Source organism: Erpetoichthys calabaricus, chromosome 10 (assembly GCF_900747795.2).
Source record: "Erpetoichthys calabaricus chromosome 10, fErpCal1.3, whole genome shotgun sequence".
NCBI classification, from domain to species: domain Eukaryota; kingdom Metazoa; phylum Chordata; class Cladistia; order Polypteriformes; family Polypteridae; genus Erpetoichthys; species Erpetoichthys calabaricus.
Genome location: NC_041403.2, coordinates 137,712,904 through 137,857,082, shown reverse-complemented (window position 1 = coordinate 137,857,082; position 144,179 = coordinate 137,712,904). Strand labels below are relative to the sequence as shown.

Below are 144,179 nucleotides of genomic sequence, written 5' to 3'. Positions count from 1 at the left end.
GTTTTTTTGTCTTGAAAAAAATATAATGGAAAAATAAACCAAAATGTACAGATTTTGCACCCAAGATTTTTGCACACTATGGTATGCAACTTCTGCAGAGATCACCTACACATTTTTTACCATTCAACACCCTTCATCAACAAATAGTCTTTTGTGCTCCCTATAACTCCAGATTCATAATGTCAACAACTTATTTTGCTATTTCTTAGACATGGTTGAACACAGCCATCACATCACATCTCCAAACTCCTGCATCTCATCCTCAATATTACTGGTACCAAAGATTCCACCATTGCTATCAGTTCTGGCTCTAACAAGCACATGCAAGTTAATAAAGCACTCTCTTTTTTAAATTTTCTATTTCTTTCTCTCCTGAAACTCTGATCTGTCTTCCTAACAAAAGTTGGGCATTTGTCCAACTTACCTCCTGACATCACATTCAATTAAACCCTGGTTAAAGGTAGGTTTTAGACACAAATATTGGGGTCACTTTTGGCAAAACCCCAAAACCACTTCTGAGGTTGTGCATGACTTTTGTTTCAAACTAGAACTCCCTCTGCTGTCTCCAGTTCTGTTTAGTGCCACAGAGTTCTTCTCCTTTCGTTTGTCAACTTTATGTGGCCACCTCATGGACAGGAGTTGGTAACTGGCCTATTACCAGTCCCTGCTTTCTAGGATGGTGCCATGGTCTCATCCTCTGTTGTATGGGACCTGTAATGTTACAGCTGGAGTTACTGTCTTTTATATTTGAAGTTTTTCGTAGTATGTTTTTTCTGTATTTTATGTAATGTTTGTAATTATTTAGTATTCATGTATTGTATGATGTATTTAAGATTATTAAATACATTTTTTATGTTTACTGGGACAGGTCCATCCTGATGTAACTGTGCACATACCCTCTGCCTTCATAGTCAGGTGGAGGTGATGGTCCCAGTTGGACATCTTTGAGAATTGTGGAGCATCAAGTGAGCTCTACTCTGATTTACTGGTTTGAGGATTCTATTGCTTTGTTTTTGAACAGTGTTTTTATGTTTGTAGACTGTCTTGTTTGTTTTGGTTTGACTTTCCATGGTTTGGAGTAGATATAAAACATCAGAGTCCTCATGTCGTCTCCCTAACATACATGTGTGAGGACAAATAAATTCTTAATTTATAATGATCCTTTTTTGGGCTTCTAATTCACACCAGAGGTTAATACTCTTCTATGAAGTATCACCTCCCTTGAGTATTTTGAATATATAAAGTGTGAAAATTTTAAAGCATGTGCACCCTTTTGGGCATGGGCAAGTCTGAAAGCCTGGCTCTTGATTTTTGGCTGTCTGTGTTAAGGCGCATTTTGGGAGGCAGATTCAGTGAGTTCCTGGTCTGACCTTTTATTATCTTCTGCCGCAGTCTCACAACAGGACCAAGTCCTGTCCCTTTTCACTTAGAAGATTTCTTCACCTCAAGCCGATCTTTTTGTGGCAATTTTCTATTTTTTGGACAAGGGTAAGATCCCATGAGGAATCACTTAATGTCTCCACCACTTTTGTGTAAGGACACCTGCCTTTTTTTGCACCTTGGATACCAAGCACACACACCAGGCATTCTTCCTTTTAATGATGTTGGAGGTCTTGACCTGAACTGAAAACAAGTGTCTTCAGTGCCTGCCAATGCCTGCTTTCCATCACCTTCTGTAGCCCCATTGAGTCCTGTCTCTGCTATGTGCCACCAGTTTCTGCCCAAAATCTCCACTGTAACAGTAGCTGGTTAATTTATTTTTTTGTTTTCGACCTACTGTTGCCATCTAAATTGTGTATTATGTGACAGCATCATATATACAGACAATGCATATACACTACATCCTGTATTATTCCAGTTCCTAAACAGGCAGGCACATTTTCACCTAATGACTATATATTACTGTTACTGGTGTTCCCAGAAGGAGGTGTTTCATCTCACAGGGCACCCTGGATATCACCAAGATGAGTCGCAGCGCACGGCTCAATAGCAACTCTGGTCTGTACCGGGAACTGAGAAGGACGACTGTGAGAGCTCTGAGGACAGATAAAGATGCGTTTGTTAGAGGAATCTATGAGTAAGTGACACACCATCTGTGGTCTAGCAGCCTACGTCCTGCTTACAGAGGAATCAAAGCATTACGCGCATCTGAATCTGTTTCTTGGAGAGTTCCAGTCAGAGCAGCTGATGGAACGGTCCTTACGAATGACACTGCAGTTGTCACCTGCTGGGCTGGCTACTTTGAACAATTGTTCAAAGCTGATCCTCTGGCTAGGACAGTGAACATCTCTGGGTTCACGGTTCTTGAGGCTGATCCTCCAATTAGCTGCGAACCACACAATCTCACTGAGATTGCACAGGTGGTGAACCAGCTGAGGGGAGGAAAGGCTGCAAGGATCTGTGGTGAACTTCTCCAGGCTGGTGGTAAGGCTGTCCTCCTGGCATTGCAAGCAATCTTTGCTTCCATTTGGGGGACTGGCATCATCCCAACTGACTGGAAAATGGTACTTGTCGTCCCTATCTGGAAAGGGAATGGTGATCGCTTGGATTGCAGCAACTACAGGGGGATAACACTGCTCTCAGTGCCGGGTAAGGTCCTTGCTAGAGTTGTCCTCAATAGGATCTGTGATCACTTGCTCACCTACCAGCGACCAGAACAGTCTGGTTTTACGCCTAAGAAGTCTACCATCAACCGCATCCTGGCACTGAGGGTTCTCATGGAGTGCAAACGCAAATATCAGCAGAGTTTCTTTGCAGCTTTGTCGATTTTCATAAAGCATTCGACTCAGTTGATTGAGCTGCCCTGTGGGACATCCTGAGGGTTCGCGGGATCCCCTCGACGTTGCTGGATATCATGAGTGGCCTTTACACTGGTGCTGTGCAGAGTGGAGGCAGAACCTCAGTTTTTTTCCCAGCTGATTCTGGGAATCATCAGGGGTGTGTCCTTGCTCCTACTCTGTTTAATGCTTGTATGGACTGGGTGTTGTATGGGCAGGGTCGTGGAGTCCAGTGGCTGTGGGGCATCTGTTGGTGAAGAAAGATTCACAGATCTTGACTTTGCTGACGATGCTGTGATCTTCGCAGAGTCAATGGAGGCTCTGATCAGGGCGCTCCTTTAGTACTGTGCCTCTCTGGAAAATCCTTGGGTACCGTTGGCTTGACTTTGTGTCGAATGAGCTGTTGCTCATGGAGTCCCAAATGAGGCACATTACCTGCATTGTGAGGGAGCATCAGTTACAGCACTGTGGCCATGTGGCTTGTTTCCCCAAGGGTGATCCAGCTCACAGGATTCTTATTGTTGGTGACCCAAGTAGCTGGACCAGGCCAAGGGGTCACCCACAAAACACCTGGCTGTGGCAGATAGAGGGTCATTTCCAGAGGGCAGAACTGGACCGCGTGTCTGCCTGGAGGGTTGCCAATCCCGAGTTGTTTTGTTGTGTGGTGGGTGCGGCAATGCACTGTACCAGTGCATGCTCCCCAACTTGACTTGACTTGACTATATATACCACTCATCATATCATGAAGATCTTTGAGAGGCTGGTCATGGAATACAGTATATGAATCCTCTTGTGGTAGACCATCTGGAAAAACTACAGTTTGCCTATTGGGCAAACATTTCCACCATGTCAAAGCTGACAGCAGTGTAAGGATTATGTTTTTTGATTTCTTCACTGCCTTTAATACCAACAAGTCATCCATGTTAAGGTGCAAGCTCAGAGATTTGTTCTGTAGGTTCTCTTTGTTTTTCTTTTCTTTACTCTGTACACCTCAGACTATAAATATAACACCTGCTCATGTCACCTGCAGAAATTCTCAGATGACTCTGCACTTATGGGGCGTATAGATAAGGGGGATGCAACAGAGTATTGAAATCAGGTGGAGAACTTTGAAAGAATTGTCTGCATCTTAACATGAGCAATAACAAGGAACTGGTTATTGACTTTCACTGCACCAAATAGTCTCTATTTAGGGTAGAGCAGGCTCTTATTCCTTAGGAGACTGTGTGAGAAGTGATATCCTTCATATCTTCTACAACTCTGTGATGGGTCAGTGTGATTTTCTACAGTGGCTTGCAAGGGTTGTTCAGTTCCCAACACTCAACAAAGACAGATGCAGACACAAGATCAGTAACACACATGGCTTTTATTTTTCTGTGGGAAACTCTTCCCAATATGTTTCCCAACACCAAGCACAATTCTAAGGTATGGTACAATAATTCATTATTTCTCTTTTTCTCTCCTCCACCTCCTCTCTTCCTAGCAAACTGTGTCCTCCACCTCCCGACTCTGACTCCCGGAGCAGTGGCAGCGGGTTTCTTTTATCCTGCACTCAGGAGTACTTTTGTTGCCCCATTAGTGTGGTCCGGAAGCACTTCCAAGTGAGGCGGAAGCCTAACAAAGTTGGGCTCCACAGTCCCTGCAGCACCCCCTGGCAGCACCTATGGAACCCAACAGGGCTCTGCTGAACTCCAACTCCCATGATGCACATTCTATCTATCTATCTATCTATCTATCTATCTATCTATCTATCTATCTATCTATCTATCTATCTATCTATCTATCTATCCTGGAATTCAGGTTCCTATTGGACCAGACTGAAAAATGAAGTTGTTTACAATATAGCAGGTAGAAGGCATGAGATGTGATAGAAGACACCCTATTTGATGTTTCACACACAGCAGCTTTAAAGGTTAATTGACAATGAGCTAAAAGCCAACAAACATCCATCCAGTGGTGATCCTGGAGTTTCAGAAAAACAAAGGCCGGCGTGCTTGTGCAGACAGGGCATAACTTTGTGCCTGGTCGTAGATGGCCTATGATAGCCGACAACACAGATTAGTTCTTCCCCATTAGAGTAAAAGATGACATTACAGTTTTATTGAGAAATGGAACACAAACATTAGAGGACTGGATAAGAAACCACCTCAATTGATGAAAACTATGATAAGGATGCATTCAGGATATGGTGACGCTCCTTTAGCCTATGGATCCATTTCTTCTGGGAAGCAGCAATTAAAATTAGTTGTGTTTGTGAGATGGTGTGGCACACATGTGTATGCAGACAGAATCCACTGAGTAAAACAGGATATTAAGTGTATCCAAGACAGTAAATTCTACTTAATTAAGTGACATTCGCAGTCACCATAACTCAATATAATACAGCAGTAGCCGCCAGCAGTGACATGTCAAAACATCCATGTGCCAGAACATTTACACTTTGTTGAGTATGAGACCTGATGAATTTGGTCTGTTCTCAGGGCATATGCTGAGCCTACCTTTAATAACATACTGTAGGTGTGTGTAATAAAGAGGCCACTTATTACTCAACTGTAGAAGGGCGCTATAGGAAAATAAACTGAATTCACTTAACAAGAAAGCAGAGAAGGCAAAAACAAGATCAACCATTGCATTTCTTTATGCATGTGCCACATTATCCAATTTTTGCAGCCAATTTTTGACAGTGCTGAATATTTTTTATTCAATGGTTCCCATTACTCAAGCGTAGAGATTCATTTTGTTCCTCCTTTAAATTACAAAGAAGGACCTGTGGCTCACTAGTTACCGCTTCAGATGCTTATCTCACTCTAGAAAAACCCGCCACTGAATCACTTGGTGTCCAATTAATGCAGGCCAAGGATAATTTTTATCCCTGAATTTTGCTTTTCTGTTTACCAGTAAGTCCTTCGACCCTTTAGCTCCAAATCCTTTTAAGCGCAGCTTTGCAGGTGTTTTATTCCCACAGCTACATGGCCACCTTTAACATTTTTTGTGTGGAAGCCATTTGTTAAAGTCATTAACTGCTGACCAGCTGGGACCCAATTATGTGATGGGTAATTGAATTGCGGTCTCCCTATTTGTTCTATAGTAACGAGCACTTGAATTATGAACTTTGAACGTATTTAGAAACTGGGACCAATTTAGATACCTAAAACTATGACCTTAACAAAGCTGTTCAGTATGTCACGAAGTGCCAGTGACATGACAGGCCACTGACAGAGAACTACTCTCATAATGCCATCTACACACTACAGGTGATTTGCAGATGATACTAAATTCTGAGAACAGTGAATTGCTAGGTTGACTAATCTGCAGAAGATTACTTTAGGCAGACATGCTGTGCCCTATTCCACCCCCAAATAATTATTAGAAGAATGAAAGTGGGAGAAGAAACTCAAGTACTGAGTGAGTGGCCTGATCTCATTTTCCAAAGTAATTAAAGTTGGAGGGGTGCTGGCCTTCCAGATTAATAATTGTTGGCTTCCTTAACCAACTAGGTGACAAGAAAGATGGCTTAGGAAAGTTTTATGAATGACCAGGCTCTAGCCAACATAACATTTAATTGCTCGATTATTAGTCTTCAAGTAAAAAGTGTCCCATAATAAAAAATATGCCAAATAAAATTCAGGACCAGGACTTGGCCCTAATCTTCATACTCTGGGACAGGCATGTGTTTTTGCACACAGGATGAAATTGTAGCTCTTTAAGTGTTAACAGTCTCAAGCATCCTCAAACATATTGGTGAAGCTAGCAGGAAATGCCAATGTATCAGTGCAAATCTCATCGCTCAAGTCTCATGTCACTGCAGACTCTCTTGTAAACTCTACTCATTCAGTAAACAGGGGATATTAAGTCTTTTGATTAATGGGAATGTCTACATTTGAATGGACAGGAATTTTCAGAGAGGGTGAGGATGAAGATAAGAACAGAGCCTTTGCTGAACAGTTTTTCTTAATCAGAAGCAATCTGAATAAAAGACGAATTGCTCTGCTGAAAGAAATACCCGCATCTTCAGATAGCTGTCAGAAATACCAAGCAGCAATCCAGTTTTGAATCCATCACATGCTTTTGCTTCTTTTTTCCCATATGACAAAGAATCAGGTCTTGAATGAGGAAGTGCTAATAATGATGCTAACCTCAATAGCAAGAATTGGGAAAGTACCAACAAATATCTGTACTAACCAGTGAAAATGTGCCTTTCATAATAGAAACGATTAAAATAATAGTTCCAGTTTATTCATAGAGTTCACTGCCATCAGAGATTCCAAGCATTACTTTCTTGGTTTATTAGCTGACATCCTATTGACAAAACTTCTCTTGTCACATGTGTTGTCAGTAAGACCTCCAAAATACTGTATACTGTTAGTGTGAATTTCATTAAATACACAAGACACAGTGTAAGGATTTCTCTCAACATTAAAGTGTAGCATCACAGCATACAGACTACAACATCTGCCATCAACTTTCAAAAATCTCAATTGATTGGTGTCTGGCCGTTATTTGTGTTTCGTGTTGTGAGATTCTGTTAGAAGTTGAACAGGCTGTCAGGCGATGAAATCTCATTAAGAAATCGGGCGAATAGGGAGGATGATCGAGGACAGGTATGTTTTTGGCAGTCAAAAACTGCTTTACAGAAAAAGAGAAAATTCATGAGAAATTTGATGTTGATTCACTGTTTGCTTTTTTCACCCGACATTATTGCGGCAACTCGTGTAGTGATGGTTGTACAAATACTGACTGGGCTATTCACAGGATATACCTAGCTGGTCGGTGGTTTGAGAGGGCGTGTAGGAGAGGATATAGTTCTATGATTCACATTCGGCCGACCTCCAGACGGTTTTCCAGGAAAGTCCCAAGCTCAGCCCGGTTATTTTTGTGTCTCACCTCGTATTTAGCAGCAAAATACATATTGCTTTAATGGTGGATAGAACAATTTTGCAAGAGTGTGTCATTCTATCCAAGACAAACAATGTCTTGTCATGAAGCCATCTGTCACATGCAGGTTGGCAGAACCTGAATATTTTTTTAAACTGTCTTACTCCACTCTGGGCTTGCGGGTATCCAGAAGCTTTCCTGGCAGCATCATAATAAGGCAGGAATGATATACTGGATGCTGCTCCACTAACCCAAACACCAGGCAAATTTAGAGTCACCAGCTAACCTGATCTGTACGTCTCTGGGATGTAATTGATAGTAATAATAATTCTTTACATTTAAATGGCGCTTTTCTCACTACGCAAAGTGCTTCAGTGGGGTCTGTATCAAAAGAGTGACACTTCATAGGAGTGTCATAACAAAGGAGTGACATAAATACTGTATTAAAGGAGTGACATTTTATTGGAGTGACAAATTATGATTAAAATTTTATTAAAAAAAAACAAAAATGATAAAAATTATTAAAATTATTAAGATTTTATTAAAAAAAACTAGAACCACTGAATTGTTAATATATTTTAAACTTGTTTATAATTCTTGCTCTCCATCACTGAAATTATCTTCCACCTCATAGTCGTTTACATTTCTTGAACTGAAATGCAAATTGTGCGCAATTCCACAAAAGTATTCGCCGAGAGGGACGGTTCCATGTCTCCTGACAACAGTTGCAAGCCTCTCTTCCTTCTGGATTTGTTCTTTCTGGTTGTCACTCCTTTGAAATTTATATCTGAGGTTTCACTCCTTTGTTATGTCACTCCTATGACATGTCACTCCTTTGAATAGGATTGCTTCAGTGAGTAGGGAGCCACTTCAGCCACCACTAATATGTAGCATCCACCTGGATGATGCGACAGCAGCCATTTTTCTGCCAGTACACTCATCACACATTAGCTGTTAGGCGAGAGAGAGACAATTAGAAACGGGGGATAATTGGGGGCCAGAATGACCAGGCTATGGTGGAAAATTTAGACAGGACATCGGGATACACCCTACTCTTTATGAAGGATGCCCAGAGATTTTTTATGAACACAGAGAGTTAGGACGTCAGTTTTATATGTCATCAGAAGGACGGTGCCATTTTTGCAGCACAGTGTCCCCACCACTGCACTGGGATCCACAGACAGACCACAGGGTAGGCACTCCACTACTGCCCTCACCAGCACCTCTTCCAGCAGCAACCCAAGCTCTCCTTTATGGTCTCCCATCCAAGTGCTGGCCAGGCCTGAACATGCTTAGCTTCAGGTGAATGACTTGTCCTGAAGTACATGTAGTAAGGCTGATAGGAGAAAGTGCAAAGTCCATAAAGACAGTGACCCACGAGGCTGGATCTAAATGGTATCAGAGGTTTAACAATAATTCCTAAAGAGAACAAATATTTCACATTTAACATTTTAGAGCATTATTTTTAAGTTTATTTACATCACTTTCGAAAACTGAATTTGCATTTAACACTTAATTTCAAGAATTCGCCAAATATGACTCAGCCACTTTTTAATTTTTCTTTACATTAAATAAACATAATTAAGAAAAACATAATAAATGTGAGCTTTACCAAATTAAAACTTTAAATGTCAGGTAAATACTAAGACTTTGCAAGCAATATGCAGAAATAAGCACGATAAAACAAAAAATACAAACTGAGCACAAATGTCCAAATTATATCTATATACAGTACATGAAATGTTAAGCCATGTTTTTAACATTTAAATACTTTACTCACAACTCAGTCATTGTTATGTAATAATCATAATAATCAGATGCAGCTTTAAATTTGAACATTCATTATTTACTTCAAACCCAGACCAAAAACGGGCAGGAAAATATACATATTTTACAATATAATTACAAGTAAAATCCTTTTAGCAATTCTAGTACTAACAATATGTCCTTCTCAAACCATATTATGTACAATTCAGTCTTACGCCGCATTCTCAAACCTTCTTAATTCAGTTTGGGCTCTTTTAAAAAGCAAAAATCAGCTTTGAAGCCGGCTTGTTCAAACACACAGAGGGCCAGTTTGGAAATTCCTCATCTGCCCATCACATTTGTCCTTTGGATGTGGGAGGAAAATTTACATGGACATAAGAAGAACATGGAAGTGGACAATTGCTTGGGGTAAAATTCAAACCCAGGATCCTGGATCAGTGAGGCAGCAGCATTACACTTTTTTTTTTTTTTTACCATTGTGTCACCTAACATTATCGTCAGCTATGATATGTCTATCTTTGGATAGATTTTTGATGCCAAAATCAAATAATTTGTTGAAGGAATGCTGAAACTGAAGCTAGTGGATAGGACTGAATGTTCATGTACAGCAGGAATTTTCTTTCAGACTAGCAAAAAGGAATAAACAGATGCAAGATAAAGAACGTTGAAGGCTGCAAATATAATGTACTGATTCTTCTTTGATGTATTAGTTTTCGTTTCATTCAGTCTTAGTGTCCTCTTTGGTGTTATACTGTATCACAATAATGAGGTGAACCTGCTTAGTGTAATTCAGTTTGGAGGCTGCATGAGGTACAAAGCACGTCCCAGCCCTCTAGGGATGCCAGTGCTTATCAAGTCCTGTTTTTCTTTACGGTAGCATCTCTTCTACCTCATGGATCCAGTAAGCTAGGTTTGAATTTCATAGCTGGGTGTCACGCATTCTCCTCCATGTCTGTGTGAATTTTTCTTGGGCACGTGGTTTTTCCCTCCCACATCTACAAAGACAAAAGATTTACTGATTAAATTCCAGCATGCCAAAGAGCCTCTGAGATTTGCCACCATTCAAGGAGAGGATGTGAAAGTGGTGTAAAGCTGGGGGTTCACATGAACAGCAAACTGGTCTGGTCTGGTAATACAGTGACACTGCAGAAGAATGGTCAGAGCAGACTGTACCTGCTAAGAAGAGTCGGGTCTTTTGATGTGTGCAGCAAGCTGCTGGAAATGTTCTACCAGTCAATGGTAGCCAGTATGGAATTCTATACTGCAGTGTCCTGGGGAAGAAACATGAGCTCAAAAGATGCACAATTCCTAAATAAACTAATCAGGAAAACCTGTTTCATCACAAGGAGAACCCTGGACACATTGGAAGCTGTTCTGGAAAAGAGGATGGTGGCAGAACTGGATGCCATCATGAAAAATCCCCTCCAGGAGGCGCTGTCTTGGAGCACTTTTAGTCACAGCCTCATTCCACCACAGTGTGCTTAGAAGTGCCACTGGGGGTCATTTCTGCCTGCTGCTGTCAGGCAATGAAATGCTTCCTCCCAACATACTCATTTTGAAATTTTGAAATGTCTGAACAATACTTATTTATTTATTTATTTGTTTGTTTATTTATTAGATAGACTGTTTGATAGATCGATTGATTGGCTGTATTATCTGTCATGTGAGTCTGTATCCTTGTTTTTTATGTTTCTGCTCCTGTATGTGTTTGAAATTCCCCTTGGGATTAATAGTTTATCTAATCTAATCTGATGTCCAGTTTAGATCATTTGTTGATTCCAAATTGGTTCTCTATAGGAATGTGTGTGTGAGTGCGCTCTGTGATGTACTGGCATCCTATGCACTATTTCCTTTCTTTCACCCAGTGCTTTCAGGATAAGCTCCAGCTTCCCATGATCCTAAATTGAATTAAGCAGGTTTTAGATGACACGAGATGAGACATACAAACTCTTCAAACTCTTCCAATTTTTAAGTTACTTTGAATAAAAATATACACCAGGATTTAGCATGAGAAGGTGAAGTGTGTGGAGTATATGTGGTGCAGGTTGGAGTCCATGTGTCCAGCAGGCAGAAATATACAACAAGCTGGCCGGTGCAGTGATGACAAAGTGTATAACAAAGTCAGAGCAGAATAATAATGCAATGCGCAGTCACATTGTTTTCTTTCTTTAATTCAGTAAATCATTTAGAACAATGTATGCTAACACAATATATGGAGGTGCAAACGTCTGCATAAACCACATAGCCACACAGAAGTGAACATATCAAAAAATGAAACACTAGCAGAAATTGGCGTGCAGCATATTTATATCAGTCTTTTGACCAAAGCTCATCACTCTTGGTAATAAAACATCACACGTCACAAATTATAATCAGTGACATACGTGAACATCATAGGCACATAGTGGATGTAAATATCCAACTCAATCCTTGTGTTCACTTCACTGAGGCTTAAACAGTGACTACAAACACATCCATGATGCTCTTAAGGCATCAGCACCACTGATGAAAATGTAAGCTTTATTGTAAATCCATCAGTTTCAAAATAAACCTTAGATAAGAAATAAGGCTCCATGAAATTTAATCTTCAAAACGCTACAAGATTTTCCCTCAGAATCTTAAATTCCTTTCTGAAGGCATTGGGAATGGTGACCTGCATGCCTTGGCATGTAGTGTGTCTATTGATTTTCTACATCTCTTTTTCTCGTTTTTCGTTCAGAGATCCCAAAGTTTCAGTCTTCTGGTTTGTTGATGACAGGAATAAAGCCCTGCAAAGTGAAACTCTAAGAATCTTTTAAAGAGGTAGAGGATGAGTCTGAAAATAATACAAAATGTTAGGCTATCCATCTGACTTCTTCAATCATCTTCATTTGTGAAAGTCACTGGAGAGCCTGGGCTGTTGGTTAAAGGAAAAGATGGCAGGGTCAGCATTCAGCATCTTGTTACCCTGACAAAGTGACTTAAACTGTTGGTACCACACATGTAAAAACATTTAATCAGTTGCTGTATACACTTGAGATGTATAAGTCACTTTGGATGCAAGCATGAGCTAAATAAATCTATGTGACATAACCTAATGCGTAATGCAATGACTTTAAGGCATCGATTAGGTTTCTACAAAAATATCACATCCTCTGGAGGTCCTGAGCAGGTCAGTGGTGATTACAGAATGAAAGCAAGAGGATCTGATCAGAGTGAGATCACTCAGTGTATTTGTGGCTGGAGTAGGACATGGGGTATATATGTGATATAGATAGATAGATAGATAGATAGATAGATAGATAGATAGATAGATAGATAGATAGATAGATAGATAGATAGATAGATAGATAGATAGATAGATAGATAGATAGATAGATAGATAGATAGATAGATAGATAGATAGATAGATAGATAGATAGATAGATAGATAGATAGATAGATAGATACTTTATTAATCCCCAAGGAGAAATTCACAAATATCTCTCTATACTGTATAAATAAAATCCAATACCTGTTTGTCTGAATGTCTTTCCACTTTTCACTAGAGAACTACTTAACGGATTTAGATCTTAATCTCTAGATCTTTTTCTATAATTTGCTTGAACATTCCAGTTGATTTTGGGAATTCTCCCATGGTACTAAGTATCATAGTTCACTTGCAGTAGAGATTTACAAATGCAAAGTGAAGAGAGGGGCTGCGGGCCAAGGGGGGTCATAAAATGAATCAATTGGTGCTCAAATTATTTGACACACTGTCTTGGACATACACTTCAATAAATACCATTTTAGAACACAACAATTATCAACAATTCATTATCCTACAGAATTTAAAAATTCCATTAGCCCCACAACTTAGCACTGAAAGTAGAAGCACCGATTATCCCTTTGAGAAACCCGAGCCCACCCAAACTTTGCAATGGCACCCAGCTCCAGGTCTGTCAACTTCAGAACAACATCATAGAGGCAGTAATCATAACAGGATGTTGCATTGGTGAGAGGGGTTTAATCCCTTGCATTCCTCTAATTGCGATGGGCGAGCCCTTTCAATTCAAGAGATTACAGTTCCCGGTGAAGCTTTGCTTTATAATATTAATTAACAAGGCCCAGGGACAGACACTCAAGTTGACAGGGGTTGATCTTAGCTCACCCGGCTTCTCGCATGGTCAGCTTTACGTTGCTTTCTCCCGGGTTAATTCCCTAAGAAACCTATATGTCCTCGCCCTGATAACAAAACCAAAAATATTGTACTGTTATGCACAAAACTCAATAAAGAACTCAAAAGTAGTATGTTGCATGTATTTGGTTTGCAAACACTTTAAACAAATAAGGTACTTTTTAACAGAAGTATTCCCTTTACATAGTAGCAGTTAAAATATTTCTTGTTAATCTCAACTTAAACATTAATGTAATCAATTTTGGTCTTGTCCATTACAGCAGATGGACGTCTGAAGCGGAGCTCCGTTAGCAGCGGCTTTATTTTTTCTCTTATTTCTTATTATCCAGAGGTATCCTTTTTTTAACCCCCCCGAGGAGTTTCTTCTACAGTATATAAACTTGAGCAATGAGAAAGGGGGTCAGAATGAAATGGAAAAGAAATCTAAAGCTACATCCAAGTCTAGACAGGCATCAAGTTCAAGTGCAAGGTATGGCCTTTCAGAGACTGACCTGGAACAAACAGGCGAAAGCACAGACTCCCCAGGACCCTGCTTTGCTGCATCGTCTCCTGTCGAGAGTGAAAATGGGAGCGAATGTGCAAGTGATGAAGGTCATGATAGCTCGCTGATTACAGAAGATCACTTGAAACTGGAAATGGCCTTGCAGTCCGCGCTTTCATCTACTCCTCGCGAGCTGGAAGCATCGGCTGTAACGGGGATTGCCACTTCACCCGCAGAGCACGAAAGCCGAAACAATCTGTCCGAACTGAAGGTAATGATCGCAACAATGGCCATGGTCATAAAAGAGCTCAAGAAAGACATTCAGAAAAATATAAAGAAAGAAAGCGAGAAGACAAACGAGAAGCTGCGGCTGGAGATGCAGGAGCTGCGGCAGGATAATAAAGACTTGGAGAAACGTATATAATCGCTTTGATGCAGCCTTTAAAGGTATGCTGGGAAAAATTGAGGAACACATTCAGGAAAATACGTCCAAACTGACAGCACTTGCCGATCAGCTGGAAGATGTTAAGCAGACATTCACGACTTGAATTGACACAGCCGAACATTTGGCATCTACCGCTGATGGAAAAGCTACAGCTACTTTTTCCGAATGCAAAAAACTCAGAGACAGACTTGCTGCTCTGAAAGATGGATGCAGAAGGAATAATATTAGAATCGAAGGTCTACCTGAGAATTGTGAAAGTCCAAACCCAGTGAAATTCATAGCTGAACTATTCTCAAAAATAATTGGAGAGGACTTTAATCAGATACCGAGATAGCAGCAGCTTATCGCATACGTGGATCAAATACCTCTAAACCGAGGACTCTAATTGTTCGCTTTGAGAGATTACAATTTAAGCTTAACGTAATGTCACTTTTCAGACAGAAACAAGAAAATATATTAGAAAATAACCTATTTCATATTTTCCCTGATTTCTCACCCTCAACAGCTGCTAAACATTCCGCTTTTTACAACATTAAACAGTGGTTACGGAAAGCCGATATCAGATACAGCCTCTTATATCATGCCAAACTGAAAGTGGATATTCAAGACAAATATTACATCTTCACCACTACAGATGAAGCAGAAAAGGAGTTAAGAAAGCTGATCCCGACACTTTTTTGAAATACAATCGCGAGTTGCATCCTGTGATGGCAAGGCAAGAAGATATTACCTGCTGTCTGATCCACTTGCAATGATACTAGTACCATAATTATACATCCTTTTCTCTTCTCGGCCACTTTCTGTTTATGTTTTAATTACAATTATACACATATATGTGTGGAAGAAATGAAGAAATTAAAGTAGTTTTTTTTCTTTTTTATTGTTCTAAAGGAGACTGTTTAACATCATACCCTTGGTTTATTGTTATTGTTATTATTGCATTAGGGTTTACTATGCTTATCCAGGGCCACTTTTTAACACCATTCCATGGGTTTACTATATTAATATTTCAAGACTACTGAAGAATATATTTTATGGTTATAGTATTTAGACTTTATCAGCAATAGATATCTCTATTTTTTTAATCCTCAAACGCCGCTGCTGGGGGGCTTGTTTTGTTTTAGACGTGCTCTGTCTCTAGGTATGTCAGAGGACTGGGACTTTGTGAAGTGGGGTCCAGCCTCACGTGGGGAGGCAAAATGGGGGGGTGGGGGGATAAGGGGGGAGAAAGAGAGAAAGCTATATCTAATTTATCCTTACAATCCTTATAATTATAATTACCAAATTAACAATACGCTGCATGGCAATAACTCGTGGGAAAACTGGAAATTAAGGTTCAAGCTGTCTTACTTCCAGTTAAGACTACAAAATGACATCACAAATTCAGAAGCAATGTCTCCATGATGGGACAGTTAACTTTGTGAGCTGGAATGTTAAAGGCCTGAATCACAAATTAAAGAGAAAGAAAGTATTCTCTCACCTAACAGGTCTAAACGCTAAAATAGTATTTTTACAGGAGACCCACTTAATAAGCAAGAATCAGTTCCAACTGCAAAAAGACTGGACTGGCCAAATGTTCCATTCCAGCTTTACAAAGAAAACTAGAGGTGTGGGGAATTCTCATACATAGAACAGTCTCATTTGTGGTATCAGATGTAGTATCTGATCCTGAAGGGAGGTATGTGATTGTCATGGGCAACTTATTTAACTGTAAAGTGATTTTGATAAATGTTTATGCACCCAATGTCAAGGATAGGGAATTCATGCAAAATGTATTTGCATCCATTTCCAATGTGAACACTCATAAAATTATAATGGCTGGGGACTTTAATTGTGTTTTAAATCCACTCTTAGATAGGTCTCCTGCCATAAGAGTGATGACATCTAACACTACAAAGACAATTACACAGTTTTTAACTGACCACAACTTATCAGACCCCTGGAGGTTTCTAAACCCAAACTCAAGAACACATTCCTTCTACTCACCAATGCATCATTGCTACTCAATAATTGATTATTTCTTTATAGATAATAATTTCTTGCCTATGATTAATTTAAATCTTGCAAGTACAACGCTATTGTTATTTCCGACCATGCCCCTCTGATCTTGGAGCTAAAATCATTATGCCCCACATACTCATCTCTCAGATGGTGTCTTAACCCACTTCTATTAGCAGACGAGAATTGTACAGAATTTATATTAAAACAAATCAGTTCCTTTCTAGAGACAAATATCTCCTCAGAGATCTACAGGAATACTTTGGGAAACTCTGATGGCCTTCTTAAGAGGACAGAGTATCCCATATCTTTCCCACAGAAATAAATTAGAAACCAAGAAGGTGTCAGAGCTAACCAGTGAAATTACTAGAATAGATCAAGAACATGTGAGGTGTCCAAGTGAGGCTCTTTATAGTAAAAGGCAGGCTATGCATTCAGAGCTCAACCTCTTAACAAATAAAGAAACTGAACAACTCATTTTTAAATCAAGACATCGTTACTATGAACACGGAGAGAAAGCTAATAAGCTCTTAGCTCAACAAATCCACAAGCAAGAAGTTCGCAATGCAATCCCAGCAATCACCAACACGAACGGAGATAAAATCATTGACCATAAAAATATAATGCACACATTTAGAGACTACTATAAATCCTTATATTCTACTGAGTTTAAAGAAGACAACACACAATCTAATGCATTTCTGGATACATTACAGATACCACAAATATACACTCTTAGTGCAGAGGAATTGCATAAACCTTTGGCGCTATCAGAATTACTAGATGCTATAAAGTCACTTCAGAGTGGGAAAGCAGCAGGCCCTGATGGCTACCCTGTCTAATTTTATAAGAAATTCTCCACTCCACTAGCTCCCATTTTATTAGCAACATTTACAGAAGCTAGAAACAATCAAATTCTACCTCAAACTTTTCACCAAGCATTAATCAACGTCTTTCCTAAACAAAATAAGGACTTATTACAATGTGCATCATACAGACCAATTTCACTTCTGTATAATGATGTTAAGATACTCTCCAAAGTCCGAGCTAGGAGAAAGTGCTGCCTTCGGTAATATCACAAGATCAAACTGGATTTATTAAAGGCCGGCACTTAGCTTCCAATCTTCAACGCCTGTTTAATGTAATATATTCACCTGCAAAGACAAACACCCCAGAGATATTATTATCGTTGGATGCAGAAAAAGCATTTGATATGATTGAATGGAACTACCTTTTCACTACATTAGAGAAATTTGGGTTTGGCCCAAACATTTGTGCATGGATCAAACTACTGTATACCAATCCAGAAGCTTCAGTTTGTATTAACATTAATTCAGACTACAGTGGACCCTTGACTTACGAACTCAATTCGTTCGCGAAGGCTGGTTGTAACTCAAGTTGGTTGTAAGTCAAGACTATTTTTCCCATAAGAAATAATGGAAATACCCATAATGTGTTCCGAACCTCCCACTGCAACACTTACTTAACCTTTTCATAATAAAAAAAGGGTTGTATAATGTGCATAATTTACCAAAACACCAATAATTTTTCTAATGTACTAACCAAAAAGTAATAAAAAGTGCCTAGCCTACCAGAAACAACAATTTCATACTGTACTCACCATTTAATGTGGCATCTTTGGGCTGCAGGAAGGGAGGAGGATGATAATGAAACTGAAGGCTTTTTAAAGGCTTTCTTTAACTTGCGCTCAGGCATTTGCAATCATTTCAATAGCTTCTTTTGCGTTAATTTTAATCTCCTCCTGCCTACAAGTTATTCTGACGAGAATTTTTCTCAGCATTTCCTTGCGATGATACAAGGAACTGTTTCTGAACTCTTCTGAGACCCCCCCCCCCCCCACTCCCCACTCAATGGGAACGACATGCTAAAGTGCGTCCTGAAGCGCGATTGCCGCGACTGTGGAAGCTTGCTTGTCCATTGCCGGGCAGGGATATCACATGCATATCACCCATCGATATCTTTTCTGTTTGCTTTGGCTGAGAGACTCAGCACAGCTTTAAGCCGGCTTTTGCCCCAGAAACAGATAAACAGTCTTCCATACGGAGTTTGGACTTTGGCATGTCTTCTAGTTGGGGGAGGTCCCAAGAGAGTTTACAAACCTGACATTTTATTGAATGAGTGCCGCATTAATAGGAATGTTTCTGTTTGTTTACAATCGCGCAAGCGGATACACGTGACCGCATTCAGGTCGTAACGCAAGATGTTGGTCGTAAATCAAAATAAAAATTTTGGTCGTAAATCAAGTTGTTCGCATGTCAAGCCGGTCGTATATCAAGGGTCGACTGTACTTTAAACTAGAATGTAGAACCAGACAAAGATGACCCTTGTCACCACTACTTTTTGCAATTGCCACTGAGCCACTGGCAGTTCACTGTTGAAATGCTTTTTAGATAAAGGGGATTATCAGAGAAGAACTTGAACAGAAAATTTCTCTATATGCAGATGATATGGTACTGTATATATCAGACCCACAAAATACTGTGCCTGCAGTTTTAACAGCACTTACAGAATTTCAAAAGATTTCTGGTCTCAGAATTAATTTCAATAAAAGTGTGCTCTTTCCAGTGAATTCTCAAGCATACAATATTAGATTGGACACCTTCCCTTTTATCATTGCAGATCAATTTAAATACATAGGGGTAAATATCACAAGTAAACATAAAGCTCTTTATCAACAAAATAGAAAAGATAGAGAATCTTTTATCTGTGGCGCCTCTGCATAAGAACCACCTTTTTCAACCCTCGCAAACATATGCAGTTTTTAATATCTGGAAAACATTTGGGATTAAATTACTTAGAGATCTTTATACAGACAACATCTCTGCATCCTATGAACAATTACATTCCAAATTTAACTTTCCAGCAACACATTTCTTTCACTATTTTCAAATTAGAAACTTTGTTAAACAGAACCTGCCCGAATTTCCTCATCTCCCACCTTCCTCTATGGTGGAAAAAATATTGCTTAATTTCAAGGACTCAGACAGCATTTCTGCAACCTATAAAATCATTTAACAGTCCCTCCCTTTCAAAGAATCAAGAGGACAGTGGGAAAATGACCTCTCACTCAACATATCAGAAAAGGAGTGAAAGGTAGCAATGCAGAGAATTCACTCGAGCTCCATATGTGTAAAGCATACAATTATCCAACTCAAAATTATATATCCAGCACATCTGTCTCATTTAAAATTGTCCAAAATCTTCCAGGGCAAGATCCAACCTGCGAACGCTGCAATCAAGTTCCAGCCTCACTGGGTTACATGTTTTGGGCCTGCACCAAATTAACATCATTCTGGACAAAAAAATTTTAAGTGCCTTTCAGACATCCTTGGTGTCACAATCCCTTCTAACCCATTAACAGCTGTGTTTGGTGTACTCCCAGATGACCTTAAAGTGGAGAAGGACAAACAAACTGTGATTGCCTTCACTACACTATTGGCATGCAGACTTATCTTGCTAAACTGGAAGAATCCTAACTCTCCTCTTTTAAGTCAGTGGGTGATGTTTTATATTATTTTAAATTGGAAAAAATCAAATTCTCATTTACAGGATCTGTGTAGAACTTTTTCAAAACCTGTCAGGATCTAATCAATAATATTTTAGAATAAGCTCTTAAAGCACTGAGGAAGCAGATTCTCTTCCCATTTCTTTTTCTTCTCCATTTATCGTTATCTGCTTATTAAATTCATCAGTTTACTTATTTTTACTAGCTTTAAGCTTTACTCCGTTGGCCATGCTCTCTTTCTCAGGGGTGGGGGTTGATTTGTTTTCAATCCTATCTTTTCTAAAAATTTATCTATTTGTATGGAATAATTACAATAAAATCAATAAAAAAAATTCATGTAATCTAATCAAATATAAAACCAAAGCTATTTGTCACTGCCAGGGCATTAACATTTTATCTCGTTTGTTATAGAAAAACAAGTTACCCTCAGAGTCCAGAGCCACGATCACAACATTATAACAGGCACCTTCCGAGCAACAGCAAGTTAACATTTCTAAATGTGTTTTCTTTTTTATCTGATCAGATACCAGCAGAAACATTTTCTTTTATCAGGGAGCAGCATAAACAGTCGATGTTCAGCAGCAACTCTTTGAGAGCTAATATTTTTTACATAAACCTCAGTTTTCTGAAAAGTGCACAAAGCAATGGCTTAACACATAAATCAACATAAAACGTCTGTTGCTGCCTGTTGTTCATACTGTCGGCACCTGTTTGCAATTTGCGGCAGCAGCGACTGTGCAGGGGGTGGCTCGACGACCAGCAGTAATGCACGGTAGGCTGGTTACCGCACTGTATTTGTAAGACAGGCACGCGGGGGTGGCAGTTTCAGTAAGACGCAGTAAGGTTTGTACCTCCTATCATCGTAAGTGTTTGTCATCCCAGGCAAACGTTGCCATAGGTGCATCAGCTACATGAATGTGTTCCGCACCGGGATCAGCTGGGGACCGATCAGCTGATGCCGGTACTTCACTTTCATTTTTCCAAATCACTTGCATCAAAATTGGAATCTGACAAATCAGATTCCCATCCAACCTGATGAAGCTTAAGAGGTGCTGCAAAGAGGAATGGGCGAAACTGGTCAAGGATAGGTGTGCCAAGCTTGTGGCATCATATTCAAAAAGACATGAGGCTGTAATTGCTGCCAAAGGTGCAACGACAAAGTATTGAGCAAAAGCTGTGAATACTTATGTACATGTGCTTTCTCAATTTTTTTATTGTTAATAAATTTGCAAAAATCTCAAGTAAACTTTTTTTACGTTGTCATTATGGGGTGTTGTGTGTAGAATTCTGAGGAAAAAAATGAATTTAATCCATTTTGGAATAAGGCTGTAACATAACAAAATGTGGAAAAAGTGATGCGCTGTGAATACTTTCATGATGCACTGTATATATATATATATATATATATATATGATTCATTCCATTTGATTACCTTCATTTTTTAGAATGCTAGAATACCCAGTGGCCTACTTTAAAACATCAAAGTCATTAATAAAATGGTTGGCAAGGTATCTATACAAATTCATAATTTTTCCACAAAGGAAGAGCAGAGATGCACTTGCCAATCTCAATTCATTTTGTTCCTGCTCAGGGTACCCATACCAAGGACAGATTCTTATCTTTATAGAGCTGATTCTTTTAATGCACTACAGTTATTGTTCCAACATTTATCAGAACAGTACCTAAAAGGCAGGCTGGTCATTGTATCTAGTTTCTTAACCCTTGTTTTCCACTTTAGATTACCAGTGGGTCAGGCACTGCACTGACATGGAAGGGAAAAATGCAAGGACCATTTCTGGCCAGGATGCCAATACACTGACACCTAGCTAAACTACCTGATTAATCATCCTACACATCCTGGAGGATGAGGGAGGTCACTGTAGAAACTAATGTGTACATGAGGAGGAAATGCAACCTCCACGTTAATAGAGGCTAGGCTGAGGATTCAGACTAGTCAACTGGGGCTGTGAGGCTATACTGCTAACCACGCCATCACCAAAATGCAGAGCTGTTACTATAGCAGTAAAATTAATTTTGGACAAAGGAGAGGAACAAGGGTGGAACCTCAAAGCAATAATGGGATTTCAGCAGGTGTAAAGCAGTGTGGAGATGACAGCGTCTGAGTCTACTGTAATTGGTACCCTGTCCACAGATGACCCCTATATTGTAACTAATGCTCTGGGAAAGCATGTGAAGACACTAACCAGAAAAAAGCAAATTAAAAAATATCATGGATGGGTCAAATGAGCAGGAGTGCTGTCTTACAACCAGAGCCTGGCTTCAATCCCTCGTATAGTCACCGTCTGGAGATTCCTTCTTGCACAGTGGTGGATGGGGATTGTTCAATCTTGCTAAATCCGCAAAACATTATGGTTCAGTTAAAAGTGTCCATAAATCCCCCACAAATGAGTTTGTGTTGAATGAATGGGTAATGTTAAAATTAAACAAATGCACGTTGTCTTTACTTGAACATTTTTCTTTGGCACGGTATATTATATTATATTATATTATATTATATTATATTATATTATATTATATTATAACGTAAAAGATTGATGCTTGGTCCAGTGCTGTTTTCTACCTTGCACTTACTATTTTCCAGAACGGGCTCTACTTTCTTATACTTCAAAATGGATTAATTGTATCTGAGAATGTTTTGCTTTTTATAATAAATAATATAATGTCAGGGGCAGCAGAGTGGTGCAGCGATGGCACTCCAAAGTTCATGTCAGGGGTTTGCAAGTTCTTCTCATGTCTATCCCTGCAACCCTAGTCTTGATTAAGTGGGTTAGAAAATGTCATGATGTGATGTAATATAATATTAAATACAGTGGGGGCATGGTGGCTCAGTAGTTAGTGCTTCTGCCTCACATACACAACATTCTGAGTTGAATCTTCTTTCCATCTGCTGCACAGTCCTGCAATACTATACTTCATTAAGTGAGATTAAGACTGATATAATATAACATAGCATTAAGAGCAAGGCAGGACACAGCCGGTAAATATGATACATGTAACTGCCTTTAAGGACAGTCCTTGCATAAGTGAGCTAAAGAATATTTTTTGTTCCCAGAATGCACCACCAGCACCTGGAGAGACATTGGTGTCACTACAGAGTAAGATATTTGTACATCAAACACTAATATAACCCACTGTTTTTAATCCATTCATTTTCCAAACCCATATAATTCATTTCAGGGCTGTGGTCATGCAAAGAAGGAACCAGGCCCAGGTGGTATGTTAGTCAATTTCTGGATACTTTTTCCCACTCTCACTCAATCAGGGTGTATTTAGAGTCATCAGTTAATATATATGAGTGTCCAGTGCAACATAATAATAATAATAATAATAATAATAATAATAATAATAATAATACATTTTTATGGTAGACACAATTCTCTTGTCAAATATACAACAGTTTAGATTCTCTTTGATCACAACCAAACATTTTCTGTGAGCTGCCTGTCCATTCAGCGGTCTCTCTGGGCTTCAGAGGAGCAGCAGCTGTGTAGGTCACCTATAGAGCTTTAACTCTGGTGCCCCCTGTAATTCAGAGAATGATAGTTTTAATGCCTGAAATAATTTTCCTGCTTTGTTCCAGAGGTTAGTCACTAAATCTCTTCAGAGCCAATTTGTGTGTCAAGAAATTCCGCTACTTTATTTTTTTCTTCTTCTTTGCTTCTAAATCAAAAATGAGAGCAACTGGGCAGAGCACATCTGCTGCATTAGAGCCGCCATTATTCGACAAAATGTTAAGAGGAGCTTTGGTGTTTTGTCATGACTTTATGGAGTAAGACTCTTCTGAAAGCTCACATTGTGTGATTAGTGGGGTTCGTAGGCCCTGTCTCACATACCTGCTTTTAAGTTGTGTAAGGGGAAACAGTGTTAGTGTTTATAGTTGAAGGAGGTGTGGCAATCAACATACCCTAAAATTAGACTGACCATATGCATGGAGCTATAAATATTTAGGTTTTTTCAAAAAAGATTCTTTTGTTTTGTATACAATCAAAAATGTGCTTCTGTTACAGATAATTAGATTGTATTTGTGGTCTTATTGTATGTATTAATCTCATTGTAAATGAGAAGGTTGATGTAGTGGCTCAAAATTTAGTGCTGTTGTCCTGAATTTGATTTCCTGTATCAGTCACTGTCTTTGCTGAGTTTACACAATCACCCATGTCTGCATGGGATCCTCTCCAGGTACTCTGATTGTCTTTCCACATGCTAAAGATATGTGTGTTAATTTCATTGGTGTCACTAACTTGGTTGCATGTGAAAGTGGGACGTGGATGGACTGGAGAGTTTTTCAGGTTTACTTCCAGACCCCCATAACCCTAAACCAAATAATAAGGGAGAAGGCAACTGTATATGGCAGGAAAAGTTCACTCACATGCACAGATCGTCAATTTTTCACCTCTTCTGCCTACTGTTTTACATTTCATATTTAATCATGGAGCGCTGCTGCTTCGCAGTTAGGAGACCTGGGTTCACTTCCCGGGTCCTCCCTGCATGGAGTTTGCATGTTCTCCCTGTGTTTGCATGGGTGCTCTGGTTTCCTCCCACAGTCCAAAGACATGCAGGTTAGGTGCATTGGCGATTCTAAATTGTCCCTAGTGTATGCTTGGTGTGTGAGTGTGTGTGTGCCCTGCGGTGGGCTGGTGCCCTGCCCAGGGTTTGTTTCCTGCCTTGTGCCCAGTGTTGGCTGGGTTTGGCTCCAACAGACCCCTGAGACCCTGTAGTTGGGATATAACGGGTTGGATAATGGCTGGATGGATGGATGGATGGATGGATGGATGGATGGATGGATGGATGGATGGATGGATGGATGGATGGATGGATGGATTTAATCATGGTTTGGATTTAAAATTAAAGGCACTTCCTTCAAGAGGCAGTTTGCTGCCCCTGAGTTAGGCTGTTATTTTCTACATCTTAAGGTAAACAACAGGACATGCTGACTTTACAGAGAAATAGCATGAATTATCACTTATAGGATAATCTCTACATCCTATGTATATTTACATCTTTTCTAACAGAAAGCAAAGCTGGGTTAATGTCCCCATGAGAACTGAAATGGATGTGGTCCATGTGAAAGACAGCAAGGCCAGATCTGATGTAGCCCTGTGCAACAGCAACAATCTAGAAAATATTATAGTTAAACAGAGAAGATATATCAACACAACAAATAGTATAAAATGATCTGTTTTTGTATAAGAGGTCTTCTGTCAAAAGCACTTCATATTTTAGCACTCAGGATTAACATTTCTGTAGTTACAGTAAAATCAAAGATTCATGGAATAAATGATCCAGTAAGGAGGTAGCCTTGATGCCATTTTGCTGGAGTTAAACAGACATGGACAAGCTCTGCTGGGCTAAATGACTAGTTCTTGTTGTAATTATTCTAACTTGAAAAATGGTAACACTAAATATATAAATCCACTCATTAAAACATTAGAAAACTTCTCATGACAGCAGACCATTCAGCTCATCAAGCTTGTCCATTCCATGTTGAAGAATGTAAAGTAACAGCTGAGATCCAATGTGCTAATTCCCTTCATTATTTAAATAACTTAAATCATGTCCCCTCTTAATCTCTGCTTGCTTAAGATAAAAAGGTTCAACTCCTTCAATCTCTCTTCATAACTATTTGCCCAAGAAACAGCCTATTCACTCTTCTCTGGACTGTCTTTAGTACAGCTGCTATGTCATTTTTGAAATTTAAAAAAAAATCCATTACCTGGTTGAAATATTAAGACATTTTCGAAACATAAAAGATACTGAAAAAATCTTTTATGCACTTATTTCTAGTTGGATTAACTACTGTAATTCATTATTCAATGGCTGAATGTTCATATTGTTCTTCATGCAGCTTTCAATTAATTCAAAGTGCAGCTGCAAGAATCATTACAAGAACTGTAAAGTAAGACCACATAACTCCAGTTCATAAGTCATTACACAGGCTTCTATTTAAGCTTAGAGCTGACTTCAAAATCCTTCTTCTTGCATATAAATCCTTAAATGGTCAAAAGGCCCTGCTCACTTATCTGAACTTATCATTACTAACAAATAAGACTGTGTATTAAGGTCTCAAGATGTCTGCTTTCTTTCAAGTATGCACGAATAATAGATGTCTTCAGAGCTCTGCACAGGTTAGCAATACCATCCTGGAACGAGAGGGGGCACACTACAGCAGCCTTCTTTTCAATCTACGGTTCAGAGGGACATTGACTAGAAGACGAATGACAGAATTTCTGAATCTCTGCCACCAAGCCCCACCCCTTCTGGAAATCAACATTCAAAATCCATCTGGCACTAGAAGGCAGTTAGCTGATTTGACACACCACACCTGAGCAGAACCCTTAAGAGTACTTCTTTATTTTTCATACTTTAGCACCATCACATGCCTATTAATTTTCATCTTTCGTTTTCCAGATCTCACAAATTAAGCTGGGACCTGCTGGTTCCCAACCTCTTTTTGTGGTTTATGGAGGTCTCATTTATTACATCACTAAAGTTTCCAAGGATTACTAAAATAACAGCAAGAAAGAGGTCAATCTTTTACTTGTTAGGACCACAAAGCTGTGGAATGATCTAACTACTTATATCATAGATGTCCCTTCAGTCTCAGCTTTTAAATCCAGGCTGAAGACTCACAAATTTAATTTAGCATATCTTGACTAGAGCTGCTTATTAGCTGTGCGCATTGCATCTCTGCTTGTTAGTCATTTGTAGAAAAATATAAACATCACAATAATTATGGACTGTTACTAAGCATACTTTATTTTTGTTTGTCTTCTCAGTGCTCTGCTGTGGCACTTGGTGCCACTGCTCTAATGCCAAGTTGTTTTCCTGTCCATGCAAAAAACACCTGAGATACCAGGAGCCCTGGAATTAATTGACTTAAAGATTATGTCATCAGATTAAATGGCACAGAATTGACTCTATTGGAGAATATACAGGAGTGGGTATGTAGCCAAGTGGACGAGGTCCCCAGGTCTGACCGTGCCTGACTTTGTCGACTTTCTCTCTTACAATTGATTGTGGACCCTCCAGAGGTTTATTTTCTCTGGAGATGATGCTGACTGGAGTTTTTATTTTCCTCTCCTCCAATGTTAACTGGCCCATACTTCAACAATTAATTATGGAACAGGTAGCGCTGGACTTCATTTATTTTAACACGATTCAAACTGCTTTGTATCTTTATGAACTCATTATATAGTTAGTAAAGTCTGTATTTGCAATTTACTACAGGACTTATCACAGCACTCTGCACCTGCACTAATGAGAAAAGTATACGAACTTAAACTGAATTGAATTAAGTAGGAGTCAATCCCAGCTAAGCAAAAACCAACACTGGAGGAGATGCCAGTCCTTGAAACAAACTCACCCACCTCTGGGTAATCTGAAGTTACCTAATTAACCTAATATGAATGTCTTTGAGAAGTGAGAAAAATCAACAATCTGTAGACAACAAGACATTGCAATGTGGGGAGGATGGAAAATGAATCTGTGTCCCTAAAGCTAGCAGTGTTAATCACTGTGCCACCATTCCTAATACAGTGTATATGATGCAATAAAAAGGATATTGAAACTTTATTTCTTGCATCATTCTAAATCTTTCAGTCTTGAAAAATTTCTCATGACAGAGACATAAACAGAAAGATGGAATATTTAAACATTCTATGTAAAGTAGGTCACAGTCATTGACAATTTAAATCACTTCCCATTTTTAGGTTAAGGCTTGACAGACAGGTAGACAGCCAACAGTCAAAAATAAGTTTTTTCAGCCTGACTGAAATTTTTTTGTGATGTAAAATAACTAAAATGAACCCCAGTCTTGGAAAGCATCACTGTTTCTAAAGGTCAGTAAGAAGTACGTAAAACAATCCATGAATGCCGACATTGGCCTTGAATAATTAATAAAATAAATGAAGCCACTGGCAGTCAATTATATAGAAATGTTTTAACAAATCTAGATTCAAACGATAACCATATCTGTTGTTAACATTTCAATACATTTCTGCACAGTCGTAAGCAGCAAGGCAGACCTGTAAATATGTTTAGTTCTGGGAGATCAGGCGTAAATGGAATCAAATTATGAACAGTGTCACATATATTTGATAGCATTGTGGAAAAACAGTCTGAAAAATGAAAAAGTGAGTGAGGGAATATATGAATGAATTTATAAAGAATCACACTCTGAACATTCCAGATTCCTTCCCAGTGTAAATATCAAGAACGTATTAATCATTCATTTCCAATCTTTACGTAGGGTCAGAAATACAGTGATCATTTTTATATTTGATTTGCTCGCATTTTAACATTATTTTGGTGCTGTACACCATTTTGTACACTTTTTCTCCCAGGCAGCATCATTTTGTAAATTTATTCACATGGACACTGCCATCGTGTTACGCTATGTGAAATATGCCTTATGGCCTTAAAATGCACAGGAAGCAGCACCCAAGCTTTAATTACCTAAAGGGAAGAGATTCCACATAACATTCAATTTACGAAAAAGATTTTGGTTTTCACTAATGTTTTGTTTTGACAGCAAATCTGGTTTTACTCTTAGGCAAATTCTGAGGAAGAATCCTATGATATGTGTATAACGACCTTGGTAAATTTCTTCAAATACTTTTTGGAAAAACTCTAAAAGAAAGATATTCTATGATCTCTTCCACTCAATATTAACAAACTGTTGGACAGGACACTGCTTCTGTCCTGTTTGAATTTTACATTAAAATTATGCATGCTGCACTAACTGGTGACAGAACTACTGGACTATGAAGCAATATAGATTATCAGATGCTGATTTGTGCTATCTGCCTTAAGTTATTAAAATAAGCTTCATCTCCCCTGACCCAGTAATGGAAAAAGTGTATTTAAAAAAACAACGAATTGGCAAAGTCAATCATTTATGTTTTAATAGTTTAAAGCATAAATTGTCAGAAATACACCCAGTTCTTAAGTCAGCTAATAGAAAGAGAATGTCTAATGCTACATCTAGTCCAGGCTAATGAAACTGAAACTTCAAGCTGGTCCTAGCAGTGCAACCGGTCACAGCTAATGAGAGTAAATCTGAGTGGTAAAATTAAATTAAGCAAAAAGCATTTAAAATGAAATTGTTACAATTAACAAAAAATGTTCACAGCCAAAAATATGAACAGCATGTTGCACTAAAACACACTAGCAGGCCCAATCACTAACCTTAGAAAAAAAGAAACTCAATGGGAAAGCTTCAATGGACCCAGAAAGGTTTACCTCACTCACCTATCACAATATGAAAAGATCTGATGTAATGCTAACTAGCTCCTAAAGAGCAAATAGAGGCACACAGAAAGAATAAGAGACAAAAAAGAGAAAACGCACAGAAAAAAATACTGTGTGCTGAAAAGTCGTGAGCAAAAATAATGAGCAAGATGCATTGGTGCTGATAGAGTATTTTTGAAATGGCTGTACAATAAAAATGCCAAGGCTCTAGTGATTGTAATAAAGATTAGAAAGCATGATGATTCTTTTCTGTTTCTAAGGAAAACATGGACACTGTAAATGGTGTAAAAGAGTTCAAGCATCTCAGCAACATTAATCAACAAGAAGCACAATTTGTTAACATAAATGGCACAAATCATTAATAAAAAAATGTGTGACTATAAGGTGGGCAACTGGTAACATAAAAAGATAAAGCAATACAAAGAAATATCAGATATGCTTTCAATTGGCTGTTGGTAACCCTTTTGGCAGACAGAATAAAAGTTCTTTTCGTCTCGAGATACAGTCTGAAAATCAGTTCTGGCACATTCCCCATCAATTTTCCTTTCATGCTTTTTTATATCACAGCATCACATGGAGCTGGGGGTCTGTCCTGGCAGCAATGGGTATAAGCCACAAGCCAGTCTTGAACAGGACATAAGTCTATCATTTTGAGCATTGAAACTCACTAATGGTTCAGTTTAGAGCCATCAATTACCTTAACTTTGCTTTTTGAGATATGTCAAGAAATCAGAGTACTTGCAAAAACTTGCCCATATCACAAAGACATTGACTGGGTTGGGAATCCAATCCTGGTTCATTGTGCTCTCTGGGAACAATGCAAAAGTTTGTACCACCATGCTGGCCTCGTATTCTTTTCAGTACTTGAATATTGACAACAGAACTACATCTACCTTGGAAAGCAAAGCTAAAAATATAATCGTTTCCAGATTGAAATTACTGCTATTGAATCAAGTTCATGAAGATGGGGTTAAAACTGGGTATGGCATCACAAGTGGGCGCGATGCCAGCTACTGTTTTCCAGGCCAGGTACAATTATGATGAACACTGATTATCAGGGAGAAGCAACCTTCACCTTCAGTATGAATGCAAATTGTCAGTGTGCTAGCAACTTTTTCATGCATTTGACAATAACTTGCACCACAAATGTCCGTGATCACAAATCCATCTTTGCACACACCAATAAACTCAACAAGAGAAATGCAGCTTATTTTCCAGGTGTAGCATAAAAACAAAAACCAAAAAGAATTCAAAAACTGATGGGAAACCAGAAGCTTTCAATGTCTGTCTTCCCTTTATGTCACTTGCTCATTTTCTCATGCCACACTAAACCTTGTATTGGTGTCACTGCACTTGCCAGTAAAATTAACTTTCTTACTGGGCACTGGGTAGCCATTTATATCTTCCTGCTCAGTGACATCATGGTCAGGGCTTTCATGAGATGAATCCTTCATCACACTGTAGTAGACAGGCAGTGTATATTTGGTCTCTTTTTCTTGTCGTTGCTTCTTGCACTTGCACAACTTCTTGAATGCTGCTCGGAACTTCTGGGACATCAAGTTGTAGATGATTGGGTTGATGGCGCTGTTCAAATAAATGCACATTCTACAGAAGAGAAGGAACCAGGTGTTTAGGTACGGAGGGTCCATCAAGGAGTTGACCACCACCAGAGTGCGATAGGGCATCCAGAGCAGGGCAAACAGGATCACCACCACTGCTAACATTTTGGTCACCTGCAACAAAATGAAGAAAAAAAGAATTTAATTCTTATGAAGCAAAACAGCCAGAAACAGCATGTGTGTGTATGGGTGTATGTGGCATTAGTAAGACAAGTCATGGGGTGCTCTATTACAATAACATTATTAATTTTAATGGTTTTAAGCAAGGCCCACTGGCTTAACTATCAACAAGCAGCACCCGTGTCGATATGTGCTCTCATTTATTGCCTTATATATCTTGCAGTCATCTGTTCTAGTGTTGTGTGCAGAAAATATTTGTATCCAATATTACATATACCCTGCTGTTCTTTCTGAGACTCTGTGAAGCACCTTGAGCATGGGAAAGGCACTATATAAATAAAATATATTATTGTTATTATTAACTACTGCTAGCTAGCATGCCTCAAACACACAAAAGGCATATTTTATTAAACAGAAACTTTTGCTTTTTCAAAGGGGACGTATTCAGTAAGTTTTAAGGCTTTTGTTGTCATAGCTGGACCCCAGCCCAATTCACTTCCATTTCAAAATTGAAGAAGTATCTACATAGTTTTTTAAATGTACAAAAAACACTCCACTTTAGAGCAATATTTCATGTGGCAAATTACTATATTCAATGATTATGAAGAAGTAACTTGGACTTAAGAAATATCAAACTTATCCTTTAATCCTATCAATACAGCATCAGGTACAAGGCAATAAATCACCCTGGACATGCGTCCAGAAATCACTGGGTATTTTTATATTTAAACTCATAATTACTCATACAATTGTTGTCAAGTACGGGTCTGTACGGGAAAAACTAGAATAGCCAGAACAAATACAATCTGTACAGACACAGGCCGAGACTCGTATTAAGGACAATAAATTTGTGAGGCAGATGAGCTAACCACTGTGCCACCTTTACTTTCTTTCTTTCTTTCTTTCTTTCTTTCTTTCTTTCTTTCTTTCTTTCTTTCTTTCTTTCTTTCTTTCTTTCTTTCTTTCTTTCTTTCTTTCTTTCTTTCTTTCACAATCCATATCAACTGGAAAACAGACCCAAAAGAAAGCAGATGAAATGCAACTGAACAAAAGGAGATGTTTACATAGTTGTAAACTAAAAGCAGGCATGCACATGTTGTTGTAAGGAGTAGTAATGTGTTTTTTTTCCACCATTTTACAGCATTGTGAGACATTAATGAGATTATTCACTTATAATCTTTATATATAATCTTGATTTGGATCTTGATCTTTGTTTGTCCGCGAATTCACTGCCTTGTGTGGTGTTCCTGCTGTGTTCAGTAGAGGGCAGTAGTGATGGAGGAGGAGAGGAAGTGAGGGGGAGGATCGTTGGATGAGGTTGGAGTGTGGTGATTAAAGAGGATTGAACTAAAGGAGACTACATGCTGTTTGTACTGGCTGAATACACAACACCTTGGTTGTTACTTTTGTTTACAAACACTGTCGATAGCACTCTTTGTGTTTAGATCTGGCGTCGACACCGTGCTTTGTGTTTAGATCTGGCATCGACACCTGCTTCATTGTCGAGACTGTGGTTTTTTGTGTTTCTATCGACTGTCGTTGGCAGCACTTCGTCCAAATCAAATGTTCACCCACTTCTTGGAATCGGCAGTCAGAGCATATAAGTCGGGCACACTTCTGTGATTTTCCATCAGTCTGCGTTTGGAGTTCAAGAAAGAAGCATTGGTTCTTCCTTACTCTTTGGATTGCCACAAAGCAACCTGCGAGATTGGAGAAAGGTTGAGAAGAGATCGTGACAGGAAACGACAGCGTCATGAAAACAAGACGGACTGTGAACAGAGAGAAGCAGAAATGCTCCTCCACCACCACATAATTACTATTTGGACAGTCATTCCGAGTAGGCCGTTCCTATCGAATCAATGTCCAAGGGTTTTGTTTTCTAATTTTGTTTCCCTTATAAAAAATCATAATGCTGTGCGACGAAGGGCCCAATTCACGACTGGCAGCCGCGTTTAAACAGGGAGCCCTTCACAGACAACTTTAATGCGCGCAACGTAGTTGGGCGCACATGGCTAGTTACCTTATATTATTTAATTATATTAGTTTTAAGAGCCAGCACAGTGCTTAGTGCTGCTAGAGACTGGATGTGAGTCTCGGCCCGATCATTATCTCTGTAAATTTCCCATGTCTGTATAGGTAAAACATTGTATTATTTACTGTACATCATGATTGAAAGGAATGGAGTTCTGGTTTCAAACAACAGTTGAGTTTTAGACAGAGCTTTTAAATGAGATTCATCCTAGCAGTCTGAATATGCTACAGGTCACCAAATTATCATCCACAAATGGCACACTGCTAATGTTACTTCTCCAAGTGCCAAGTGATAAACAATCTACAGATGGAATGTTAAAAGCCTAGCATGACACCGTCCTGGACAAAAATTTAATTCTGGGGGCCTGAAGGACTTATTTTAATTCAAAGCCATTAGACCAAGGCTACTCCGCTAACATATCCCTTCATAGGACAGAAAAAATAAGTGTTCAAGAAGGTAGCAATGGCTGTGTGAAATAATAGAGGTAATATATAATAATAATTTAATAACATGGTAATACCTTAAGGTATAATTAGATAAGTGAGGGAGCGTGTTAGACTTTTGACAACATGGGAAGCTCCATCAATTCATGAAGATATAAAAAATGATTTTACATGTGTTCATTAAATGCAATGAATAAAAATAGGTTACTTTAATGAATTGCTTACCCAGAAAGTAATTTGCCACACTCAATTAAGAATGAGACAAATTGTGCTGGAGGTCTCAATATCAATAATAACTTGGGAAACATTTTATCTAATGTCTTCCACATATTTTATAGCTTTCTGTTTTGAGCTTTAAACAATAATTTGATAAAGAATACTATATACAAAACATAGGGTAAATGCAAAGAAATCGCACTCAAATCACTACCATTATTTTCTTTGTCTATGATTTGCCTGCTGTTGCTAAATAAAGAGAATATGCGATTGAGTTGCTCATTAGTTTTACGATTGCTTTAGAAAATAAACATTTCCTTTTACTACAAAAATAAAAGACTGCCCATATTTAATATGGAGTGTGTTTGCTTCAAACAACAGTGACTATATTTCAGACTGAAGTTAATAAATATAGATTATGTATTTTGACACAAACAAAATCATCAACTGCACAGAACCTTTCCTTATATTGTTGATGCATTTCAATGAACAGTATAAACACTTTAGGAAGTGGTGTATGTGTTTCAGTATACAGTGCAGATGTTGCACTGTACAGTTCACTACAGATTGTTTTGTGTTTTAGTACATTATGCATGCATTTCAATATAAAGCTATACACCGTACACGTTTCAGTACAGGAATGAGCTACATCATATGCCCCGTGACCTGGCATTACTGAAAGGGCATTCAACTGAATAAAATATGGAGGGGAATCTGATGATTCGACATCTCTATTGCCTGCTGGCACAATTAGACAACTGGATGATGTTGTGATACCACATGCTTAAAGTTAAAGTTTTTTAAAAATCAATTTCTATTAGTTGGTCAATTTGTACAACCAGTCCAAGTGATTTGGAAACACCTGAGGGACTCTGCCAAAGCACAGCAGCACAAACTTATACAGGTGTGTGACGTGGATCTCGCACATTCCCATCTCGAAAATGAGAATCATTCTTCAACCAAAAAGGAAGCTACAAAGTGTTATGCCAAATGAAAGTCTCCAAAAAGGACAACATAAACACAGTCCACATGGCTATTTTAGTTCAGGCCGACGTCCCTGAACTTTGCCTGCTGGTAAAATGTAATGTGAACCACCTGCAAGAATGGTGTTAACCAGGCCAGCAGACACGTGAGAATTCAAGAAACTACAATGAAAGTTAAAGTGTTAGGCTCAAAGAAACCTCTGTTGGAAATCCAAAGAGCAAGACTATAAAGAAAGTCAAAGTAAGGACTGCCAGTTGATCACTAGATGATGTGATATCACCAAAACTGAGATGCTAAAAGCGTGAACAAAATTAAGAAATGTGTGTACTGACTCATGACAATACAGTATGGATTTTTAATGTAAAGGATCAGGAGATGATACATAGTTTTAATCACTAATTTAAATTTGAGGCACCAAATAACAGGAGCAAAGATAAAATGCCAGGAAGTCTTTCACCGGAGCATTCAAATGCAAACACAGGGGCTTTATCTGCAAAATCAGATAAGAAATTGCTGCCATATCTGATCTTTTAACCTATTACATCGATGATGTCAGATGTTGCAACTTCTACCATCACCAGCAACCAGGAGCTGTGTCTTGACAACAGCACTCACAAGTTCCCTGCTTTTTCTTACATGTTTTGTAAACAAAATAACTTTTCCAAAACCCTAAATAGATAGAATCTTTAATAAAATAATTTCAGAGGAACCCACAAAAAGTTAATAAGAACTGCTGGCCACAACAATGGAAGGCAATGAGGTGTGAACCAGAAGATACAAGACTGAAGTTGTTTGGTAGATGCTTCCCTGAATACCATCTGGGGTTATAAAGCTGGATATCACTCTGAGGTGTAGAGTGAAGAGAAAAAGAGGCAGGACTTGTCCTTGTCATGCTCCAGTGTTACTCAAATCAGAAACAGAGTCCTTGAGCCTCACAAACTGCAGTCTGCCTGACAGATAGTCCATTATGTAGGAAACCATTGGCTCATCCACCTGCATATCTCTGAGTTTACCCCTTAACAGGCATGGCTGGATGGTATTGAAGATGCTGGAGAAACCAAAAAAACGTAATCCTCGCAGTGCTGCCAGCTTTTTCAGGTGAGATTAAGCCCTGTGAAGCAGACAGATAATTGCATCCTCCACTCTAATCTTTGTCTATTAGGCAAACTGCAGTGGATTCATAATTTTACCACAAGAGGACTCAAATAATCCAGGACTAGCCTCTCAAAGGTCTTCATGATGTGAGGTGTAAGTGCCACCAGTCTGTAGTCATTAGGTGAAGAGGTTTTCTGTGTTCACAGAATTATGGAGAGAAAATGACAAGGAGATGAAAAATGTAGTCAAAAAATGTGAACTTAGAGCAGGCAGGGATCAGAAAACCAGAAAAGACGGAAACACCAAACCAGAAAAGCATGGCAAAGGCCCTTATGCCAGCTTGAATTAAGTAGCCCTACATGTAATATTTGTGTTTATTTGTATATTCAAAAAATTAGATACTAGAAGCTGTTTGATGACATTTTATTTCAATGGGACATGACGACACAAGCAGTCACGTCACCTTTGTTCAAGTGGCTATCCAAGGGCATAGTGACACAAAAGGAAATGATGAAAGACATAAACAATCATAATCAGAAAAACAAATGTAAACATTAAAAAGAATAGCAAAACTGCATCACAGGAAGAACAATGCAGATGGTTACATTCTAAGATTAAATAAAAGATTTTGTATCCGACATATTGAAACAGCAGTAAACCAAATATATTTTATTTTCAAAATAAACCTTGTGCACTTTTTGTAATGTTACCAGGTGCTTTTCTGTGCCACTGAAGCAAATCATTTTGTCTCGTGTGTGTAACCACAAGTCTTCAGCCGACTATAGTGAGTCCCATGGAGGCAGCTCTTCAGATCAGAGGTAGACCAGATGGTAGTCATAAAAGCTTTGTCTTGACTATACAATTTGAGTGGCATTTCTTAGTACGCTTCTGAGCAGCATTTTCCGTGTGTGCATTGTGCGCTAAGGCATTGTGAGGAAGCGGAAGCGGGATGGTTGACAGCTTTCTTTGTTATTTTATTCCTGACTGACCATCACAAACAACAGAGCAAATTATGAAGATATTGACTGGTTGTGTGGCACTTTTGATACATAGACTCAACTAGGTCTACACACTCAGTATCATAATAAACTCTGTCCCTGCTCCCTAAAATTCTTTGTTATTATAGAATCCCCATGCTTCCTTTGTTTTGATTGTTGTTTGAACTGTGGGTGATTGTGATGTATCCAACTTTCATCCCAAGCTATAAAACACTTCTTACACTTCTGCAAGTCTGAAATCATTAACTCGAGTTTCTTCATGAATACCAAGTGAAGTGAGGCTTCATTTCCGAAATGAACATTCTGGTCGTCCAAAGTGCAAAGACTTAAGTTCATGTTTAAGTGCTTGTGAAGAATGGATTAATCTGACACTTAACAAATCCCTCAGTCTCTTCTAGTCCCACACCATCACTCTTTCAATTCTCCATCACAATTCACTCCATGGTGGTAACATTTTATATTGTTCTTGACTGGGATTAACTGTGAGAGAGAGATCTTGCTGTCATCTCTTAACTATGGGACATCAGATACAAGCTACTAGGTTAGACTGAACCTCTGAAGACATATTATTCTCTGGAGTTTGATATTCAATGTTAACATAAAAGCCTGATTTTACGATTTTCAGCATCCATGTTGACTTTGTTCTCAAACAAGAAACATACAGGGTGAGTCAAAATTATGCTAACACTAATGATACTGCTATGTATCAGAGGTGGGTAGTAACGAGTTACATTTACTCCGTTACATTTACTTGAGTAACTTTTTTAAAAAATTGTACTTCTGAGAGTTGCCTCGCAGTTAGGAGACCCGGTTCGCTTCCCGTGTCCTCCCTGTGTGGAGTTTGCATGTTCTCCCCGTGTCTGTGTGGGTTTCCTCCGGGCGCTCCGGTTTCCTCCCACAGTCCAAAGACATGCAGGTTAGGTGGACCGGCGATTCTAAATTGGCCCTAGTGTGTGCTTGGTGTGTGGGTGTGTGTGTGTGTGTCCTGCGGCGGGTTGGCACCCTGCCCGGGATTGGTTCCTGCCTTGTGCCCTGTGTTAGCTGGGATTGGCTCCAGCATACCCCCGTGACCCTGTGTTCGGATTCAGCAGGTTGGAAAATGGATGGATGGATGGACTTCTGAGAGTAGCTTTACTGCACCATACTTTTTACTTTTACTTGAGTACATTTGTGAAGAAGAAACGTTACTCTTACTCCGCTACATTGGGCAACACTTGAATCGTTACTTTTTTCCCTTATATACGCTATATTTTTGCCAGAGAGAAGCCGCCAGTGGATCTACTGCATGACTGTTTCACCAATCAGACGTAGCAACAATAATCACAAGACTCCATTTCACCAATCAGATGTAGCAACAATAATCACATGGCTCTGTTTCACAAATCAGATGTAGCCATGCAGTCACATGACCACACACAAACTGTGGCGGCATAGCGGCACAAACTCCTTACAGACAGCAGACAGGGAAAGAAAGAATACATGAAAAATGAGAGCCAACTCCTGCTGAAGCTTAACCATCACTTCACTGAGTGAAGAACAAGTATGTTTTAACCAAACATGCACAGACACAGACAGTCAAGGTAAAGTGAGACTTCTTGTACGTGCACAGCTGCCTTGTTCTAATGTTATTTTCTATCAGCTGTGTATTTGGAGGGCAAGTGAATATGCAGTATTATACCGTCAGTGTACAGTATATCTTGTCACTGTAAGTAGTTTGCACTGTTCAAACATACATGTTACCTACAGTAGGTATTGGCTTCAAAAGCTTTGTTGTGAAAAACTGAGATTTGGAACTTTGTGTTATTTGTGCATCTTTATTTTGTAAAGATGTTATTTATTTTTACTCATTTTTTATTTTATTATTTGGAAATAGCAGAATTTGCACATTATTTTATATTTTTGTCTGTCTTATTACAACATTTCTAAAAAATAAAACATTTATTATGATCAAATAGTTACTCAGTACTTGAGTAGTCTTTTCACCAAATACTTTTTTACTCTTACTTGAGTAATTTTTTGGATGACTACTTTTTACTTCTACTTGAGTAATATTATTTTGAAGTAATGCTATTCTCACTTGAGTACAATTTTTGGCTGCTCTACCCACCTCTTCTATGTATATACTTATATACAATTTTAGTGGACAATTTATGTGCTACATATGGTACATGTGTTGAACATGATAGCGAAGAGGTTGAGACATTCCTGTAAATCATCTTGCACATATGAAGTATGTTTTCTAAATAAATGTTTTCCGCCATTCAAATGTTAACACAATTTTGACTCACCCTGTATAGTAGAAGCCAGAACCATTAGAAACTTATTTGCGTAATTTAGTGAATTAACATTTGGTCACGTATGAAATCTGCACTGTATACAAACCCTTTCAGGATGAAACTCAATCTCCCATTGTAACATAAATGCAAAAGAAACAAAGCATTGAAAACCACCAAACTAGTAAAGCAGAGAAGTCCTTAACACCTGTAATAAAAGGCACATAAAATATGTTAAGCAAATATACTTAGTTAGCAATCGAACCATTAGAAAATATTTTAATGAGAACTAAAATTAAAGGAGTGAAACACACCTTTTGGTGCAGTCCAACAAATAGCACAATTATTGAACAATAATTAAATCACCACCATAAGTCAAACACCTAATGAGTCTACAGTATCTGCACTTTCCCATTGTTACAGGCGATGGGAAACACCTCACCAAACAAGAACTATGTGCTGTCCCCCAATAATGTATCTGCAGCCACTTTGTTCCACCTTCCCTCTATCCAACATGTCTGTCAAGGATACTCTTTAGTGCCACCAAGACCAAGAAAAGGCCCTAACTTGTATGTGGAGCTGCTATTCATCCTTTTGCTGTTGAAGTCTCCACTCTCCTTCTTTGTTTCTCTGGTGGTCACAACTTCTGTACAGGATGGGCTTCTACAACTTAGGTATGTAGACCTGACCCCCACCCCCCCACCCGAAGATCTCCCAGGTACCTGTCAAGAGCCGTCTGCAGACTGATATGATATTACAGTAGCTAACAGAGAAAGGAACTGAAGAACTGAGTATTAAAATTTTATCAACTTAGATATCAAAAATATGTCAAAGCCAGACTTGTTCATTCCAGGTGAATTATTTATTAGTGAAAACTGTTTTTGCAGGCTACTTAAAAGTCATCCTTCACATGAGCAATCCATCAAACAAAAGAATATTATGTGATATCTAATTATTAATCATTTTATTTTTTTTTACCTAGTTCTTCCTTATAGTAATCTGTTTATTCTCTGCAGGGAACCACACAGGGGCACAAAGCACAAGTAGGAACTGGCCTATGACAGGATGCCAGCATACTCATATTAGACCAGTTTATCATAGACGTCTTTGGACTGTACAGTTTAGAGGAAACCCACAATAACATGGGAAGAATTGGCAAGAGCTACACAGACATTGCCCGGGATTGTGGAGCCATGAGCAGTGAGGTACCATGCCATGTCACAATTTCATAGTAAACAATGCCCTTGACATCAATGCCAGGTCTTCTACCTGGGTGTCTGTATTAATAATTTGTGCATAAAAGATGTAAATCCAACTCTTTAGTAACACAACATTTTGGAATGTTCTTTGTGAAATATGTACTTCTTAAGAGATAAATTTGTTTTGGTAATCTGATTGTAGTAAATGCAAAATCTGCTCTTAATTTGTTTGCCTTGATACTTGGCTTAAAGAATGAGAGTATCCTTTTGTTGAAGATTCTACTAATATGTTTTTCTTTTATCAACAAATAGCACATTTTAAGATTAGCGCCCAAATGTCTACAAAAGCCCTGGATTGTATTAAATCATGTGGAATTTTAATATTAGGATAGTAAAACCCAATCAGATCTATTTATGTTTTCAATTTGTAGGCTTGCAGACCATACTTGTTACTCTAATCGCAATTGAACAACCTTGAATCTGACTGTGCTATGAATTATCTTGATGGATGAACCTTAATACTCACATAGATACATAAACAGCAACCTTTAGTAATAATGTTCTGTTCCTTAATGAACAATTTCACACAATTTTTATAATCATTATTATTAAATGATCCAAGTATTACTCGTGATTTTGACATTCAACACATAATTTACCTGTCCACTGGTCCAGTTTAGACTTAACGCATCTTTCGGGTCAGGAAAGAAAGCAGAGATTCTAGAGAGAACCCACATGGACACGAGAAGAATAAGCAAAATCCAAACTGTGAGTGAGAGCAGAAATGAATCCAAAAACGCTGCACTTGTGAGGCAACAGTACTGAAGACTGTGCCACTCTACTGCTCAAAATGGAAAAATTCAGCTGATAATTGCATTTCAACTCTTTTTTTAATTTATTTTTCATCTACTCTTACACATTTGCCAATATGTTTATAAGCAAGAATCAAAACAATGCGGCACCAAAATAATACCAGTGCCTTCTTAAAACTTCAAACAATTGCTACACAATGAGACTGATACAGATCAGTACTTCTGTTTAAACAGATACAGATAAAGAGATACCACACACTTTTAAATGGCCTTAACGGAAAAAAGAATATGGATCCATTGTCAAAGAAAGCTCTTGATTTGTGCAGTTCTAAATATTACTCCCAAAGAACAGATGGGATATAAAAACACAGAAAACTGAAGCAAAAGCAATTAATATATTCCAAAGTAATTTTTGTTTGCTTCTGCTTCAATTTGAATTATATCATTGACATTTTCAGCTGATTGCACTGATAAAGAAACTGCTTGAACTCACCTCTGCTCTCTGCAGTGCATGCATTCCATGACATTTTCTGCTCTTGTTTTAATTTGGGTATTTAACGTCAGACCTGCCTCCAATGTAGGTGTTGTACAAGTCCAAGGAGGTTCTGCTCAAGCTTTATAACTGACACTGGTGAGGCCTAAATTGGAGTACTGTGTGCAGTTTTGGCCTCCAGTCTAGATAAAGACTTAGATATGCTAGATAAAGTCCAAAGAAGAGTGACTGTGCTGATTTAAGGGCTGCAAGGGATGAATTATGAGGAAAGATTAAAAGAGCTGAGCTATTACAGTTTACGTAAAGAGGTGACATGATTGAAGTGTTTAAAATTATGACAGGAATTAGTGCAAGTGGATCGAGACAGTTACTTTAAAATGAGAACACAGACACACAGATGGAAACTTATTAAAGGTAAATTTTGCACAAAATGTAGGACGTTTTTCAGCACAAAATGAACCACAGACAGATAGAATAAGTGACCAAGTGGTGTGGGAGACAGTATAACACTAGACATGTTATTTTGGAAGAATTAAGTTGATAGGACTGGGGGGCTTTGTTGGACTCACTTAAACACAGCCTGCACTACTCCCCTACAGCAGATGCAAAAAGTGTCCTTTGTGAACATAAAGATCATTCTGTACTCAATGCAAGTGTCTCTTAACTTGTGTAGAAGAAACAGTCCAATGATGTATTTATCAAGCATCTTAGAACTACTTCTACGAAATGCACTAAAAGCCCAAGTAGGAAAGGAATTGGTCCTACCCACGAGTAGGACACGAGTAGTAGTTATGAAGGGTCTTATACCAACTCCCAGTGAGGAGTAGAGCTTGATATTTGATAATAAATTACATAATGTTTCTACAGCATCCTGAGCTATAAATTGACATTCATGCAGGCATTTTGTAGTTTCTTTAAAAATCATGATGACTCTTTGTAGTTTTCAGATCCTAATGTCAAGGCTTCATAGTAATTATAATTCAAAGGGATGTGATTACATTCAGATGAAAGGTTTATGCCACTCTCTTGAAGTAGTCTAGAGTCATGTATTGAACCTGGCCGCATGCAACAAATCAAGAATGAAACTGAGACACACACACTGAATGAGAGCTAAGCGTGATATCTTTATTTAACAGTAAATGATTCATTGCCAAAGTTCTGGAAGTTTTTTTTTCTTTTTTATCTTGATTTTAGGATTCTAGTTTGTTTTCTTTTTTATTTGACAGCACCAATATTTTCTGTGTTCTACTCTACTTTCTGTTATATACTATACATATGCTTTGCTAATTTTCCTTTATATTAGTAAAATGGCTCCCAAAAGCATTGGTAAATAGCCAATTTTTCTGACTGTTTTAGATAAGCATAAAGCATGAAATGTTTAATCAAAACTAAACTGTACTGGCTGCACTAAGTTGCAACAATTTTAAATGGAAGGGGAATTGGGAGAATTTGCAAAATCAAAATAACAAGCCAAAGGTTGTAACCATGAAAATGGGAAATAAATGATTAAACCCCAGAATGTGAACCATGAATCAAAGTCAGGAAACATTGAGGAATCTTGTATCTTGTAAAGGAACTGTAACAAGAGCCAAATTGTGTGGAATTTAATTGTAGTTGAATAGCAGAAGACATTTTCATGACTAGAAAATATTAATAAGAATGAACACTAAAGCCATTTTTTAGAACAATCTGATATGTTAGAAGATCAAAAAATACAAGATGCTCATCATGAGAGCATTGACTTCAAGCTGCCAGTTGTATTGATGACAGATGTGTCTGTTCTCAGCTCATCCATCACAGCAACTAAACAAGACAAGAACAGGCTACAGTAAATAGTCAGGTCTGCCGAATCATTGATCATTGCCACCAGTCTCCCCACCTTACAGTACCTGTAATATTCTAGAGTCATAGAGTGGACAGGGATATCATCACTGACTACTCACATCCTAGCCACAACCTTTTTGAACTTCTCCCATCTGCCAGGCATTATAGACTAAACTACAACAAAACAAGCAGATATAAGAACACGCCATCAATATGTCATTATGTTCACAAATGGTTAATTCGGCTGTCCTGTCTCAGTATAGCAAACCAAAATCCCATAATATTCTTTCATAATTAATGTGTATATATTTTTGTATTTCTTGCACTTGTATGCATTTGTTTACATTGCTTGTCTTGTATTTATTTCAGGTGTGGAGTAAATAAGAAAAAGGTGAATTTGCCTCAGATTGGTGCCACTCATTTACTGTCACAGTCTACCCAAAAATGATATTGACTTTCAGTCTGGTCTTCCCATACTCCATGTCTGACATTGTAACCACGCTGTTTATCTTCCAAGGCAGTGTAACCTAGTGGCTCAGGCAGTGGACTGTAAACCTCAAGGCTGCTATTTTTATCCCGGCCTTCAACACACATCTACACCCATTAATCTTGGGTCAATAAAGACTTACAAATTAGGCAAACATGCATGTCTTTAGTGTGTTGCAAGAAACTGGAGAAAAGCCCAAGAGGACACTGTGAGAGCATCGACTCCATTTAACCATGTACCACTGCCCTGGGAGAACAACTAAACCCCGGGATAAGCACGATTAGAAAACTGCTAATGTAAAGCAGTTCAATATATAAAATCTATCGGGCAACGTGACCAACGCTCGTCCTTTTATTGATTTCCCCACCACCAGTCCCAGCTTAGCATTAACAACAAGTCATATTACAACACAAAGAAGAAGCAAAAGAATAACACATATATTATCTTACATGAAAAAAACAAACAAACAAATACATGACAATCAAACCCCCCCCCCCCCCCCCTTTCTGGTTTAAACGTGCAATGTTCATAAATCATAGAAACCAGTTCGACCAAACGGAATTACTGTCCTTATTGTGCAGGGCAAAGAGAAACCATACGGGAATACGCCGGCCGTCGAGCCGATAACAAAAAAGTTCAATCCTACCAGTCCAAATATTCCAGCGAAATCAAAGGAAGAAAAAAAAAGGTCCGTCTTCAGAGACGCGTCTCCCTTGTGTCGCTGAGTCTTCAAAAAAAAGAACTTGTTCCAGCAGATATTTTTTCTTGGCGCTACCTCGTCTCTTCTCTTTGCTACACCACAAGATGTCTCCCTTTCTCCCCTTCTTTTCCGGTTTTTAACCGCCCTGACCAAGTTATGACCTCCCCCTTAAAGGTGTATTTACAGTATTCTTCTTTCCTGAAATGCACCCAAAGAGGCAGCAAACTGCCCCTGGAATAAAGCACATGTGGCATCCGCTACAACCAGAACGCAAACCCATTGTGAACTTGAACCTGGACACAGACAGACACGGACTCAGAATGTCCCACAAACACACGCGTTTTATTACCATTCTGCACAACACAATGAACACAACCACTAAAGCTCCACTCCTCACTCACAAGCTCCGTCTTCTACCACCGACTACAGCTCGCTGAGTGGAGTGAGGTGGCCTCTTTTATACTGCAACCGGAAGTGCTCCAGGTGCTTCCAGATTAACATCCGGCAGCACTTCCGGGTGTGGGGGAAGTGCTGCATGTGAGTTCAGCTCCTCTTCTGGAAGCACTTGTGGGTGTAGCAGAAGTGCTGCATGCCAAGGCTCCGGAGCTGTCCAGGCACCCCCTGGTGGTGGCCACAGACTCCCACCGGGTTAAGCTTCTAAGCTCCAGTTCCATGACCCCAATGTAAACCAGGGGGGCTGCCCTTTCATGTCCCGGGGGAAGTACTGGTGGTGATATGTCCACTCCCCCAGTCTCCTCCTCAAAAAGGCGTCCCATCACACCACATCTTGAGAGATGTGAGGTAGCACAGCTACACAATTCATCACTGTGCCAAAAAGTAAAACACAAACATACTGTATAGGGAGGGACCCACACCATCTTAATGTACAAATGAGAAGAAGGCTGTGCTAAGAGAAATACAGGTGCCCTGCTGACCTAGAACAAAACTAATCCAGATTTTAAGAGAAGATCATTGTAATTTTGCAGTGATTGTTCATCTGCTTCTGCTTCCAGGATATCTGTAAGATTTTCAAGAATATCATGTTGTCCAACTCTTATACTTGAGTGACTATGTAGAGAGGTAAGGCCCTTCAGCTGTAAAGGAGACTGTACAGATACTGAGGTCTTCTTTTTGCCTTGTATGCAGGGACTCACAGGTTTAAATACATTAATGGCTGTCTTACTGGAATACTAGTTATGTCCCACTAAGTGTCTAGCATCAGTGAGATGGTGCATGTATTAAACTACAGCTTCAAAAATTCACAGTGGATTTGATTAAAATCCCTTTGCTGAAACCACATTCATCACATTATCAAGAAACAAGAAAAGCAAATCTGTTTGATTATGTTGTCTTGGGAGCTAAAGTGACAGACCATTTCCCAAATGCTTAAATTGCACAAGAGAAGAACATTTATTTGCAGAATGTGTTTGAGTTAAAATGAATTCATTAACTTTTCTTTATTGCCTTTCATGGTGTCTTTCACATGAAGGTGATTAAAATCTATCCATTCATCTACTAAATCTGCTTTTTACATAAACAACTGTATGAAGCCAGAGCCTGTGTCGTCATTAGTGAGCATACAGCACTGCAGGAACTGTAAAAATGGAGCTTACAGATGAATACGGGGCATCCTCGTTTAGCATGGTGTGACTGGAGAGGAGACCCATTCAAAGTCCTATGCACACAGAATAGGAGACGAAACATATAAAAGGGAGTGACATTAATACAAAATGAAACAAGGGAGGGATGAACACAGGGAGAACATACTAACTGTACTTCACCAAAACCCCCTGCTGATAATCCTGGCTAAACGGGTTTTGATGTCATGTTTCTCCAGTCCGGTGACTCCTTCACTTGTCCACCATCTTCCTCTGCTCTCCTCACCTCCCGTCTATTTTGACCCTAGAAACCTACTCCTGTTTCACATTGGGCTTTCACCCCTGAACATCTCCCTTCTTTAGACACATTTAAGGGGGTGGTCTCAAATTAAGGGTATTTTTTCCCTCAGTTTTTTAAGGCCATGACCAATGTAAATATGCTAATAAACAACAAATTAGTGTCGCTGGAACAGTAGGTGCTTGCATTCCTATCGCCTGTAAAAACAGTGGCATGGCACAGTGGTATCACCCAGAGCAGTAACCAAGGCCAGATTAAGACCACCTCAGATTCCTGGGTGACTTGATGAATGGAGCTCCTAAACAGAGAGCTTCTCAAATTTTAAATGGACACCCAGGCATTTAATGCAACATGGTAATTCTCACTGTTAATGGCTTGTAGAGACTTGACCGTTGCATTGAGTTGGGCAGGAGTGATTCCCCCTTTGGTGATTTAAGACCCTCAGATGTTTGATCATTTCAGTGGGGGAGCCTATGATGATTTCAACCTGAAACTCTACACAAAAATTTGAGAGACAGTCATTTGAGTGTCATTCTCTCTGATGGTATCACCTGGTGTGGTCTGAACCCCTCTTGTGACACTACTGGCATGGCAGCCTGAGAAAATCTCTTTCACATGTCACACATACCACTATGACAAAATATGTAAAAAACAAAAATATTATACCTGTCTGTTCGATGAAGCAAGCAAATAGTTGAAGACACCAAAATTCAAGTCCCCAAATACATTGGGATATTATGGCATGCATACATTTTGTAGTTAGTTACAAGATAAAAAGGTATTTATTTTGCCACAATTTCAATAAGTAGTGTAGGTGGCACTCAGGATGGACAGGCATCCTAGCAAGTGTGTAAGCAGCAGGGTTCGGAAAAATATCACTCATGAATGAAAAAAGTAAACTTCTGATTTCTATCCACAAATGCTTCAAAAATAATGTTCAGACTGTCCTTCTCTGATGGCATCAGACACAGCAGTTGAAATTTATGAGGCAATAACAATAATAAACATAAACACTACACCGATAATAATTTCTAGGAAGATAAAAAGCTAATTTATAATTTTGTTTCTTTATCAATCCAAATTCGTTCTTGCTCTGTGCAGAAAACATCCCCACCTATCACTTGTTCACTACACTGGTTCTGGTTTTCGCAGTGTAATTATATTAAACTAATCATTAGAACATGGCTTATCAGTGCGTCTATACTATATTCTTGTCTAGTTGATGCTTATAAATAATTATTTGTGAAAAATTATTGGTGTTTCTCTATGTATGAATAAATCTATGCAAAATGTATCTTAATTTTTCTCTATACGTCATTTTAATTTTCTATTTAAATAGGTTAACATATTCAGATAGGTTGGAGGGAGGCAAATTAAAGCACCGCCCCACCCCAAGCGGCACAAACTCGAGCTATGCCACTGATCTGGTGGCAGTAAAAGGGGAAGAACATACAAACAGGCAGTCAGGGGAACACCTGAAAGTCATGGGGAACACCATGGATTAAAATCAGCCTTCCGCTCACATTTATACAGGGTGCAGCTGAATGACAGTTTGGGTTATCTTCACAATCCCTGGCATCTTGAACCCAGAACTATTGATAGTCATATACTAGAATGAGCCCAAGCAAATGAGGACAATCACACAGTCATCAAGAAGTAGGCACAAATGTTTTGTGCTTTTATTAAAACCAAAGTCAGGGGTTCACATCCCCAAAGTGACAAAAAGTGCAGAGCTTCTTCCTATAAAGTCAATAAATAAATAATTCTTAAAATTAGATGATCAGTGGAGGTTTAAATCCAATAAACAATAATCCTTTGAAACAAAGTTAAAAGTCCCAAAAACAGACATCTTCTAAATACAAGCGACCCACAATGCTTCCCTCTAAAAACTGACGTCTCCTCTGCTCACCCCAGATAGGATCCTGCAGCCAAAGGAGACAACCTGACGACTGCCAACCTTTAAAATCACAGGCTTGGTTCCTTGCTGTCACCTTGGACTCCCACCACCACTCCTCAGCCTTACACGAGAGGCCTCTTTGAGCACTCAGGTCACTCCTGCTACTTCAGATATACTGGCCATATACTTATCCACAAGGTTAACTTTCCTGTCTGCCTATTCACTAGTGCGCTGGCTCCTCTCTTTCTCTCACTCTCTGCTTTTGCCAGTTTCACCTTATTGTAATCGTCGTGATCATCTCTCCCAACTTCTTTTATTCTTTTTCTTTCTCTCTCATTTCCTGTAGAGGCTCCCTTTTATGCGCCGATTGGGTGCAGGTATTATAATCATAAAATCCCAGTACACAAATGAGGAAATTGACTTGCACCTGCACGTATCCTTAGACACACTGTCTTTATTTATTTATTTAAAAATGCACAACATCACAAACCTCTCATCACTGGCTGGCTGTACAAGTAAAAAAAACATTCAAACACAAGTGGATTCAGATAGATAGGAAACCTGATCTGAAAGCTGATATTTAGAATGGAATGGACAGCCACACACTGTATGCCAACAGGGTGAACTGCACAGACATCACTGTGGAAATGGAATGGATAGCTGAACAAACCAAGAGGAGCACAGCCACACGAGGCTTGTAAGGACAGACAAAGATATAAAACTGTCAGGATGAACAACCTGACAAAACAAAATAGACACTGAGGGGTAAGACATTGATAACAAATTAATAACAAGAATGCTACTCTCTGGAGAGTGTCTAAGTAGTAATAAAATAAGATGCCAAAAAGGAGCTAAGCCAATGCTGTTAATGGATGACATCCCAAAAACACAAATGCCCTCACCATCACAGATATTGTTTAGTAAGAAAAAAAAATCAAAAAAGAAAACAAAGCATCTTAACCTTTTTTAGAGCCATTACTCGGTCCAATGTACCAGTCTCTAAGGTAAACCACAAAGTAAAAGAAAAACGACTGACTTTACTTCTAGCCAAACAAAGCAGCAGACAAAAGTCTACAGAGGCCTGAAAATGCAACACAGGCCTTGAAATAGAAATTAGGACTGGCTATGAAATTGAAAAACAGGCTTGTGACCTGCACGCTCAAAAAGGCTAAGTCCATAAATCTCAGAAAGTGAGAGAGGGGAACACTGAAGGAAAAATCAACTATAATCTTTATAATGAAGTTTATTGACCATACAAAGAGAAAATGACAAAAATAAAAGGTTGCCACAGATTGTTGAGTCAAAAAGAAACAAATTCAAAGCCAGAATCCCAGAAACAATAACACAGAAAATCATAAACAAGATCTTCCAAAATCCAAAAGATATGCAAATCCAAGAAAAGGAGCCAAACAACAATAATATCAGAGAATGTGTCCCCTTTATTATAATAATGTGTCATTTATATGTTGCATTTTTCATGTGTTCTCTCATTATGATTCTGTTTCTGTAGTTTTATTTTTTAATTTTTGTGATGCCTGTTTTGAGGCAGATTATGCCACTGAAGTGTTAGTTGTGATGTACAATTCATATATTATCCCTCAGTAGAAAAAAAATTATTGGCAATTTTTCCAACAAAGTGATGTGCATGATATTATTTATCTTGATTTTCAGAAAGCATTTGATAAGGTCCAACATGAGAGGTTGGCCATCAAAGTTAAAGAAGCAGGAGTTCAGGATGTGTAGATGGATGCAGAACTGGCAAAAACACAGGTAACAGAGTGTTCTGGTGTGAAGAAATCTATTAGAACTGGTTCCTCACAGAAGAGGTCAGGGCTAGGGCTGCTACTATTTTTAATATACATAAAGTATCTGAGTAGGAATATAAATAACCAGTAACGATGCAATACACTATAACGTGTAGTGAATACACTTGACTTGAGCATTCCTAGTTTTCATCCTCTTTCTTTCTCTGTACGTTTAGCATTTGTTTGCTCAGAGGTTGATGCGCTTGCTGCTTCCTGAGCAGCTTTTCTTTTCTCCACCCCAGCTGCCCGCTTCTTCTCTTCTCTCGTCGGCATCTTTTCATGTTAAAACTGATTATGTCGGTGTTTGTGTTGCAATTACTTAGTACGTTTTCCTTAATTTTTCACTTAAGCTGTCACTTAAGTCTTCAATCTGCCTCAAGAATCCATATTACTAACCGAGAATGCTAAACCGGATGATGGACGCAGGCACATCCGGCAATGGGCCGGAGCTGCAAAAAGACGTACTGCGCAGGCGCAAAAAGAGTCCGCGAGAGTCGGCTGAGGAGCCGAGAAAGGCGGACAAAAGAGGGCGAGAGAGGCGGATGAGGGGCCGCGAGAGGCGGACAAGACCACAGAAAAAAGGAGTGAGCACAGGAAAAATGGAGAAATGAGGCGCAAAGAGCAACGAAAAAAGGAAAAGGCACATAAAAAAGTATTCAAACGCAAGCAAAGCACGAAACACATTGCACACGAAACTAGACCCAAAAAAAAAAAAAAAAAAAAAAGAGGCTCGCGCACAACAGCAAGGCACCCCCCCAGACCCTACAAGCAACGGACGGGACACACACAAAGAGGGGGATTCAAACAAGACACAGGAACACAAAAAGAAAGAAGACGCTCGCGCAACAACAATCCTCACCCCCCCCCCCCACACACACACACACACACACATCCATAAGAAGTGACACCCAAAGCCACATATTCTAAAGTGAACGTCATCACCTTCACACTAGACAGCATAGGTGTCAGCATAGGTGGATCTCCTTACAATAAAGCACTATTAACCGTTCAACTGCAGAAAAGGAAACATATTAACAGTGACTGCGATCCTCCTTATTACTTATCCATATTTCGCTTGCTGAGAAAGAAACAAGTCATGAATACACGGTCACGGGTACAAAACGAAAAGGAAAGGATAACAGGAACAAACACACGAACACGAAAGAAACAACAAAATAGACGGCTATGCAGCATAGGTGGATCTCATTACAATAAGGCACTATTAACCATTCAACCGCAGAAAAGGCTCCATATTAACAGTGAGTGCAATACTCCTTATTACTTATCCATATTTCTAAAAGAAAAAATGTCTCGACTCCAAAAACGCAAAGCTCAACTAAAGCTTCTAACTAACGATGTACCTAAAAGTAAAAACTTTATGAACTGCAGTAGATCCTACAATAGTTCATTTGCTTTTGCATATACCGGAGTAAATATCAGGCCACCAAAAGGCAATGGCCCATACTGCTTTCGCATATGTGCACAAATACTGCATCGCATTGGAACAGTGCACCCTGAAACAAATCAACAACGCAAATATGCACAAATCTACATCCTAGATCCACATTACGCAATCTATCAATCAAAGTGCTGCATCGCAACAGGCACGGATTCAAAACGAAACACCTCCCGTCTCAGACATACGTTAATGGCAGCGAAGGCTACAACGGGCTTCTCACACAGCACAGGCAAATCGATTACAGCTCCAAAACAACACGTCCCAAATACTACACATGCAACAACGTGCCTCTCAAACGACACAAGGAAAACATACACCAGGAAAATTCATTCGGATTAATGAATGTCATTTGCAATCATTGTCATTCAGTTCACTTCCCTGAAGAAACAACTGGCAATACAAGTTATACATTTACACGTTGTTGTCAAAAGGGTCAAATTAGACTGCCTTCTTTACATTCATATACTGAATATCTACAGAAGCTTATAACTGACGATGTACCTGAAAGTTAAATCTTTATCAACTGCATTAGATCCTACAAATCGGTATCCACTATGAACATTAACGGTGGCACTGCACGTGACATCCGTCTTGAAAAAATGTTAATTATTGATGAATGTTCAATGACATGAAGTCACTTACTCAACACCATTCATAAACTTCTACAAACGTTTATGAATAATAATATTCGATTTGGAGGAAAGGTACTTTTATGAGGAGGAGATTTTAGACAGTGCTTAGCTATTCTTCCACATGCCATGCACTCAGCTATTGTTCAGTGCACCTTAAAATACGCAGACAATTGGCATTACTTTCAAAAGATACAGTTAGTAAAAAAGATACGATGTCCAGAACCAGATCATAACAATTGCTTATTACAACTGAGAGATGGTACACTCACCAATACAGATGGACTTCAGCCACATATTATTACAATTCCTCAAGCCTTTATCTGCGACGACTTAGTTACAGAGACATTTGGAACAGCAATCTCATTAGACCAAATGCCCCTTTTAACACAACGCACTATATTATGTCCAAAAAATATTAATGTGGAAAACATAAATACCCAAGTCATTCCATTACATCCTGGAGAGACACAACTCTTTCTAAGCTCTGACAAACTTGACTCTGATCACAACAATAACCATCTTAAATGACCTTACAAGTTCTGAGCTGGAATTACCTTTTACACTTAAACGGCGTGTACAAAGAAATTTTCAAATAAACCTTTACACTGTGCCACACACTTTATTGTTTGATTTCTATTTGCATCATCTACACCGTCACACTATTCTATATCTCATTCATACATCACGCTCTTTGTCATTCCCAACACCAGGGGTTGGCGAGCGAAGCGAGCAGGGGGCGGAGCCCCCTAGTGATTTAAGAAATGAAGAGGTATAGGGGAAGTGACGATGAAGGTGGTAGGGATGAGAACGACGCCCGTACGCATGTGCCGCACGGCCGCCCTGCTGGCTGCTGCTGAGAGATGATTCTACAACAATATAAAATTAAAAGAGGAATAACCTTAGAGGTCAATCATCACCCCGAAAGCGGATAGTAGATGCCACATAGTATATGTTTACCAAATTTCAGGTCAATAGTTCAAATAGTTTATGAACTACAGGTGATTTAAAATCTGGACAGAGAAACAGACAACCACCGTAGCATATTATATAAGAAGACAAGCTGATTAAGTTTGCAGATGATATCAAGATAGATGGATTGGCAGATAATCATTACAGAGGAACTAGGACAGAATACAGGCCTGGGCAGATTTGTGGAATATGAAATTTAATGTAAGTAAATGTAATATAAAGTTTGAATACAGAATGGGGAGTCTGAAAACTGAATGTACACTATATGAGAAGGATTTAGGAGTCATGGTGGACTTGTTTTTATCAACTACCAGACAGTGATCAGAAGCCATTAAGAAGGCTAACAGAATGTCAGGTTATATAGTGCCCTGGTGTGTAGAGTACAAGTCCAAGGAGGTTCTGCTCAAGCTTTATAACACACTGGTGAGGCCTCATCTGGAGTACTGCGTGCAGTTTTGGTCTCCAGGCTACAAAAAGGACATAGCAGTGTTACAAAAAAGTCCATAGAAGATCAACTAAGCTGATTACATGACTGCAGAGGATGATTTATGAGGATAGACTAAAGAAGTTGAACCTTTGCATGTTAAGCAAAAGAAGAATAAGAGGAGACATAATTGATGTGTTTAAAATTATGAAGGGAATTTAAACAGAGGATTGAGACTGTTACTTTAAAATGAGTTCAGCATGAACACGGGACACAGTTGGAAACTTGTTAAGGGTAAATTTTGCACAAATACTGGTTTTCTTCACACAAACACTTGGAATACATTACCAAGTACTGTGGTAGACAGAAAATGTAATATAAATTTAAATATAATTTAAATTAAATATTTAGGAACCTTAAAATCTTGACTTGGAAGAATTAAGTGGATAGGATGGGTGAGCTTTGTTAGGCAGAATGGTCTGTTCTCATAAAAAAAATTTCTAATGTTCAAACTGTCTATTGGTCTTTATCATATTTAGACCCTGACCATTAAGTTTGTTTCTTTGTTTTTGACTTTGCTTTGCTTATATAATTCCTGATTTACTGTACATCTAGATCTTTTGTTTTCATTATTGACCTTTTCTGATTAGTTGGTTTTGACCCCCTGCTTCATCTGATTTGACCTCGTTTTTTAACCCAATCTTCTCCAGGTTTTTTTTTCATTCACTTACAACTCAGACTTGTCCCATGTCTTTACACCCTTAAGCTCAACATATATGGACCTCAGCGCATAGTAAAAAAGAACATTTCAAGCAACAGACAAACAGTTAATGAAAAACAGTTAAAAACAATTTGAAAAACATTAACAAAAACACTTTCATTAGCAAATACATCAAAATAGTACATAAAAAACAGCAAAATAAACAAATAAGGGATAAGCAGAAAAAGCCAGGGATGAAACTCTTGCAAAACCATAACAACCATAACCATAACCTTAACACTGGGTGCAAGATAGGAACCAACTGAGGCCATTGATAGTTGGCAGTTCAACAAAATAGACAATTACTATTGTATTAAGGGCAAACCAAAAGGAAAATCATTAAACAGGTGCAGACCAAAACCATTAAGTAAGCAAACCCAACGCACAAAAACACACTTGAGGTGATAAAGAGCAGTTGATGTTATGTTCCTGTTTCCTTTTCCATATTACAATTAGTAGTTCTCTGAGTAATGTTTTGTTTTTCTCCTGCATCTTATATAAATAGTAGTGTGTGCCGCCATCTTGAATCTGATCATTGTGATGATATCGCACACACTGTAGAGCAAATACATGTGCCCAGCAACTAGCTCATTGTTTAAAGGAACATTGCTGTGACCACATAAATAATAAAATTAAAAATAATAAAAATGGGTGATATTAAATACATAATAAATAGAAAAAATCACACTCCTCAGCTTCCCAGATAAAGCATATGCAAGTGTACTGGAGGGAAGAATCTCTCCAATAGTTTAACCAGAGATGCCCAAGAAGCAATGTGGATTCCATCCTGGCAGTGAAATAGTAGATCAGCTCTTCCACTAGCACTGGTGCTGGACGGTGCATGAGAGTATGACAAACCAACCTACATGGTTTTTAGATTTGGAAAAAGTATATGATCATGCCCCCTGGCATGCTTTGTGGGAGGTGCTGCCAGGGATATGGGGTAACAGGGCTGCTCTTGCTTGCTATTCATTCCCTATATGAACACAACGAGAGCTGTGACTGATTCCTTGCTATTAAGGCAAATTCATTCTCTGTGGATGACAGACTACCAAAACCGTGTCTTGTCACTGCCACTGTTTGTGGTTTTTGTGGACAGGACATCAAAGCACTACCGAGGATGTGAGGGCTTTATTTAGATGATGTTGTCCTCTTTGTCTCATTTGGCTGTGATTTTTGGAACACACTCGAGAGATTCACTGCTGAGTGTGAAGCAGCTGGAATGAGGATCAGCACCTCCAAGTCTGATGTCATGGTTTTCTCAGAAAAGAGTGAATTGCTCTCACCAGGCAAGGAGGAAACAGTTCCTTTGGGGGGGGGGGAGTTCAAGTATCTTGTGATTTTGCTCACAATTGATTGAAAAAGGCAATCTGAGATTGAAAGTGGACTGGAGTGACAGAACCTGTTCTTCATGGTGGTGACGCGGGAGCTGAGTCTAAAGACACAGTTCTTTGTTTCCCAGTTGATCTTCATCTCTGTACTCACCTATGGTAATAAGCTATGGGTAACGACTGAAGGAATACGATCATGAGTACAGCTGTCAGAAATGAGGTTTCTTTGCAGAGTGGCTGTAATGATACTCCATGACGGGGTGAGGAGCTCATTAAAGTCATTTCTCCTCTGGATCAAGAGGAGCCAGTTGAGGTGGTTTGAGCATGTTGTATGGATTACCCCTGGTGGTTCACCCTGTACCTGTCTAGGCACATCCCACTAGGTAGAGACCCTGGTACAGACTGAGGACATTCTGGCAGGATTATATCTCTTGGCTGTCATAGAAATGCCTGAGAATTTCCCAGGAAGTGCTGGGCTTTGCAGTTGGGGACAGGAAAGTCTGGGACTGACTTGCTTGGCCTGCTGCCACTGTGATCCTTGCCAGGAAAAGCAGTTAAGAAAATTTGAGCAATGAAAGCAAAATCATAACTCTGTAAAATAACAATTTCATTCCTTTGGCATGTTCAAGGAAAACTCACAGAGGCAGCTCCAGCCCTGGGTTTCAAACTGAGGACTAACCACTGTGCTGCAGTGCTTCCCCCAATATCATCTCTGTTCAGTTTGTAATGGTGTAAAGTGATGAAAGCTCTTAAAATGAATTTGTAGTTGAATCAGTTCTAGTATATGAGCTCAACTAGCAAAACATTTTGACATCCTGCTGAGATTTTAGAGCCCAAATTGCTGTCTACACTTTTAACTTGTCTTCTTTAGGCTGATGCAAGGAGAATGTGAAAAAGAAACCAAAATATTCCACTGGGCTTGACAGTATTTGGGCATAATTGAGATTATACTGACAATAAAAGACCATAGAGTGGATCCCCTCAAAGTGGAAAATGCTTTGCTTCTTAAAGATAACTGTTGTACATAATGGCAGCAAAGAGGCAAAAGTAAACGACTGCTGCAGCCATTTTACCTATTTACTTAAAACTCAAATGTCTCTTTAATTACTGATACCCATTTTCAGCTGTTTTAGCAGCAGCAGGTGTTATTCATAAAAAGAAATCATCATTTTCTAAGCAGATGAATCCACACCTGAAACATGATATAAAGGGCACACAATGAATAATCGATGCACTTGAGCTGGCAAGATGATTTATTGAAGATGTTTAAGCACTACAACTCTGTTCATTGATAGGAAACGGCTGATGAATTTCTAAAACAAGAAAGGAAAAAGGGTAATGTAAATTGAAATGGAAATACTTCCTCCATGGTTTGCAGTGCTACCTCACACCTCTTACAGTAAGACCTGGATTCAATTCCCAGACTGCTCTATGGAGTCTCTATGTTCTTCTCGCGTCTTTTTTCACCATGCTCTCCTTCAACATCCTAAAGATGTGAAGGTCACATTGACAGACAGCTCTAATAGAGCATAACACATGACTATATGTGTACGATTGTGCCATGGAAAGAACTGGTGTTCACTCCACAATTGCTTTCCCCCTTGTGGAGTAATCTGCTACAATATTCTATAGCACTCCACAACCCTGTAAAAAAGAAGCTGGGTCAAAAATGGCATTTGATGTTTTCCTGGTTTACCATGCATGTTTGCAAGTCTAACAAAAATACTAGCCTATTGTAAGTATGCTTCCATTTTTGGACAGTCTACCTAGGAGACATTTCATTTTCTGCTAAGTCTAAAACTTTCCATTCAATCATTTATTCCTTGTTTTTATTTTCCAAACCTAAACCTTTTTAATACAGGATCACACCTAGCTAGAACAAATGACTCAAATATTATGTATAAGGCAGGAACCAGCTCTGGATAGCGTTCCAATCCATCCTAAGGCAAACAGCCATATTAATTCTTACCAGGACAATTTTGTCTTGTAAATTAACCAATTCTGTGCTTCTTTGGATGTGTGATAAAAACTAATGCGATTACAAGCAGAACATGAAAGATTAACACAGAGGTGCCTGGACAATGGTGGACTCTGTTGTGAATGTACCACTTACAGCTTGCACCATAAACGACCCTTTTATAAAACAAGGAATACTAAAATACTGTATAATATGGTCAAATTTATGAGAAAAACAAAATAAAAACAGTGGTCCACATGGTGTGAATTCATGAAGAGAACAAAAAATTGTAGACACAAAAGAAATGAGATAACAAAAGACAACCTGCAGCTCAATAAACCAAAATAAGACTAAATAGGGAGGAAAATGTGTTAGGACACTTCTGGAAAACAAGAATAAAATGATGGATCTTTAGCTTTGGTCTTCATTTTCCTGTGGTTTCCAAGAGTAGCAAAGTATGCAGGCATTGATGAGGAGCAGGAGGGTTTACTTATGAAGACCTAATATGGGGGTTATTCGGCGGTACTGCAGCTCTAGGCAATGTGTAAATGTGTGATATTTCCATTTTTTTTAATATTCTTATGTCAGGAATTGAGCCAGCTGGTTTGTATTAAACGTAACTGTTACCTTTTATCTCTTGTTTTTCAGTCAGGGTTCTCCCTCAGCTGGGGTTCAAATGCTGTTTATGTTTTTTTGTTCAGATTTTATGTTAATAGTTTTGATTATTTATTATGTTTATGTCAATGTGTATTCTGTTGTCTTCCTTGTCTTTTGTAGTTGGTCTCCAAAAAGGCAGGGCCACCAGGCCATCACCACGGGGAACTGCTCATGGCCCTATATAGGCTGAAGAAAACTCGCAGTCCTTTGCGGTTCATTGAATGCACTTGTGGTGGTGGTGGCTTTTTGATAATTTTGTGAATTAGTAGATTTTTTAACAAGAGAATGGATGAATGGAAGTTCTGTTTTTGACTTGGTTCATTAGATTTTTTTATCAGGACTTGTTTTCTTTGATTTGGCTTTGCCTTTCAGGCATCTCCCTACTGTGCCTTTTGAGCTTTTCAGAGTTTTACTGTTCAATAGATCTTTTTGAAAATAAATGTTTTATTCATAAACATTTCTCATTATCCTGTTTTGTGTGACTAGCTGATGTTTAAGGTTTCCCCCACTAATGAGCACTTTGAGTTACTGTTTGGGACTTTAAGCCCTATGACTCTCTAGTTCATAACATTGTCCCCAAACAGTTATGCTAACATCTCCATCCCAAATGCTACTGCACTGTCTTTCCCTTTCTCGTTTTCTCCTTTTGTAAGCTAAAATGCTTTGCAGTATTCTATTAGAAAAGTGTTTCTTCTTTTGTCAACTTGCACTAATTGTGGTGTAGTATGCATGGTATATCTCTGCTCCTAGCTTCTTCTATAATTAAACTAGAGCATATAGCACGTCACCTAGCATTGAACGAACAGTCATATTCCTCAAATACAGTAGTAATGCTCGATGACCAATTAAATGTTTATTTTTTTCCATACTTAACTTTTAATAAGAGCTTTTTAAAAAGTCCTTTTACTGAATAGATGAATCAACTGACATTTACTTTTCATTTTTACATCATGATATTTAATCTTGATTTTTTTTCCATTAATTTTCACAGCAGGAGTCTTTGTCTAGATATCTACTTCCCACATATGAAACCCACTCAGCACTGCAAACATGGTGGAGTGAAATTCTCTAGAGCTGTTTATTAAGTAAAGCAATCACCTATCCTATACATAGCTGATCAAGGCAGAAGTAGATGAGTTTGACCTTGTCGTGAGCAGAAACTACATTGTAAATAAATAAAAGCAGAGCTGAGAGTTTACAGTCTATATGCACCAATGATATCGGACCTATTCACCTATTTTTCAGTCAGTCAGTCAGTCATTTTCCAACCTGCTATATTCTAACCCAGGGTCAAGGGGTCTGCTGAAGCCAATCCCAGCCAACACAGGGCACAAGGCAGGAACAAATCCCTGGCAGGGTGCCAGCCCACCACAACCTATTTTACATGTTTACTTTTTTATGAAGAAGGACTGACAGCATGCTACATGTCATATGGCAGCAGTCTAGAACTTGTCTGTCAGGCACAAGACATTCAGTTTGGCTTCACGTCCTGAGAATTTAAAATGGGACAAATATTGATTTCTAATCATAAGCCAAAAAAGGATTGTGTGTGCAGGAAAAAAAGATTTTGTGCAGGGTAACAGGATAACTCGTTTTGAGACCTATTGTTGTTTTTTCTTTTTAACTTTCAAAACTTTTTCTTACTACTTTTGCAAAATTAGTTTTAGTGTAATGTCAATTTGATAATAATAAGAAAAAGAAACATTATTGATAAACTGCAGTTTGTTGATTTATCACTCTACCTATATAGCTTTGAAATCCTGTACTAAAATCAATGAAAAAGGTTCAGGAGATTGAACGTGGTCAAGGAAACATGCAAGAGTCAAACTAGAAAAGACAGCTGACCAGTTGTCAAGTTTAAAACACTAAGCAAATATCAAACTCTTTTAACCAGAAAATATTATATCTCAAAACCAGAAATAGACAAATAATAATAACACAATGCACATCAAAATCTTAATATCAGATACTCTGGAATTGAAAGTTTTGGTCTTTATGACACCACCTCTAATACTCCCTGGTGATTCTGGGAAAGATCGCTGTGGAAACGGTCAATGCTCTAGAATAAACAATATGGCATTGCAAAAAGACATTATCAAAATTAAACCTTTTAAATATTGCATACTTCAAGAAATGAATGTGAAATTTATAATCATTGGCATCCAAATCCTCACGTTTCATGTACAACACATACTTGGACATCATAGAGAAAGCAGAAAAACTGAAAGAAAATAACACATCATGACAAATCATTTTACCTCAAAACACATAAGGGCCACCAAAAACTCACTCATTTCAGACCTGGGCTTGCTGGATTGGCCTTAACCCAAACTCAACCATGGGACTCAGCCTAATAAAAAGTGAATGTTCACAACAGTTCACATAAATCGAAAAAAGGAAAACGGTGAAACATCTAATCCAACACAAAACAAAATAAGTTCTTAATAATGTAATATTTAATCAAGAAATAAACAACAAAAATGAAAAATAAAAAAACTGAAACAACCAAAACAAAATCAGAATCATAAAAAAATCAGGGTCAACAGCCAGAAAAACCAAAGAAGAACAAAAACAAAGCAAAAATTTTATCAAACCTCAATTACTAAGTAAAGCTACAGCTTAAGTACCCCGGGCCAGAACACCTTCCGCATGAGTAGGAGGCCCCACCTCCTTAGGTTTCACATACAAGAAGCAAGACTAATCACACACTACACTGCACAGAAACACAAAAGCAATGGAAGCCATAAAATTGCAAAAATATAAAGACAAAACACAACCAAAATCAGAATTAATATAATAATATACAAATGTATTTATAGAAACACTATGTACAGAAAACTAAAGCAGGAAAAGTCTTGAGCTGGGCCAGCGGTTCTCAATTTGTGGGCGCGAAGCAACAAAAAAGGGGCGCGAATGTTGCCATATGTGGCGTAATTTCACTATTCGTAGGGAAATTTTAATCTTGTAGCGGTGTATCGGCAGCAAAAAATATAGGAATACATTTTATTAGGGTTTCCAAAAAAACGTTAGGGGGGCGCGATTAAAACTGTTATGAAAACTCAGGTCGCAAATACTTAAAGGTTGAGAACCGCTCAGCTAGGCCAAGATAACACAGATATGATCCATTTTTTCATACATTATATCCATCCATCCATTATCCAACCCGCTATATCCTAACTATATGAGTATTTAAATACATTTTATAAAAATAAAAAGGTTTGTCTTTCACAAAATACTCTGTGACATGGTGATGTTTCATACAACAGAAAAGACATTAAGAATTTTCCTGAAATACAGAGCAATCTGAGGGAAGAAGTCCCAAAACAAAATAAAGGTCAAAAAATCTAGTAAATCACAAAAAGCACAAAGGCACAGAAAAATCACTATAACATCCATCACTCCTAAATGCATTTGAAATAAATGGCCAGGAACTGTAAAAATTCTCCAGATTCATAGGGCAGAGGGCAGCTCCTGACTTGTGCTCACATTTGAGTTTTGCAAAATGGACTGCCAGATATTCACTTTTAGCTTATCTAGTAATACATCTTGTAAGTAAGAGTTACAGTATAAGAAAGTTTGGGTGAGACCATGAATGAAATGAAAACATACATCATTTTCTTTTCATACCTTCTGTGGTCTGTCCCTTCTAACTTCTTCCAGCTCCTCCAAGGGAATAGCCAAATTCTCCCAGAGCAGGTACATCATCTGGGTGTATTCAGAGGGCATCCCTAACTACCTGCCTACACCACTCTCAATCTGAAAAATCGGCAAGTATGATGCTGACCACCTCACCCTAACACAGAGAGTGAGCCCAGCAGCTCTGCACAGGTGCCTCATTTTGGTCATTCATACTAACAAACAGGGAATAAAAAATATTTTTATTTTTATTACCTAAATGCAATCCTAAGTATGTGTTTATTACCAAACATATCCATGTCTATATATGCATATATATACAGTACATATCTCCTGGTATAGCTCCTCACTGCCTGTGCAACCTGAATCAGCTGCAAGTACAGCCTCATGCTACCAGTAGTGACAAGGACACTAGCAAAACGCAAAATTAGAGAAGAATCAGTCAGGAAGCACAAGAAGAAAACAATTGCCTGTGGCCACCACCAGCAAAACCATTCCCTTTATGGGGGATGTCTTACTGTTGCCTCTCCAGTGTACCTGTTGTTATTTTAATTTGCACCAAAGCACATGAAGCTGATTCACAATCGCTTATGCTTCCTAACTTTACAGACTGATATTCCTGAAGCTTAACTGACTAGGTGTTAGACTGTGATGATTAAGTGTTCCATTCATTTTTGAGCAGTATATACAGTTATATGAAAAAGTTTGGGAACCTCTCTCAACCTGCATAATAATTTACTCTACTTTCAACAAAAAATATAACAGTGGCATGTCTTTCATTTCCTAGGAACATCTGAGTACTGGGGTGTTTTCCAAACAAAGATTTTTAGTGAAGCGGTACTTAGTTGTATGAAATTAAATCAAATGTGAAAAACTGGCTGTGCAAAAATTTGGGTACCCTTGTAATTTTGCCGATTTGAATGCATGTAAATGCTCAATACTGATTACTTGCAACACCAAATTGGTTGGATTAGCTTGTTAAGCCTTGAGCTTCATAGATAGGTGTGTCCAATCATGGAAAAATGTATTTAACACTAGAATTACCAGAGGCTACGAAAAAACTCATAGATCCAACCCACCTTCTATTCAAGAATATAACTGCAGAAAAAGAACCCGCGTTAGGGTGCGACATTGGCACGCCTTTTCTACTCTTTGTGGGGGAATGTGATAGCAGGCTGCTTGCTGGTTATTGACACATTTACAGGACAAAAGACGCTGATGGAGAGGTGCAAAGCAATTTAAGGTGGGACGGATCTACGAGTTTTTTTATAGGCTCTGTTAATTCTAGTCTTAAGGTGCTCAATTGCAAGTTGTGCTTCCCTTTGACTCTCCTCTGAAGAGCAGCATGGAATCCTCAAAGCAACTCTCAAAAGATCTAAAAACAAAGATTGTTCAGTATCATGGTTTAGGGGAAGGCTACAAAAAGCTATCTCAGAGGTTTAAACTGTCAATAAGGAAAGTAATCAGGAAATACAAGGCCAAAGGCACAGCTGCTGTTAAACCCAGGTCTGGCAGGCCAAGAAAAATACAGGAGCGGTATATGCACAGGATTGTGAGAATGGTTACAGACAACCATCATGCTGTTGGGCTGTGTGGCTAGTTCAGGGACTGGGGCCCTTGTTAAAGTTGAGGGTCGAATGAATTCAACCCAATATCAACAAATTTTTCAGGATAATGTTCAAGCATTAGTCACAAAGTTGAAGTTACGCAGGGGTTGGATATTCCAACAAGACAATGACCCAAAACACAGTTCAAAATCTACAAAGGCATTCATGCAGAGGGAGAAGTACAATGTTCTGGAATGGCTATCACAGTCCCCTGACTTGAATATCATTGAAAATCTATGGGATGATTTGAAGCAGGCTGTCCATGCTCGGCAGCCATCAAACTGAACTGGAGAGATTTTGTATGGAAGAATGGTCAACAATACCACCATCCAGACTCCAGACACTCATTAAGGAGGCTCAACTAAGTATTGATGTAATATCTCTGTTAGGGTGCCCAATTTTGTTATGATGCATATTTTCTGTTAATCCAATAAACTTAATGTCACTGCTGAAATACTACTGTTTCCATAAGGCATGTCATATATTAAAAGGAATTTGCTACTTTGAAAGCTCAGCAAATGATAAACAAAAATCCAAAGAATTAAAAGGGGTTCCCAAACTTTTCATATAACTGTATATTAATGCTGGGCAGCGATTAAAATTTTGTAATTACAATTAATTGACAATCCCAACAATCACATTGTAATGTGCAATAATGAACTCAAAAGTAGTGTATTGCATGTATTTGGTTTGCAAACACTTTAAACAAATAATGTACTTTTTAACAGCAGCATTCCCTTTACATAGTAGCAATTAAAATATTTCTTGTAAATCTCAACTTAAACATTAATGTAATCAAACCAAATATAAAACCAAAGCTATTCGTCACTTCCAGGGCATTAACATTTTATTAACTTTGTTATAGAAAATCAAGTTATCCTCAGAGTCCAGAGCCACGATCACAACATTATAACAGGCACCTTCCGAGCAACAGCAAGTTAACATTTCTAAATCTGCTTTCTTTTTTATCTGAACAGATACCAGCAGGAACATTTTCTTTTATCATGGAGCAGCATAAACATTCTATGGAAGTAAATCTTTCAGGGCTATTATTTTTTTCAAAATACTCAGTTTTCTGAAAAGTGCACAAAGCAAATAAAAATAAAAAGTCTGTTGCTGCCTGTTGTGCCTGCTGTTGGCGCCTGTTTGCAGTTTCCGGCAGCTCAATGGACAGCAGGAATGCATGGTGGGCTGACTGCCTGGCTGTCTTTGTGAGACAGGTGCGCGGGGGTGGCAGTTACAGTGAGACGCCATATGGTTGGTACCTCCTGTCATCGTAAGTGTCTGTCCTCTCAGGCAAATGTTGCCATAGGTGCATCAGCTACACGAACGACTTCAGCACCACGATCAGCTGTGGACCAATCAGCTGATGCCAGTACCTCACTTTGTTTTCGATCTACATCTCCAGATCACTTACATCAAAATTGTAGTCCGAAAAAAGTTTTGCTTTGAGCATTCACTTTGCTAACTCTCCACATGCCATTTCAGAAGCTGTTTGCTCTTCTCTACTCATGCACGCGCAGAGAATCAAGGTCAAAATCAATAAAGCTAACTTTCCTTCTAGAAAAATCATATCAAAAAGTGCTGTAACAAGAAGATCACTGATCTCTATTGATCGCTAGTAAAACTGAGGTTTTCAAAATAACGATAATAATAACAAAATAAAATAATTGTCGGCCTTAATTAATTAATGCGTTAACATGATAAAAATGCGCTAACTTGCCCAGCCCTAATATATCTCCTAAAAAAAATCCTGGGACGAGACAAGACTTTTTAGCCTGGGATGAGACGTGATGTTTTCAGAGAGATACTTGCACATCCTGCGACACAAGACTATGTCAAGAGATTCAACCACACCCAGGACTGAAAATAAAAGACAAAGAGTAGATGACAAAGTAGAATGTCATAAAGAATTCAAAAACACAAAAAAATACACATGCAGAGCAAGTTAGAGATAATGAAAATACTCAAAAAATGATAGTAAAGATTGCATTAGCACAAATAAACGGAAATGATTACTCGGTGAAATAACGGAACAGTGAAAAGAGATCGAATATATTGTTTGGATTTAAACTTTAAGTCAGTCACTTGTAAATCGTCTAATTCATTTTGCCATCAGGGAAAAGTAGTGTTTCTTCCTAATAAAGTGGCATATCTGTGAGAATTAAAAGATTTGTTTTTTGGTGAAAGTAAAATCCACATGCGCAAGTGGCAGAGACGTGAAGTGGCTGGCGCGTAGTGCAGGCCAAGGGGGCTGGCGAGTGATGCGAGCAGGGAGTGAAGCCCTCTAGTGTATATATATATATTGTAGATCACCACGGCAGACACTTCCGCCCCAAACTGTCACAGACAGACAGACGCAAGAGGCACATGTGCAAGCTTACTCTTTTATTTTTCTTTTCTTCCTTGTGGGAAACGTCTTTCCTGTTCCCAAGTTTAACACAATTCCCAGCACAAGCACAATAGACAATTCTTTTTTCCTCTTTTCCTTATTCCTCCTCCACTCCTCCAGTCAAGGTTTGTCAGCTGGTTCCTTTTATAAGGCACCCAGAAGTGCTCCAGGTGCTTGTTTTTCCACTTCCAGCAGCATTTCTGGGTGTGGCAGAAGAGCTGTACTCTAGGGCTCAGCAGTAGCTGCAGCACCCCCTGGCAGTGCCCATGGATTCCAACACCGCTGCAACCCAGGGGGACTGCCACCTAGTGCTCCCAGGGAGGTAATGCTCTGGATGCACTCCCTCCCCTGGTCCTTCCAGTGTGAAGGTGTCCCGGCCGAGCACGGCCCCTAAAGAGTTGTGCTTTTTATTATATAGAAGACTTTGACTGAAATTCTGTCTGTTGGAATTATGGATATGAATAAAATCTATTTAAATGTTTGGTTGATCTGAAAATTAAAACCGTTTAGGAAATAAAAAAAAAAACCAAGGTTGGCTTCTAAGATTCTCCAAACCACAATGAAGATTGCAGAGAAATAAGATTTCCAAATAGCTTCCTTGTCAGAAGGAATATCAATGAACCTGGGTATCACCTTCCTGCCTTTGTTGTTGTAATTGGTACTACTCCGGGATGAGAGAGCCGTAGGAAATTTTACTTCTCAAAGGTTGATTTTTGATGGCTCATGAGGCTTAAAAGAGATTCTCATTTATGTTTCATTTAAGATTCAACTTTGTCACAGAAAAAACAACCTTAGGAGAAACAGATTTAGACAAAAAGGAAACACAAGATACAATTGAGGTAAAAGGAGTCAAAATAATAATATATCTTATTTATATAGTGCCTTTCCCATGTGAATTTGGTTTTAATAGAATGGAATGTTGTGTGAGACCTCCTTGAAATTCACATTTTTATTTATTATTGGACTGATGCCTTTATCCAGGTAACTTTCAACATTTGAGATATGATTATTTGCATTTGTTTTGATTTGCTAACTGGAGCACGAGCGAATGAAGTGACTTTGCTTGTGGTCAAGCAGTGGTGTCAGTAGTGGGACTTGAATTCACAACCTCAGGATTTGAAGCCCAAAGTTTTAACCACTAGGCCACACTGCCTGTTTTTTTCCCAGAATATGTACGACCAAATTGGTGAACTCCAATATAATTTAGTGAAACTAATAGCATTATTCAGAAACATGGACTAAAGCTTTGTAATCATAGTAAAGTGTTTTATTAACACTGTTTATACATTTCACTGTATAATACTGAGCACACAATGCAAATACTATCAAAATAAAAAATGTCAAGATACTACTTGGAAAATCTGTGTGACTTTGCTGAGATCTCTGTTGAAACTGAAGAGGAGGGAATTGTGAGAATATTGGGGTATTTCCTCAGGAAAATCATAAGACAAAAGACTGTAACTCCATTTTACTTCTTTCTGATCTCATTGTTGTCGAAGTGTAACCAAAAAGATATTTATGGCGATCTCTTTTTTTGATTTTTCATCCCTATGGGGGTCATTCATGCTAGCTGTTTCTCTTTTACCAGAAAAGCACCTAACTGGCCAGAGAGCTCAGAGCTGGCCCCACTCTTTCTTGTTGAGTATAGTCCTCAGAGGATGGTGTTTGACTTTCAACCTGGACGCCGACCTGGAGCAAGGACCATTGACTGATCTGTCCACCCTTTCTTACTTGAGCAATTATGCCTTCTTTTTTTGTTTGTGCCATCATGCACATTTCATTCTTTGTCTTGTTTATTACGTGACGACACATGGTGTCCCAACATCTTAAGCAACTTGTGTTATTTCTTCTCACTGGTCTCAGTGGTTAAGAGTTTTGTGCATCATTTATAATTCAAACGTGGAAGCAACACTGAAGTAATAGCGCGGCATCCAGCAAACAAAATAGGAAGGTTGAGACAGAGAAACTGCAGTGTCTCATATGGGCACACTAAAAACAGAAGGGTCAGAACATTCCTGTATACTGGACACAGTTTTGTCAGTACAATAAGCCATCTTTATCATCACATACAGTATAACTGTTGTCAATGTCAGTGAGCTCTTGCTGCTGCAATAATTATACCCATTGATGGCTTGGCTTGCCTTGCAGCTGTGCTGCTTTATCTACATACGGGTACTGTAGTAGTGTGCAGAGCTGGATGTTGATCTCACTTTTACTCCTTTTAATTATAAGAGATTTTTTTTAAAACAATTTGTCTAAAACCAAAGCATTTGTGATCTTAGGGGTTTACAGGGTCACATTTCTCAGACTGTAAGTATTCAGGAGCTCATAAGTGCTTTCTCTGTTAAATATTTAAATTTTCTTTTACAGAGTAATGTGAATCTGCACTTAATGTGACTGCATCTAAAACTTCTTCTTTTGGCTGCTCCCATGAGGGGTTGTCACAGCGGATCATCTTCTTCCATATCTTTTTTTACTCTGCATTTTGTTCTGTTACACCCACATCCATAAACCTTCTCTTAGGCCTTCCTCTTCCCTTGCAGCTCTATCCTTAGCATCCTTCTCCCAATATACCCAGCATCTCTCCTCTGCACATGTCCAAACCAACGTAATCTTGCCTCTCAGACTTTATCTCCCAACCGTCCAACTTATGCTGACCCTCTAATGTACTCCTTTCTAATCCTGTTCATCACCATCACATCCAGTGCAAATCTTAGCATCTTTAACTCTGCCACCTCCAGATCTGTCTCCTGCTTTCTGGTCAGTGCCATCGTCTCCAGCCCATATGACATAGCTGGTCTCACTACCATCCTGTAGACCTTCCCTTTTACTCTTGCTGGTACCCATCTGTCACAAATCACTCCTGACACTCTGTTTCACCCATTCCACCCTGCCCCTCTGCATTCTACTTACTGAAAAAGGCATTGGTGTTGTACAACCCCAAATCAGAAAAAGTTGGGACAGTGTGGAAAATGTGAATAAAAAAAGAAAAAAGCAAGTTATAAATTCTCCTCAAATTTTATTTCATTGCAGACAGTATGAACACAAAATAATTCATGTTTTTTTGTCAACATCATTTGATTTGTAAATAAATATCCATTCTTGCCATTCAGGCTTGCAACACATTTCAAAAAAAGTTGGGACAGTACAGCATTTACCACTTTGTACAGTTCCCCTGTCTTTTAACAACACTTAAAAGACGTTTAGGCATTGAAGAAATCAAGTGACTAAGTGTTGCAGGTGTTAGTTTGTCCCATTCTTCCTGCAAACAACGTTTTAGGTGCGCAACAGTACGGGGTCTTCGTTGACGCATTTTTCGTTTCAAATCGCCAAACATTCTCTATAGGAGACAAATCAGGGCTGCAGGCAGGCCAGTCAAGCATCCGCACCCTCTTCTTACGCAGCCATGCCTTTGTTATGCGCACAGTATGTGGTTTGGCATCGTCTTGCTGAAATAAGCATGGGCGTCCCTGGAAAAGACGTCGTCTTGAAGGCAGCATTTGTTCCTCCAAAACTGAGATATACTGCTCAGCATTGATGGTGCCATCGCAGAAGTGCAAGTTACCTTTGCCGAAGGCACTGACACAACCCCATACCATGACAGACCCTGGCTTTTGGACTTGTATCTGGTAACAGTCTGGATGGTACTTTTCCTCTTTGGTCCGCAGCACACGGCGTCCATTTCTTTCAAAAAAGATGTGAAAAACCGATTCGTCTGACCACAATACACGTTTCCACTGCACAATGGACCATCCCAGATGCCTCCGAGCCCAGAGAAGTCGACGGCGCTTCTGGACACTATTTATGTAGGGCTTCCTTTTGGCACAGTACAGTTTTAGCTGGCATTTCCTAATGTAACTACGTACTGTAGTGCTTGAGAGTGACTTCCTGAAGTAGTCCTGAGCCCACGCAGTTATATCATTTATTGATGAATGACGGTTTTTAATGCAGTGCCGTCTGAGGGCTCGGAGATCACGGCCATTCAGTTTAGGCTTGCGCCCTTGGCCTTTGCGCACGGTAATTTCTCCAGATTCCCTGATTCTTTTCACTATGTTATGCACTGTAGAGGGAGAAATGCCCAAATCTCTTCCTATCTGTCTTTGAGAAACGTTTTTATTCATCATTTCAAAGATTTTTGCCCGCACTTGGTGGCAAACTGGCGATCCTCTGCCCATCTTTGCTCCTAAAGGAGTAGGCCTTTCCTCGATGCTGCTTTTGTACCGAATCATGATTGCAATCACCTGTTAACATCACCAGTTTCAAATCACATCATTATTTAGTTATTATACCTCATTACTACCCCTTAATTGCCCCCATCCCAACTTTTTTTGGAATGTGTTGCAAGCCTGAATGGCAAGAATGGATATTTATTTACAAATCAAATGATGTTGACAAAACAAAACATGAATTATTTTGTGTTCATACTGTCTGCAATGAAATAAAATTTGAGGAGAATTTATAACTTGCTTTTTTCTTTTTTTATTCACATTTTCCACACTGTCCCAACTTTTTCTGATTTGGGGTTGTATTTTGGATAGTGATTTATGAAAGCATATTAATCAATCAGCTTTGTTTCACCGGTTTGTCTTGCACTTTAGCAAGTGCTTCCCATTACTTTCAGCTTCCCATCTTTTCTGAAGAGTATTTTATTTTATGCATATACAGTATGTGCTTTCATCGCCATATTGAAGAAGCAAATCTTGCATTTTAGAGACTGGGCATTGTGTTTTCCTGTCGAATAGTCTTGCAGTGATGAGTATATGTATATAAGTGTAGCTCTCTCTTACATATGCTACTTACTTCTCAGTGTTTGCACTAATAGAAAATGAGCACAGGAATGTGTAGACTAAAAACTGGCGTTACCTAATTAGTTAAATAAATCTAAAAAATGTAGTTAAATAAAGTTTACTCCAAACCATTGTTTAAATTTCTTTTTACTTTATATCCCTTTTAACAAACAAAACCCAGAAGAAACCACAAGCGGCTCACAAGAGAGTTACAAGCCACTTCCTTCATGTTTGCTTTGCTTCTTGCTTTCAGCATTGAGTGAGTGAGGGAGTGAGCAAATCATTGAGAGTGTGTGTGAGAGACAGAGAGTGAGAATGGAACAAAGAGACAGGCCTCCTAGCAATGAAAGAGGAACATGTGCAGCAGATATGAAACCCCACCTCCTAAAATGTAAGGATTAACTACAGCTGCATGAGCATAAAACATGGAATAAATACCAGCACCTTACTGTGCTCAAGAATAAAACAAGCTGAAAATTACAATGTGAAAATTTTGATCTACTGCAATTTTACATTAAGTTCAGAATTCTGAATAAATGTTTATATGTTTCTGATTCCTTATACTAAATGTATTTCATTGGGCTGACAGATGACCCAATTGGTGGACAGCTCCTACCTGAGGCCTATCCATAGCCATATGCATTTTTGTTAGGGTGCCGAGAATTGTAAATTAGACTTAGCATGTAAGGTGAGACCACAGCATTTGGGTTCGCTTAATTGATGTTTTAAGCCGTCTGCCAACAAACACGTGCGTCAACATGTTCTCTTTTGTGAGCCAAATAGATGTATGTGAATAGGAATTCCTTCCACGGCAAGGCTGTCAAATCTGACTAAAGATATGCACTCTCAAATTAGGGACTGGGTAACAGAAGAACGGTAAGTGAATGCTTCACTATTTAAGTTAAAAACATGTTATACTACTAACAACTATGATGATTAGTACTGGTGTCAAGAAGAAGCAATTTAAAAGCCCATTTACATATGATGTGTGTTTCAATAGGTTAGTCTTTAGCTACAGAATACGCTGACATCAGGAAAAGACAGCTGGGATACTGAGAAGCATGTTAATAGAAAAGAGTGGTGGCACCAGGCCTACTTCAGAGTTATGAGGAAAAAAGATGAATAGTTTGTCTTTTCAGTAAACAGATTTAAATATCCAGAATAAGGAAAAAGAAAAAGTAAAGCTGAGGCCAGATGTTACTTAAAAATATGTTTTTTACCAATATAACCTGCATAAATGTCACACAAATGTTAGCACTTAAAAATAATTTACATCAAAACATTGTGCCCAAAACCATATTAGAATAACATATCATAAATATTAGCATAAGTGAGGCTTAGACCAGATGTTACCTTAAAATAAGTTAATTGTCAATTAAACCTATTAAAGAATATTTCACACAAGTTGAGAGCCATTTAATCTTGTTTTACCAACACCGAGTTAATAGGAATTAATGAATTTATTTAGGCTGCTTGATGGCACCTTCTCTTTCTCTTTTCATTTCAAAAACCACTTAAAGAAATTGACAGTACCAGCTGCCACACAGGAGCCTAGTCTGGAAGAGGTGGCAGTTCATAAAAGTATACACACAGGCACACAAGCCCAATACAGAGCTCCCAGTTAGCCTTGCATGTGCATTTTTAGATGACCAAGAAAAGCAGGAATACCCAGAGCAGAGCTACACCTAACATGGAGATAATGACCAGGTTCAGACTGGACTGGTACTCAGCCCTAACAACTATGTCAATGTTCTACCCACATTTATTCCAGGTAATATTTGATAGATATATCTATATGGAAGTGTGGTTGCTTTGTTGGGCATACCCTAAAATTTTAAGCATAAAATGGAAGCAACCATAACCTGGAGTTTCAAAAATATCTAGACAAGTGTTATCTAAAATCATTTAAACAGCTAAAACGATCAATTGGGAAAAATGGACACATGAGTAACACTCCATAATTAATCTTCCAATGTGCCTGGCTAAGGGAATGAAAAGTTTACTTTCTGTGCTGAATCACAGGAAATGTTTAATGTGAGAAGATGTAGATGGTATTCTGGATAAAATCCAATCAATTTGGTTGACGTTTGCCCCAAATTTTTCCCTATCGTTAAACATGTTTTACACTAAGATCAAGTTTTTATCTATGGAAATACAGGGGAGAGAAAAAGAAACCGAACAGAAGACTTTACACTAAGAGAAAATAGAAAGATAAAATTGCTGTTATCAGTTCAACAGCTCAGTACCTGAAGGTTAATGTTTAATTTATATATGTTGCTGCCTGGAATTAGGATTACAAATATTCAGCTATTAAAATAAATTAAAAGAGAAATGAACAAATTTAATGACTGCACAAAGTGCACTTGTTTTAATGATCTTTTGCTGCTGTTTATTTGTAATATGTGGCCTTTTTATAATTCTATGTCCTTTAAGAATAGGTTTAAGTTTGGTGTTTCAGGAGGAATGTTTTACTTTACTGATTAGAACAACTGTGCTTTGATGCTTTCCTAACCAATCCTGGAGTCTTCAGGAGACGGTGTTAAGTTCTGACTCTGGATGTGAAATTTCTGGAGCAGGTGAAGGTGTGCAAAGCTGCCACTGCAAAATGCCACAACTGCTGTATCTTTCGACTTTTAATATGATTGGTTAACAGATCTGAGATTTTCTATTCTATTTGTTTTATTGCTTCCATCATGTGCAGATATATCTGCATAAATTAGCCAGTAATGCTTAATCTTTGTTTCATTACATATGAAGGTTTGCAGAATGCAGTTTTAACCCTGCTACTATTTTTGGTGTAGAGCTGAATTTAAAATCATGCAAAGAATTGCATTAATTTTCTTTGTTATGTTGATAAAACCAAGCTCTATTTATCTGAAAAACCTAACCATTATGTAACATAACATAACATAACATAACATAACATAACATAACATAACATAACATAACATAACATAGCATAACTTTATTAAAACTTGCTCAACCCAATTCACAGTTGTGAGATCCCTGGACAGGATGTCAATTTATTATATGGACCACTCGCCTGCATTGAGCCAATTTAAGTTGCCACTTTTCCAACAGTTCTTTGGGAGAAACAAATGAGCACACAGGGAAGACCTCACATAGACATGGAAAAACGTGCAGACTAAATGCAGGCAGCAAGTGGTCATGGGATTTGAATGTAGGACACTGGATACAAGAAGCAGTGGTGCTAACCAAAGTGCTGCCCACCTTAATAATACTCTTTGTTTTGTTATCCCTCATTTAAGCTACATAAAGGTATAAAAGTGGATGAATTAAAGCTGTCAGTCCTTAAATTAACAAAACATCTTTTAGTGGGACAAATTTCAAAAAAACAAACCTATCAAACACAAATTCATAGATACCAAGCTTTAAATCTCACTCAGAATTGGGTTGCACTCCTTTAACTCTGTTATTAAGTTCCTCATACGCTTACTCAATACTCAGTACTACTTCCAAAACGTTTTTCTTTTTATTTTTTCTTGTTCTTTTTCTTAGCCAGGGCCACATTGCATACACATATTTCATGTCCCACAGGTGCCACTCTAAAAGTAATCCTGGACATAACATCACATGAACTCCTTACTAAAGAATTGTACTCTTCAGTGTGGCAATATTGCCTAACTAAGATGCTTTCTTAGCATGCAAGACACAAAAAGGCTAATTCACTAACTTGTATTGATCAGAATTGATTATCACAGCAGTGTACCTTTCGACAATTTAACTATTTGACTTTCAAGCTTATGTTAATGTAACACAATGAGCAGGAACCAAATGAAATTGAGATGCTGGATAGTTGTGGGGCAAGTGAAACACATGTTATTTAAAAATACACCAATGCACAATTTAACTAAAACAAGCACAAATATGATAGTTTCACCCCAATGTCTTACAGTGAGTTTCAGGTACAAATAGATTTACATGCAGCTTCAAAATCCAAACCTGCTAACCACTCACAACTTATGCACAAATTATACATTTCTGAAGGCTTACACGCCACACTGCATTCTGCCATAAAAGAACATGCCTATTGTATTTTAAAATTTCTGGGACAAATAAAATAGCCATCAGTGGGTGACCATTAATTACAAGAATTGTATACATTTGAATGGTCACCAAATGTATGCGATACCATCCATCCATCCATCCATCCATCCATCCATCCATCCATCCATCCATCCATCCATCCATCCATTTTCTGCCACTTATCCGCATCAGGATCACAAGTGCAGCAGTATAAGCAATAATGTGCAGGCATCCCTTTTCCCAACCACTTTCTTCATTATGTCCTGGGTCTGCATCGAGGAAATGCCTCTTGAGGAAGGCGACCAGGAGGCATTGCAACTGTCTCCTGACAATGTGATGAAGCAACAGCTCTATTTTGAGATTTCCCTGAATGTTTGCGCACTTCATCCTATCTCTAAGGCTGAGCCCAGACACCCTGTGAAGGAAAAACTAATTTGTGCCACTTGTATCCCTGGTAAGGGGATATACCGGTGAATAAGTCTATGGTGTCCTGGTTAATGGACTACCTGTCGGCCTGACTGCAGTTTATGAGACTCAACGACCGTGTCTCTGATTTGAATGTGAGTTACACTGGAGAATCTCAAGGAACAGTCCTGTATCCTTTTCTCTTCACTCTGTACACCTCAGACTATAAATATAACACCAGGTCATGAATCTTGCAGAAATTCTGAAGTTATAGGGTGTATTAATAAGGGGGATGAGACAGAGTACAGGAGCCAGGTGAAGAACTTTGTTTCTTGGTGCTGAAAGAATTGTCTGTATCTTAACATCAGCAAAACCAAAGAACTGGTTACTAACTTCCCCTTGGGTACAAATAAAGCTTCTAAAAAAAGTAAAGCATCTATCTATCTATCTATCTATCTATCTATCTATCTATCTATCTATCTATCTATCTATCTATCTATCTATCTATCTATCTATCTATCTATCTATCTATCTATCTATCTATCTATCTATCTATCTAGCTAGCTAGCTAGCTAGCTATCTATCTATCTAGTTCTGTCAGTCACTACTCACAAATTGTGACCATAGGTGAGGGCAGGAACGTTGATTGACTGGTAAATTGACAGCTTCACGTTTTGGCTGAGCTCCCTCTTACTACAACTGACCAGTACTGCAAACTGCGGACACTGCTCCGATCTGCCTGTTGCTCCCCCTCTCTCTTCTTCCCTCACTTGTAAACAAGACCCTGAGATATGTTAACTCCTGTTCACTTGAGGCATCACATCATCCTCAACCCAGAGAGGTCACTCCACCCTTTTCAAGCTGAGAACCATGACCTCGGACTTGGAGGTGCTGTTTCTCATCACAGCTATTTCACACTTGGCTACAAATTACCCCCTTGCAAGTCTAATGTCACAGCCCGATGAAACCAGAAGGATCACAAAATCTGCAGAAAGCTGAGATGTAATCCTGAGGTCACCTAACTGGACCCCCCTCATTCCTTGGCTGTGCTCAGTATGCTTTCCTGATAGTGGAAATGCTATTTAAAGTGTTGATTATAAAACCAATACATTAATAAAAGGAAGATCAGAGCTATGGCAGTTTTTTCCCAATATTTTTAATTAAAAATGGAAACTGTCTAATGTTTGCTATGATGAATGCTTAATGGTTTTAATACATTATAAAACAACAGCAAATCAGGGATCTCATGGTCCAGAGTGAAACAGGACAGGATCAGAAACAAAACAATGCTATTAGGGTACCAGAGATATGTTTAAAATTTGTTGTTAGTGCACCCATTAACCAAAAATCACAATAGTGCAGTAGAAAAATCTATCTGTGTTATAAATGACAGTACAGACTAATAATTTAGAAATATGAAAATGCTGATTGTGGAATTAATATGCAAAACACAGAAGTATTGCAGCATAACATGTCTGGAGTAACATGATGCAGAAATTAATGTAAGGCAATATAACCAATCTTTTATAACTGAATGTCCGTGTTTGCCTTCGAATAAGAATATTTTCATATACATTCAAATTATAATTGATCTCATCCGTTATGGGAGATGGACATCTGAAGCAGATCTCCGTTAGCAGCGGTGTTAATTTTTCTCTTATTTTTATCATCCCGAGGTATCCTGTATTTACCCAACTTGAGGAGGTTCTATTACAGTATATGAAAGCATATATAAACATGAGCGGTAAGAAAGGGGCTCAGAAAGAAATGGAAAAGAAAACCAAAGCTATACCCAAGCCTAGACAGGCATCAAGTCCAAGTCCAACCTCAAGGTACAGCCTTGCAGAGACTGATTTGGAACAGACAGGTGAAAGCACAGATCTCCTGGGACCACTGGGCCATTCATTGTCTCCAGTTGAGGGCGAAAGTGTGAGTGAATGTGCAAGTGAGTCAGGCCACGATAACTCGTCGGTTCCAGAAGATCCACTGAAACTGGAAATGGCCTTGACTTCCGCGTTTTAACCCATTCCTCACGAGCAGGGAGCATGAAACAAGGCTTGTTACTTCACTTGCAGAGCACAAAGGCCAAAATGACCTGTCCAAACTGAACGTAATGATCAATGCAATGGCCACCACTCAAGACATAAAGGAGCTCAAGAAAGATATCAAGAAAGATATAAAGAAAGAAATAAATGATATATTCAAAACAAACAAGAAGCTGTGGCAGGATATTAAAGACCTGGAGGTACTGTACGTGTAAATAATCGCTTTGAGGCAGCCTTTGAAGGAATGCTAGAAAAAATTGGAGAACAAATTCAGGAAAATGTGTCAAAGTTTGAGAAAAAACTGAGATCAGTTGAAAAACGTTAAGCAAACATTCACGACTCGAATTGAATTAGCCGAACATCTGGCATCTACCACTCATGGGAAAGCAACGGCTGCAAATTCTGAAAGCAAAAAAACTTGGAAATTATAATTGAATAGTGGTGTTCATTCTGACTACCCTGCTCTTTGGCTGTTCGGTAGCAGCATTAACCACTCTACGGCCAGATGTTTGTTGTCAAATAATTGAAGAAATAAATTTACATTATTCTTTCTGCTCAACGACTCAGATTTATAAAACTTGAGGACACACAAGAAGAGGCCCATGATGTGTGTACACAACTTGTCACACAAAAGCCAGGATTTATAAAAGAAAACTGGATAGGAGAACTATCGTACATTTATGGCAACTCTGACCCATCTGTACACAACATTTCAGAGAAACCGGGAATTAGTGACACCTTTGATAAAGTAGGGAAATGCAAGCAAAACAGCCAAATAACAACTCATGAGTGAAAAATTAAAAGCGATGAATATGATGTATAAACTACTTTACTTTCCTTATAAGAGAGCCAATGTTGTGTATTTACACTGAAGAAATGTTATGTGTTTTTATCCATTTATATTGGCTACTTATTCTCATTTATCAGAGAACATGGTCAACAGGTCAGGAATATCTAAGCAAAGTTTTTAATGCCTGCTGTGCAGGAAGCCATTAAATGACTGATGTGGCACTTCATTAAATTTCATGTATGGTCTGGGTGTACAGGCCAATATAAAAAGGCAATTTGCAACTTTTGGTTTCCTATTGTAATTTGCACAATTAACCTCACTCATATTACAATAAGGGCACCTTATGAGAAAGAAGTTGTTTTTGTTAACCATAAGCAGTGCCATTTCATCAATGCACAAGTTAACCTATGCTTCATTTATTTTGGGGCAAAGTAGAGTTGGCAAATGATTTATTGATGATGCTGTATGTGATGGCTGGTTTGTTGGTTAGGTAACTAGCTGAACCCTCATACGGCCTGTGGTACTCATTGCAAGAGCAATCATGTCATTACATCTGTGAAGTGACAGTGGTTAACCACTTGGTGTCTTACATCTTTTCCCAACCCCCAGAGCATAAAAACAGAAGCTCTCATGGAATGCTCAGTTGAGAAGCACACCATTGGACTCCGCTCCTCAAATGTAGGTGGCACTGTCCAGATGTGTCAGGTGGAAGGCTGCTACCAGTCAATGAAAGTCTGCAGCATTGTGATTCCATATGTATGAATGTAATTAGCATACTCCATATGTTGTTGTTTCAGAGTAGAAAGTGGGTGGCATTCGAGATGCATTCACATGCACACTTTTACAAGATGATTTGATTTATAAAGGGTAAATTGTATACAAATGTGCATACACCAGGTTTTATAAATCAGATTTTTTTTTTGAATACCGCATATACTTGTGGATAAGTTCTCCCGCAGATAAGCCGGGACTTGATTTTACCGTATAATTTCTGGTATTTTATAATGATGGTCATATAAGTCGAATGGGGGAAACTCTGAGAGAGTAACCACGGAGCACACTGCCTTTTTTTCTATGTGGGTGCGGCAATGCGCAGTATCAGCACGTGCTCCTAACCTCTCTCTCTCTATTGTGCCTATGTGACCACAACATTTGCACTGATTTGTGTTTTTTTATCTCACACCCTCATACAACTCTATCGTAAGAGCATCCCTTATCAACGATGAACCGTTCGATCAGAAGAAAATTTGAAGCTGGTTTTAAATTAAATGTCATCGAAGACGCGAAAGAAATTGGTAACTGTGCTGCTGCGACAAAATTCGATGCGCTGAGAAACTGGTGCGAGATTGGATGAGGCTAGAAGATGGTAAAAAAAAAAAATGTGTCACATTTTTGAACGGGCGTATAAGTCGGGGTCTGATTTTATGATCGATTTTTTTGGGTTTCAAGACCCGACTTATACTTGGATATATACAGTACTCAATTCCCTGATTTTTGACATATACATATTTTCGTGCTGAAACCCATGCAATGTTTTATAAGTGAGACGCCAGGAGTCAATTCTTTTAAACAAAGGCATTATACTGCTGGCTTCTTTTTGACAAAGTGAAGGGAGAACATATAAGGTTTTGATGGCTTTTTTCAAATTAGCATCATTTTCAGAAAATCAAAATGCCATTCTGCACCATTCTGATCAGCATAATGTCTTGTGCTCAATGCATTGCTGATATTGATCTGTTTTCTTTTTTTCACGCTACTGTGGCTACTGTATCTGTCCTTTTCTTGATGCTGAACATAAACTTGCTTTTTCACAAATGAGGAAGTGGATAACCTCCCAGTGGTAAACAGGACTACTAAGGATGTACTGAGGGATCTGGAAATTGTAGAGGGAGAAGTAATGCTCAGATTAAAATCAAACAAATTATCAGGACCAGATAATATTTACCCTCAAGTTCTTAGGGAGGCTACCGAGTACATATATAAACCCTTGATGCACATTTTTAGGAAGTCACCTGTGCACTGGGTTGGAAAAAGTCAAATATTATCCCGTCAAATAAAAAGGGTGACTAGGCAGATCCACGTAATTATAGGCCAGTAAGCTTAACATACATCACAGGAAAATTGATGGAAGGAATTATTAAGGATAAGATTGAGCAACAAAACAGGAGTTTTTCTGAACGGTCAGTATGGGTTCAGAAGAGGGAGGTCGTGTTTAGCTAATGTGGTGGAATTCTATGAGGAAGGAACAAAAGGGTGTGATCAATGCGCAGCATATGATATTATTTATCTTGACTTTCGGAAAACATCTGATAAGGTGCCACATGAGTAGGTTGGGCATCAAATTAAAAGAAGTAGGTGTTCAGGGTGACATTTTTAGGTGGGTGCAGAATTGGCTCAGGAACTTTATCAGAACTGGCTGACGTTAAGAGTGGTGTTCCACAGGGGTCAGTGCTAAGGCCGCTGCTATTTTTAATATATATACAGTAAATGATTTAGATAGGAATATAAATAACAAGCTTGTTAAGTTTGCAGATGATTCCAAGATAGGTGGATTGGCAGATAATTTGAAATCTGTTATATCATTACAGAAGGATTTGGACAGCACACAGGCTTGGACAGATTTGTGGCAGATGAAATTTAATGTCAGTAAATGTAAAGTATTACACATAGGAAGTAAAATGTGAGGTTTGAATACACAATGGGAGGTCTGAAAATCGAGAGTACACCTTATGAGAGAGATTTAGGAGTCATAGTGGACTCTAAGCTATCGACTTCCAGACAGTGTTCAGAAGCCATTAAGAAGGCTAACAGAATTTCAGGTCACATAGCACGATGTGTGGAGTACAAGTCTAAGGAGATTCTGCTCAAGCTTTATAACACACTAGTGAGACCTCATCTGGAGTACTGTGTGCAGTTTTGGTCTCCGGGCTACAAAAAGGACATAACAGTGCTAGAAAAGGTTTCAGAGAAGAGCAACTAGGCTGATTCCAGGGTTTAAGAGGATGAATTATGAGGAAAGATTAAAAGAGCTGAGCTTTTTCAGTTTAAGCAAAAGAAGATTAAGAGGTGACATGATTGAAGTGTTTAAAATTATGAAGAGAATTAGTCCAGTGGATCGAAACTGTTATTTTAAAATGAGTTCATCAAGATCATGGGGACACAGTTGGAAACTTGTTCAGGGTAAATTTTGCACAAACATTAGGAAGTTTTTAATTACACAGAGAACCACAGACACCTAGAATAAGCTACCAGGTAGTGTGGTAGACAGTAAGACTTTAGGGACTTTCAAAACTCGACTTGATGTTTTTTAGAAGAATTAAGTGGATAGGACTGGCGAGCTTTGTTGGGCTGAATGGCCTGTCCTTGTCTAGAGTGTTCTAATGTTCTAATGATAAGCGGCTCAAGCCTTCAAGCCCCATTGCTAAACTGTTAAGCTCAAGTTGCACATGCTCACAATCCCAACGATAAACCAAGAACAATGTAGGGCCGATAGAGCTAGAACCTCAGATGGAAAAGGGCTTTTGCAAACACAAGTTCACATAACACAAAAATTACATTATTTTCCTAACAAATTAAATTGAGTGTATGTTGGAAAAACTAACAAAATGATTAAAATGAAAAAGCTGAGGATTATAATGTGCAATTTAATTATTCAGTGTCACGCATTTTCTCAAAAGTGACTCTTTCCATGCTTGTCTAAGATATGCGGTACCACCCAAGAATGAGTGGGGGAGTTGTCCCTAACTAAAATTTACACAGTTCAGTACTCACAAGAAGAGTTACCAGCCAAGAGCCAGTCCAAATTGAATGACTTTATTTTGAGATAAAGCACAATGCAAAAGAAAGCCAATCAGTTAAATTACACAGCAGCAGATGAGTCATCTACTAGGCTCTGGAAAAAAGCCGCAGCTCCTGACCTACCAGTGGATGGTAATTTATGCAAATTGTGGACAAAGGTGCCTCCCAAAACAAGATGGAACATCTACAATCCTGTAAAACACCTAAAGGACTCTTCAATATAATGTTTTTGTCTATTTTTTTCCCTTACAGCACCAAGAATCTGCCCCTTGAGGGCAACAGAGCCAAATAAACACTGCCTCTTCCAGTCCAGATGATATAAAAAGAGATGGCAGCACAACTGGACCTGACTGTCCAGAACTCTTCCAAAGCCTGATCCTACCAGAAAACGAAGCTAGAGGGTGGTATTAGCTGTTTTCCATTTGAGAAGTTTAAATTAAACAGGGTTTTGCCAAGTTGCCAACCCAACTATTTTGGAACTACCTCTGCATTCTCTCTCACCTCTACATAAGTTAAGTCACTGCTTAGCACCTACTTTGTAAAACCTCTAGTGGGCTCCATTGACCTGTAAAACAAAAAAAGCCACTAAACTCTTCATGTGCCATTTTGCTTATAATTGTTACTTCCTCAGATATGGAAGCAGCCTTGAATTCCCAGACCCCTAAGTGTCTCTGGAACCCCCTCTTAGGTATGTGACTTCATTATATGTCAGATTAATCCCCCTTTGTGCTGTTACCATCTTTGACCTGTGAAGACTAATTGCAAGTGGCACCAAGCCTCATCAGCCAGCCTCAGATAAGAAGTCATGGCCCCTGGAGAACATTGATTTTGAGATAAACATGATTAGATAATAGCAGAGGGTTCAACGCGAACAACGCCAATTTCATTCAGATAGCGCTTTGCTCATTTACATAACACAAGAGATGTCCTAAAGAGCCAAGCTAAAGTAAAAATTGCTTGTCAAACCATTTGTTATCCTAAATAGAAATACATGGCAAAGCAGTGACATTGTAATTTTTTTTCATGTGGGGATTTTTTTTTCCCGACTTGAGTCTAATTAGGCTTTCTTTTCGTTGTCAGTGTCGCAGAACATCTGCTCCTGCTATTTATCTCATTTCATTTGCTCAACAGGGAGACACAAGGGTTTTAGTTCTGGCATTGGGTCCAAATGCTTTTGCACAGCAATAAAATACTTTGACATATTTCTTCATGTAATAGCACTTTTAATTGTATTACTTATTTTATCTATTGATCTATGAGAGTTTCTCTGTAGAATAAACCATTCAGCATCTTGTATTAGGTATTGGAGCACAAGTGGGTTTATTCACACCAACTTGTTACAAAATGAAACTACTTGAAATTGTAATTGTGTGTCTGTGTAATTGCGACCTGCTTGGCACACTAATGAAAGACATTCATTAGAACTCTCTTAAATGTCCATTCATTTTTGAAATTCTCTGATTATAGAGTTGTGGAGTTTATCCCAGGAGTATTTGGTATAAGCTTGAATCAGCTTTGGCTACCAGTTAACGGATGAAACTCTCATTCATACCAAGCCAGAATAAACCCACCCATTAACCTAACATAAGCACAGCCTGGATGTAAGTGCCTGGTGAAATCCCACACAGACATGGTGGAAAAATAATGACCAGGGCGTGAAGTGAACAAAGGACTTTGGAGCTGTAAAAGCAGGGTAGTGCTGGCCGCCAATCAGTAAATTGTATTATAAATAAAACATGAGAACGGTAATACAACATTGGGTCCCTTGACAAACATTGTTTGAGCTGCACTGAATATAAATATACACTAAATGAGCCAAAGGTTGTTAAGTTACATATGGAGGGATGGCATTGTAACCTATCATAGTAATAAATGCTGCTTCTCACGAATTCAGTGTCCTGAGTTTAAATCAGCTACTTAGTTGTTCTCTGTATGGTGCTTTACATGTTCTCTTCATGCGCATTCCATCTGTATTCCCAAAGTTTTGCAAGTTAGGTTGATGTGGGTTTCAAATGGACCGAATGTAAGTGAGCAGAAATGGTACCCTATCTAGTCTTGGTACCAACTATTGGACTGTTTGGGGTGTCTAACGGGTTCCAGCTATTGTAATAAAGGGGGTGTGACACAGGAAAAAACAATCATCTCTTTCCACCTTTAGAACAGAGGAATACCAACTGGAAGACCAATGATGTCATCCCCAGGAGAATGACCCTGACTTTGCCTCTTCCACTAGTCTACCTATATAGCCACAAAAAAAGACAGGAAGTCGATGTTCAGAGTGTTTGCTGCCACCAAAGGGGCCGGATCTCAACAAATATTGAAACTCTCAAGTACACTGCCTATTTCTGCAACCACCAAATTTTAATCTCTCTTCTCTATTTATGTGTACACCACCTTGTGCCAGATCATGTCAGAATAGGCTCTGTGACCATGAGATGGATTAATGGTTTTAAAAATGTTAATAATAAATAACATGCAATATTATAATACAGGGAGACATGGTGGCACAATGGTGCTGCAGCTGGGGTTCAAATCCAGGGTCCTCCCTTTGTGAAGTTTACAGGCTCTCGCTGTGAGTGGGTTTCCTATGGGTGCTCCAGTTTCTTCCTACAGTCCAAACACATGTGGGTTAGGTGGACTGGTGATGTTAAATTGACACGTGTGTGTGTGTGTTCACTTTTCAAAGGACTGGAACACTGTCCAGATATTGTTTTTGCCTTAAACCCTATGCTTTCTCGGATAGGCCAATGTTCAGTACCATCATGCAGAATTATAAAAATAATGATTAATTAACACAGTATAGATTACAATAACAAGAGAGTATATATACAGTAGATTTGGAGAAAATACAAGAATATGCAGTACATATCCATAGAATAAATTTCCACCAAAATTTATCCATATTGATTGTATTTATGTTAGCATTTACTAGGTTAGTCATTGTCCAGCCAGTAGAACATAATGGAAATTGATACAGGTGGATTTCTGTCCACTCTTCGCCACAGTTGCATAGGGTTAATATTGCTGAAAGGCCTCATCTTCTAAGATTAGACTGACACCTTGTGACCCCAGCGCTCAATCTATTGAGAAAACATCACACTATTCAGCTTGTATCGTGGCCAGAAGGGAGACTTTCAGATGGAAGTACTCAGTTAAAGAGGGATATAGTTCTCTTCCTCCAAACTATAACCCTGGAGTTTTCGGTGGTTCTATTAAGGCACATTAGTGACTTAAAAAAGCTCTTTCTGGTCCTCAGACTTTTTTTTACAGGTAAGTAGCAGAACAGACTGTGCTTATCTAATGCTGAAGCTTTCAAACGTTCATAATTGGCTGCTACTTCTCTCTGAATATCACTTGGTACAATTCCTGCTAGGATATTTTTTTTTCTTTTGGTGTTGGTCTTAAGCAACTAATGACAATTCAGCAGGTCAGAATGAAGCAGCATTAAGAGATGGATAATATGATACAATGAAAATTCCATATTCTAGCTAATGATTACTGCAATGTTTGATCCAATTGTTTAACACCTACTACAGTTATAGACATCTAGAGCGGAGTTTCTTAAACTATGGATCGCGACCCAAAACAGGTCTTGGGTTGCATAAGGTTGCAGGTTGCAGTTTGTGAAGTGTGTTGACATTGCTCCATTTTGACAATCAGAAGCTATTCTCCAAGGAGGACCCAATCCCCCCCCACCCCCCCCCCCACACACACACACTTTGTTGATCATCAGCAAATCTGCAAGTTAGACCCACACAATCTGATGATTGTCATGGACTGGGTCTTAAAGGCACAAACAATGGCAAGATTAGGTCATGTAACAAATGTTTAGACATATGTGATCTCATATGAGCTTATCAATGTGGTTAATCTAATCACCTGAAAGCAGGGATCAATCAATAGGCCACATTGTCTTTCCCATCTGTCACAAGTGTCTCCAAGAAAATTTATGGACTTGCCAAGAAAAACATGTGAGCTTGTGGTTTGCACAGAACCTCTTGGTTGGTATGAACCTAAAGTAGTAGGACTGAAGGTCATCAAATGTAACTTTAATTCCTCTCTCAAATAGCAGCTTCAAGTAAGCGCCTTGAGCATGGGAAAGGCACTATATAAATAAAATGTATTATTATTATTATTATTATTATTATTATTATGTGCAGTGAGTTAAACAGTTTGGGGGGAGGCAGAAACCCAGGAAAGTCTAGAATCAGTATTGGCAAAATAACAGGGTCACAAACACAATAGAGATACCCCTTAAGGCCTTAGTTACTGCAATCTGCCCTTAAATAATGTCTGCTCTTTCATTATTAGGTTATTGGCACAGCTACTTCAAATCTCTAAAGTCCTGGGTAAAACTCTCGACACACTTGCTGTTTGTGCGGCACATTCTCCCCATGTCTGTGTGACGTCATCCCAGCGTACTCCATCTCTGTGTAAATTGTAATGGATAAGGCATGGCTGTTTTTGGGACCATACAACTCTTTATTACTATCTGTCATGTATCAGGTTGGTCACAGGAAACTTGACACATAAATACACAAACATTCTGAAAATCTGATTAATCTCATTCAGGTTCACACCAAGGGTGGAGTCTGTTCTAGCCGCAACAGAAGCAAATTTGGAAACAACCCTGGACAGAGCGTCAGTCTATCAGAAGACATACTCATGCGCACAGTGACACAGGCATCATTTAGAATAACCAAAGATACACGTCTTTGAGACATGAAATAAAAACTGAAAAGAAAACGTTCATGCAAGAACATGCAAACTCTACACAGGCAGCAACCGGGCATTGCATTAAATCCCAAGAATCTAGATTCACAAATTATCAGGATACCAAACACTCAGGTACAGTTAGGTCCATAAATATTTGGACAGAGACAACTTTTTTCTAATTTTGGTTCTGTACATTACCACAATGAATTTTAAATGAAACAACTCAGATGCAGTTGAAGTGCCGACTTTCAGCTTTAATTCAGTGGGGTGAACAAAACGATTGCATAAAAATGTGAGGCAACTAAAGCATTTTTTTAACACAATCCCTTCATTTCAGGGGCTCAAAGGTAATTGGACAATTGACTCAAAGGCTATTTCATGGGCAGGTGTGGGCAAGTCCGTCATTATGTCATTATCAATTAAGCAGGCAAAAGGCCTGGAGTTGATTTGAGGTGTGGTGCTTGCATGTGGAAGATTTTGCTGTGAACAGACAACATGTGATCAAAGGAGCTCTCCATGCAGATGAAAGAAGTCATCCTTAAGCTGCGAAAACAGAAAAAACCCATCCGAGAAATTGCTACAATATTACGAGTGGCAAAATCTACAGTTTGGCACATCCTGAGAAAAAAGGCAAGTACTGGTGAACTCAGCAACGCAAGAAGACCTGGACGTCCACGGAAGACAACAGTGGTGGATGATCACAGAATCATTTCCATGGTGAAGAGAAACCCCTTCACAGCAGCCAACCAAGTGAACAACACTCTCCAGGGGGTAGGCGTATCGATATCCAAGTCTACCATAAAGAGAAGACTGCATGAAAGTAAATACAGAGGGTGCACTGCAAGGTGCACGCCACTCATAAGCCTCAAGAATAGAAAGGCTAGATTGGACTTTGCTAAAGAACGTTCTAAAAAAGCCAGCACAGTTCTGGAAAAACATTCTTTGGACAGATGAAACCAAGATCAACCTCTACCAGAATGATGGCAAGAAAAAAGTATGGAGAAGGCGGGGAACAGCTGATTATCCAAAGCATACTACATCATCTGTAAAACACGGTGGAGGCAGTGTGATAGCTTGGGCATGCATGGCTGCCAGTGGCACTGGGACACTAGTGTTTATTGATGATGTGACACAGGACAGAAGCAGCCGAATGAATTCTGAGGTGTTCAGAGGCATACTGTCTGCTCAAATCCAGCTAAATGCAGTCAAATTGATTGGGCAGCGTTTCATGATACAAATGGACAATGACCCAAAACATACAGCCAAAGCAACCCAGGAGTTTATTAAAGCAAAGAAGTGGAACATTCTTGAATGGCCAAGTCAGTCACCTGATCTTAACCCAATTGAGCATGCATTTCACTTGTTGAAGACTAAACTTCAGACAGAAAGGCCCACAAACAAACAGCAACTGAAAGCCGCTGCAGTAAAGGCCTGGCAGAGCATTAAAAAGGAGGAAACCCAGCATCTGGTGATGTCCATGAGTTCAAGACTTCAGGCTGTCATTGCCAGCAAAGGGTTTTCAACCAAGTATTAGAAATGAACATTTTGTTTCCAGTTATTTAATTTGTCCAATTACTTTTGAGCCCCTGAAATGAAGGGATTGTGTTAAAAAAATGCTTTAGTTGCCTCACATTTTTATGTACAGTAATCGTTTTGCTCACCCCACTGAATTAAAGCTGAAAGTCTGCACTTCAACTGCATCTGAGTTGTTTCGTTTAAAATTCATTGTGGTAATGTACAGAACCAAAATTAGAAAAAAGTTGTCTCTGTCCAAATATTTATGGACCTAACTGTATATGCGGTCTTTAAGACAACAGACATTTGTCAGCTTGCTTGTTTTGAAAATGTAGCCCAGTTTCTGTTTTGCATATTTACACTTTAAAATTTAAAGTAATTCTGATATTTTAAAACATGATAATTGAAAAAGTCAAAAAGAAACTCCTTAATTACAGCCCACTGAGTCTCTCTGTCAGGGTACTGCTGCCTACGGGGCTTTTATGACTCTCAGAGCAAAGTGAAGCAAAAATATGTGGGCACCATGGCAGCTTCGGAAACTCGAGTAAACAGAAGAAATCATTTTCAGGGAAGATTTTTTTTTGTGTGGTTGCTTCATAATGCCTCTCAGAAAGTGAATTGCTTTACTGAATAACTAAAACATGAAAAAAATCAGCTTGTTTGTCTTACATCTTCTACATTAAGCTTGTTGTCGGCTTTCCACTACTGCTAATTTCTAATGGAGCCATGCAAAATATTTTAGACTGATTAATTTAAATAGAGGACAAGGTGGGAATCAAATCAGGACAGGCAGGGCTAAGCCCACTCATGCACAGACTCATGCGTGAGTCTAAGTTGTCCCCTTGTGGTTGTATGTAATAATTTGACCTATCCAATAGTGTCTCCTACCTGGCACTTGATACTCCTGGAATAGGCTGAAAGCTTTGCTTCTCTGAAGTGGATAAAGTGTGTTTGAAAATGCTACATTATGTTATTTAAATAATATGAGACATACTGCTAACAAGTGGAGAGTGGCCTTAGAGTAAGATCAATACATAAGAGATTTGCAATTACTGCACATGACCTTTACAAATTAAAGTAATTTTTCTTGATTTCCCATTTCTTAACATTGGACCATCTAATTACCCAGTTCTTCTAGGTGAAGGCAGTGCAGAATATTATCAGCACCCAGTTACCTTGTCCTCAAGTTATCTAAAATGCCGGCCAGTTAAATTACATAGCAGGCTGTGGAACTGACCTACCAGTGAACAGTGATTTATATGAACTGTGGAAAAGGACATTTCTGAAATCAAGAAGGAACTTCTACACTCTCATAAAAAACACACGATTATTCAGTTTAAAACCCATGTAAGGAGCCCTATATTTTTTGTACTTAGTATTCCTTTTATTTATTTGTCTGTCAACCGTTCAGAGAAGAAGTGTTAAAAGTTTGAATTTTATTGGACTACGTACACTGTCAAGTATGTGCACATGAAGGACATCATCAGGGCTCACAGAAGGTAAATGATACCACCCCAAGCAGAATTAGGCACTCGCACTATTCACCTCTCCCTTACCTGCCCACAGTTCCAAAGCTTGCCAGATGGAGGATATGTGGCCCATTTCCGCTTCTGTCAAGAAACCCTACCCCTTCTGGGCTGCTGTTATTTAAACCACCGGAAATCTGGGTTCATTCTTGCATCATTACTTGAGAAGAAAGAAACCTTCAACTACATGAACTTTCTGCTTTGGCTCGATGCCAGTTTTGCACCCATGAGTGCTAATTATTTTTTTTTTTTACAAATAAATGGGGCTAACATTACCTACTTTATTACCTTTACAACACATTATAACAATTTGACTCGACTTGCTTAAGATTACAACAAGGCTTCATACAGAGTCAACCTAAAATTACAACTCTATGAGTTTCCTAAACAAAAAGCCTGGAAGGGCTCTCTGAGAGTCTGCATATTTCTACACACACTGTACTTGTGATTGAGTGCACTTCATTAATTCAGCAAGCTCTCAGTATCATGATTGCATGTACCTTATCATTACGGGATAAGCTTATCTACTTCTTTCACGATGTTCATCCACATGTTGGTCTGATAATCTTAGTAGTCATCATTGACCTGCATCCCACTTATTTTATGTGTACTAAACTATGTATTTTCGTTCATTTGTTCTGTAATTTTCTTCTTCTTGCTTTGTTACGATGCTTACTGTTAAAGACACTTCATGTAAGCATACTGATCAATTCCTCTTTACTTTCTACAGGAAACCATTTTAATGACTTCTTAGCCAAGTGTACCTGGTGGATTATTTAACTTTGGTCCTGCTTTGTATTCGTTGAACATCTATATATATAATTCACTACGTCCATGGCAAGCAAGATGCACGCAAGACATGGCAAGCAAGACGCATGCAAGACAGAGCCACGCCCACCAACAATTCACTAAGCAGCCGACCATGGCACGTAAGACAGAGACCAGACCATGGCAAGCAAGACACACGCACGATAGAGCCACGCCCGCCAACTGTAACCCTCCTCCTGTGTCCACCCTCACTCTCGAGGCATGAGCAGGCAGTGTGCATGGTGTACGCATGGAAAGCAGGCGGGACAAGTTTCACACCAAACATTTGAATTGTTTTTAATGCATATTTGCATTTTATTGTTTAGAAGCTAATCACATTTTATCGTTTTATTATTATTTTCCAAAAGTAAAACATCGCATGCCTAATAAGGACAACTTGTGGTTGTGGGTGTTGGCAGCTGTACAAGGGCAGCAAAAATGCACTTTGACTCAGGCGGCATTACTCCACGCGCCGGCACTTCTTGCAAAGTACTGGTTGACAACCATAAGCACATATTTTGGACAAAGTGGATCCAGATTAAGGGATGGATGTTGATGGGCAAATCTGTTGTATTTTCTTTCCTTTACAGTCCACATGCACCTGTGAGTCACGTTGACTTGACTGTTCAATTTCCTGTTAGACTGGCCATCGCAATGACAATTAATAAGGCACAGGGCCAAACTTTCAAAAAGATATGCCTGTATCTGCCAAAACCAGTTTTCAGTCACGGACAATTGTATGTTGCTCTCTCCAGAGTTCCATCTTTTCATTCACTTACAGTCGTATCCTCAAACCCACCCCCTGTGGACAACTGTGTCTTTCAGGAAGTGTTCACCCATCAATAAATAATTATGCGGCATCTATCTGCCTGCTACAGTCCACATGCACCTCTGAGCCACGTTGACTATTCATTTTTCTTTTCGGTTCTGGCTGCTTTTCTATATATAATCCACCAAGTTGCCCGACCATGGGATATGCACGCACGCACGACAGAGCCCCGCCCATCAACTCTAACCCTCCTCCTGCATTCAGTACATTGTACTGGAATGCAGTACATTGTGTTGCTCTCTCCAAAGTTCCATCTTTTCATTCACTCACAATTGTATCCTCAAACCCACCCCATTTGGACAACTGTGTCTTTCAGGAAGTGTTCACCCATCAATAAACAATTATGCGGCGTATGCTACGCATAATTGGCTAGTTATTATTTTTCAAAGTGGAAATTGTCCTAAACTACCCACAAATTTTGCACAGAAGTGTTGCTATAAGCTCATTGCAAACCACAGGTTTTAGTGGCTTGCTATACAGTACATACTACACTTGATCAAATTGTACTTAAACACAACTTTAAAAAATCCAACATTGATCTTTGAGATATGAATACATTCAAATAAAAGATTTATTAAAACATTTTCCTAAAACAAGGTCCTGAGATATTGTAAAACTTCAAGGAATGTTTCACCTTCCATCTGTGAGTATCACTGTTATGTTCTTGTCAGGATTATCACTGTAACTATTTTTATTCTTCAATATTGTCCATTTTTCTGAGGTTTAAGAAAACCTTAACGTAAACTTCCTTTCAGACAACTGTGACTATCTAAATAACTGACTATGTTTTGTGCAGTTTGCTTGTATTCTGAAAATGAGGTTCCTATTGTCACGATCAGGCTTATAATTTTATTTATTTTTTTCCAACTCTTCCTCAGCCTGTAAAAATTATTTACATACAGTTCCTGAGGTTTTGATGGTCAAGGAATCAGATGGAAATATTAAGTTTTTGTTTCCATGTGTTTTTACAAGTGTTAAACTCCATTCTTATTCTCCTGCAGTACTTTTTGTTTTCTTATGGGCACTGTCATTCTGGGATAGTTTTTTTGATGGTTTAGTAAGCCATTAATAATCTTGATGAATGGGAGTGATTACTGTGTGACATCATTACCACTTCCTTGTCGTTTAAGATTTGGATTCACTAACTAAAAAATTTTAGAAATGTATTTCTTATTGTTAATTTCTGAACTACTGGTTAAGACAATTTTTTGACAGTAAAATGGCAGACAGGTATTCTTGATTTACAGCTATCACATATCTTTGATTACCGTAAATACCCGCATATAGGACGATACCATGTATAGGACGCAGTGGATTTTTGACCCTAAAAACCATGGAAAAACCTGTGTACCTGTTTATAGGACGCATCCTGATTTTGTGTTACCGGGGTACTAATTAAAAGCTGCTGCCGCCAGCACCAGTGGTTGTATCCATGTGTTTGTGTTAGGCTGGAGTATCTCTGAACAATAACAATGAGCGAGAAACATACCGGTACTAGACGGCGAAAATGATGTATCGGTGACGTGAATACAGTAGTCTCCCGCTTAAGTACGCAACTTGAACCTGCGAAGTTTGTGCGTACTTAGCTGGTAGGTGCGTACTTTAGGTTGGCCACTCCCAAACGCAACTTGAACCATTCGAAGTTTGCCCGTACTTAGCCGCCACTCCCAAATAGCTTGCATTTCGCTACGATGTCAAAGAAACCAAGCGGCAAGCGTCTCAATGAGTCTCAACGCTGCAAAATCATCTCGAAGCTAAGCAAAATGTCTGCACCCAGTAAGAGGGGCATAGCGTGCTCTCGACATCGAGGATTAGCTGCTCTGCTCTGAAGTTCAAATTGAAGCTGATGATACATTCAATGATCTTAAGATATCGTTTGAATCCTTTCAGAGCAAGTCACAGCAAGCTGTCTCCCTCAAAGCCAAATGCAAGAAACTTCAAAACCTTCGCCAAATGACGAACCATGACATGTTTAACTAATAAATCTTGAACCCAGAATTTTAGGGAAAAATATGCGTACTTAACCGGGATGCATACTTAAACGGGTGCGTACTTAAGCGGGATGCTACTGTATTCAAACTAAAACAATTTCCAAATGTTACAATAATGCATACAGGTGGATGTATAGTAAAATGAGCTTTCAAACGCCGTGTCATTCTCCAAAATCGATACAGTATTAGCGACGCTACATCTGAAAAATACTTTAATTTGAAATGGTGTGAAATGCCAGTGCGGGGGCAACGGCTAATTGCGCATGGACTGAGGCATACCCCGGTAGCTTTGCAACACTGCTAACTGACTGTCGCTTGAAAACAAACCTTGAAATTCAAATTGGATTCAAACCACTCCTCTCTGTCCCCGTCACACAGCCATCGAAGGCGAAGGAGAGGCACTGACACATGTGCACACGATCATAAAGTCCAATATCCCATTACGTAGTTTTAAAGAGGTAGCTGTTCATTATTACCCAGTCAACATGGCAAAGACAACACGACAGAGCTATACTGCAAAGTTTAAACTGGAAGTGATCACGTACGCGAAAGAACACGGGAACCAGGCAGCTGAGTGGCAGTTTGGTCTGACAGAATGCGTAATCAGAAAATGGAGAAAAGCCGAAAGTACCATCAAAGAAATGCGAAAAGTAAAGAGGGCGAACAGAGGCTCATTTGGGAATCGCTGTGTGCAGCGTGTAAAATAGTTTGCATGTGTGGCAGCAGAAAGGTACCGTAATCATGTTTGGGAATTGCTGTGTGCAGCGTGTAAAATAGTTTGCATGTGTGGCAGCAGAAGGGTACCGTAATCACGTTTGGGAATCGCTGTGTGCAGCGTGTAAAATAGTTTGCATGTGTGGCAGCAGAAGGGTACCGTAATCACGTTTGGGAATCGCAGTGTGCAGCATGTAAAATAATTTGCATGTGTGGCAGCAGAAGGGTACTGTAATCATGTTTGGGAATCGCTGTGTGCAGCGTGTAAAATAATTTGCATGTGTGGCAGCAGAAGGGTACTGTAATTACGTTTGGGAATCGCTGTGTGCAGCGTGTAAAATAGTTTGCATCTGTGGCAGCAGAAGGGTACCGTAATCACGTTTGGGAATCGCTGTGTGCAGCGTGTAAAATAGTTTGCATGTGTGGCAGCAGAAAGGTACCGTAATCACGTTTGGGAATCGCTGTGTGCAGCGTGTAAAATAGTTTGCATGTGTGGCAGGAGGAGGGTAATCACGTTTGGGAATTGCTGTATGCAGCGTGTAAAACAGTTTGCGAGTGTGGTAGGAGGAGGTTTAGATTTGGCGGGCGGGGCTCTGTCGTGTCGTGCGTAGTGAATTGTTGGTGGACGGGGCTCGGTGAATTATATATATAGATTTATAATTTTTGTAATAAAAGTATCCATGTATAAGACGCACCTGGGTTTTTAGGCCTACTTCTTAAGAAAAAAAGTGCGTCCTATACGCGGGTATTTACGGTAGTGAACATTTTTAGGGCTTGACTGATTCTAGTTACACTCCAAACTAGGGGTTGGCACTACCACTTAGTACCTCTTCTCTTCCTTCGACTGCAGAAAGGATGATTTAAAGACCAACCACCGATGATGTCACTTCTGGTTTCCGGCAACTGGAATCAACCTCTTCTGCTTCCGAGCCCGTAAAACTGGTTAATCTACCATCTTGAAGCAGACAGTGTTTGAGTATCTTCTAAAAAAGACATACTCACATTTATTATGTTTTTTAAATTAAATATTTCAATTATACGGGATCACTTCCGTGCCCCAAACCATTATGATCTGTTTGGTTTCATTCTTACACAGATTACCACTTTGTTATTTGACCATGATTTTAGCTACATGTCCAGATATTTGTTTATTTAAACTTAGACTTCCAGGTTATTACCCCTACTTGAATTGTGATCTGTTCAGCAACTTCAGAGCAGGTTTCAAAGAAAGAGAAAAGAGAACAGTTGTAAAGCAGGTTGTGTTCTGTTACTGAAGAGATTAAAAGCATTTAACAAACCCCAAACATTATCCAAAAATTGTCACAAAACTAAATCCTTAGTCAATGCCGTTTCCCAATGTGAACTATTGCAAAGCTTTAGTGAGAATTACACTTTCAATCTAAAGCTAGTAGGGCCGAGAGAGCATGTTGCCATCGTAAACAGAGGTGAAGTGATGATGTCAAGCACAATGCCATTAATGATCATGTCGTAAGTAGAAGATGCCCCTGCCAAAAACAACATGGCTGTAGCCATTAAAGAATACCACCAAATAGAAATGACCACCAGAGAAACTTCATGGCAGTCAAAAACAAATTCAAGATGCAAAGCATTCATATAACAAGCAAATACACCTCAAAATAATGAAATCATAACGTCGATTTTCACTTTTGAACTATTCATTAAGGATTCAGATCCTTCGCTTTGATATTCCTCTTTTATTTTTTGCCATTTCTGCTTTTAAAATTTACTTTAAATGTAACTTTTAACCTTGGAATATATTGTGTCAGAAATTTAAAAACCTTGTTCCCATTTTAGTGCAAAAGTGATCATTTTTTGCGATAATTTACTGTCAGTATTTTCTGGAGGTATCCAGTTTTGAACTTTGTTTGTATTAGTCTTCCAACATACTTTTCTTGGATTGGAGTTTTAATTGAAGGGACACTGTTCAGCCAGTGCCTCGGACATGCACCATTCCGTGCCTCCCATTTAATTTCTGGACCCTCACCTAAAACCATTTTTCCCATCTGTTAGTGAATTTAAAAAGACTCTGGGCCTCCCCTCTTTCCCAAGTCATTTACAGTGCTTTTTCATTTTTGATCCTTTATAGAATTTTAAATATTACAAGAATAGTGCTTGAAATTAAGTTATTCTGTGTCCATATTCGTCAAGCATGTCAGAAATACTCCAAGGGATTGCACTAGGATAAGAATTTTTCCTACCCCAGAGTGGGACATGAGAAGTAGTTATAAAGCATCCTACACCCACTCCCAGCAAGGAGTAGGAGTTCACCTTTGAGAATGAATGACGTCACAAAGGCATTTTGTAGTTTCTTTGGAAATCATTATGATGCTTTGTAGTTTTTTAATGCTAGTGCTAAGACTTCACCACAAACACAAAAATAATAATAATAACAATAATAAAATTCTGAATTAGTGTAAGCCACCCAGAATCATAGGAAATGTAATGTTGTAAGTACATAATAAACAAGAACAGATGCATCAGATATTTGAAATATTATAATATGTGCTTCAATTTAAATATTTCCAATTGTAATGTAAAAACAAATAACAGCATATTCAAAATTATTGACCTTGAAATTGTAATAAGAATATAAGTTTAATGTCACTGTGCTCTGTACAATAATTATTTTATAAATCTACTCACATGTACAGGCCAGGCCAAAGTTAGCACACGTGGGCTCTCAGCATTTAGAACTGCTAGGCAAGCATTTGAAGACAGAAAGGGACAACTACAAAAATGGGCATTGTACTACTTCTGTATGTTAGAGATGAAATTGAATCCTCTCCTTCCTTGTTTGGAACCTAAGTAAGGGCCTGCATGTGGAGAAACCAGTATAAAAGACTTGGACAGCAGCCAAATACTTTGAAGCCGGCAGACAAATGGGTGATATCGTCACCGTCCTGAAAATCCTTCCATCGCAGCGACGAAAAATGGCAGACTGTATACTCTGAGATCCCACCTGGATAATTGTCTTACTATGGCTTCCTTTCGTATGTTATGCCGCGTAAATCGTCATTAAAGAAATCTAAGTTATTTTCTCTTATGTGATTTTTGCCGCTGTATCACTATGGGAGGGATATCACCTTTTAATATCATATCTTTATAGTTTTTGGTTACTTAAAATGCCGCAATTACAAAAGAACATATTTCAACTAGGGAGCTATCGCCCCCTACAGGAACAGAAATAATCTAAAACAGTCATCCTCATGCTTATGTTTGAAATTTGTCATTTGTAACCTGCTGGGAATGGCTCTTACAATACAATACAATACAGTTTATTTTTGTATAGCTCAAAATCACACAGGAAGTGCCGCAATGGGCTTTAACAGGCCCTGCCTCTTGACAGCCCCCTAGCCTTGACTCTCTAAGAAGACAAGGAAAAACTCCCAAAAAAAACTTAGTAGGGAAAAATGGAAGAAACCTTGGGAAAGGCAGTTTAAAGAGAGACCCCTTTCCAGGTAGATTGGGCGTGCATTGGGTGTCAGCTCTCTTAGAGAGCTAGGACCACCAGTAAAGAATCAAATATCAAAAATGTGATCACACTCATGATCAGCAACCATGAAATAGCATAAAGCAACACTCCACATGCCTATATTGCCAATCCCCATTTTTTTGAAGTTTTGTAAAAAGGAGTAACTTTGACCCCTTGAATTCCATTAGGGGTTGAACCCCTGGGGTCAGATGATATGGCAAGCGCAACTTGAAGCCCATCTGATCTTTTCTGCTGAAGACACCTACTGGTTCACTATTTATCATAAGGGTGTAATCACCTGCACAAAATATAGTCCAAAATTGGCCTAAAATTAGTATTTATTCCATATCTACAGGGCCAAAAATTGCGAGAAACCCATAAAGCACAAAGGTTTTCATAACTAGACATTAATCGAATAAATGTCATATGTGGGGGTTTTCTTGTACTGGTGAGTTAGGAGGTGTTGGACAAAAAAACTGAAGTAATTTCAAAACTTTCGTAAATAATTCTTATGAGCACAATATTTAAAGGAATGTGAATTAATTCAAATAAAAGGTTTGTGCCACTCTCATGAAGTACTCTAGAGTCATGTGTTGAACCAGGCCATTCACAACAATAATACTGTCTTGTAAAGTGTAACACAAATGCAAAGCCCAGCATACCAATGTGACATTTTGCTGTCAATCACCCATCCTGACCTGCTTATTTTCAGGATAATGTGCCAGCTACTCTAATACAGTTTACTTTACATCCATGACCCCTTGGGTGTTGATACTGTGATATCACTTGCAGTTCACATAAGTATACTCATCCACACTTAGAGCAATAATCTTTATGTCTGTGAAGTCAATCACACCAACAACTCCATAAAGGCTAGGGATTTATATGAGTGCAGCTTGCTTTAACATTACCCCAGGTGCAGTTGTGAGGAAATGTATAAATCTACATATTACCTGACATGTTTGCATGGACATTCAAAGTTTAGTGCAGAATTTGATAAATGGTTGTTTGTTACATAGCCAAATCATCACAAAGCTGATTTTTCCCTCTGGCCAAACGTTGCAAAGTTTCCAAAACTTTCATTTCAACTGATAGTGCATGGCTTTCTCATGTAGGTGGAGATATCAGGCAAAGCACACATATTATTCCATCTCTGTCAAATCAATATCTTTTTATAAGTTTATTGTTGTCAAGTGTTTCCAAATCTCCAGCCCTTACCGGAATGTGTGCCCCAATCTCTGCCTCAACTCCATCTTCTAGCAACTCCTAACGAGTCAGGATGGCTCATGAGCTCTTCTAGATTCCTGATGAAGTTAGTAGTTTCCTAAATTAGAAAACTTGATAAAATTCCTCTACTGTTATTCCGACTCCTAAGTCCAAAATTGTGATGGTCTGAGATTTCTGAGCCAGTTATTACTCTTCTCCTACTCTGAGATGTTTGATAAATATGGGCCCTGATCTTGGTTGCTCCTATTTTGATTATGTCCCTACTTTATGTTTTTTAAGTGTTGTCAGCTGTACTCAAAAGAATAGACATTACTGCGTACAAACCAGCTATTTTTAGTCATTTTTACAATCCTGCTTTCCTGTTTGTCTCGTGCAGTTGGATTCAATAAATGTCTGGTCAGTGCACACTGTCTCAATTGAATATGAAATGCCAAAAATGAAATGTGTTTAAAAAGCTAGAAGGAATCAAATTATAAGAAGAAAGGCCTCCATTGTCCCCGTTGGGCTAGGGCCATTTATAATGTTGGAGTGAACCTTAATATTTCAAGGATCAGTCTCCCTTACACTCACTGTATTACCTTTATCCACATTTTACTATTAAAGGCTGATTAATAGTTCTGCAATGAGCCTACGCTGTCAAAAGCAGTATATACTTCTTCCTGAACACTAGATGGCAGTGTTTATAACATACAAGAATAGTAAATGATCCATTAAAATACAGGCAGGATCGCCGCTCCTCTTGCTACACATTTTCTTCCATAGGCGAATATGTTTGTCTCTCACATTTTCCATTTTTTCATAAATTCACTGAATTCCAAACTGATTACAGTAATCCCTCCTCCATCGCGGGGGGTTGCGTTCCAGAGCCCCCCGCAAAATAAGAAAATCCGCGAAGTAGAAACCATATGTTTATATGGTTATTTTTATATTGTCATGCTTGGGTCACAGATTTGCGCAGAAACACAGGAGGTTGTAGAGAGACAGGAATGTTATTCAAACACTGCAAACAAACATTTGTCTCTTTTTCAAAAGTTTAAACTGTGCTCCATGACAATACAGAGATGACAGTTCTGTCTCACAATTAAAAGAATGCAAACATATCTTCCTCTTCAAAGGAGTGCGTGTCAGGAGCACAGAATGTCACATAGATAGAGAAAACAATCTCTAGCAAACAAATCAATAGGGCTGTTTGGCTTTTAAGTATGCGAAGCACCGCGGCACAAAGCTGTTGAAGGTGGCAGCTCACACCCCCTCCGTCAGGAGCAGACAAAGAGAGAGAGATAGAGAGAGACAGAGTTTGTTTTTCAGTCAAAAATCAATACGTGCCCTTCGAGCTTCTAAGTATGCGAAGCACCGTGCAGCATGTCATTTCAGGAAGCAGCTGCACAAAAGATAGCAACGTGAAGATAATCTTTCAGCATTTTTAGACGAGCGTCCGTATCATCTAGGTGTACGAACAGCCCCCCTGCTCAATCCCCATACGTCAGGATCAGAGAAAGTCAGCGCAAGAGAGAGAGAGAAAAGTAAGCAATCTAGCTTCTCAGCCATCTGCCAATAGCGTCCCTTGTATGAAATCAACTGGGCAAACCAACTGAGGAAGAATGTACCAGAAATTAAAAGACCCATTGTCCGCAGAAATCCTCGAACCAGCAAAAAATCTGCGATATATATTTAAATATGCTTACATATAAAATCCGCGATGGAGTGAAGCCGCGAAAGGCGAAGCGCGATATAGCGAGGGATCCTGATATTTTGTGCCATGAGTTGGTCACCATGTGATTGTCTTTGTAGTGTTATGATGAGGTACGATATAAATGCGTATAATTTCAAACATCTTTGGAGAAGTCTTTCATTGATCTGCTCAATGTTTACTTCAGAATTGCGGAAGATGAATGAAAATCTGTTTCCGAAAAAATATAGCTACCAAACTAGCCAATCAGAGTCATAGGCATCTGTGTATAGTCAGTGTCAACATGATGTGAAGTCACATTTTTGAGAAGGTGTGCAACAGGCTATGCTGTAGACTTCGTGGGCCATGGTGTAGTTACAGTGTAAATCAGCCGTAACAGGAATAATGTAACTCAGAGCTGAAACATTGAAAAAGTTTAGGCCCAGTGTAATAGTTTGCAAGGTATACTTACTGAAATGGGCAGACAGTATTTTAGTAAGGATGATCAAGAGAATGATACATGGTCGTAGCCCAAAAATCATATCACAGTATGACTAACCCCAAAACAAAACCCAAAAATTTCTTTGTCAAAATATTTCTTCAACTTTAGCCTCTTTTCACTGGCTGCATGATAGTTTCAGAATTGATTTTTAAATTTTGCTGCTGGTTTTTAAATCAATACATGGACATGCTCCCACTTATTTATCTGAATTGTGTGTTTTAAACCAGCCTTCCACAGAGCTTATATCTACCTGTCAGTTGTCTCTTGTTGTCTCTCATACTAAGTGCAAAGTTAAGGGGCAAAGGGCTTTTGCAGCTGCTGCACCTCATCTGTGGAATTCTATACCTCGCTACATTAAGGAGTCTCCCTCAACTGAAGTGTTTAAAATGAGACTGAAGATGCATTTCTATTCTCTAGCTTTCCATGACCTTCAGTGATACTGATGGTTCCTTCCTCATATTCATTTGCTTGTTTTAAATTTACTGCTGGCTGTATTGTGTTTTGTTGTATTTTATTCTATTTATTTTACTTATGTGTATTGTATATTTTATTGTAAATCACTTTGGCTACAGCATTACTGATGTTGGTTTAAATGTGCTTTATAATCAAATTGACAGTGACATTGACATAGTGGGCTATCTGACTGATCTGGACCTTTATAGGCTGTGGAGGACTGGTGACTTTCCACTTCCATCTTGTTTTACATTTTTCAGAATGAGAGTAGAAGCACAACAAGGGTTTCTCAATGATCAGGGAACACACCGTTCACTTATTTCTATATTATTGTTTCCTAGACTACATAGTTCCACAAGTACATCCATTGCTGTTGTCATGATGTTCTGAAAATGAGAAGTACAGTAGGTGTCAATCTGATTCAAACTGTGGCCATACTGCCACTGGTGTTCCATTATGTCTCAGAATTCAGACATTCACCTGTGCAACTAATGTAATATTCTGCAAGAAAATACTCCTTCTACTCATTTTACCTTTCAGGAGCAGTAACTGGGACCTTCTGGGAATCGCGTGAACTTCTGCTTTTCTAGTACGGTGGTGTCTCTCTGGGTCCAGATATCTTTTCTAAAGTTACTCTTTGAACACATGAACTGCCTTTTTTATATTAAACTACAGGCTCTACTCAAAATGTTCATACACTCTGTTCAGTTATTGTTATTGTTAAATGATTGTACATTATATACAATACATAACTGCTTATCTCCTATACAAAACCATAAAATTCAATTACTCCTAATTAGATGCCTAATCAAAGAAATAAAGAATCGTTAACTTTAAAATCTGAAAGCATCAGGCTTCATTCTGTTCTAAACTGAGCGATTCAAAATACATGCCTGAGGAGATCATCACCTACAAATTCATGGGTGACATGACGTGTCTGCAGCCAGTCTTTATAATGATTTGATATCTTCCTCTCTGTAGTCGCCTTCATTTGTATCAACAGATGTGCCTTTTCCAAGTCTCGTGTTACTCATTTATTTAATGTCATGAATCCCTATGCCCCACCCCCCTCCCCAAACCTAGTGATGAGATCTGAAAAGGATGCAAGGTGATGCTCTCATAGCCAGAAATTGAAAATACAAGAAATTCTATAGCATATACACCTGCCGGTCAAATCCACTGCCATGGGAACAACAGACAAAGTGTCACATAATCTTGGGAGGTTCCCAGGGCAATAATGCTGGGGATTGTCAACGTTCAGACAGCACATCTGGGAATGCAATGGAACCATCAAGAAAAGATGATTTTAAAAGGGCGGCCAAGCTGCTAAAGATTTGCAGATTAAATGGAAAGGCTGCTGTTACATTGTTCAATAATCCAGGCCTTTGACTTCTTATGTCATTCTCAGACTGGCTTAATCCAAGACAGACTCTTTATGTGACCCTGATAAAGCGCTCTAAACTGATACGTTTATATATATATATATATCACCACAAGGGGGGACCACTGAGCCCCAAACCCCAGGCACAATTATAGATAAGGAGCTCTTTCTTGAGCTGGGAGAACTTTATTGCCTAAGCTGAACTCCGTCAAGGCGGGCGATGGGACAGCAGGCTGCTTGCTGGTTGTGCTGATCAACACATTTACAACACAAAAGACGCTGATGGTAGAGGTGTGAAGAGGCTTCAGGTGGGCCAGGATTACAAGTTTTTTCATAGGCTTTAGGAATTCTAGTGTTAAAGTAACATTGACAGAGATACCCATGTTGGACATGGCAAGGTGCTGACAGAATAACATTTGTTCTCCGAAGTTCATGGTTGTCTTTAGTGAGACAAGTTTAGAAATCTTATTGAGAAGGAAATGCATGCTATTTATGACACCATAAGTAGCATGATGACTGCCTCACAGCTACAGGGTTCTAAGATTGAGCCCAGGGTTCGTGCAAGCATCTGGGAGAGTCTGAATGATTGCCCCAAATCTGAATGAAGTTTATTCAGGTATTCTGATTTTTTTCCCTCTATTCCAAACCCAAGCATATTTGATTGATGAATAAATGAACGAGTTAATTAAATGTGCTACTGATGGATAAAGATGAAAGCATTAAGCAAACCGTCCCTAAAGTCCATTCTTTCAGTCTCTAAGCAAGATATCAGAACAAAACAAATGAAGGGCACACTTTGCACTTACTATAACCTAATTAACCTAAAGAGCTTTACTTCTCAACAATGGCATTTAACAAACAATACCTTAAAATGTGATGTAGTTGAGTAGGATTTGTATCCAAATATGTTATAAATAACAAATTATAAATTCAAGCATCCTGGTGGAAGATCTGAGATTAATTCAAGACATTCCTTTGAAATGGCACAGTGCTTAGTGGAGTTTGCACAGTTTATTGATGTTGGCGGAGTGGTGGCTCTGAGGCTAGAGATCTGCACTGACAATTGGAAGGTTGCCGGTTCGAATCCCATAAATGCCAATGCTCTGTTGGGCCCTTCAGCAAGGCCCTTAACCTGCAATTGCTGAGCGCTTTGAGTAGTGAGAAAAGCGCTATATAAATGCAAATAATTATTTGTGTTTTTGCTTTTTTTTTATAATTCCACTTGCCAAAGACATCATGTCACGTTATTTAGTAACTTTAAACTGGTCCCTTATGTGCCGGGTGGCATAAATGTGCCCTCCAGTTTACTGGCACTATGCCCAAATGTGATCTCCACATTGTAGCTACTGTTGCATGAATAAGCATAAACTGTCTGAAACCCTGCCATGTGAGGTGGTTAGAAAATGAACTGAAGGATAAACATAGCACCACAATTTAGGAGTTGGTGGCAGCACATTGTGACCTTTATTATGCATGTAAAGCTTCAAATAAAAATTGATGCTTGCCAGGTTTCATACTAATTGGTCTGATAATTTACACATCCCACTGACATCATTTTGATGGGTTCCTAAATGTCTCCTGCACCATATAAAGTGCTGGGCTCTTTTTTTGGACACACTAACCAACATGACATGTGTGCATCAGATTAAAGAGTATTACCTCCAACAGATAAATTTCTGAAAACATCTAACAATGTTAAATGTAATGCAACATGGACAAAAACTTTGGAAGTATCCACTCATTTTCCTAAAATGTTTTCACCATTGGTGCTGGCGAGCTGGCCTGTCCAACACAAGACACACTAATACATTTCCTTAAAGCCAGCGGATTGTGCAAACTCCATGCAGATAATGACAGAGCTACGAGACCACAGTGTTTACACCACCACAGCTAATTTAACACATGTCCATAATCATGTCATTTTAAAAAAATAGCTGGAGTAATAACAGCAAAAAAAATGAAAAACTCTGTAATTAAATAAAGTGACGTTCATCCAACTTGAAGGTGTCTGAAGCCCATCTGGGCAGCGTTTTGTGCCAAAAATGACCCAAATCTGATCTGAGTGTCTGCCCATCAGAGTGCCCCTTCCAAAAAGTCAATTTGCCTAACATGAACATCTTTGGAGGTGAGGTGGTGAAGTGGAGAATCTGTAAAAAACCCAAGGATAGACATGGAGAACATACAAAATCCAACCTCACAGGGTCTGACACAGGATTCAAACCCAATTGTTAAGGCAGCAGCACTATCTAAGAAGAAAACCTAGGAAAATCAATTAATGACAAACATTTATGGATTGCTCAAAAGACAAATATAATACTAGTTTGTTCTGATCCATAAATATAAGGCAGTTGGTAAGCTCAATGGTGCACTGTGTAAAGTCAGGCCTGGATGGGATCAGGGCCACAGCCTGATTCAGGCCCTCCATGACAGGAGGCACATCATTAGATGGCCTAGATGAACGTTCTCTGGTAATGACGACACCACTAGCCAGACTAGAGTAACAGAGGGCATTATATCGTTAAATAATAAAATGAGACATTATAGTAATAGAAGGACACTGAGAGATGTTTCCTAACAGAACAGGAGTTCCTCAGTTTAGTAGCTGGCAGCAGCGTGCACTCTAAAAAGAGAAAAAGGGCTCTTTTTGATTTAAGGTAATTTTAGTAGTTGTAATGAACTATATTAATATGTTTGTTCACCTAACATAATTTTTTGCTTTACTTCAAATTGAAAAACCTTGCTGTTGCTTAATGTAACTTCTTCTATTTAGTCTAAAGCAAAAAATCGCTTTGGAGACCTTGCCGGCTCCGACCCCTGTGATATCACGTCCGGGCTCGCACCAATGGCAGAAGACCCCTTTGACTTCACTTCCTGTCTCCCCCTTTAAAAGCCTCCACCTTTTCCCTATTCCTTCAGTTCTGTTTGGACTCTGTTTTGCGCACATCAGTGCTGTATTATTTTGAAAAGCAACTTTGCAGCCAGGAAACCAAATTATACGGGTGGCTGCCCCAAACCTTTATATGACTCTGCCTCGAGTTTGTGACTATATATATAAAATTTAAGTTGGCATTACAGTGAATACAATAATGGACAAAATTTTAATTTGAGTTCATCCATCCATTATCCAACCCGCTATATCCTAACTACCGGGTGACGGGGGTCTGCTGGAGCCAATCCCAGCTAACACAGGGCACAAGGCAGGAAACAAGCCCCGGGCAGGGTGCCAGCCCACCGCAGTTAATTTGAGTTTTTAAAGAAATTTGGTTTGAGCTAAATATATTTTTTGCTTTTATTCAAGTTTTTGAAAAGGTTAAAACAAACTCGAATTAAGTTTACTCAAATACTTTTTAAAATTTGAAAGAAATCAATTAAATTGCTTGTTACCTTGTGAAGTAACTTATTTAGGTTGATCCAACAAAACATTTTTTACAGTGTAGGGCCATCTCCTGATTATTATAATGAATAGGCCTTTGTACGGAAACCAGGTATTGCAGGGGTGTTTTAACAGCTGGTATAGTAGAACCACTTTAGGAGTTTCAGAAGGCATTCCTGACCCCACAAGAGAGCAACCTGAAAGTAATTCCCTAATGAGCCACAAACACTCCTTCCAGTCTAGTATTAGTTAGAGTCAGGAAAGGAAGTGGTAGTAAGAGGCTGGTGGAAGGTGGGAAAATGGTATGGGAAGTATTTAGAGGAGTATCCCAGTTTCATAGGAAGGGAAAGTTTACAGTGAATTCAGAGAGTAGTCAGACACCTTCACCTTCTGGTCACTTTATTGTGTTATAAATTTCATTTTAAAGGGATACATTTTCCATTGGGCGGCACGGTGGATAGCAATGCTGCCTCGCAGTTAGGAGACCCGGGTTTGCTTCCCGGGTTCTCCCTGCGTGGAGTTTGCATGTTCTCCCCGTATCTGTGTGGGTTTCCTCCGGTTTCCTCCCACAGTCCAAAGACATGCAGGTTAGGTGCACTGGCGATCCTAAATTGTCCCTAGTGTGTGCTTGGTGTGTGGGTGTGTGTGCGTGTGTCCTGCGGTGGGCTGGCGCAATGCCTGGGGTGTGTTTCCTGCCTTCTGTTTGTTTCCTGCCTGTGTTGACTGGGATTGGGTCCGGCAGACCCCCGTGACCCTGTAGATAGGATATAGTGGGTTGGATAATGGATGGACATTTGCCGTTTTTGTGAATCAATTTACACTCAATAACCCATAATGAGTAACTGTCTGGCCAAACTGAGTAACCAGGCAAGAAGGCCTTTAGTCAGGGAGGTAACCTTAAGTACTCAAAAGTCATTCTAACAGAGCTTCAGGAGTCCTCTGCTGAGTTGGGTGAACCTGTCAGAGGGACGACTATTTCTACAGCACTCCATCAATCAGAGATTTATGACAGAGTTGCTAGGTGGAAGCCACTCCTGATACCGTCCCTACAATGAAGCATGGTGGTGGCATCATCATGCTATGGGGAAACCTCTCAGTGGCAGGGACAGGGACACTAGTCAGAACTGAGGAAAAGATGAATGCAGCCAAATACAGAGAAGTCCTCAAAGAAAACCTGCTCAAGAGGGTGTACAACCTCAGACTCTGGTGATGGTTCATCATTCAGCATGATAATGATAAACCTAGGGTAACACCTGAGTGGCTTGGGGACAAATTTCTGACTTTCCTTGAATAGCCCATCCGAACATCTGTGGAGAGACCTGATGATGGCAGTTTACAGAAACTTCCAATCCAATCAGAGATTGAAAGGAGTTGCCAGAAAGAATGGAATAAATAGCCCAAATCCAGGTGCGTTCAAAGCTTGTAGAGACTTACCGCAGAAGACTCAAACATGTAGTTGCTGCCAAAGGGGCTTCTACAAAGTACTGAGTTAACAGTCTGAATGCTTATGTGAATCCGAAATTTTAGTTTATGATTTCTAATAAATTTGCATACCTTGCTGAAAGATGCTTCTACTTTGTCATTATGGGCTATTGAGTGTAGATTGATGGGCAAAAATAGCAAATTGATACAATCAAAATTAAACTTACAACACAATAAAGTGGGCAGAAAGTGAAGGGGTCTGAATACTTTTTGAATCCACAGAATTTATTTTTTCTACTTTGCATTGTTGTTTTCTCCTTATTATGCTCTTTCTATAGAGAGTTTATTTCTGGTTTTTTTTTCACTTTTCCTTTTTATGTTTGGTCATATTTTGGTTTTGGGGCCATTATGAGAAATACCCCCACTGCTCCCCAGACTGCAATTGTCATTTAGAGAGTGAATTGAATAACAGTTTGCGTCTTTCACAAAGGGAAAAGATGCCTAAAGTATAGGAAATGAATCGACTCAGGGCCAAAGACTTAAGTGAGGACTCCCCCTCTGGAAGTTTTCCAGCAGGGTCCTCAAATGTAAAGACTGACCCTAAACAAAATCTGCAGAAAGCACAAAGTGTTTAGCTTGTATTTATAGAATTTAATTAGCACTCTGTGCCTCGCATCTACTAACGCTACATCACACGTACACCCTAACTCCGGTAGAAGAAACAGAAAAGCTTTCAGTCAGCTTTTAATGAAAACAGCTCAAAGGGAAAGAACAGAGACTTAGCACTTTGGTGAAAGGTGTCTGTCAGGTGGAGCAGGTACTGTTTCTGTAGCTAATGTGGGTATTAATACAGTAAATTGTAATATGCGCCATGGTCAGCACTAGGGCTCTTCTAGTCTAAGGAGATAAACTGTTGATTCTCAGCTGCACTACTCCACATGAGGGATGACTATTGTGGAATTTTATTACAAAGTGGTGAAAGGAGAAGGGTCTAAGTCTGTGTCCACTAACTTCAGTCTCGACATGTGTATTGATGTCAGTATCAACATGCCCATCATTGTCATTAGCATAACTTGAATACATTTTGGTGAATTTTTACATAAAGAGTCAACACAGTGGATGTACGTATAGAGTAAGGCCAGGTTTATACTTCACGTGATGCGACACATGCTCCAGGGGACGCTCCTGCTACATAAGCGTTTTACTGTTTATACTTGCGCGCATACTTTACATAAATCTGGAAGAATCCAGCAGGTGGCAGTACGACATATCATCATGGTGAGAACAGGTTTTGGCATCTCTGTGTTGTGAATTGCCTGGAACACCCATTAAATTCCGATGACACCTTACTGCAATATCTCTGAAAAGGATGTTTAATGATTAAATCCATCAATCCAGGGATGTGTCCATTCCAGCAAGCATTGGGCACGAGGCAGAAACAATCCCTAGACGGGGCATCAGCTTATCGCAAGGTGAATACAAGCACTCACATACACTAGCATCATTTTAGTGTCACCAAATCTGCATATCTTTGGTTGGAAACCCAGCAGAAAAACATGCAAACTCCAGGCAGGGAATACCTGCGAGACAGCAGTGCTACCGCTCCGCCACTGTGTCACCCCCATGTGTGTAATTATTAACAGTATTCATTATTTAAACGAAATTAACGATTTATCTGTAAAATGTAACATATATACTTTAAGGCATTTCATCATGAAAGTGATATCAAGTATAAATCTAAGGATTCTACATGTGTAAAGAGTTGGAATATCATACATTTAATGTGCTCTGTGTGACGATGCTGCTGTCAGGTCAGAAGGAAGACCCAGAAAAAAAAGACGGCACAGAGATGGTATGTGAGACTTTTAAAATGTATCATGTCATTACGATCAGGAATATGCGATGCTTGAATATAAAAGCACCACGGATGCATTTGTATGCTGACATTTTGCTTCACCACATCGAACCATTCATTAAATATCGAAGTGCGCACATCGATCCCACAGGATCCACAAAGCGGATTCTGTCACATGTAGATAGTAAACAGAGACTCTGAGGTCACATTCCAACTTTTAGCACACTGCGCCCCCCCGACTTTTTGCTGGCACTGCACCTCGCACATGCGTCGCGTTAATTTCTCAAATGAACACTGGGAATGCATGGAAGCCATGATGCGTGCGCGTAAGCGTTCTGAGCGTGAAGTATAAACAAGCCCTAAGATAATCCTCCCACAACCCTAAGCTTAACCATAATTACATAACTGCATCCCTACACTCAGGCATAGTGAAAATGTCATACAAGTTACACTTCGGAATATTGCATTGGCAGCAGATTCATTAGGCTTGTGTGTGGCTTGAAGAAGTGAACACCTACCTGTAGAAACCTGCTGAGAAGCTTGAGATAAGTGTAACCGAACATCTTCTGTTTGGGACAGCTGTCTTTCATGTCTCAGGGATGTTATCATGAATTCTGAAGCCAATGAAACCACCATGATTGCGTATGTGGATATTTAAGGGAACCACACCCCAAATATCTGGAAGCCAGAACTAATACTTCTAAGACAGCAAATCAAAGTAAATTTAATCCTCTATCTGCAAAGCATGTCTTGGGGAAAGACATCTGAACACACAGGGCCTGAAGGAAGATGGCAGCAAGTCTCAAGCAGGAGAGATCTTTCCGGTTCTGTCTCTCTGTATTTATAATAAAGCGCTTCATTATTCTGTCTGTCAAGATTGGGGTAGGAGACAATGATCACCATCTCAACAGCCTTCCCTTTTCTATCCGTTGTGTAGGGTCACCTTAGCCATTTTTAGTTTAGCTTAGCTGCATACCTGCCTACTACAGGATGTTGGCAGTATAAACATACATCATATTGTGAACAAATGAGGGGAAATTGTTTTGTTATTAATAATGTTGGATGACTTTAGACAACTGATACTGATATTTATTTGTCTTTTATACACATACAAAGCAATAAATGAGCTGACTGTCACTTGCAGAACAGGCAGGATTTTTTTATTAACAGCCTGTAAATCTTTCATGTGCTCAATTTGAAATTGGACAGTAAGAATACAACTTTGTCTCAATTCTAATAGTTACTGATTTGTCCATAGGAAAAATTAAAAAGTTTTGCTATTCAGGGATGAACATATTAGTATTTCATTCCAGTACATCAAACCCCTGATTTATTTGTCCAAGATACAGGAAACAGAGTCATGAGCATTCATAATGGTTTTCTTCCAAGCCAATGGTGTCCATTTACCAGCAGAGTGCAAGATTAGCACCCAGGACAAAAAAAAACAACCTGTCTCTTCACTAAGATTTCTCTGCTGTGACAAGCTTCTTGTATTTGTAAGACCCCCAAAGGACAGCTTCTTTCACACATCATGGACCAAAGTTGCAGGGCTTCATTATGAGCGGCATGACAATGCCCTGCATGGCTCATGTTGCCAGGTCAGTAACAAAGAGAGGCAGAGGGCAGCAGACAAGCAACCTGCCACTTTCACATCGGATGAGTATTAAAAATGAATTTCAGCAATAAGCTCAGCACAATGATATTTATTTCTTGCACGTATAGAATGCATAGTCTTAGCATTTAGGGAAAAAAGAAATGAGCATAATTTTCAACACAAAAAGTAACAATTACAGATATGTGAAAAAGTAAGTGCACTCTTTTTATTTCTGTGGTTTTAGCAATCATCCAGTCCTAAAACTCGATAAATCAAATATCTGCTAACAAACAACACAGAATATTGTTTTATATTATAATACTAGACAAAGAGCCTGTTTCGACAACGCAAGATGAAACGGGCATGAGTTTGTGTCAGCAGTGAATGAAGAACAATGATAAGTAACGAAGAAGTTGTTTTGTAATGACTGTAGTCCGCTTTACTCATTACTGTACAGGCTTGTACTGTTAGTTGATGAATTTTCCAGGCCTATAGTATAATATTGAATGATGAATGTTCCAGTACAATATGGAATAGTAATAAGTATAAGCACCACAAACCTGATATAGGTGTATTGAATGAATGCGTAATTAGGCCTCGAGCTGTAGTGGAAATCGCCTTTCAGGCCTCTAGAGCTTTAATCAAAGTCGCCTTTCTCTTTGAATTTTTGCGGCCGTAAATCCGAAGCCTGCCGCGATGTTGGGGTTGGATGTCGGTCTCGTAAGGTTTTTCGGGCAGCTGTGCAGAAGGCGACTGTGCATTCGGCTTCGGACGTGCGCAGAAGGCGACTGCGCATTCGGCTTCGGACGGACATGAGTGAGTGAGTGAGGAGGCAGACGAATTATGTATTAAGATATTGTGAAAATAGAAGTAGACCCTTACCACTTCCATATCCTTTAAGAAGGTAATTGGAGGCAGCTGTTGCTAACCACCTCCACTCGATTACATCAGACGATCTGGATCAGGGTCATGGGGCCTCTCCCAGCAGCATCAGGTGCAAAGCAGAAATTAATACTTGATAGCTGTGGACATAACTGTCATTGGTTTTGCTTTTCGATGGCAGTGGCAGCAGTTCCTGAAGATCAGCTAATCATGTGAATGTGATTAGTATCACCCAGCCTCTATATATGATACAGAACCTGTGCGGGTGCATTTACTTTTTCACACATGGTTTTTTATGTTGTCTTATTTTTGTATTGAATAATTAATTACAGAGCAAAAATGTTCACAGATATTAAATATCGTTTGTCGCTTGAGATTAAATTTATCTAATTTGGTGAGGACAGGATGATTGTTAGTTACGGAAATCTAATCAAGTGAAAACTGAAAAAAGAAGGTGTATTGTTTAAATGGCTGCAATTTTTAAGATCATAAACATTATACTTTTTAGTCTGGCATCTAAATACATTAAATGGCAATAAAACTTCATTAGTAATTGTGTGAATAACTTATTTCAAGCATTCTATATTTTATTTTTGGGCAACGCAATGACAGAGTTGTTAGCATTGCTAAGTTGTGACTCCTGAATACAGGGCCCAAATCCCAATTTGGGTCTGATGTGTCTGGTGCCGTTTGCCCAGCTTTTCTTTGGGTCTTTTGGTTCCCACCCTACTATAAGCAAAGCACATGCAGTCTTGGGTGACTAGTGAATCTGCACTGAAAGATCTTGTGTTGAAGTGACGCTCCACCAACAGCTCACTTCTGCCAGTGCTCTGTGTTGCTGCCTATGACTTTCTATTGAAATAATGGCTGTCTAGAAATGAAAATAATGTACTTGTTAGACTTTTAAAAGCTGAGATTTAGTGGGTAAAATAGGGGGAATACACAGGGTCCTAATGTGTCCAGGTTAAGTCACTGAGCCTCTAATAGTGTGCTATGTGTGCCCATCTTATTTGCTTGTGATGTACCTACTGCACAGGGTAAGTTGGGATTGTATGTAATATTGAAAGCCTATCCATCCATTCATTACCAAACCCAAGGAATCCAATGCAATGGCTCAGGGGACAGAACAAGGCAAGGACGATGAATATGAAATGCTCATCCATCCATCTATTGTTAGCTTACTAAGACCACATCAGAGCCTAAGGGGTGGATGGAAAAGCTTTATAAAATTAAGGCTAAATAATTTTGTTTAATGTAATATATAATTCCGAAAAGTTTGCTGAGTTTTCTGTTGCAATGACAAACAACATAGCACACATAAAAATGCAAAATGCAAAAGCCTTACCAACACAATCAATGCAGACAAACTTGCTCTAACAATACACTGAGCTGAATGCAGATTACATTTTTCTACTTGTTCTGTAAAACTGCAATGCTGTCCTTGGGTAAAATCCATCCCTGTTGTCTAAAAAGGAACCCTTTGTATTTTCTCTGCTACAATATAACCAAATGATTTACAACACAAATTTAAAAGACAACAATAAAAATATGCATTTACCCCAACACTAAATACCCATCCACAATCAAGATTATTTGATTTACTGTAGTACTAGGGTGCTGTACCTTGTTAGTCATTATGAACGTACTGAGACGTCAAGCAAAATGACATCTTTTATTGGCTAACTAAAAAGATTACAATATACAACTCAGGCCCCTTCTTCAGGCCTGTCAAAATAAAAGCTGTGGGGCCAAAGGTTATCAGCAACTCAGTGAGCTGAGACTCTTAAGCTTTAAAACTTCAGAGTTGTGAGCGCTTCATGAACTTTAATTTTTACAGTACGGAGCATATTTATGTGCTTTTAATGTGATGAAGGCACGGTCACAGATGCATCAAAAAGCAAATTTACATTATCACACCACTTGGCTCACAGCAATGAAGCGCTCAGAAGCAATAAAGCATTAGTTGTTGTCTAATTTAAAAACCAACAAAACAAAAGAGATTCTCAGTATGACATACTGTATTCAATGCTATTACATACAAAGTATAACATGCTTCCTAAAATGGCCTAAAACGTTTAGAATATCACAGACTCCTAAATCTGCTCTGAAAGCTCCAACTCAAACATTCAAACATGCAATCCAAAGAAGAAAGTCTCTATAAAATGACTCAAACATGGCTCTCTAGGTCATAAAACCCATTGTAAATCCTTCATACGTTTTCATTTCATAATGTTTTCCTTCAATATGTCTTGATCACAATGATCATTCCTAATTTTAATGGTTATTTTGATATAAATATTAAACAGATGACCTCTTCAAGCAGGCCGAGCAGGCATGGGCACTTGTGGCTTAACTGTGTATCACCCGGTGCCTCACATATCGTCAGTAAAACACATGATATGATATCAGCTCCCTGGTCTGCTTGTGATGTTGCACATATATACTACATTTAACGCATCATTTATATTTTATTATTTTGTTTCCTTCTATTTTTCTCCTTAATGTTCAGTCTGAACAAGAGATTCATTTGTTTTGTATACCCAGCATATGACTTGGATTTCGTCTGTGTGTGTGTATTACAGGGAGAAAAAGAGAAAAGACCACGAGGAGTCTTAAAACTGTATTGCACTGTATACTTTATAAAGTATTCTGAACACCTCTTATTATAGTATTAACCAAATGTATCAGTCATATATCAGTTGAAATCTAATCAAAGCACGCTGGTTTGAATTAGAGGGTCACAATGATTTACCTGCTTCCTTGAGCTCATGGCCCCCTTGCTGGATTTGCATGACATCTTGATGGTGTTGTTGGCTCGTCCTTGGTGAATCGAGTCATTGCCAGCTCTGTCATGTGGATTGGTAGGAAGAGGGTTCATGAATAGAATCCTAGCAATGAGTCCATAAAGCACAGTTGCCAAGATGAGCGGTATCACATAAAACAAGGTGAAGTCCAGGAAGTAGATTGGCATGTAAAGGTTTCTTGAGACACGGTAGCCACACTTCACCACCACTCCATTAGCATATATGGTCTCGTTAGTGTCCACTAAGAAGAACCACATGATGCAATACAGAGATGTGAAGATCCAAACACAGGCAATGATTTTTTTTGCTCTCGATACTGTGCAGATAAACTGGGCTTTGATAGAGTGGCAGATGGCAATATAGCGTTCAATAGTAAAGGCAGTGATGGAGCAAGATGACACGTTAATACCAAGGTACTGCAGGTAGGTAATACAGAGGCAGCCTGCATAACCATAAACCCAGGAGGCAACCACCTCTGAAATGTTGGGCAGACCTGCTGCTAGCAGTACAATCAAATCTGCGATGGCCAGGCTCACCAGATAGCAATTAGTAGGAGTCCTCATGTGCTTTGTTCTGAGTACCACCAAAACCACCATGATATTGCCAGCAATGCCCACTCCGCAGATCAGCAGAGCCAACAGAATGGTGACCACTTGCACTTCCAGGAGATCCTGTGGCATTGTCTTCAGGATTGTGCTGTTCACTCCCATCTCCAAGGACGCACTGAAATTATCCATCTGGACACCTTTAGTTTCACTTGTTTAATTTTTCTCTATAGACAAGTCAAGAGTTCATTTTTGAACGGCATAAAATGAATTCTGAAAAGAAAAGATAAAATTAGTATAGAATAGGGTATTTAATCAAATATTATGCAAGTCTAAAAGCAGATTAATCTGTAATAGTTTGCAATTGCAATTTTAGTGTCACTGACAAATGCAGGAGATGCAGGGCTGTCTCTTTGGCACCCCATTCTCCCCTCCCTAGCCCCCGACCTCTCTCTGGTGTTCTCCCTCTGAAACTCGCTCCAATCTCTCTCTCTCTCTCTCTCTCTCTCTCTCTCTCTCTCTCTCTCTCTCTCTCTCTCTCTCTCTCTCTCTCTCTCTCTCCTTCTGTAGTTCATCTCTGCTCTGCCTAACGCTCCATTCACAAGCCGTAAGAGTTGATATTAAATTTATACACAGCTCTGATTTAGTTACCTCCGTGCAAGTGGACACGATCTCAATGTTTAGACGCTACTGGGTCCACAGTCCTCGAATGAGCGAAGCTAATTCGTAATCGGCATATCGGATCGTGCGCTAGGTGACAATTGTTGCGAATTTTAGGTGAATGGGCGAATACGGGAGGTGTTTTTACATAAAACCGAATCTTTTATTTTGTGAATAAAATCAAGTTTCAGAAGTTAATTTTGCCTGCATAATGGTTAGCAGTAATCCTCCTTTGTCACTTTTGCACAACATTATTCGGCATTCGATTGCAGCAAAAACGTATTCTAAAACAGCCCTAAAACAAAACAATGTGTAGTTTAATTTCTGAAGGAACAAAATAGGCGTTTCAAAGTTTCAGTTCTGTTTCACGTTTAGGAAATATTTTGTCTTCTAATTTATCAAAGTGCAAGTTTGTCTTCCAAAAACAAGATTCTACTTCCTATTAATAAATTAGCGTTTGCAGAAGTACTTGGATATACAAAAGTCCGTCATTTACTGAGGTTTTCACCAGTTTGTATTATGTGTGTACTTAAGGGCAGCATATTTAATTTGTCGCGTATGTTTGAGCAGTAGAAAGCGCGGTTTGAGGATGTTGCGTATCTTTTACATATGCATATTTTACTAACTGTGGTAGACAAAAGAAGTGTTTTTATTGACTGAAGAGTGACGAAGAGTAAGATTTCATTTGGTAGTTACTTTAGGGTATATCCCCACTATGATCAGTTGGCGGTGTCTTTATATGCAAATATTCATGTGACATGATTAATTGCATTTACATTTTTGGTACACTGTACGAAATATGTGCTATGTGAATAGCATTAATATATTTTTTCTAAAGTAATTATAAAGAATTTAACTCGAAAGAGCGTTAGATCTATCGTTAGGTGCGCCGAATCCTATTAGTGTAATTCAAGCATTTCCAGTCGCTTCACCATCCGTTTTCTGAAGCCGCTTCCTACCCGGCTGCTTTGGGCACTGAGCATAGACCATCTCTTGATGGGATGGCAGTCCATCTCAGGGTAGCCTCACTAACACACACAACGGATTCATACTGAGTACATAACCTAAAATGCTCTCATTTTGGAAGAGTCATCCTGACAGCATGCAGACTGGAAACAGTGACCGAAATTGAACCCAAGATCTACACAGCAGTGAGGCAAAAATCATTGACTATCGATTCACTCTTCGTATGTATACAGCCCTATTTTGAAACAATCGAGAAACCAATGCATTATTTTACAGCGAAGAAGGAATAAACATTACGCTGTATTATTACAATACATACAGCAATGTGGAAAAGTACTTTTAAAACGGAGGAAAATAAAACAGTGGGATCTCCTCTCTTTATAAAGTCAGAACCTACTGTACTTCTAAAGGACTGCCACTGTACTTTTCTGCAAACTAGGAAAAAGTAACTTTCATCCATAAACCTCCTACATGCTGCCTCCTTCTAGTTTCTTACGTTCTGTGAACCCATTTCGATGGAGACTCATAAATATTATCTTACCATTTTACGCTAATTCAGTTTCCAGCAAGTCCTCACGGGTCGCACAAACTGTCGCTGTATTGCACACCGCAGTACTGAAAATGACAGCCGACAAAAAAATCCTGTCGGTGGTATTGGAGCCGGCAGTGCAGGGGGAGTGAGGGAGGGAGGGAGGCTGTGGGTTGGGTGCTTGGGAAGGGGCGTGAGGTGAGGAGCCTCCCACCGCGATCTCGCTGCGTCTGACAGAGTGAGCGCAAACTGCATATTCTCTGCATGGACCCTGCAGTAACCCTTCTGCATGTTTTTCAGATCATTGTTCGAGCTTGCATTTAAAGAACATGTATATATAGTATAGTAAGAAATTCGACCTTCTTTTATCACACATAATAACGTGATGTGCAAGGTTAAAAGAACTGTTGAAAAGGATGGTAGTTCTTGCGGGCACTATACTGACACCGATATCTAACCCTAACACTCGGTCTAATCCACCCAACACACCAGACATGCAGCGTTTTAATAGACGGAGTAGCGGAGAATTTCAGCACCACGGACAGCGGCCACGAAGTGCACTGGCTTCTTTAAAAACCAAACGCAATTCGTTTTTTTTGCGCATAGCATAGCATACAGTTGTCATTGCATAATTATTTGCATATCAGAGATGTTTTTCTCAACTTAATTGCCGCTCTTGTTATTTTTCCCATCATTTTAGTACATTAGACTTGTATTCATTCGTCTATGCATTTCGTAAATCTGCTCATTCATTTATAACATTATCAATCCCAGTTAAATCAATGCTGGGCTGCAGGTTTCTTGGCAACATCGGATTTATTTATTTGTGAGATCAGAAGTTTGTACTCTTTCTCGAATTCCCATTTTCTAGGCTAATATGAAGGAAGGAAATGTTTCAGTTAAGAATGTACTCCGCATGCGTAGAAGACGGCAACGCCACACTCGGCTAATTACAAGCTCGTGGATACGAATGCTGAACTCGCAGTTGCTTTCTTGGCGTAAAACATCAAGTATTTTAAAAGAACAGAAAGTGCTCGGGACCCTTTCATCTTTCAATACCAGCCTGCTTGGCCATTTCTAGCAGGCTTCTGGTATTTCCGATAATGCTTCTGTCGGCAATATCGCCCACGCAGTATAAAGCAAATGCCTTAAAAAGTGTCTTTACTGCTTGAAATCTGAAGTTGTACGACGTCAGCCGTCAGTAACCTTCTTAGGATTTTCCATTCGCCCATTTCTTGCAGGCGCATATCTAGAATAGGGTCGCTGGAGCCTATTCCAACAAGACAAAGGTGCAAGGCAGGAACAATCCTTCGATGAGTCGCCACTCCATCGCAGGAGAAACACACAATCACACACATACACACACGAGGGACAATTTAGAAAGCCTATTTACCGTACCCTCTTTGGTTTGTGACAGGAAACCGGAGCACCGAAAGGGAACCCAGGCCAACACGGGGAGAATATGCAAACTCCACACAGAGATCAGCCTGGCTATGAACTCCAGTCTCCGAGAGGCAGCAGCGCTAGCACTGCGTCGCCTCTTAATTTTTATGTGCTCGTGTGCTTCAACCATATCCTTTTCAATCAATATATTTAACCGGTGAAAAAAATTCAACAAAGAGATACGTTAGTCCGTTTTTATTTAAATTTTTTTATACTTTTATTTTTTATCAATTGTATTTTCGATCTGCTCACAAAATTCGCTCTATAGAATAGTGATTAATGAATGTAAACATCGGCACAATGTCAATTAGTTTATTGATGTTTATTATTCAAAACGTATAGTATTAAAACGAGCGTCTTCATTATCTTATTAAGAAACGTTAAATTCATTTGCATTATAGTTCATCTTAACAAAGACGTCTCTCCTCTTAAACTTCCTTACACTGATTTGTTACAATTTTACAAACAAACAACACGGAATAGGAAAATTCCAGCTTGGAGTCACTAGGAAATGAATTCTTAACATCAATGGGTCGTTTCTTGTCAGCAGGTTTAAGTATCTCTGTAAGAATCTCAATTTAATATAATATGACAGGACTGTACAACGACATATATACTTTTGCATCATTCTCTCCCCAGAAGCAACCCATGAGACTGAAAAAGGGCAGGCTAGTGAGCAAAAAGGAATTTTTAGAGACAGAAATGTGTTAGAGGAAAAAGTACGGAGTAACGGTAACCTTATTCTGGTTAAAAGCTGGAGAAAAGCTTTAAAGAAATCAGGCGTTTTCATCATTTTGAAAGACCCCTTTTCTTCTAAATGTTGTTTAACTTTTTCAGAGAAAGCTCACTGATTAGCACATTAGCTGTACTATTTTGCCTTTTCTCTCTTTTGTAAGTCTTTGTTTTAGTATCAGTAAGAAGGAATATCCAATCATTTTTGCACGTTCTGCTTTAAAATCTGAATAGGTAGCATCAATGTGCTGATCATTCTTTGATTCGAAAAAAAAAGTTAATTGTTAATTATTAAAAGTGTCGGTTAATTTACTTTCTGAGGAATAGATGTGCTTTTTAATATGAAAATACCAGCCTGATTGTGATAAAGTGCTCATTCTGTAATGAGGCTTGTGTGTATGGAAGGAGGAATAATGGTGAGTGTCAACAAGACATTAGTTTTGAGAATTCAAGTTGCATTAGTAACTAGGAGTGGCACATTGGGTAGCTTGCCTTACAGCTCTATGGACCCCTGGTCACATACCACATTGGAAAATTAAAAAAAAAAAATCCATATACAAAACCAAAAAAATAAATAACTAGAATAAAAGCAAACAATTTGTGTGGCAATTGTTTTGCTTTTAGTTAGCGAAGAAATCTGCCAATGGAATAAGCAAATTTTACTTTCCCAAGATTTCTTAAATTAAGCAATATAACCTTAAATACAAACTTCTTATTACATTAACAAATGTGTAATAATTAGGAAAGCAGGGTTTAATGTCTTGATATAAATACTTTTCACTTGTTTAGATTCCTTTTTTCTTTTTGCTCCTTTTTTTTGTAGGCCATTGCTGTATTTTGTCTTTAGCAGTTTTTAATCAGGGTGGCTTCTTCCCCAAGAATAGTTTCCTTACCGTGCTTTCAACTCTGATTTAGCCAGCGAGTTATTCATAGACGGAGTACTCTTTTCCACCTTTATAGTTGTTTTCATCTTGATGTGCAATTAGAGTCCTGATAGCCCACCAGTGTGGGTCATGGGGTCTTCAGCCCATCGGAGGATTGAAATCAGAGGTTTCCTTCTACTAAATGGACTGTCAGCCAAGGCAAAGCAGGAGGAGTCAGACCACCATCTTCTGTCTCAAACGGGGCACTGCTGCCTCAATAAACACCTCAGCATGCTGGGTCTAATCGATTCAACAGGGTGTGAATGTGACACGGATGATCAGATCTCAGAGCGCAAACTCTAAATCTGCCCTCATTTGCAGGCAATGAAAACACATTTTTTGGCCAGAGGGTGCCATCCTCTTTACCAGACTTTGAGCTATAAATGACAGCAGATGTCCATGGAAATTTACTGCAGAAGAATAAGAGCCTCTCAGCATTTTACTATATATCACCAATGACCTATATGAGATTAACTGGTGTCTCTAAAATTGAATTTGTGTTGTCAATCTGCGCATGGACTGTTGTGGAAAAAACTTTCCTCTGCTTTCAAAGAAGTCATTCTCAGAGACCAGATGAAAATGCAGAACCATTCTTCATTAGCACATAGATATGCACAAATGTTTCAGTCCATGGAGTGAGCAATCATTGATACAATTCATTCCCTTTTATAGTTTTCTATTACCATTAACTTATCTAATAGATCACGTCATCTGACTCTTAACATGTAGAATGTATCATCTTAGCCAATCGACTACAGCAACCAGTAACTTTGTATTCATGTTGATTCTTCCATTATTCAAAAGATCGCTTTGTTAATAGAGTGTGTCCTATGGGTTTTCCCATTGATGTTCATAATAGGGGTGTTTGGGCTCTCTCTTTTTAAGGGGGTGTTTACACAGCTATTTCATTTTAGCCTTAGCAACTCTCTTGGTGGCTCCTCTAGAAGATGCAAAAGCCTCACATACCCAAGCTTTAAGCCATGTTAACCCTTAGGTTACCTTCAGTCCTTTTTGCAATTTGTTAAGTAATCCAGAGTTACAACTTCATTTAATAACACTTATATTAAATTGTAAAAATGATTGTGTAGTGATTAAAAGTATTTGATTAAAATTCTATAGGAATGGGGTTCATGTTTGTTTCCTCTCTTTCACCTCATTCAGAAAAGTAAGACACAGCATTCCTAATAACATAGAAATGTAACCATTTTCTACTACACGTCTGAAAACTTAGGTTTGCATTGTTTTTTCTAAAATGGGGGAAGAGTTTAACTATTTAGAAATGTCCACTGTCTTCAGATTTTAACAAACTCAGTCCCAGAAGAATTATTCAAGTATTTTTTGTTTTTTTTTGTTTGTTTTTGACAAAAATAGCAATCATGAAACAAAAAAAAGTTTCAATTTGCAGACAGTTTTGCTAAAACTCCTTTCACATTGGATTTTGCAATTGAGAAATGTGAAACTCACTAAAGTATTTATTTTAATTTTTAAGTTTTTTTGGGGGGAAGAAAACATGGATTACTTCTCCCTAATGCCGTGTTCACATTTCCATTTTTACCTGTGCTCTTTTCTGCAGCTGAGAAAAGCATACTAATCATGCCATACTTAGCAAAATCAATTCTATTTGTGTCACCCATTGACGCTGCCATGAAGGAATGTAATACCATTTTTAAAAAAGGTTACATGTTGTGTATCTGCCACACAAAGACATGATAAAATGAACCACTATGCATTGTGGAAAGCATACCCCCGGACACAGACAGACAGACACCAGAATGTCACCAGAATGTCTAAAACACTTCTTTTATTTCTTTTAGCACCACAATACCTTCCTCTGCCAACTTCTCCTCTTCTCCTCTTTCTCTTTTTTGACCTCCTCCTCCTCACAAGCTTTGTCTCCTTCCTCCCAACTGTGGCTCAGCTACTGGAGGAAGGCGGTCCCTTTTATACTGACCCGGATGAGCTCCAGGTGCTCCCCCGATGACACTTCCTGGTGTGGCGGAAGTGTCAAGAGAGCCCCTTGAAGCACTCCGGGTGCCCCTGGGAATTCTTCCGGCAGCACTTCGTGGTGTGGCGGAAGTGCTGCCATCCAGGATCTCACAGCTGTCTGGGTGACCCCTGGCGGTGGCCACGTCCTCCGGTAGGGATAACCATCCCAGCTCCGGTCCAGTGGCCCAGAAGCAGACCCGGGCGGCTGCCCCCTCGTGGCCCAGGGGAGGTATTGTCCATCACGGGGACCATCCAGGCGTCCCGGCTGGGTAGGGTCCCCATCCATCTGGGACGGCATATTACTGTATTTTCCCCTATGGGAAAACTTAGTACCTAGGAAGTCACTGCTGCCAAATCAACATCAGCTAGCAACCCACTTGAAGAAATGCACACTGTATGTAAATGCTTCTTTTTCTTCTAAACTAGTGATCTTTTTTTGAATTTTAAATGACAGGAACATGCAAGATACATGCATAAAACCCCGTTCAGACAGGAACTGCATGCCTTTCTTCTTGAGTGGATGACACAAATTTCACTGGAAAGAAAACACAATATACTTTGCAAATTTTCTGTAAAGTGAAATATTGAGTTTCGTTACAAATTCAGTTTTATCCAAATTGTTTTGCTTAGCATAAATAGTGTGTCACACATGTGCGCTTAGGAGGCAAGCAACAAGCCCTGAGGTGAGTGAAAGATCACAAGACAAAGGGATAATATCGGGTATTAATGCCTCTCTCCTTTTTTCACCAGAATTAAAAAAGAAAAACAGTAAACAAATTCACTCACCGACAGTCCTGAATTCCCATAATGGCTCCTCTTCCACTGCATCATTTCCGTCTCCGACCCCTGAAGACGACATCACTTCTGAACGGCTCCCGATGACGTCACTTCTGGATGACGACACTTCTGCCTACATCACTTCTGGCGACGTCACTTCCGATCACCCCCAGATGACGTCACTTCCGGTCGCACTATCGTGACATCATTTCCATCAGTACTTCCTTCCGGTTGCCATTTTCTATTTAAATCTACCATCAACTGTATTGTGCTGTCAAATGTTATGGTTTTGATCAAGTTTTTGTCAAGATCGCCGAACATTATACGGGGACCATTCCCCAACACTTTATTTTGTCTCGTGCAAGAATTAATTTCCTAAAAGTAATAAAGTGTCTGAAATTATAGCCAGATCAGTTGCGTCAAATGCCTAAACTTTTACCAGTTTTGAAACATCTCATTCTGAAGGTGGTAGAACTGTGTCCTGGTGAAAACATAATCTCATGGTTTTTTTTCAGTGTAAGCTAGTAAAAATTTGATATTTTAAAGAAAGAAATGTCAGCTCTGTGGATAAATTTCTTAAATGTGTCTTGTTCAACTTACAGGAGCAGAAAGACCTAAATGACTGCCAGCCACTAAAACAATTCTGGTTCTGCAGTCCTGCCAACATGTTAACAGATGGAGAAGGGATCCCAATAAATGATACTGATGTCTGGCTGGGTGTGCTTCTCTACTAACTGGCCATACAAGTTTACTGTCACTCTGTGCTACACCTGTTATTAAGTTCTGGAATGCTGACAATCAATATTATAGTCATAGTTTTGGAACCTCTTATTCTCAGTTATGGACACTGGGTCCACTTGCACTTTGTTCTTACAATAAATCCTCAAAAGTTGTGGATTCCATAACCTAAGGTTCACTTATCTACTTCTATAAAAGTTTTGTTACACCCACGGCCTACTTGCACATGTTTATGGCCTTGTGGAATAGAAAAAATATACGGAAAAGCCTATTAAGCAGCAGCGACACAAGCTCCACCAGGGGAAGTTGCGGTGTTGTCCTTGCAGTTTCTGTTGTGTTAACATATCTTCATGTTCTGCTCATATTCCACAAGTTCTCAATGTTATACGCTGTTCTTTACCTAATGGCAGTGAAGCATATGAAAGTGTTTTACCAAGCGCTCCTGAGCACAAATGTGTTGTAATGAGCCTGGTTGATTTTTGGCACATGAAATTATATGTTTATGGAAATGGGTAGCAAAAGTGCATAGTGAATAGGGACAGTCATAACCTAACCCCTTGTTTCAGTATTTGCAGTTTTTCAGGAATGTATCCCCTTTAGATAATGGGCTGTACTTGTATCATCTTATCATTATTCTGCTGATTATTGTGTGCATATTGTGATTCTATTGCATCTTTTTTGTACTCTCGGATTAGTTTTGCTGACTAATAACCATTGTTTCTCAACCTTTATGGCTTCTGGACCCTGTTTTACCTTTCAGTTCACTAACAACCCACAGATAGCAATTGAAGGGTGTGCGAAATAAGCACAATTGGAAGATCACAGGGGGTGCACCCTTTGGCAAAAAGGATCTGGGTTTGGTAAAAGAAAGGGCAAAGGTTTAGTTACTCATATCCTGGATAGTTTTACAACATTTGTTCTCCTGATTTCCTCCACAACATTATCCTGTCTTTCCTTGTGTTGAGTACAACACTGACAGCAGGGTATTGGATTATATCCCTAAAATTACCACCTTTTTCTTCTGAGAAAACTTTGGCATTAGGTCCTCTTGCTTTGATGTCCTCATGTTTTTAGAAGCACACTGTCCCTGATCTCTGTATTCTTTTCCTTAGTTTATTTTCTACTTTTTAACGGGAAGAGCTGCTAAATCTGCAGAGAGAATAAACAAAACATGGAATTAGAAGCAAGAAGAGTGGGATCTAAATATGACACTTCACTCACTGCAGGTGATATACAGTATAATCTCTGTGAATAAGTTATATAAGGTGACAGCCTTAGAAAACAAACATAAAACCTTTCAGAATAAATTAACGGATTCATAAGACAGCACAGCAAAATTAAAAATGCTATGGTTCTTGAAATTCATGAGGGACAGTAACATGGAAATCCTGTGAAATCTAGGCCAGAGTCCTTCACAAAAATCTTGGCAGAATCCTTAATGAAAACACAGAAATTTAAAGAGCAGATCTCCAAAAACATTTCTCATCAAATGTGAGATATTCTGGGAAAACGGTGCTATTCCATGCTAGAGAGAAGGGGTATTTTCTTTTATATAATAATTTGAAAAGCATTGCTCCAGATGTTTCCTTATCTGAACTATCTTTCTGCAACTTTTTGCATTATTCTATCACTCACCTGTTTAACACTAGAATCCCTGAAGTCTACAAAAAAACTTGTCATCCCGGCCAACCGTAACTCTTTTAGGGCTAATTTTTTTTTTGTTTCTTTTCTCCCAGGGCTGAATATTTTTCCAAAAACTAACATTTTTTAAAAAAGAACACAAAGCAATTGTTTAACATATCAAATCAACAAAAAATATTTACTTTTGACAAATGTTACTGTCTTGCATGTTGTATGAGCCTGCATACTCTATGATTTCACATACATATCACATACATTTTACACAGCAAAGTCTGATCTCGCTCAAAGCAGCCAATTTCAGTCATTGCCACATTACACTCCTTACAATACGTGTTGCTTTGGTGCCTATTTTTCAATTGTCTGTTGCTGCACTTTCTCACATATATTGTTAGTGTGTACTGTAGAGAGACAAGTCACCCATTTGCCATGCCACTGCCACCAAGTTTTCTGCCTGCATGAAAACCGTATTGTCACCTCTTTTCATCTTCTGAAACTTTATGAACTTTATGTATGGCATTATAGCCTGGCTCACCCCATGGGATTTGCTTCTGTTTATTACAGAAGTGAATAAAACTTTGCAGCAGCACGTACCTAAGCCACCAGGGGACAAAACACGTTTGGACCAATGCTTCCTGAAGTTATATCACCAGTTCTGTCCCATCTCTATTTGTAATGCCACAGCACGCTTCATCTCGTCTTTCGTTGTGAGTTTCCACTTTGAAAAACGAGAATGCGATGCAAACGCAGCCCGCGATTCAAAAAAAATCTCTGTCTACCTGTTTGTCTCGTCTGACAGTAGCTGAAAAGCAGCATCAGGAGAGAGCAGCCTGAAGTACAGCAGCTGGTGATCTGTCGTGTCCAACAGCAAGCCATGCCGATCTTGTAAACTCCGGTAGCCAGATCGGCTCTCAACGGATCAATGTCTGTGTATTTATCCCATGCGAACCTTGCCGTAGATGCATCGGCTGCGCGAAGGCACTCAACTGGCAGCAGATCCGCTGGCGCAGCATCGGCTGGTGTCTGATCAGCTGATGCCTGCTTCTCACTCTCTTGCTCGATCTCCTGATCACTGCCAATAAAATCCGATTCTGAAAAATCAAGAGTCCGACTCCGCGATAATGCGCAAAACATCGTCTGCCGAGTGTTTTCTTTTCTGCACTTGCTTCGCTGCCTTTTCACATGTCGGTGTCATCTTGCTATTGTTTACATTTCGCAACTCATGCACACGCAAGGTTTAGTTGCCGAGTCAACGAGTCTAGCATTCCTCCAAGCACAGAGGGAATGCCTGTGACGTGACAGTGAGATTTGTCGCCATTAACAGCTGATTGTCGCCCTCTATCCCTGGATGTCGACTTTTGTCGACATTAGCCTTCAACCCCTCCTGTCGACAAAAGTCGACATCCGCCCTACAAGAGTTAAATTCCTTCTCACCTCTCCACCAGCATCTTTCTTTTGTGTTGTAAATGTGTTGATCAGCACAAGCAGCAAGCAACCTGCTGTACCATCCCCCCACCACCGCAGAAAGGGCAAAAAGTTCTCCCAGATGAAGTCTGTTTATGTCAGTGTGAGGTGTCTGGAGTTGTACAGGGTAAATAATATATTGTTATTTGGAACATATGCATTTCATTTATGTTCCATGTCTGCAGCGATCTATGTAAATGTAGGATGAAAGGAAATGCAAGAAATGCAACAAATGTTGAACAAATACCTAAAATAGAAACTTTTTTCATGTTATAGTACTAACGACAAAATGTTGAAATGGAGTGTATGATGTATGAAGACTGAAGTCCAAATATTAAATAAACACTTTCACAAAAGGTACACATATAACAAAACAAACAGCAGTGTGAGATCGGGGGAAGGTGAATGTGACTAAGAGAATACAACTGAATAAATAAAAAAAGCTAACCTTTACAAACATCATAAATTTACACCAGCTGTTACAGACTCAAATCAAATGTATGTTTTTATTGTACAATAGTAACAATAAGAGCAGCTCACTACTGTAATTCTGGAGAGCTCCCGGATTCAATCCCACTACCTCTTGCTTATGATTCAGCAGTTCTTACTGCTGCACCACCCAAGTGGTTGTATCAGCATTGTACCCCAACCAGATTTCTTTTTCTTCGGTTTTATTCTTGAATAAAAGCACACTTGTTTTGTTATACATGTGTACCGCTGCCCTGGGAGAAACAACTAAACCCCGGGATAAGCACGATTAGAAAACTGCTAATGTAAAGCAGTTCAATATATAAAATCTATCGGGCAACGTGACCAACGCTCGTCCTCTTATTGATTTCCCCACCACCAGTCCCAGCTTAGCATTAACAACAAATCATATTACAACACAAAGAAGAAGCAAAAGAATAACACATATATTATCATACATGAAAAAAAACAAACAAACAAATACATAACAATCAAACCCCCCTCCTTTCTGGTTTAAACGCGCAATGTTCATGAATCATAGAAACCAGTTCAACCAAACGGAATTACTGTCCTTATTGTGCAGGGCAAAGAGAAACCATACGGGAATACGCCGGCAGTCGAGCCGGTAACAAAAAAGTTCAATCCTACCAGTCCAAGTATTCCAGCGAAATCAAAGGAAGAAAAAAAAGGTCCGTCTTCAGAGACGCGTCTCCCTTGTGTCGCTGAGTCTTCAAAGAAAAAAAAGAACTTGTTCCAGTAGATATTTTTTCTTGCCGCTACCTCGTCTCTTCTCTTTGCTCCACCACAAGATGTCTCTCTTTCTCCCCTTCTTTTCCGGTTTTTAACCGCCCTGACCGAGTTATGACCTCCCCCTTAAAGATGTATTTACAGTATTCTTCTTTCCTGAAATGCACCCAAAGAGGCAGCAAAGTGCCCCTGGAATAAAGCACATGTGGCATCCGCTACACATGTACCTTTTGTGAAAGTGTTTGTTTGATATTTTGACTTCAAATCGGATGTAAATTTATGATGACTCTGTTAGTGTCAGATCAGAAGGGGTAGAGTGAGGAGAGCATGAACGTGACTGAGAGACTAAAACTGAAAAAAAAGCGAACTCTTACAAGTACCATAAATTTACACCTGATCTGACGCTGTTAGTTTTCAAATAATATTGTATTAGTGCAATGATGTTTTCTGATTGGTACTATTCAGGTCATAAAATGATTTCTTCAAAATGTCACATATATTTGTCTCTTCCTTTTTTTCCCCGGTGTTGCGTTGACATCATGGACCAAGCATGAGCTTATTCAGTATGAGCAGGAACACGCAGGTGGCCGTTTGCTGTGTGCTACAACATGCTTTTCTTGGCAACGATGAAAGCACATATGTTGTACAAGGCATGCACAGGTCCACTGAGAAAAGAAGAGTGTTCTTTGCTCACCATGCAGAGGAACTTCATCATCATTTCTTACAAGAAAAGGCAATGGAAAAAGAAGAAGAGGATGCAGCATCGACAAGCTTCTGTTCCAAGACTGCCGCTTCCCCCAGGAAAGCAAACTCAGCCTTTCTCAGGCACCCGTACAAAAGAAACATCACCATGCACCAAAATGTGGAGATTGGGCAAGATCAGAAAACAACCGCAAGATATGCAAATAAAAATGAATAATATAAATAATGTACTATAATATGTAATGTACTATACAGGTCATAAAATGAATTATTCCAAATATCATATATATCTATGTCTCTGTTTTTTATGTCAGTGCAGCTTTGACATTATGGACCATAAGGTGCATACTAATTCAGCCTGAGCCGGAACACTCAATAAAACTGAATAAAAAAAAATTCAAGTTACAATGAGATACCAATAAGGCAGATTCACCAGTGTTTGTGCATCAGCTTTTATCCCTCCAGATCAGAGAATTTCCAGTTTCATTGTCTCAAAACACCACTGACATCCACAGTTATTCCCAGTTACACATAAAAACTAACAGCATCAGTTAGGTGAGTTGTATCATGATCATGACTGGGAGATTAAAAGTGAAAAACCTTTTACAAGTAGTATAAATTTACACAGGCTATTACAGATGCAAATCAAATGTATGTTTTTATTGTATAATATTAACAATAAGAGCAACTCACTACTCAAAATGGTAAATTTACGAGACAGCCAGGATCGAACCAGCAACCTCTTGATTACAAGTCAGCAGTTCTTACTGCTGCACCACAGAAGCTGTTGTATTATGCTTGTACCTTTTGTGAGTGTTTATTTGATATTTGGGCTTCAGCCTTCACATATTATACAGTTCATGTCTACAATTTGTCATTTATTACTAAAACATGAAAACGTTTCTGTTTTAACAATGTGTTTACATAGATTCTTGTAGGCACGGAACACACATGAAATGTATGCATTCTAAATATATATATATTATTTACCTTCTACAACTCTAGGTAACTTACTCCAAGATAAACACTGAGCACTGAGAACCTTCTTTGTGAATTGAGCTGTGGCGGTGGGTCAGGGGATGGGATAGCAGGCTGCTTGCTGCTTGTGCTGATCGGCACATTGAGAACACAAACGATGCTGACGGAGAGGTGTGAAGGGATTTAATCTTTTCGTAGGCTTTGGTAATTCTAGTGTTAAGAAGAAAGAAGCCCAAATAGAATCCTTAAGACAATTATTACTATTTATTAATACTATTACTAATTATTACTATTTAGAAGAAGCTGAATCTTAACAAAAGTGATGATAGCCAAGGAGGTTGAAAATAACTAAAAAAAGAACTAGGTAACTCTTTGGGCCTTATGTATAATGCCATGCATAGAATTCATACTATAAACAATGCATACAAACAAAACTGGAAATGTGCAAATTTACAAAAAAATCCAGATGCATAAAAGTGTGCGTACACCACGTTTCACGCACCTCCCCTTTATAAATCCCAATGAACATGAGATTTAAGGCACATGTACGCTCCTACAGCCATACCCTGACTCCTCCCACAATTTTGCATGTTTGAATATGCAGGTCAATATAAATAGCACCTTCCATTCAGTATTTTGTTAAAAGACAATGGCAAAAGCATGTGGAGAAAAGAAGAATTTCAGCTAATTTACTAATAGTACTATTCGTACTATTTGTAGGTATAAGCAAAGGTGAGCCGCAGCCCACTATTCTGCTTCAGATAAATTACAAAAGCTGACCCCAAGGACGTGAATCCACATAGTGATGGTGCTGCTGTTCCCAGCACATCTTCACGCTCTGGCTGTTCACACACCTCTCTGCCTTGGAAATTGCCTGGCGACCATCTGGCTGTGTGCTGATGGACACTATTCTGGAGTTACAAAATGCAATAGTGGATGCTGTAAGAGATGTGGCCAATAAACTAAGTAATATAAGGGCTGTACTGGGTGATATTAACCACAAATTAAATGAATTGGTTAAAAAATAAATGCTGCATCCAATTACCTGTTTTTACATTCTGCTAATTACATTCAAATGAAATTGTAATGCTGTCTAATTTGACTGGTCATTTGGTAGGTCAGGGTCAGGATCATCATAGCACATCTCTTCAGGTATGGGCAAGCCACAATCGTGTGCCACATTATGCAGCACACTAAATGCTTGCACAATGCAACACACATTCTGTGGACTATAGAGCAGCACATGAATTGAGTGGAAATGCTTTCTATTTACATAAGAAAATTCATTTTCTGAAGGCGCCTTTATAGTGTAGGGCTGGTGCCAAGTGCCACAACGAATAGACTCTCTGCTCTTTACAAGGCTCTTTGAGGTGACTCACTATCTTTAAAAGGGCTACTTGACTTTTGCTGCACTAGTTGGCAAAAGCACCTGCTACTGTGCGGAGCTGCCATTTTTATAGGCTGTCCTGGTATAGATGTAAAGCTAGCTCATTCTTTTGGTGATTCATTCCAGTCTGATATAACTTGTCCAGCGTCGTTGCAATAGCATTGTGAGTGCAGTTGACTGCTCTGATTAAACTTGGAAAACTGGACATTGCTGCAAATTGTGCTGTGATTTTTTCCAGTTCAGAAAAAATCAGTGTAAAGAAATTCTGCGTATCTGGATGACAAGCAGGTAATACCATCCTATACAGCTGGCATGGTGTAACTCAGTGATATTTGTGAAATACCCGATTTGTCAACAAGTTCATGCTGAAAGCTCCTGTGTCTAATATTCAGAGAATGGACAGAACTTGCAAAGGAAGAGGTAAAGCACATTTCCCAAAAGTCTGCTTTTGAAAAGCGGGTGACAGTTCAGCACACAACTTCAAGAGGATAGCTCTTAGAAATCAACTTAGAAGCCAGTCATCATCACCTATTAATACTGTCTCTCTTCTAATTCTTTAATTTGTGATGTTTTCTAACAACGTTAAAGCAGCTGTGGTAGTTGGAATAGTTTGGCCATTCCATGCACCATTATATTGTTACAGAATGATTACAATCAAGTGAATTAAATTTGTAAACGATATGCAATTAATTTTGGTGTATTTGATAAATCCTGCATCATTGATGCAAATATAAAAAAGAAAGGGAAACCACACAGAAACAGTAGCATTGTTTGACACTGGGTGCCAACCGTTTGCAAAACCAAGAAAAATTCTGCGTACGTATGGTGTGAGGGTGCTGTGAAAATGTGCGTGGCTTTAAACCAAGTTTAGATTTTATTGATCTAGAAGTGTGCTTAGAAATCGGTGTATACAACATTTGTGTGTGTATGCACCATTTACACATAAGGCACCTTCTTTTACACTTTAATACTTCTCAGTACCTTGCTGTGACACTTGGAGTCACTTCTGTATTGAAAATCTGCAAGTCTTGCCCTTTGGAAAAAGTGATTTGCAAAACGATTAATTTTATTGTTTTGATTCATTTCATTCAATTCACCAGAATGATTTGAATCTTTGAATCACTGATTTGTTCACTTCAAAAACAACAGTAAGCTACATTGTACAGTAGTTTAAGACCTAGAATAGTATCATAATAGTGTAACAACTTTAACCACCAAACAATACAAACAATATAAAAAGCAAACAACAAAATAAGTAATTCACACATAAGTGAACTCAAGTTAGGGAGCATATACTGGTACAGTGCGTTGCCGCACCCGCTGTACGATGAAACAACTCTGGATCCCAGTTGGCAACCTCCCAGGCAGACACATGGTCCAGTCCCACCCTCTGGAAATGACCCTTTATCTGCCGCAGCAAGGTGTTATGTGGGTGACCCCTTGGCCTGGTGCAGCCACTCAGGTCAACAACAATGAGGATACTACGAGCTGGATCACCTGCTGGGAATCACGCCACATGGCTGTGGTGCCGTAACTGATTCTCCCTCACAATGCAGGTAATGTGCCTCATTCAGGACTTTATGAACAACTGCTCATTCGACACAAAGTCAAACGAGCAGTACCCAACGATTCTCTAGAGAGACACAGTACCAAAGGAGTCCAGTCTTCATCTCAGGTCACTGGACAGCGTCCATGTCTCGCAACCATATAGAAAGACAGGAAGCATCAGGGGCTTCATGCATAACGCTGTGCGTAGAATTTACACTAAAACATGGTGTACAGACAAAAGCACAAATATTCGTACGCACAAAAAATCCAGATACATAAATCTGTGCCAACGGCAACTTCCACATTCTTCCGCTACATAAATCCCAGTCAACATGAAAAGTAACGCACATGCATGCGCCTGCTGCCATTCCCCAACTCCTCCCAGAATTACACCTCTTTGAATATGCAAATCAATATAAATTGAAAAGGCGAGTCATAGCCCACCGTCTGAGTGTCATATGAAAGCTTATTAGGGTACAGAGAAAAGAAAAAAAAATAGAGACACAGTGGGGAAAAAAGCTTGAAATGTCAACTTTAATCTCGAAATTTCCACTTTAATCACGTACTGTAGTTTATTTTGTTATTCTATCCATCTTAAAAATGATATCGTCATCATATGTAAATATGTGCTTTATAAAGTGGCGCAGGTTGTGGAATATTATAACTATTGCAACTTTACAGTGAGTTACTTATACAGTTACTTCTAAGTACAAACAGTTCTACAAGGAGCACTTGATGGACTGATTGAGTGCGTTTAGAGTTCTTGGGATGAAACTGTTTCTGAACTGCGAGGTAAGTACAGGAAAGGCTCTGAAGTCTTTGTCGTATGAGAACAGTTCAAATAGGCAGCATGGCTGAGGCAGCGTGTGCTTGATGTTGTATACCAATAATTTTATTTCCTATCAGCTGCTGTAGAGCTATGATTCCACACTCAAATACAGTGATATAAATACTCCAAATGGATTTTTGTGTGCATACGCACATTTCCGCTTTTTAATTTTTATAGACCTACAATGTCATGATGTGTTTATGTTAATTAATTTGAAGTTCCTCTACTTTAACTGTGTGCATTGAAACTAATTTACAGTTTTATGTTTGTTCATCATGTAATTTGTATTAAAGTTGTGGGTTTATGATAGTGATCTAAGTCTCTATTCAGTGAAAAGCAAAAATAAATAGTTTTGTGCTGAAATTTTGCTTCACATTTCAAGAGTCGTGTCTTCCCAAATATAAAGAATTAAGAATATTCTGTGTGTGCATCTTAACAGATAAATCTCGCTACTAAACACCAATATCAAGATCCCGGTGAAATCATTAGCTAAATGAATAGAGAATGTGCTCTCCTACTGTATCAAGAACAATCTGGATTTATAAAGATGGACAAGTATAATTTAATATAATAAATAGTAATACAGTCACTGATCTTGCAGAGGTCCTATTGCATCTGGACACATAAAAATGTTTCATAGAGTTTAATGGAGATATCTCTGTAACACACAAATTAGGGTTCAGATCCCTTAGATTTGTTTGGATCAGATTATTATACTCTAGTCCAGATGTTTCTATTCATGTAAACAGTATTATTTCTTACTATTATATACTTAAATGCAGAACCTGACAGGACTATCCATTATCAACAATCATTTTTGCATTTAGTGTTGAACCCCTGGCTATCTGTCTCTGAAAACAGTCAGAGAGTATGGAGGAGCATTATAAGGGAAGATAACTTGCTGTGCTGCTGACATGGCATTCTGTATCGCTGATTTCTACTGATTATTAATTCTCATGTTATGTCCAACTTTTACAGGATCTCTGGGTTCAAAATCAGCTTGATTGAAATTCATTTCCTTAGTGATTTTCATAGTAAATACACTAAATCACTTTCCAGATCAGTTGAAATATTTAGGAATTACAGTTACAAGAAAATTTAAAGGTCTAATTGATGCAAAACATCAAACAAGACTTTTAACTGGTGGTCATCTCTTCATCTCATCAGCTGAAAAAAGTAATATTGTTAAAATAAATATACTCCCAAAGCTCTAGTGTCTCAAAATTTCCATAAATATATAGCCATTGAAAAGAAACATTGTTCAGACTCCTTTTAGCATGCCTTACTCTGCAGTTTAGTAAATACTAATTATCACCAATTTATTAGTAAACTGGTAGTGTGTCATTTGCTCAAAATAGGGTACCAATGTAGGACACATTTTTAAAGCAGAGATGCTGTTCTCAGTCACTCTAGTGCTCAATAATCATAGATTCCGGACTTCATTAACCTAAACAGAATTTAATTAATGGAAGTTACTAGACATCCAGACCTTTAGAGACCTCTGTATTGACAATGTGTATAATCTTCTACTAAGACTACTATTTCTGTGTACAAATCAGACACTGCCTGTGTTGCCCAATTTTCCATGAATGTTTCTGCTTGAATCGATTCTAGCTATTAATGATGAAGATGGCGATAATCTTTTGGCAGACCGCTAGATGATCATAGACAGTGAGTAGTAAGTGATCTCAGAGTTATAATTTCACATAAGGAAAACAATTCAACCATTTATGAGATGCACTCTTTTTCAATCTGTGCAAAGAATGGTGTGATGAAGCTACATGTTGTAAATTGCATACATTTCTCTTGACAATAATTATGTAAACTTGGGGGCTTTGCCCCCTGCTCACTTTGCTCACCATCCCCACAACCTGTGCTATGTGCCAGCCACTTCACGTCTCTGCAGCTCGCGTATGTGCATTTCACTTTCACCAAACAACAAATCTTTTAATTCTCACAGATAAGCCTCTTCATTCAGAAGAAACACTACTTTTCCCTGATGAAACACGAATTAGACAATCTAAAAGTTTCCGACGTAAAGTTTAAATCCGAACAATATATTCAATCTCTTTTCTCTGTTCCATTATTTCACCAAGTAATAATTTCCATTTGCTTATGCTAATGCGACCTTACTATCATTTTTTGAGACTTTCTGAGTACTTTCATTATCTCTACCCTGCTCTGCATGTGTATTGTACCAATGTTTTTTAACCTCTTTACAACGTTCTACTTTGTCATCTACTCTTTGTCTTTTATTTCTGCCCCCGGGTGTGGTTAAATCTCTTGGCACAAAGTCTGATCTTGCGGAATTTGAAAGTATCTCTCTGAAAAAGTCACGTCTTGTTCCAGGCTAAAAAGTCTCTTCTTGTCCTGGGATTGTTTTATATAATAGAGAGACAGTAACAGGATCCATTGTGCAAATGATGGCATCAAGCTCTGATGTCGCTAGCTCATTTTTTTAAATGCCTCATGCTTAGATTTTGGGGAAACATACTTACTCCTTTTGTAGATAGAGTTTGATTTACAATTACTCAACATCCATTACTAGCATTATTTATTGTAAAATAATATTATGCAACAGAAGATATATTGTGGTATTTCACACTACATCGTTTGCAATCTTACCTTATCCAAATACAGTGGAAGAATTCCAATCCATCCTCTAAAACTAAATGGAAAGGAAGATACTATATTATTTAAAACTAGATGAAATCTTTTTTTTTTTAATTAGGTCTAGATCAAATCTTTTTTTGATTTCTAAAATTGGCTAACCGTGCCTGTGCTCAATATTCTTCTTTTCTTTTAATATTTCTTTCTGCCAGTAGATGGTGGTACTGATCCTCTTGCATTTCATCAAGGGGTTTTATGCTTGAAAAGTCAGCAGCAATTTGTTGTGTTTAAATTGGAATTTTCTGAGTTACCACACATCACCTTTCCCCATAAATTTATGGTCTGTGTCACAGAAGCAAAGCAAGATGGATGTTTATTTACTGCTTGAAATGGACAAATGCCAATTCAACATAAGCTTTTTTTTTTTTTTTTTTTACAAAAATCACAAGCAAGTAAGCACATAAATCACAATATACAGCAGGATGTTATATGAATACAACAGAGATGCATGTTGGGACATAATTACCTAGCAGAGGGATGCATTTTGCTGGTGTCATTTATGCCTAACAAATCCCCAAAAGTTTACAGAAGTGGATTAGCACACCCATCCATTCTGAACTCTTGGGTGAACAGCAAATTTTAAGCTTCCAAACTTGTTTTTTCCCCCACAGAGTAATATAAAGTGATTGCAACAGAAGGCAAATAAAGGCAAAAGAAGAGGGTTAAAAGAATGTTTGTTTAAATTTAGGAGGGAGAAAGCACATAAATTAAATTAATTTACCCTCTATGATCACGTGGAATTATCCTGATACAACTAGATTTTATTTTTATATTACCAATTAAGAATCCATTCAAGGTGTACTTACGAACAGTTGAAGAAAAATGTTTGCAGGTACACATGGAGAAAAATAAAATCCAGAAATCCTTAAAAAATGTTACAATCCATGCCTTAGCCCAGAGAAAAGTGAAACTGGAAATTGTTTCAGATAACGTTCCAAAGGATGAGGCTCAAAGTCATGTTTCTTGTCTGTTTTGTCCATTTTTGTGCCATTTATCTATGTTAATGTTTCTTTTTCTTATTTATGCACATTATTCTTTGTTTTTGTCTGGTTATAAAATGCTTTGGTTATATCCCGTGTGTTTTGTGGGTTGTCTCCTCAAGAGAAGGGAACACCTGCCAATCATAGCCAGGAACTGCCCTCCACCCAATTAACTGGAGGGTCTTCCATTGATCCTGGTGGTTCATTTCCATTGTGCTAGGGAGTGGAGTGTTTCCTTGTGTTTTGCTTTGCTTTGTGCTTATTGTGATTTCTGTGATTTTTTAATCTGTTCTATTTTTTGATTTTGTCTTGGGATTCTGTCTTGGGACTGTGCTTGATGTGGATTGCGGTGCCTTCCCAGGCAATTGCTGTGGTGCTCTAAGAGTTTCTTGTACTGCAGAGCATTTTCTTCAAATAAATGTTGAATTGAAATCACACACCTTATAGACTAAATTGTGAAATATCATATTCATCATTATTTATTTATTTTCTTAACTTGTGCAATATTTAGAAGTTTTTGACTATGCTGACAATTGTGTAATGTATCAGATATTAGATGTGGTCTTTAACAATATAGTTTTGAGTATGGTTTGTTAGTTTACCAAAATCTCATTGTATGTGTTATGTACTAACAATAAAGGAATGTTATCTTATCTTATCCTATCTTATCTTCTCTTTGTCTTATCCTGTTTTATCTTGTCTTGTCTTGTCTTACCTCAAAACCACTACACAAACCAATTTATCTTATCTTTATCTTTCCTTGCCTTATGTTATCTTTTCTTATCTTATCTTTCCTTATCTTCCCTTATCCCATTTGTTTTTAACCTGGGTTTCGATGGTCATTTCCCTCTAGGGCAAGCATTTATGGGGCTTATGTGCTTTTGGGGCTCCCAGTTTATGACAGCCATCTTCACTGAAAAGGAAAGAGTACAAATTTTGGCCAAGTCAGTTATGCGTAGTACAGTCATAAAAGATTTACAGATGCAGTGGAACCTCGGTTTGCGAGCATAATTCATTCCGGAAACGTGCTCGTAGTCCAAAGCACTCGTATATCAAAGTGAATTTCCCCATAAGAAACCCAAAACTATTCATATAAAAATGATTAATACAAAATATAAAGTAAAAATACATAAAACAAATTAACTTGCACTTTACCTTTGAAAAGAATCATGGCTGGTGTGAGTGAGTTTCTAAACTCTTGTGGGATTGCACCCAATGGGACGACACGCGGAACAGCGTCCCAAAGCAATCGCAGTCTCCCAGTGCTGTAGCAGTTCTCCGTAAAAGTGAATCCGAAAAGATCAGGGATATGCTATAAGCGCCTGCTGTCAATGGGTGATACAAGGAACAAGGAACATTATAAATGTGCAGGGCCCTGCCTGACTGCTGTGTCTGTGTATAAATAACCGCGCTGTTGCTGTTTCAAGCTGAATAAAGCTTGTGTTGCTAAAGTACTGAGACTCAGCTTCGTGTTTTAGGGTGCAAGACGGGGACTCGCACGTCACAGCACACACGCGTGCGCGAGCACACACACACACACAAGCGCACACGAGCACACATACCCTGTACACACACACAGTCACAATGCTAATGCTGTAGTAAACCGTATACGCTCGTACGGATGTTGACTATATGAGTGAGGCATGCCGACTCAGACGGAGAATAGGAGATGATTGCCCACAATCCCGCAGTGGGAGAGAGAGAAGAACCATCAGCTCAGTTGTGATCACATGACGCTCAGCAGACAAAGCGTATACAGTACATACTACTCATACTGCAAGACCTCGCTCGTTTATCAAGTGAAAATTTATTAAAAATTTTTGCTCGTCTTGCAAAACACTCGTAAACCAAGTACCTCACAAACCGAGGTTCCACTGTATAATGATATTAAGACAGGGTATTAAAGGTTTCAGTTGAAGCCTTTGAAGGATAAATATGGAAATTTAATAAATTTTCTCCCATCAATACAGTTAGGCGCTAATGTTTCAGGAAGGAAAATCAAAGGTGTGTGCAACACAGAGACAAATAGATGAAACACAACAACCATTCAATGTGCTCCAACTATAAGAAATTGACTAACAGAATAAAGAAATCAAAATTTGTATAACCTGCCCACTGATGGCATAGATTTAATTCTTACTTTTGAGGAGCTAAAAAGAGTCTGAGGAACATACTCCTGTCCCTGAGACAACAGTCCCCTTATTTGGAAAATATATGAAGGAATTAAAATGCAATAAAGAAGAACTGGAAAGCAAAAAAGAAGGTTAGAAGAAATCATGGAGAAGAAAAAACAACTTTTCAAACAAAATAACAGTTTTTCAATGCTAGAAGTATAAAAAATAAGAACAGAAGAGACTGAATAGACAGAGCATATAGATACTTCCAATCAATCAAAGCAGATATGACCAGCCTACAGGAATGCAGAATCCATTCTAAGGAAATATATAAACATTATGAAAAAGGATGGGAAGAAGGGAACCCCAGGTGAGTAACAAATGATGTTAACATAGCAGGCAAGTGTTCTCTGTGTCCCGCTACATGGTGCTAGGATAAGCTTTTGCCATTTGCAAACTTGAACTGGGCTTAAAAGAGTCTGGAATGTTGTGTGCGTGGAGAAAAACAACTAAAATAGAAATACTGTTGAAATCATTCATGGTAATTACCATAGCCTGAGTGTAGTACACAAAGACAAATTTACAATGTCAGCAGCACTGGACACAAACAACTGTGGACATGGCTATCAGAGACAGCACTTACTGTGCTTAACTGGAAGCTGTATGCTTTTGAAATCTCACTGTCAGAGGGACAGAGTCAAAAATTAAAGAGTGAGTAGGAGCGAGAGGCGGCACTGGGCATGTATTTAGAAGGGGGTTGCCTGGTGTGTGGCATGAGAATTGTTATAGTAAGTGCCAAGACGTTTGCGAAAGCTTCCTTTCATTTGCATTGGAGTGCAAAGCTTGTGATCAGTAATGTTATAAAGAAAATCGTTTAAAGGCAGTTTAAAAGTCCAGCTAATTGATATTTTTAAAATAGTTCAATGATTTGTGAAGAGTTACCTTGAATGAATAATCATACATTTGAACAACAAACAATCAGCATTATGTTTGGTCATCAAAGCTTGAAAGCAGTGATGTTACATCACACTAGACCAGCAAAAATGGCTACTGGCCTGAAGTGTATATGTTTTAGTCTTTTTTTTAGCAGACATTATTATCCTCTATTTACTATACAGTATACGGATTTGGCAATGTATAATATTTCAATACCATTTGTATTTTCTAGGGTTGTTGAAATTTTCAGCATACACATACATGTGTAAGGCAGGTTACAGCCTTGATAAATAACTCTTTGAGAACAGATATCCTGCTATTGAGAGAAAAATATGAGTCTTGTACTGAAATGAGATGAAAATTAAAGATTTTGTGGGCCTTTTTTAAAATTAGATATTGTCCTGCAGGTTAAAAACTGAATAGATGGATGGATGGTTTTTAGATGGATACGGGCATCTTGTTGAATTCTCTGTCCCTCTGTCTACCTTCTTGAAAATCTTCACAAAACATAACACTATAAATCAGTAGACAATTTGTGTTTGGCAACTGGTGTGTTGTGTGTGTCAGTTTGCTTATTGCTATACACATGATGACGTATTCCATTAGGAGAGCAGTATACATCTGTAATGTCATTGGAAAATAAAGAGCCTAATTCTGAAGCCCAGGAAGATGTGCTAGTATATAATTAGGCATAGTTACACACATACACACTCTCACTTATACCAGTCAACTCACACAAATACAAACACTATGACTAAGCTAGAAATTAAATCAGGGCCCATAACAAAATATTATCTATAAAATCAAACAGATACTCTATATAGTAGATTTCTGTTTCTGTACTGGTCATAACATTGTCTTTGTTCATTCATAGATCTCTTTCTACTTGTGCTAGAAGAAAAAAACAAATGTACTGGCACTGCCATCATCTGTTAGAAAAAAAAATTTGTGAAATAAATTCAATCATTAAGCGCTGCTGCCTCGCAGTTGGGAGACCTGGGGACCTGGGTTTGCTTCCCGGGTCCTCCCTGCGTGGAGTTTGCATGTTCTCCCCATGTCTGCGTGGGTTTTCTCCGGGCACTCCGGTTTCCTCCCACACTCCAAAGACATGCAGGTTAGGTGGATTGGCGATTCTAAATTGGCCCTAGTGTGTGCTTGGTGTGTGGGTGTGTTTGTGTGTGTCCTGCGGTGGGTTGGCACCCTGCCTGGGATTGGTTCCTGCCTTGTGCCCTGTGTTGGCTGGGATTGGCTCCAGCAGACCCCCGTGACCCGGTGTTCGGATTCAGCGGGTTGGATAATGGATGGATGGATGGAAATTCAATCATTATTATAAAATAGTGGCATTTAAAAAATTAACTGGCAAGAATAACATTCCTTAGTAGAGAGAGAAAAAAATCAACCTTGTGAAATGAGCAACAGTGAAATTTCCCACAGTAAGTCCAAGTGAATTATCATATTGGGTTTTACAAGAAGTGATTTGCTATCTGTCGATTTGCTATTTTGAATTTGCAAAAGAATGCTCATAAATGAATGCTTCAATGATGACAATAAGGTTAATAAAACAATTGAATTACGACGGCTAGGTGTGTTCCCAACTGTTTAGCCAGGGAAAGACATGTAAACAATTTCTAAGAAGGACAAGTGCCAACATACAGCAAGAAAGTAAATCCCTTCACTATACTTACTGAACGGTTGCACTTAAGCAAGGTGGTTGTTATCTCAGTAGGACAGAAGGAGAATCAAAAACGAGGAGGAAATGGAACCAGTTAGTGTGAGAAGTGTGAAAAGTCTAATTTCCGTAGCATCAGGTGGAAGTGGCCATATGACACTATAGAAGTACTGCTTTTAACGTAAGACTCATAGACCAAAAGCAGTGCCCTGTGGGATGACGTTATAAAAAAAAACTTCTGCAACATAATGAATATTTTGTGCTTGTATTGTAAGTGTTACCTTCAGAAACAAAAAGGTTATATCTTCCAGAAAGGTATCAATTGGTTGGTTTAAATATCCCACAGGAAATTACATCTCAAACAACCAGAGCACCTGACTGCATTGACCTAATTGGAGGCTCATGCCCCAAGAGACATGTAGTGAAAAGGGATCATGAGAAAGCAAAAACCACAATTAAGTATTAATTAATTAATTACATTTATATAGTGCTTTTCTAAACTACACAAAGTGATTTGCAAAGACAGTGGAGAGCCATTTAAACCACCGCCAATGTGTGTCAACACCTGGATAATGCAATGACAGACATTTTTAAGCCACACATTAGCTGTTAGATAGTGAAGGGATAAGAGCGATAGCCAGTAAAGGGACAAAGGATGATTAGGAAGTCAGAATGACCAGGCTGTGGTTGGCAATCTAGCTAGGATATCAGGAAATACCCTACTCTTAGGGATCTTTTATGACCATAGGGAGTCAGGACCTTAGTTTTCCATCTCATCTGAAGGTTGGAGCTACTTTTTTGCAGCACAGTGTCCCCATCACTGGAACGGGGCATTGGGATACACACATTGACCACAGGGTAAGCACCCCACGATAGCCTCACTAACATCCCTTCCAGCTGCTGCCTCAGTTTTTTCCTGTGTGATTTCCCATCCAGTTGCAAACAGGCTTACCTTCAGGTTGACTTTCTGTTCTGAAATGCAGATGGTATGGCTGGTAAAAACAAAAGATAAAGGGCGAAGGAGGGAAATTTGCAAACACAGAATAATGTAAATATGGTGCAAGGAACACCAAAAATCCCAACAGTATGGGCAAAAATACAATTTCTGAGGCTCTTTGGCTGGCACATGAATATTTAGAAAGAAGAACATAAACATCCCAAGAATGCAGAAGATAAAGATGGGTTATGTTCTATTAAAAACTTAACAAACATTACTAAAGACACTGCCTGGAACAGAGATAGCTGGAAAGAGTGTGGAAGAGACTGTATTTGGTGGGAATTCTACATGGCTTTAAACAGAGAAACAAGTGAAAAAGAATGGTACATGGAAGCTCAGGGTCATTGATTTGAATAGAGCACACGATGCCGCCTGATAAAGGCGCAAACAAGAAGGAGAGGCCTCCATTTTAATTTTAACTGTGAGTGCTTTCTGATTATGCCTGATATACAGTATATGCCTAATATTTCAATAGGAAATTGGGTATTGCAAAAAAAACAAATGGAAATTTCTGCCTTAGGATCCATTGGGGTGAATCTCCTGGGGCCTCATGCATAACACCGTGCATAGAACTCACATTAAAACATGGCATAAGGACAAAAGTGGAAATGTGCATATGCACAAAAAAAATCCAGATGGATAAATCTATGCGAACGCCAACTTCCACGTTCTTCCGCTCCATAAATCCTGATCAGCGTGAAAAGTAACGCACATGCAATCGCCTGCCACCACTCCCAAACTCCTCCCAGAGTTACACCTCTTTGAAAATGCAAATCAATATACTGTAAATAGCCCTTCAGCTCAGCGTTCTGTGAAAAGGCAATGGCAAAAGCACAGAGGAAAATAGAAGAATTTCAGTGAATACCAAATGGAGGCAAGGAAAAATGTACTATTTCTTGGTTTAAACAGTGGTATAGACAACAAAGGAAGTTGATCGAGTGACAGAGTGTTGGAGAAACTCGAAAGCTCAAGTTCACAAAGTTGTACAGTGCCCAAAATAAAAAAGTTGTCAGATATCAAAGTCGCCATAAAAAGGCGAGTCGTAGCCCACCGCCTGAGTGTCATATGAAAACTTATTAGGGTACAGAGAAAAGAAAAAAAAATAAAGACACAGTG

General features: G+C 38.9%; 1 protein-coding gene across 1 annotated transcript; it reads right to left on the bottom strand.

Moving 5' to 3' along the window:
- Window positions 1–30,382: 30,382 nt before the first annotated feature.
- Window positions 30,383–115,448, bottom strand: LOC114658591 (thyrotropin-releasing hormone receptor-like). The gene is made up of 2 exons (XM_028810616.2): window positions 114,586–115,448; window positions 30,383–31,028 (listed from the first exon to the last, which is right to left on the bottom strand). The coding sequence occupies exons 1-2, from the start codon at window positions 115,372–115,374 to the stop codon at window positions 30,612–30,614; spliced, it is 1,206 nt and encodes a 401-aa protein (XP_028666449.1). The 5' UTR covers window positions 115,375–115,448; the 3' UTR covers window positions 30,383–30,611.
- Between the last annotated feature and the right edge of the window lie 28,731 nt (window positions 115,449–144,179).

What these genes read in the sequence shown, in the direction of transcription:
- LOC114658591 (XM_028810616.2), bottom strand. Translation starts at nt 115,374, where the DNA reads ATGGATAATTTCAGTGCGTCCTTGGAGATGGGAGTGAACAGCACAATC. An exon ending in CCATGAGCTCAAGGAAGCAG is followed by an intron (nt 31,029 to 114,585) that starts GTAAATCATTGT and finishes ATTTTGTTGCAG; the next exon opens with GTGACCAAAATGTTAGCAGT.